At 40.0% G+C, this 121,896-nt stretch overlaps 14 protein-coding genes and 1 long non-coding RNA gene across 37 annotated transcripts in view; 6 read left to right on the top strand and 9 right to left on the bottom strand.

The window, feature by feature from the left end:
* Positions 1-611: 611 nt before the first annotated feature.
* On the bottom strand, positions 612-17,002 carry LOC141778887 (C-Jun-amino-terminal kinase-interacting protein 4). Of its 2 annotated transcripts, none has more exons than XM_074653408.1 (28): positions 16,864-17,002; positions 14,391-14,789; positions 14,090-14,284; positions 13,462-13,582; positions 13,210-13,280; positions 13,028-13,092; positions 11,881-11,953; positions 11,617-11,786; positions 11,205-11,467; positions 10,682-10,739; positions 8,908-9,060; positions 8,752-8,794; positions 8,462-8,589; positions 8,226-8,279; positions 6,891-7,025; positions 6,628-6,760; positions 6,280-6,366; positions 6,128-6,175; positions 5,835-5,976; positions 5,673-5,715; positions 5,456-5,536; positions 5,240-5,307; positions 4,476-4,624; positions 3,584-3,755; positions 2,891-3,004; positions 2,113-2,211; positions 1,901-1,990; positions 612-1,740 (listed from the first exon to the last, which is right to left on the bottom strand). In XM_074653408.1, exons 2-28 carry the CDS (start codon positions 14,487-14,489, stop codon positions 1,622-1,624), a joined length of 2,973 nt encoding a protein of 990 aa, XP_074509509.1. In that variant the 5' UTR covers positions 14,490-14,789; positions 16,864-17,002; the 3' UTR covers positions 612-1,621. The 2 variants fall into 2 exon arrangements, with proteins under 2 accessions (XP_074509509.1, XP_074509510.1); XM_074653409.1 differs by having other exon boundaries at positions 6,628-6,724.
* A 1,936-nt stretch (positions 17,003-18,938) lies between these two features.
* Positions 18,939-21,686, bottom strand: LOC141778886 (uncharacterized). Of its 2 annotated transcripts, XM_074653407.1 has the most exons (2): positions 20,958-21,686; positions 18,939-20,051 (listed from the first exon to the last, which is right to left on the bottom strand). In XM_074653407.1, exon 2 carries the CDS (start codon positions 19,963-19,965, stop codon positions 19,531-19,533), a length of 435 nt encoding a protein of 144 aa, XP_074509508.1. In that variant the 5' UTR covers positions 19,966-20,051; positions 20,958-21,686; the 3' UTR covers positions 18,939-19,530. The 2 variants fall into 2 exon arrangements, with proteins under 2 accessions (XP_074509508.1, XP_074509507.1); XM_074653406.1 differs by lacking the exon at positions 20,958-21,686 and having other exon boundaries at positions 18,939-20,939.
* Positions 21,687-24,790: 3,104 nt separating this feature from the next.
* Positions 24,791-27,906, top strand: LOC141779843 (visinin-like; the record flags this gene model as incomplete). Its single annotated transcript, XM_074654873.1, has 3 exons — positions 24,791-25,123; positions 27,078-27,189; positions 27,611-27,906. Coding segments are annotated over 3 exons (534 nt in total), but the record flags the coding sequence as incomplete, so codon positions are not given.
* Positions 27,907-28,471: 565 nt separating this feature from the next.
* LOC141778884 (germ cell-specific gene 1-like protein) lies at positions 28,472-39,070 on the bottom strand. Its single transcript, XM_074653405.1, has 7 exons — positions 38,498-39,070; positions 35,792-37,149; positions 30,558-30,740; positions 30,346-30,393; positions 30,071-30,223; positions 29,824-29,935; positions 28,472-29,712 (listed from the first exon to the last, which is right to left on the bottom strand). The coding sequence occupies exons 2-7, from the start codon at positions 35,985-35,987 to the stop codon at positions 29,340-29,342; spliced, it is 1,065 nt and encodes a 354-aa protein (XP_074509506.1). The 5' UTR covers positions 35,988-37,149; positions 38,498-39,070; the 3' UTR covers positions 28,472-29,339.
* Positions 39,071-39,207: 137 nt separating this feature from the next.
* atg12 (ATG12 autophagy related 12 homolog (S. cerevisiae)) lies at positions 39,208-45,858 on the bottom strand. The gene is made up of 4 exons (XM_074653404.1): positions 45,723-45,858; positions 43,092-43,228; positions 41,305-41,367; positions 39,208-39,402 (listed from the first exon to the last, which is right to left on the bottom strand). Exons 1-4 carry the CDS (start codon positions 45,814-45,816, stop codon positions 39,343-39,345), a joined length of 354 nt encoding a protein of 117 aa, XP_074509505.1. The 5' UTR covers positions 45,817-45,858; the 3' UTR covers positions 39,208-39,342.
* Positions 45,852-49,161, top strand: LOC141778880 (isochorismatase domain-containing protein 2-like). 2 transcript variants are annotated; one of them, XM_074653401.1, is made up of 6 exons: positions 45,852-45,986; positions 47,288-47,412; positions 47,523-47,735; positions 47,870-47,940; positions 48,296-48,413; positions 49,011-49,161. In XM_074653401.1, exons 1-6 carry the CDS (start codon positions 45,956-45,958, stop codon positions 49,074-49,076), a joined length of 624 nt encoding a protein of 207 aa, XP_074509502.1. In that variant the 5' UTR covers positions 45,852-45,955; the 3' UTR covers positions 49,077-49,161. The 2 variants fall into 2 exon arrangements, with proteins under 2 accessions (XP_074509502.1, XP_074509503.1); XM_074653402.1 differs by lacking the exon at positions 45,852-45,986 and adding an exon at positions 45,996-46,071 and having other exon boundaries at positions 49,011-49,159.
* A 1,348-nt stretch (positions 49,162-50,509) lies between these two features.
* LOC141778881 (isochorismatase domain-containing protein 2-like) lies at positions 50,510-54,546 on the top strand. Its single transcript, XM_074653403.1, has 7 exons — positions 50,510-50,894; positions 51,071-51,178; positions 51,710-51,834; positions 52,491-52,703; positions 53,723-53,793; positions 53,909-54,026; positions 54,399-54,546. Coding segments are annotated over exons 2-7 (594 nt in total). The 5' UTR covers positions 50,510-50,894; positions 51,071-51,177; the 3' UTR covers positions 54,465-54,546.
* A 228-nt stretch (positions 54,547-54,774) lies between these two features.
* foxj2 (forkhead box J2) lies at positions 54,775-62,708 on the top strand. 6 transcript variants are annotated; one of them, XM_074653396.1, is made up of 11 exons: positions 54,775-55,045; positions 55,326-55,675; positions 55,844-55,918; positions 56,044-56,124; positions 57,301-57,444; positions 57,519-57,972; positions 58,908-59,057; positions 59,094-59,108; positions 59,224-59,325; positions 60,368-60,709; positions 62,290-62,708. In XM_074653396.1, exons 2-11 carry the CDS (start codon positions 55,352-55,354, stop codon positions 62,406-62,408), a joined length of 1,806 nt encoding a protein of 601 aa, XP_074509497.1. In that variant the 5' UTR covers positions 54,775-55,045; positions 55,326-55,351; the 3' UTR covers positions 62,409-62,708. The 6 variants fall into 6 exon arrangements, with proteins under 6 accessions (XP_074509497.1, XP_074509499.1, XP_074509500.1 ...); XM_074653398.1 differs by having other exon boundaries at positions 58,908-59,108; positions 60,368-60,472; positions 60,611-60,709; XM_074653399.1 differs by lacking the exon at positions 59,224-59,325.
* LOC141778885 (uncharacterized) lies at positions 57,879-59,191 on the bottom strand. The gene is made up of 3 exons (XR_012596148.1): positions 59,061-59,191; positions 58,821-59,024; positions 57,879-57,979 (listed from the first exon to the last, which is right to left on the bottom strand). It is a non-coding gene; the product is annotated as an uncharacterized LOC141778885 (long non-coding RNA).
* A 103-nt stretch (positions 62,709-62,811) lies between the features above and the next one.
* Positions 62,812-81,153, bottom strand: epn1a (epsin 1a). 14 transcript variants are annotated; one of them, XM_074653381.1, is made up of 13 exons: positions 81,025-81,152; positions 74,480-74,641; positions 74,047-74,148; positions 73,503-73,661; positions 72,563-72,691; positions 72,084-72,213; positions 71,787-71,944; positions 71,508-71,615; positions 69,317-69,400; positions 68,152-68,440; positions 67,356-67,520; positions 66,874-67,116; positions 62,812-64,790 (listed from the first exon to the last, which is right to left on the bottom strand). In XM_074653381.1, the coding sequence occupies exons 3-13, from the start codon at positions 74,113-74,115 to the stop codon at positions 64,324-64,326; spliced, it is 2,001 nt and encodes a 666-aa protein (XP_074509482.1). In that variant the 5' UTR covers positions 74,116-74,148; positions 74,480-74,641; positions 81,025-81,152; the 3' UTR covers positions 62,812-64,323. The 14 variants fall into 14 exon arrangements, with proteins under 14 accessions (XP_074509482.1, XP_074509485.1, XP_074509484.1 ...); XM_074653384.1 differs by having other exon boundaries at positions 71,508-71,579; XM_074653383.1 differs by having other exon boundaries at positions 72,093-72,213.
* Positions 81,154-86,838: 5,685 nt separating this feature from the next.
* Positions 86,839-93,687, top strand: sbk3 (SH3 domain binding kinase family, member 3). The gene is made up of 4 exons (XM_074653380.1): positions 86,839-87,231; positions 90,495-90,642; positions 91,136-91,338; positions 91,910-93,687. The coding sequence occupies exons 1-4, from the start codon at positions 87,226-87,228 to the stop codon at positions 92,678-92,680; spliced, it is 1,128 nt and encodes a 375-aa protein (XP_074509481.1). The 5' UTR covers positions 86,839-87,225; the 3' UTR covers positions 92,681-93,687.
* Positions 93,688-100,478: 6,791 nt separating this feature from the next.
* On the top strand, positions 100,479-104,145 carry mfap5 (microfibril associated protein 5). The gene is made up of 7 exons (XM_074653379.1): positions 100,479-100,593; positions 101,560-101,635; positions 101,748-101,786; positions 101,926-101,961; positions 102,091-102,178; positions 103,375-103,448; positions 103,542-104,145. The coding sequence occupies exons 2-7, from the start codon at positions 101,593-101,595 to the stop codon at positions 103,652-103,654; spliced, it is 393 nt and encodes a 130-aa protein (XP_074509480.1). The 5' UTR covers positions 100,479-100,593; positions 101,560-101,592; the 3' UTR covers positions 103,655-104,145.
* Positions 103,779-113,976, bottom strand: LOC141778873 (adaptin ear-binding coat-associated protein 1-like). Its single transcript, XM_074653378.1, has 7 exons — positions 113,678-113,976; positions 110,960-111,060; positions 110,186-110,290; positions 109,923-110,004; positions 108,685-108,793; positions 107,990-108,134; positions 103,779-105,769 (listed from the first exon to the last, which is right to left on the bottom strand). The coding sequence occupies exons 1-7, from the start codon at positions 113,776-113,778 to the stop codon at positions 105,654-105,656; spliced, it is 759 nt and encodes a 252-aa protein (XP_074509479.1). The 5' UTR covers positions 113,779-113,976; the 3' UTR covers positions 103,779-105,653.
* A 467-nt stretch (positions 113,977-114,443) lies between these two features.
* Positions 114,444-117,163, bottom strand: aicda (activation-induced cytidine deaminase). Its single transcript, XM_074654872.1, has 5 exons — positions 117,144-117,163; positions 115,701-115,866; positions 115,310-115,592; positions 115,039-115,154; positions 114,444-114,916 (listed from the first exon to the last, which is right to left on the bottom strand). The coding sequence occupies exons 1-5, from the start codon at positions 117,161-117,163 to the stop codon at positions 114,866-114,868; spliced, it is 636 nt and encodes a 211-aa protein (XP_074510973.1). The 3' UTR covers positions 114,444-114,865.
* Positions 117,164-120,228: 3,065 nt separating this feature from the next.
* Positions 120,229-121,896, bottom strand: part of nat14 (N-acetyltransferase 14 (GCN5-related, putative)) — a 3,520-nt gene continuing 1,852 nt past the window's right edge. Inside the window, exons 3-4 of one of the 2 annotated variants that reach the window (XM_074653376.1) lie at positions 121,609-121,896; positions 120,229-121,030 (exon numbers count right to left, since the gene is read on the bottom strand). The exon at positions 121,609-121,896 is cut by the window's right edge and continues 18 nt beyond it. In XM_074653376.1, the coding sequence (XP_074509477.1) occupies positions 120,584-121,030; positions 121,609-121,896 (735 nt within the window). In that variant the 3' untranslated portion in view covers positions 120,229-120,583. The remainder of the gene's footprint in view (positions 121,031-121,608) is intronic. The other variant, XM_074653377.1, reaches the window with a different exon arrangement.

Here is a 121,896-nt window from a genome sequence, read left to right as displayed (position 1 = left end):
TCTCTGCTGCTGGGGGTCTTCGCTCCACTGGAGATCCAAGGCCGAGACTTTGGGGATCTGCTGGTGTACTCAGGAGCCCTGCTGATGCTATTTTCCCTGGCAGGCTGGGTCATGTGGTACAGTGGCAATATTGAGGGTCTGACCTCCCAAAAGGAGTTGGGGAAAACTGTTAGTGGAGCTATGGACCGCCTTGCCCGCTCCCTGAGCCGCAGGATACGGATCCCCAGGACTCACAGCAGCCCAACATAGGAAGTGGAGCCCAAAAATGCCAACTAAACTGACTGACTGCTACATGAAGGGTTTTCCTTACACAGGCTAAACTGCCTGAGGCAAAGGAGTGGCATAGTTGGGTTGTCCTTCTCTTCACCAACACCTTGTTCACATGGAAACAAACTGTCATTTGGTATGTTTTCATAAGGAAGACTGAGAGAATTTGTATCCTCTTTGCTTAAGAAGTTGTATATGTACCACACTCAGGGTTGTAATGTAACTACTATAGATTCCAATATATGAAGATTAAAAAGATGAATATACTGTATTATTTTGTTGATTTCCTTGTTCATTTGTTGCACCAGATTACGGCAATACGACTCAGAATGAAAGTTACTACATTCACCATTGAAGACATTTTTAATGACAATAATCATGTTTGCACAAAGTCGAGTCAGAACGAATACTTAAGTCTTAATTTTCTTTCCAAGAAGGATAAGGAGATGCTATGACATCAACATGAGTGCACAAACGTGTAATTGCACATAAATACTGCATAGAACACTTGAAAGAATTTATCTCCCTTATTTTACAAAAGATACTGAAATCAGACAAAACAAATTAAGACATCCAAAGACTTTGGGGAAATAACTGATTGAGAAAATAAATAATTTCTAAGGACAAGAACTGAAATAGTTCATATAGATGATGGGATATCACATTTTTATACAGACACATTTAAAATGTGCAGTTTGTAATTACACCACATGCAATGTGAAAGGGTAGAATTTGAAAAGAAAAAAAAAACCCATCACAATCAAAAGAAGTTATCCCCAATCTCAATGCAGCATCAGGAGATAATAAGTGTTTGATTGTCTGTATGCTGAGAAAAGATCAATACATGTTTCCAGTTCACAGTTTACAACAAAGTATGTACACAGCAGCTTCAAGAGCAGCCACATTATTAAGTTAAACTTTATGATCCAGAGATGTAGGAGAGAAAGACCTGGTGGCCCCCGGGTGGAATGAAGAGCTGTATTTCAGGGAAACGGTATGTATTGTTAGTGCAAAGGTAAAAATTAGATAGTAACAATCATTCGGCTGACCAGTTTTACAGAAATGATATAAAATCAGATGAAGGCACAAAGAAAGGCATCAACATCCATCAGAAATATCCAGTCAAAAGATAGATGTTCAAAATGAATGAGGTAAACAAGGATGTAACAGCACATATCATACACAGTATATATTTAGAGGATACTTTTATTGCTGCTACACTGAGAGGCTGGTTGATTCAGTTCCATGAAAGCACCATTTCCCATGTTGTCTCTAGCTTTGCTGGTGTACAGTGTATGTCCGCTCCTTCTTTATCTCATTCCAAAAGGGCAGAACTAGGAGATGATGTTAAATGTCAGAGGGCCGGGCTGGGCACGGAGGGGGTGGGATTCTGCCAGATGATCATGTGACTGCGTTCGGACCGCTGAGGCGTAGCTTGGGATAACTCAACTGATCCCTCATTTGCATCGTCTCCTGAAAAAGTGGACGGCACAGTGAGGCATTTCATAAACTAAGCACTGACTAAAAAGTAAATACATGCAACATACAATACAATACAGTAGGAAATGCTGATCCAATACATCAGACGGTTTAAAACAATTTGACACTACAAGGATATTTTCCTTCAACTCACCAATTCGGAGGTTGATGTAGCCCTCTCCTCCACTGAGGATAACCTGAGAGGTAGTGACGGTGCTGCTGCCAGGAGAGACGATCAAACAACCTGTGGGGTCAAAGATGTCACTACAAGACAAATACTGCATGCAAGCTCACTCTGAAGGATCTCTGTGAATTGACAAGTTGTTGATGTTTAGCATGTTCGGTTTGAGACGATCAGATTCTTACCAGGTGCAGCAATGATGAACCTGACAGCTTGTCTGTGTCCATGGTAACACAGCTGGGCTGATGAAATGGAGCAATATGGGATGGAAACAGCCTCTGATGCTGTGAACGATCATTAATATAGTTAATGCTAGATAAGATTTGACAATATAAGATTTAAGTACCTATACTCTCAGTCTAACAACAACCAGAGACAGTTCAGAAAGAAGACAGTGCACTGACAGACAGTTTCCTGTATCTGTGTCACGTGACCTTCGCCACTGCCCCGCCCCTTTAGGAGACTATCGGCATGTCTTAGGTCTAGTAACTACAATAGGAGAAGTGGACGTGAACACAGATTATGACTGATCCTTTTGCCCGATAGTCACCAAAGTAAATTTTGGACCCATTTTTTCCCAGGTCCCATATCTTCCGAACATTCTGATACTAAAATGACATTTTTCACAAATCAGGAGAAAATTAACTTTGTTTGAGACCTTTCTCTGTTTCAGCAACACTCTCGCGAGATCTGGCAACTAACATTTGTGAACGCCCTAGCTAACTAATATTCATAATGCTAAACATAGCGGTTAGTAAAATATAAATACATTATGCAAGTATAGCCCAATCTGCTTTCATCCATCCGCACAACTGTTCACAACACTTCAATACGAGGTGGGGGGGGGGGCAAACACGCCATGACCATGCCCACTTGGGAGACAGGAAGTGTATACCATTTCAAACCATTGACAGAGCTTGTAAAGCGTCATCTTTGTTAAAGAGCATCTTTGATAAAACTCACTTATGGATAATGGGATGGAGAAAATGGCACCACCTCCTGTGCCCACCCACAGACGGCCAGAGATGACAGAGAGAGACGAGATCTGGAGAGGTGAGAGTGACAGGAAGGCTTGGCCTACAAAGAGAGACAGAAGCATGTTAGCTGAGCTGCAGGAATGAGTTTAAACTCAACAAAACAAACTAAAAATATGTTAATTATTTGTTTAATTCAGAAAGATAAACACATAGTAAATTCAATATTTGTAGCCCCCTGGCTCTAACAATACTTGCTCATTTTATCTATAGCAGGTATTCTTTTTTCCAGTTTGATTATGAATTGCTGCCACACACCCACAGAGGAATTTGCACGTACTGTTAAAGCCACAAAGGCTGCTAAAATATATAACTTTAACATATGAAAAGAAAAATTCACAAATACCACACTCAATGAAAAAATTAAGAACAGGGAGTAGGTACTAACAACGACAAGATTTCAAAGTGTCCAGCTAATTTAACAATAGTGTGAGCTGTACTGCTATGAGCTTAAACTGTGCTTGTTAACATTATAGGACATAACTACACAATGCTGTAACACACTGTAGATTCCAGAGTTACAACATAGGCATACTGTACATGCCCAACTATAAATGTATGTTTTTTACATTACATTTACATTTTTGATTTGTAATAAATAGAAAAAATAGCATTTCAGTACCTAATGTTTTAGTGACTAAAGCAGTAAAATCGACTTCCTGTAGCGGCCGTCCTGTGGACCAGTCAAACAGTCTGAGGATTGGGTCAAGTCGGCAGGACGTCCAAACACCGCTTCCACCAGCACACAGGAAACGAACCTGCTGCTCACTGCGTTCAGAGACTAAGAATGATTGCTGTGAGGGCAGATAATGAAAGAATAACGATGATGAGTTCAAGGACGGTGCAAATAATAATAATAACATTATTTATATAGCTCCTTTAAAAAGAGAGTTTACAAAGTGCTTTGACAGACAAAGTAAGCAAAAGCAGGATACAAGGCAATATGACAACAAAAAGCCAAACAGTGAGGCCAAACAAAAGCACGTCACAGATAAAACAGTACAATGGATACAAATAAAAAAACATATCAATTAAATAAATACAAATAAAAAGAAAAAACTATAAAACAATATAACATTAAAAGACGATAAAAGGCCGACATCACATAAAAGTCTATAAAAATGGGTTTTAAGAAGTGTTTAAAAGAGATTACTGATTCTGTGAGCCTCATCTCCTCAGGCAGGTCGTTCCAAACCCGAGGGGCTCTGATGGAAAAAACACGGTTACCTTTAGATTTGAGCCTCGACTTTGGAACAGCCAGAAGGGCCCCACCCGAGGGTCTAAGGCTACGAGTTGGCTCATATGGGGTCAACATTTTCGTAATTCAGCTTGGAGCCAAACCCAGACATGTTTTAAAGGTGATCAGTAAAATCTTAAAATCAATTCTTAAACGACCAGGGAGCCGACAGAGAAAAGCCAGGATTGGGGTGATGTGATGTCGTCTGTTAGAAGGAGTGAGAAGCCTAGCGTTTACATGAGACACAAACAATGTAGGTACCTCCGCTACTTCTTACCTCAACCTTCTTGCTGTCAACGTCAACCACATGGACTCTGTTCCAATATCCCACCCACAAACGGCCACCTTTTGCAAGGCAGCAGCGAATGGGCTGCAGAGGAGTTGATCCAAGAAGCATCACCGAGTGTGACTGTAGATTCCAGCCACCTGTCGATCACAGCACTCATTGTTTCATTATTTACATTAATAAACATCAAGTAATGAGAAGAACGCTAAATGAAGAGATAGATTAACTGACATATTACTATGGAGTCAGATCAGTGTCAATATTAATGAATGCACACAGAAGGATTCACAAATGTTTTTTGTGATTTATATGTAAACGACTATCTCCACAAAAATATTTTTCAATGCTTACAAAAATAGTTATTGTTGTATATGAATGTAAAAAAAAATTCACAAAAAAACCAAACAAGGTTCACAAATATATTTCTGATGAACACACACATATATCTTGTTTTAAATAAATGTATTAAAAATCCACAACTATATGTATTAAAAAGTATTTGCAATTTTGCAATATATTTGTGAACCTTATTTCTTTATATGTGGATTTTCTTTACATTCATACAACGATAACTATTTTTGTGTGCACTAAAAAATTGTTTTGTGGTGAGAGTCATTTATATATAAAAATCACAAAATACATTTGTGAATCCTTCTGTGTGCATTCATTAATACTGAGTCTGATCTGACTCCATATATTATTCTTTACATACTTCTTTATACTATAACTATAAAGAGGAAACAGAAAGACGTTACCTGAACTGTGTGAAAAAAATGCTAAAGTCCCATCAGCTAAACCAGCGATGACTTGACCCTGGGAGTACCTGTTGGATTGAGACAACAAAAAGTAGCTTATTTTCAAAGATTTCTCAATGAAGACATGAAGATAACTTCATGTCACATTACAACATACAATAATTAGATGCTCATACTTAAATGTGAATATAAATTTGTTTTGCAGATAGAACTCACATGAGTGAATGAACACCTTCTGAGAGAGAAACAGACTGCAGACAGCGCCTCCTGCCAGCAGAGGCTGAGTGTACCAGTATACTGTGAGACAGTGGGAGAAAGAAGAGGGGGGGGAAAGACAGAGAGAAAGAGTAAGAATGTTTTTCCAACATGCATTTTACTGTAATCATTTACTACAATCAGAGAGTTATTTATCTGTTTATTCAGCACACACTACCTTCCTTCCTGAGTTCCAATCCACACAGTTCCTGCAGTGTACCCTGACATAACAAGACCAGAAAGGAAAGGAAGTAAGTTATCAGTATGGTATGAGGGGATGATACAAGTACAGAATACATCAGATAAGTTTTCTGGTGCAGCCCATTGTACTGGCACTGACCTCGGGGAGGCACAGCACAGATGCAGAGGGCAGGAGCTGTGGGAGGGAGGCTGAACTGATCCAATACTGTGTTGGACCGTGCTGGATCAATCACTGTAATATCACTGCAGGAGGCAGGGCCAGAAACTACCCACACAGAACACTGGCAGAGAAGGACGGATGTGGAGTTTGGAAAGATGAGTGGCGTGAAACAACATGTCCATGGGCAGCGTTAGTTATGCTTGGATGGCATTGTAAATGGTGATTAGAGTATGACTAGAGTTGTTATTTAACCAAGATAATGACAGACTTACTGTGGCCTCTCCTGAGATGTCAGGCGTGACTGCAACCGCACAGTTCAGCTGAAGGGAAAAATAAGTTAGGACCCACGTTTAAATGCACCAGAGGTATGATGTAAAGGCCGCTAGGTTCTTGTATTGAACAGGTTCGCAGTGAAAAGATGTACCTTAGCTGTGGAGTCTCTTTGATCCAGCAGTCTGAGCTGCATTAGAACAGGCACATCCTTAGGCTCTGGGACAGGTTCTTGGGATTCCTACAGTGATGACAGTTAATCACCAGGATATTGTTAGGATTGTGGAAATAAACACGTCTGAGCATGTTAAAATCTCTGTGGTGAGAAGGTAAGACTTTTTTTCATTGGTTTAGTTCAAATAAATGCTGTACGGTATCAAAAATGCACAATTCAGGCTCATAAAAACAAGGGCAGCTTTAGGCCCATTTTTAATCATGCACTCTTCTACATTCCCTCTGAGATTGTTGTATTTCCGTGTACCCATGTGTGCGTTTCTCCTACCTGTGTGTTCGCCAGCGGTGTGCTCCAGCCGTGAATCTGCCGTTTTCCAAGCGATGCCCAAATGTGGGTGCGAATTTCTCTGTAGAGTTCTCTCCTCCTGACACGAGGGGAGAGAGCAGCAGGAGAAGCAGATCTAGAGAGAACGCTTCTACTGTTAATCAGCTTGATTTGAGTCTTTTAATAATGATTCAGTTTTGATTGCAAATAATGATGTAAACAGAAGAGCATATGCAAGAGTGGCATGGCCAGAAACACTAGCTTACTCAGCATGAGTATGACTGACAACCGGTAGTTGTGGAGACCCCAGAGGAGAGCGACTGAGTGACGGAGAAGTTTGCAGGGCAAATGCAGAAGGTGGGATTAGGGGTACCTTGGTCAGGCCAAACAAGCGGTTGAACCTATAATAAAAAAAACACAATATCAATATTTTATAAGGACTATAAAATGTCTGACTACAGCACATTACCAAACGTGCAATTACATTGAACACTTGTTTAGTTCAGTCGCTCTGTGTTGTGTCCATGTAATAAAAAGATAGTTTTACAGACATATTCAGTATGAATCCAAAAACAGCAAAGAATCTTTCTTCTCTATTTGAGCCAGAGTATACGGATGAAGAGCTCCTACAAATTGAAGAGCGGACGAGGAGAGAGAGAGAGAGAGAGAGAGAGAGAGAGAGAGAGAGAGAGAGAGAGAGAGAGAGAGAAAGGTAACAAGCAGGGTGAACCAGCTGCTGTAAGGCCGCGGAGCTCAGCAGACTGGTGTTGTTCCTGTGGGCGCTGTGATGCCCACAGAAGAGGAAAGCTGTAAAGAGTGGGACCTGTTGTTGCCCGATATTCAGATTTCACAACGAGACTTCTTCTTGAGTGGGACTTGGCCACAATAACAAACAGACTGGATAAAGCGAAAGGTCAAGAAAACGTTTCATTTCTCTGTAGGGTCCTTTCCATAATGTTGTCAAACACTTATAATAACAGTCTCAGCCCGTCAGCGGCAAAAACATGCACTTTTATTGAATGTAACTTTACATTGAAGCTGCTCATTTGCCCTTGCAGCTCATTTTGCAGCTGCCGGTTACAGCGTTATCCCTCAATACAGGACCAGGTTCAAAATTGTTGTCCCCATTAGACACTTAGACACAAAAAAATAGAACAATAGAGTCCAGATTGAAAAATACCAAAGTTGCCCTTTAAGGAGCCGTCTTATTGCCTTCATGTAACGCTCCTAAGCTCCAACTTCTACATATTCAAACACTTCTAACCAAATGAACCCTGACCTACCTTCCCACGGCTTTTGTAATTGATATTGTAATGTGTTTATTGCCTACAGGTTGTTGTTATCAACAGAAGTTCAGGGCAACCTGGCAAACTTTGTTTTTTTATATGGAATATTGTTTCATATGTTATTGGTTTGTTTTATGGTAATCCACAATAACAATATTTCAGTATCACTATCCTCTGGCACACAGATGCAACAGGCACGGTTACCAGGCTACCCTCCGAAGCTGCACAAGCCAACTTTTTTTGTGTTAAGAGGACATTTAATTGACAAGATGATGGGTATGAGGTATATTGTCAAATGATAAGACAAACACTTACTTTCTCCAAACACTTGACCTTTTGTCCTCTGTTAACCTCTCATCCTTTGTTGCTCTATAAAACAAGAAAAAAAGCACTAAATCAGTTTGAAGACAAAAACTATAAACACAATTGTTCTTGTTTTAACCAAATTGAAAATTCTCTATTGGAACTGAGTCTGAATCTGCTATGAAATACAACTTTTAAATCCTTAAAAAAACATATATACCACTATGTTGATTCAGTAGCATAGTTACCTGAGTGTCTGACTACGTCTTACAGCCTCCTGCAGCTCAAAGAGACGCTGCTTGTATTGGTTCTTCTCCATGACCACGCGAGCCATTTCAGAACGAGAGAAGTGGCGCATGGATGAGGGCAGAGAAGCCTGAATGTAGAGAATTATGCTATTTAATCAGGTATATGCACACGTTTCATACATTATAATTAACACTGAGCTACTGAACTTTAAAAGAGCTTCAACAATGCAGTGCTACTGTTGCTGCGTAATACAGTAGATCAACATTTTAAAATAACAATGTTTCCTTACATCAGGATCCTCAGATTGGCATGCTTCCAGTTCTTTCCGAAGTCTATGAAAAATAGTGGATATAAAGCACAAAGTTATTGTAACTGCAGTATTTATATTATACTGTATATATACTGTATATATATGCAATATTTTTTCTAAAACAATCTTTTACACCTCTTAGTTTCCTCCTCCTTCTCCTTCATCCGCGTCTCCAGTCGCGAGACTGTTTCCTGAAGAGAGGTCACCTCCAGTTTAAGAGCTGAACGGTCATCAGTGAGCTCTACTACTCGAGATATCAAAGCCTTACGGGCAGCTTCTACTAACTCACTGAAAAGAAAAGAGCAAAAGATGAATAATTTAAGATTATGAAGACACAAGGCTGACTTCCAGAAGTGGAGCTCCTTGTCTCTATCATTGATAAGTAGAATTCATACGATAAAAATGAATGTCCTGCCTAGATTTCTCTTCTTGTTTCAATGCATCCCTTTTGTTTTTGCCCAAACGTCTTTTCAAATCTACAGACCAAATCGTTACCAGTTTTTTTGGCGATGGAAAAGCACCCAGAATGAGGAAATCATTATTGCATTTTAATTCAGTGGTGGACTTGCCTTACCTAATTTTCTATTTTACTATTGCTCAGCACATATTTACAAACTGACTTATTGGCTTCAATCACCGGGGTCGTTATGGTGTAGGTTGAAGGCTCAAACATGTTCCTCATCTTCCCCAATGGCTCTACTCACTTCCTCCCTACCAGTCCCACCAAAAACATCACACTTGTTTCGTTACTTTCAAGTTAGACACTGTGCCTCCTCTCTGTTTCCATGCTATCCTTCCCTACCTGCTAACTAGCAGGATGACCTTCTGACCCATTATCTCCATTAGAAATCACTCATATCCATGATATATGAGCAACTCATGGCTTTTGATGGTCAAAACTAGAGTTGCTTGGGAGCAGAAACTGGGGGTAGATTTTACAGATCAGTGGTGGGATAAAGCTGTGTACACAATACGACCAAGCACACCTTGTGCCAGGCTGGAACTTATACAGTTCAAGGTGTTAATTTTTAAAAAACTCGACTATCTGAAATCTATCCAAATGTTGTAGACTAATGAGACACAAGTCACGCTTCCTCTATTAACCTCAGTCATTTTTTTCTCCTAGACTACATAAATTTGAATCGTTATTAAGATTTGCCCCTTTATAGAGATATTTGGGGTCTCTGTTCATTCTTCAGTCAGACATATTTGCCTTTACTGCTCTCTTAGCAAGACGGTGTATTTTACTTGAGTGGAAATCTCCTAAGGTGTAATCTATTTCCCTGTGGCTTAGAGATTTTATGTCTTTTCTTAAGTGGGAAAAGATATGATCCTCAGTGAAAGGCAGCTCTGCTAATTTTTTTACATAAATTATTTTATATTTATATATTTATTACTTTAACTCCTTACAAACTTTGTCAACTGACTAATCCCTCTCTCCCCATTTTTTCTCTTTTCTTTAGTTATTCTTTTTTTATTTTGTATTAAGTATTCTTATTTTTGTTTATTTAATTTTCACTTTTTATCTATTTATTCATAATTATTTGTATGCTTCTATATGATAAATAGTCGACTAGTAGCATTGATATTTTCTCTACATATTTTCTGTATACCCTCTTTGAGGCCCCTGGGGATATTCATTTCACGACAAAGATTGGAAAGACTTGTAATTCTATACTTATCTCTTTTTATCATTCCGTATAAAAAGATTAATACAAAATAATAATAAAACATTATGAAAACAATCACTTTGGTAAAGAGAGTAAACAGTTCCAACAAATTAGTGACTATAGCATTTTCTCCTCTTATTAATTCTTTTGTACTGAAGAAAGAAACCCAAGTGTTTGGAAAATCCCCTGCACACCGGAATAGACGTAACAAGGTCAAAGAAATCAAATATAGGACTCACTGGGTGACTTTCAGTTCCTCATACTGAGAAAGAATCTCCTCAAACTGGTCTGCACTGCCTACACAGAAAAGAAAGTATTTCAATGTTTGAACACAGATAACACCGAGAGAAATATAGGCAATAATAACTGGTTTTACTATTTACTCTTCATTCACATCCAAGAAAAAATGACTACATGGAATGGTGCAAAATGGTAAAGAAGGAAGTAAAACTTTATGAAACCTACAGCAAGAGACCTTTTTCACTGATGTACTTGCACTTCATGTTAGTAGGGTATAAATAGCTTCTCACAATTTCCAGATTATTTAAATAAAGAAAATAAAAAAGCTCCCGTCACCTCTGATCACTTAATCTGTGCTTCAATGCTGCACATTGCATAACACAGGCATTATTATGCAAAATGATAACTGGCCAATTCCTGGGCAGTTAGTGTTTTGTACCCACTAATTAAACTTCTGGTTTAGATGAAGAGAAAGTACATCAACCACGTTTGTGAGAAAGGTCTATAAATGTGTGAATTTACCTCTGACACTGGCCCCTCGGTCTACACTCTCCAAATAATCCCGACTCAGCTCCGACAGCTCAGAGAACACAGAGTCAGTGTTGCGCAGCTCCCACTCCAGACTCTCTTCTTCCTCCACCTCCTCCTCCTCCTCGTCTTTTTCCTGCCCCTCTCCTCCCTGCACCTCTTCTACTTTGTGCTCCACCACCTCCGTCATCTCGTCCTCCACGTTGGTCTTCGACTCATCACTCGGTGGCTCTTCGCTGTTTGATCTAACTGGGGTGCTGATAAAGATTTAAATGAATAAGTAAGAAATGAGAGACAGTGAACCTGAGCTGAAGTGAACTTGGGTTTAGATAATGATTATTACCAATACATTTCACTGAAATCTCCTACTGAAAAAAAAAGCGAGTCTGTGGTTTCATATTATTACCTTTCATTCCCACTGTCATGAAATTGCCTCAGCTCAGGAGTGGAGCTTATGATGTCATTGATAAACTGATCTGCGGCGGGCTTTGCTGCAATGTCAATCGCCTTTTCTTCCATGGCTACTAAATCTTCTAAACAGGGGGGACCAGAATGTGAATATGGTCTTCGAATCATCTGCAAAAAGAAGAGGAAGAAACAACAGCTCCTAAAACCTTGTATTAAAATTGTTCAAAATATAGTTATATGTGTAAAGTGAGAATATGTTTACCTTTTCATTCACACTGGATTGTGACAAGACTTGGTTGGACGGAAATTCAGCATTCTTGGGACGCACATGATTTCTAAACACAACATGAGTTGAGCTAAAGTCACCTGTATAAACAGTATCAATGTGTGCTTCTGTCTTACATTTTGCACCACTTTCTTGCAGCACTCTTATCATTACTGAATCATAGCCTGTGACTTGTGATCAACACCTACCAACAACTGCCACTAAATACCTTTATTTTTTTCAAACAAAAGCTCAAAGATAAAATTATAGCTTTCTCGTTAATGAGCTAAACCTTTCCATAAAATTTTCATTTAAAAACAATACAACATGGCAAATTTACTAGTGTGATCCCATGTGTGACTGAAATGCAGCAAAACGTAACTTATATTTGCATTTTTCAGTTATATATAGTGTACACTGTACCTTGCAAAAGGTGAACAGGGATACTGCTACCCTGCTTCTATGTTATGCAATTGTTATGGTTAAAGGAGCAGTGTGTAAGATATGGAGGTATCTAGCGATGAGGTTGCAGATTGCAACCAACTGAAGCCTCCCATGTGCCAAGCGTGTAGGAGAGCTACGGTGGCCGATGCGAAAACAAGAATGTCCCTCTCTAGAGCCAGTTGTTGTAAGAGTAGTGTAGGTCTTTTGGAGCAGAGCTAGGGCTTAGAGTGTGTGTGTACGTTAGAATTGAGCAGCGGCAACTGGAGCGAGTAACGTTATCAACTCCGGCCCAAGCAGGAAAATTTAACCGTGTTTGGTTGGCGGAGCAACACGGTGGATTCCGTGATGAGGAACCGTTCCCTATGTAGAAATAAACAGCTCATTCTAAGGTAACAAAAACACAATGATTCTTATTTTCAGGTGATTATACACTAAATAAAACATACTTAATAATATTATATTCCATTTCTGTCAATAGATCCCTCTAAATGTTACACACTGATCCTTTAAGTTCAGAAATGTCCAATATACAGTAGGCTTAGAGTAGGATTTCTTGATTATGTTGTTGACTACAACCCACAGTACCACATGTATGACTCAAAATAAAACTGCTGTCATGGAATAATTATAACCTTCCTGTGTGAGGAACTATCTACAGTATTTGAAATGAGTTGTAGATAAAGGAGTGCTGAATATGAACCTTAAAGGAGAATCTCTTTCAGAATCCTTCCTCTTTTCCAAAAGTTCCCGATGTGTGTGAGCCAGCTAAAGGAGAGAACATCAGCGATATGTAAGAAATAGAACAGTGACAAAAACTGCTTAATATTGTAGTTTAAGAAATCACTGTGTGGTGATACAAGAGACTAAACAGCAGTATCTGACCTTGTGGTGAGTGTGTCTCAGTGTGCTCAGTTCTCTACTCAGATTTGCCTTCTGCTCATCCAAGGCCACCACTGCAAGAAAACATAACAATCTACTGATTCAATATCAATGAAAACTTTATAGACTGTAGCTCTTCTTCAGCATGATTTAAAACGTATCTTGTCATGACATGGATCATGCACAAGAATGAAACTGAAAGGAGAAAAATGACTAGTTTGAGATAGATGGCTAATATGCCATTGAAATACTCACACTGATCAGCTTGCCCTCTTGCTTTCTTCTCCAGCTCTCTCCCTCGCCGCTCTCTCTCCTTTTCCCTCCCCTTTATGGCTCTCCTCTCTTGTTCAATTTGGTCATCCAGCTCCAGATACCTCTAAGGAAAACAAAATGCTTTAACAGCTCTGAGCCATAGATTGTATATAAAGATGGACGGCATGACAGCTACCCAAAAGTGAAGCCAAAACATCTTGATCGCCCCCTGGTGGCTGGCTGCAGTGTAAGTCATAAATCCCACCCCCTCCTTGTTAGCGGATGGGACATGGGCCAAACTAAAAAGTAAAAGTACACGACAAATAATTTTTTCCCAAAGATGGTTTCTGTCATTTTAGGTAGGTCTTATCACACTGATGTATGTTCAAGTGTTCATTTTTCTTATAAGTTTGAATTTAATTCATTACTTTATGCTACAAAAAGGGGGTGAGGATTATTTTGGCTTCACTTCTGTACAGTGGGAGGAAGTGGAGATGTGTCTTCCATCTCTATATACAGTCTATGCTCTGAGCACAGAAAACCGCCTACTTTCACAGCTTTTAAAAACACATTACCTAAATCATGGTATACCACACCACATTAACACTTTAAAAACTCCATCAATCCCCACCTCTTGACTTTCTTTCCTGAGCGCTTTCTCTGTTTGGTATCTCTGCAGCAGCTCTTCTCGCTCAGCTTTCTCCCTCTCCGCCTCCTCCTCCCTGTCTCTCAGCTGGGCTTTGCAGCTGGCCAGCCCCTCCAGGACCCACACAAATATGGGCACCAGCGACTCCACCACACCTTCGCCATGGGCCTCAATAACTGTCTGTGATGGGGCAAAGCAGCAGAATGACAAACCATTCAGAAAATGCCTTTTTTTCAAAACAATATTAGTATAGAAAGGAAACAATAACTTGGAGTAGCTGCTTTACCTGTAGCTCTGAATACAGTTTTCCTGCCTCTTCACTCACAATGTTGGGGTCCAGCTCCACCTCCCCTGTCCCACACAGCACTCTCTCACTGTACTCCATCAGCCAATTATTTGTATCTGCTGTATTAATTGTCAAAATGGCTTAGCCAATTCAACACTGAATTTTTGCAACTCTGTAAGCCAATTGTGTTGCTCTCCTGACTATACTTCCTCTCCAACCACTACAACTAGTTTATCTGGCTTTCTAACATTTCTGCTAACACCAGCACCACCCATCCTTCCCTACTTTATGTTCCCTTTGTCCTTGACAAGGGCAACATCATCTTATTAGACTGCATTAAACTAGTCGTTTCTGTACTGTGAAGTTTTTCTGATGTCACTGGGCGTTTTAGAGTCCATCCTGGGAAAGAAAAGAAGAAAATATAATGATATATAATGATAATCTCTTCTACATTCCAGCTAAGTTAAATTGCAAAAAGTTCAGTCAACTGTGTAATACATAAGCTTAGGCATGCATTTTTCCCTTTTTTCCACCTAATTACCACCATAGGCTTATAAATAGTTGAACATGGCCAAGTGGTTTTCTGCTATTATAATCTGTGACTAACCTAATTTGTTTAACACCAAACAAAAACAAAGCATCTGTTCAGTAAGGATGAAATTTCAATTTCAATGGTTGGTTTTACACTAAAAAGACATTCATTTATGATCAGTAATGTGTTAGTGTTCAGGCTTACAGACAAATGTACAGCTTAGAGTACATACTTTCACGCCCAGATGGGTTCTCTTTAAAGTAGCCGTTTTCAAAGGCAGACACTAGTTAGCTGTATGTAGTTCTGTGGGTTGAATACATCTGAAAATCATCAACAAATAGTTGAAATCAATTCAAGCAAAACTGACCAAAATTCCTTTATTTCAGCTTCTCAGTTGGGAGTATTTCCTGCTCTATTTTCTCTTATGCAATAGTAAACTGAATATATTTTGTACTGTTCGTAGGGACAAAACAAACCAATTATTTTGCCAGTTATTTTCTCAATTAATTGTTTTAGATAAGATAAGATAAGATATTCCTTTATTAGTCCTGCCATTGGGGAAATTTGCAGTGTACAGCAGCAAAGGGGATTGTGCAAAAAACAAGATGCATCAGTTAACACAGTAAAAAAAAAAGAGCTAAACAAAGTGTAACAAAATATGAACCATTAAAATAGAAGGAAGTATAAAAAATAGGAGCAGTATATACAGTATTGACAATAAACAGACTATTAACAAAATTGCGCAAGTGGAAAATGATATTGCACAGTGAGAATGAAATGAAACTGTTTTTGCCAATAAAAAGGTAAAGAAACATTATTATTATTTCCTGACAGCTTGTATAGACAAAATAATTAATCAAGAAAACAAACAGCAGCTTGATTGATAATGAAAAATAATCATTAGTTGCATCTTTAAACAACAGTATATATTTTGGAAAGGCGTCTAATAAAATGGTGTAAATTTGCTCAAAAAGATTCATATAGCTCATTTATGGTTCTTACAATACTTTTGGCTTTAAGTTTTAAAGGTCCCATATTTATAAAAAAGTGAGATTTTCATGTTTTTTTATTATACAGCAGGCTTAAGTCCTATATAAATACTGTGAAAGTATCGAAAACACTCAATCCACAGGGAAATACACACAGCCCATATTCAGAAACTCTGCATTTGAAACAACCTGTCAGGATTTCTGCCCATTCGTGATGTCACAAATATACAATATTTAGACCCTTGACACAACTTAAATGTAAAAAATCTAAATGTGTCCCAGTTTATTCCTGGTTGCAGTGTATGTGAATGTCATCAGCTGACAGGAAGTACACATGGACCCAAGCTTTTGCCTAGCAACGCAATTCTGTTGCAATTCCCTCAAAATGCTCTGAAACGGAGCGTTTCAGACAGAGGGTAAATAAAGGCATATTCAGGCTGACAGTATGAGGAAAATAAAGGTGTTTTTTTCTAACATTACAGCATGTAAACATGTTCTAGTAGAAACACAAAATACAAGTATGAACCTGAAAATGAGCACAATATGGGACCTTTAAGACCCTTTGGCATTAAATCCAGCTACAGATGCAAGATAAAGTGGATTTTTTCCTGCTGATTATCTATGCATCTCTAAGAAGAACGATTATGTAATGTGCTGCACAGGAGACTAACCAAACGACAGCTTACGTGTGTATGTAAGAGCACTACAAATAGCACAGAGAAGTTCAATGTAGGCTTCATGTAAACACACTAAAAACAGCATTAAACTAGTCAGCCTTCTTGGCTAGCTCAGAAACAGACGACACACTTGAATTGACTGACTGTATAAATAAGTAACGTCACTGACAGTTGACACCTTGAGAGATATTTTAGCAGCAAGTTAACAAAGTTGTAACTTGACTATAAAACAAGCGGAGTGGTCGCGTTGCTCTGCTGACATTTTACTAACTCACCTTGACGACGGACTCCATGGTAACTGTCACTTCTCTGCCTCAAAATTCTAGAATTCCAGCCGTGTTTTTTCTTCGTGGACGATATCAATTACACACCGTGTTGTTTGATTGTGACGTGCTCAGACGTGTCGACATTGCAGCCAATCAGAGCGCGGCAATCGTCGGTTGTAACCAATAGGCGGGGAGAGGAGGCGGGACTTAAGGCAGTTTTGTTTTCAAGAAGGAGAAAAGTTTCCTGAAACTTGAAAGATGACACGTGACCATGGTGACTGTCAGGTGATCTGAGTTATGCACGTCAAAGTCGGTTTACCTGTTGAAATGCTTCACATACCTGCAATCTCTTTTGCCATGTCACTATTTGCTTTTCCCCATGTTGTCCTTGTATCTGTTTTTATGTATTTAATTTTTTCACAATGTTTTTTTTTTTTCACAAAATTGCCCAGAAGTCTTTATAGATATTCTCAATATCAATATCAATATCCTCCTCACAAACACTAACCATACACTTCTACGCAACACACACACACACTTGTCTTTTTTTGATATATTTACTGTATTGTTATTGTTGTTATTATATATATATTGTCCTAATTGTTTGTTATCACTATTATGTAGTCATATTATTTCTTTATATTAATCTTGTGTCTAGGTGGATGCTTCAGATAAGCCCTGTGGGGTTTTTTGCCTCTTCCTGCACTGTATATTATTCATTTATTTTTTTGTTATGTTGTATAGTCTTAAATTGTGCAAAACAAATAAACAAATAAACACTCCAAATGATAAGAATATTATCAGAAAGTTAACACTGAATGCTGCTTGTAGGTAAAGCGATTCAGGTGTCACGTTAAAAGGCAAAGGAGGCAATTGAGCCTCTTTTTATAGAGGCATCCCTGAAATATAATAAATAATATATTCACTATGAAAACATCTTGGACAGAAGGTGGGGCTACTATTTCACACAGTGAGGGACAGTAGGAGACAGCATGTACTGTACATCACAGTGAGGAATGTCACTGTGATGAACAGTTCGTCTTAAGTCCAGCAGATGGAGGTACGCACACATTTCCCACCTCTTGGTCCCCTACCTCTTCTTTCTTCCCCTTTTTGATTTCTGTTCATGTAGTTGGTTTCTGTTCTGTTGACCTGCACTAGTAGCCCTTTAAAGGTCCCATATGGTAAAAAGTAAGATTTTCATGTTTTTTATATTATAAAGCAGGTTTAAGTGCTTTATATATCCTGTGAAAGTATCGAAGCGCTCAATATACAGAGAAACACACACAGCCCGTATTCAGAAATTGTGCATTTGAAACAAGCCGTTAGGATTTCTGTCCATTTGTGATGTCACAAATATACAATATTTAGACCATTACAGGGTTTTAAATGTAAACATTCTAAATGTGTCCCAGGTTATTCCTGATTGCAATGTATGTGAATGTCATCAGCTGACAGGAAGTAAACATGGACCCAAACTGTTGCCTAACAACACAATTCTGCTGCAATTCCGTTGAAATGCACTAAAACGGAGCGTTTCAGACAGAGGGTAAATACAGGCATATTCAGGCAGACAGTATGAGGAAAATAAAGTTTTTTTTTACTTTACAGCATGTAAACATGTTGTAGTAGACACACAAAGTACAAGTATGAACCTGAAAATGATCATGATATGGGACCTTTAAAATACGATCCATGTCCTGCTTTTCTGACCTTATTTCTTCATATCTCTCTGCATTGCATTTATTACAAAGCATAATAACATCCTACATCTTCCACATCCACCTTGACAATTACATTAAAGGGTCAGTTCACTTACATAATAGCGCTCTTACAGTTACAAAGTAAAGAAGAAATAAAACAAAAACAACTCTTTCTTACTTACCTGTGGTGACCAGGCGTCCCGGTTTTCTCCGGGATTGTCCTGGTTTCAAGCTTGGTGTCCCGAGTCCTGACAAATATCTGTAAAACTCTCAAATGTCCCAGTTTCCACCACAATTAAAATAATGATAACAATATTATACTTACAAAGACGTTTATCATGTTATCAATATCAATTTTACATATCGTCCATTTATTATATACTCTACATGGTCTGTCTACATGGATGTAAAATTGCCGATTGTGAGAATGAAAGAAAATACAGTCATCATGAGTAAAAACCAGAGGTAGGCAGTGGTGGTAGGAGTACTACTACATGCTATAAAATATACAAACATTACAAGTAGATGTCCTGTATTCATGATTTGACTTATGTAGAAGAAGTAGAAGTAAATAAAATAAAACAAATATATAAATAAAGTATTCATCAGGCAGCAGAATGGCACCTTTCAGAGTATTGTGATTTAACTACTTTATATACTGCTAGGTAGTTTAATCCATAACAATGCATCACATCATACACAACAAAACATAAGCTGCTCATATGTTTTGTAAAATGTTGATCATCAAAGTAACCAGTAAAGATAGCTGTTGATATGAGGGAACTTGTTATGTTTCCCTGGAAAAAAGGAGTTGCATTTCTACATAACTTAGATTGAAAGATAAAGGGAAGAGCAGGAATGAACTTTGTAAAAGATCAGGATGTTTTTTCCTGTCCAGTATGACTGTGTGTTATTTACAGAACAGCCTGTTTTAGCTAATCCATTTCTCTTATATTCTGTCAACAATTCTTCTTTATACCGTGACTTTTTTAATTACCCTCCCACTCTCTACAAGAACTTCTTTTCCGTCCTCTCTCTCCCTTCTTGTCATTTCTCTCTTCTTCTTCGTCAGGAGGTAAAATGCCACCACACTACCCACCATCACAAAACTGAGGGTCAGAATCACAAATCCCAGTCCCAGTAAGTGAGAGGTTCCTCCTTTAGTCCAGTTCAGTTGGTCCCACACCCCCACGCCTACACAACTGAAGCCGACGAGAGTTCCCCAAAAACCGAAGGCCAGCATACAGGATCCACAAGACAGCTCAACGCCCCCGGTCACCACGGTGATGCCCGCCACCGAGACGACCCCTCCTGGTAAGGTCACCGTCTCAGATTTAGGGTCGTAGGTCACAGTAGAAGCAACATCTGAGAGAGTTGAAGGATCGAGCGTTTCCATCTTGGTTGTCATGGTTGGTTTTAATTCCTTTATCAGACGGCCAAAAGTGATTTCATGCAGCTTGTTCTTCTTCTTCTTGTTCTTCTTCTTTCTTACTCCTACAACATGACACATAGTCCTTATTAAAACCCTTTAACATCCAGTTTCCCCATTTTATTTCCCCTTATGTAGAGTTAAGATTGGATAAAATCATCTTATCCCTAGTTCCAACTCTTCATTGAAGCTACGTGATGTTTACAATGAGTGAAATATTCAAACCATGTTATTACTGTATATTTCACCAAAGATGTCATTGACACTTTTCCCCTTAAATATTTGGGGACTTTGGGATCTCCACTACAATTTAAAATAAAGGTCTGTGGGTGTGAACCATGTTTTGCTGCACATCATAAGTATGTAATGACTGACGTATGGGCTTGGTTTAGAAAATAATAGAATAATAATGGTATATTTTTTTTGTGTGATCAAATTGTATTGGTTTTAAAGACATGCATTGGAAATTATTAACAACAGCTAAAAAAACAAAACAAATTACATAATTCAGATTCTAATACTAATACTAATAATAATTATTAATATAATAAAATAAATATATATATAACTATTTGTAATTATTTAAATGGCAAACTGAATGAAAAATGAACTGGACTGAACGTAAGATACAAAGCAACTGAATTAAAGTTTAGATTCAAACAAACCAACAAAGACTGGAGACTGCATGATAACTATAATGCCCTCACTAAAGCAAAATGCAATAAGCCTCACTCTCTTCAACCCAATGAACAACAGCAGGTCTAGAATTGTAAAATCATGTTTATGCAAATTAAATTGCTCAAGCCCACTAAAGTTCTAAATCATAAATTGAAATCAAAATCAAAAGTTTCTGCTAAATGCATTTCTTTACTATCTAATCTGTTGGATAGAAAATAATATTAAAGAGTAGGACTCTTACTAATACCGGAATTTTGGATATGTATTTATATAAAAAGTACAGCATTGCTTACCTCAGTGTGGAATCAGGAGCTTAGATGTCGGTGGAAATTGTGATAAGTGAAGGTCCTTTGAATTCAGAGATGTGATTTTTTTTTGTATGTGAGTGATTTTAGTGAAAGCCTAAAAGTGCTGCTGACTTTCTCTCTGGACAATGGGTGTAGAAATGTGAGCAGGGGCCCCAACTGCTGTTACCTTTATCATATACGTCACAACCTGAGGCCTCACATCATGGTGGACACAATCGGCAAGATTGTTGTCACCGCTTGTTTGTTCCTCTCTTCCTCTTGTCCGTCATTAAGCATCATTATGACCCATTACCAGATATTTATCTAGGAACAACTCCCTTCCTCTTTTCCTCTCTCTCTCAGTCTTAACATTTGAGTCAGGTCCCACCAAGGCATTGTTTGGGCTGAGAGTGGATTTTCTTTCTTTGTTTTAGTGCTTTCACTTCTAACTTTTTGGGACGTGAGGTGTACTATTCAACCTTGTGACTATGTTGTCATAGGATTGGGAATGGATATAATTGAGAGATTTATACTGGAGGAGGAAATGTTGAAAAGTTGTGTTATCGTGCAATACATTTGGGAACTAACCATTAAAGCTGCAGTAGGTAGAATTGGAGCAAATATGATTCAAAAAAGTTATTTTTATAAAACGGTCGCTATATTCTGACAGTAGTGGATGAGACAGGTAATCTGAAAAAATCATGTGCCTCTGTGTCCTCCGGTGCCCCTAACGGCATCTGCAAGATTTCACAGACCGGAGGAAAACAACCAATCAGAGCCGAGCTGGAGCCTGCCGTCTCTGAGCAGCTGTCAATCACTCGCGAACTCCAATCAAACGGTCAAACTAGGCAGCGCTGATCAAATATGAATTAATATTCTGTTACTGTAATGCCTATTTCTCACCTCAAATGTGTTCAGAAACATCTTGTAGTGTACTGTTTAGCTGTAAAATGAGAAAGTTTGTGACCCGGCAGCCATGTTGAGATCAGTTGAGGAAATAACAAGCACCACCCACCAGAGCACAGCCAATAGGAACGCTCTCTCTCTGAAATGACCTGTGATTGGCCAAAGTCTCCTGTCATGGGCTATATTTTTTTTAAAGTCTGAAAACAGTTCCATGAGGAGGAGCAGAAGTCTAGTTATCTCTCAGAACACTTGAATTACAATATGCAGAAACGTTATTATGGAATTTTTGCCCAATGATGCCAAAAACGTTCTGCCTACTGCAGATTTAAGTGATTACGTCCGGTTACGTCTCCAGTCTGATATGATATGGAGCACACAGCTGATATGTATGTGGCTTGTTTACATGATGTAACAGGAGTGCCTATAACATATTCAGTGTGGACAGAGAGCGTCTGATGCTACGTGATGCATCCGACTATCGCGCCGCATCGCATGTCAGAACAAATTGCAGCCTAAGTGCCCTCTTGGATGCCCCTATGGTAGATAAAACATGATGAAGCACACCCTCTAGGGTGGCCTTAAAATTGAGAAAACATGATTCAGTGCCATAAGGGCTACTCTACATGCTATAGAAAAACTTTCTGCACGCTGGTGCCCTTTTTATTTCCCCTCCCCCTGCTCGTTGGACAGCCTGAGTCTGCCACTGCTGTGTGGGGCAGATTTACAGAATATGTATGTCAGTGCTGACGTTGAAGCGGCTCCCAGGTCAATGCTGCAACAGGTGAAGCGTGATACTGCCAGTTAATTGGCTATAATGCTCGCCAGCCAACTAGGATGCTGCCAGTTGCGAGACACTGACCTATTGCAGATATTTCTAGATGTGTTGACTTCTACTGCCAAACAACTTTCACTTAGGCTGTTACCGCACTATGTTTTATATGCATTACTGCCTGCAAAAGAAATATACAGTATATATTCAATTCATAGTTGCAAATGTAATAGTTGCTATAAAGAATTGATCATTTTTTTCTAAATAATTGTCATTTATTGTGCCTTGATGCTATAGATTGTGCCTATCAACATTATATGAATCCTCTCCTTCACCACAGGTAGAAAATTATCTCAAAAGTGACCACAAATCCTTGCTTGCTCTAGCTCTAGCAATAAGTCGAGCCGAGGGTACAGGTCAGGTGTCAGCGAGTGATTTGTCGACAGCAGGGGGTAATTCTATTGGCTATGGCACTCACAGGATGATGATGATGCTAATTGGCTAATTGGGTGGGCCGGGGCAGGTCACAAGTAATCCAATAGATGGACTCACCGAGCATATTTATGGAGCAAGAAAATCCTGTTGCAAAAATAAGACACAAATGATAATTATACAGTGTAATAAACAGAGTATATAAGAAGTAGTGCTACTATTGCAGTCAACTTACGCTTTCAGCTGTCCCGCTTCAATATACACACCCTTCTGCAAATTTTTAACACATAAACTCTGCCGTATGCCCCGACCTCAATGCTGAGTCAGTCTGAAAGAGCAGTTAAGACAATCAAGATAATACTTTCAGTCTAATCAAAGCAGACACAGAAATTAGGGGTGATGATGTAAATCTGTCAAAGTGAAGTGAGTTTGATGTTCTGATTACCGTGACGCCTCCTGTAGGGTGATGGCTGTTGATAATAAAGATGGAGACCATACAGAGAAAGGCCCAAAGGACTGGGACTGAGTTACAAGGGCCTGGGTGGAAAAGTTTAAACCAGTGGAAATGAAGGCAAAGTAACGAGTGTGCATGTTTGTGTCGGTCAGTATGTAAAACAGGACGCATTTAGTGCATGAGACAAGGGAAAAGTCAAGCCCAGGACCGAAAAAGACTAAAAAGAAGGAGATTTTGGTTAGTTAGGAAATATGGGCAAAACGTTAAATATTTGGTTCAGTGAAACAAACCCAGGCTAGTGACAGAAGAAAGAAGTCAGTGAAAGGAAATCATACAATAGCTCATGTAGGACAGGATAAAGGTCATGCACAGCAAAGGCCGCCGGTAGTGAAGACGGTGTGAGGGGCGTAGGTGGGATTGGAGGTTAGAGGGGAGTTAAACTGCCTGGACAGATGGTAGTCGGGAATTAGATGTCAGTGGTCAACTAAACCCCTTTGAAAGGCCACTACTGAAATAGCAAACAACCCACCTGAAGCCATGTTAACAGGGTTTCCTAGAACATGACTGATAATCTGTTGGTCAGAGTATAAAAGTAATGTCTGAGTTTTAATGATTCTGTAGCATTCAAATACTTCCCAATTCCATGGAAGGGTTTATAACCACAAAGATACACTGAAATGCATTGAACCCCTGTTGATTGATTAATATTGAGTTATTACATAAGACTACTGACTTCTTTGATACACTGCCACAAGGCATAACTTCTACTGTTTATAAATAATTGAACAGAGGAATGAACTCAACACTGACATATACTGTGGATCTTTCTAGACGTCCAGTCCCAACAGAGAAAAGTAGGATGCGGGGGTTCTTTTTAGTCAAAAGCTCAGCCACTTTAAATCCCGCATTAACAGAATTAACCCTGGTGGAGTGTGTCTCCCCCTCCCCTCCTTATCTCTCACCGTCTTACTGTCCAGACACACACTCAATTCTCCAGTCATCATCTGTCCACACAACACACAGGTAAGCTTTCCCTACATTTTTCATCATCTTCACAATGTGATTTTTTGTTTTCTTTTGTAGTATAAAGAAATTTAGGATTTCATAAGTGGACTGTATGTGTAAATAAAAATTTTTTCAATCACTTGCAGGGTTCTCTTTGGCCTCTACCATCAACAGGAGAGGTCAAGCCAAGTTTAGGTGGCACAGGAGAAGAAAAACTCAGGTGGTGAGGTTGCCAGAACTGACACATCACTAAGACACTGAGAGTCACTACATCTCAAGCTCAGCACCAAATTCACTGAAACTGAGATCTCGCAGTGGTACGAGAACTTTCAGACACAGTGCCCGACGGGACGCATATCGCCAGAGGAGTTTGAGCAGATCTACGCCCGTTTCTTCCCTGACAGCGATGCCAAGAGCTACGCACGGCATGTGTTTCGCTCCTTTGACACCAACGACGACGGCACTCTGGACTTCAAGGAGTACATCATCGCACTGCACATGACCTCCACTGGGAAGACGACCCGAAAACTGGAGTGGGCCTTCTCACTGTTTGATGTAGACAAGAACGGATACATCAACAAGACAGAAGTGACAGAGATCTGCCAGGTGAGGAGGGATACATATAAGATAAGGATGAAAGGATTAGACACTTTAATTGTGGTTCTAGTATGACAAAAAGCAACTAATGGTATCCACTATTTCTATAGTGTGATGATCTTGCTCCAAACATTTTGCCTCTTCAGATTAATTCTGAAACATTCATCTCATTTTATGGAGAGTAGTATCAAACTATGTTGACCAGGAGTGCTAAAGACAGAATCATTTTACCATAATGTTCATCTTTATAGCTGCTAAAAACATATAATATCAGAAATGTAAGCTGTTCTGTTGCTCACAGTCCTCTGGGAAATGTTTTATCTAAGTTGTCAAAGCTACAACTGACAGACAAAGTAAGAGGATTACATGACATCGTGCAATCAAATACAATAGTCCTGTAGTAGATACTACTTTTCAAGTTTATAATTTTCACTTTTAGGTTATTTTGCCCACTCCCTTTAAGGTCAATGTAAAATGAGTTACTATTTATTGAAAAGTAGGTCTCAGTACTAATTGCCAGCCCCAGTTAGCCAATCTATTTGAGCCTCAAACCCCCGATAATCTCTGTGATTACAGGGTTAACTCTCAGACAATGTCGGCAGTCCTACTCTTAAGCAAGACTACTCTTTTATTGCTTTGTCTATAGAGCGACTGCTCATCAGTCTAATCCAGGTTTCTTTTATTCACTTTGGACTGTCAGATGTATTTATGCTAATTACTCTATAATGGTTATGAGCCATTGTTTGCATATAATCAAAACTCAGTCTGATGGAGGTTGCCAAGTTTCTTATCTTCTGTTTTAAGGCAAATGATATAGTATTGTAAGAGGCTTAGACAGGTCAGCTGAGGTTCCAGCTGGCATTGTAATGGGATTTAATTCTTGGTCAACTGGCCTGAGTCCATGTGAATCACGTTTACACCCCGTGCACAAAATAGCTCCGTTTTAAAGCCACCCTGCCAAAACTTCAACAACCTACAACAGAATTAGACTCTGTGGTGAGGTAGCCAATAAACAGATCTGCCATGTGCACCTAAACCAACATCATTACTACAGAAAGAAGAAGTGAGTGAGGAAGGCAGGACCAACCATTATTAGATTAGTATACTACATTGATGTGATAGACTAGTTAAGAGAGGGTGTAAATACAGTGCATCTTTGAGGGTATCCACATTTGCTGCTCGCTACAGATCTGTTTTTTATTATTTATAAGTGACCAGTAAACTCTTGTCGTCTATAAGTTTACAGTGTGAACTATACAGACCAGAGGGGCAAGATGGAGGGACAGTCAAGGGAGAAAAGAGATCTTGGTGTTTGGCCTGTGGCCTGAGTCTTGGCACTAATCCATGTTAATCTAGGTGTCTTAAATGTGGGAGATGAGTGCTTCCTCTCTAAGTGGGACACACACTTAAAGGCCTTGAACCTAAAGTGCACAGTCATTAAGTCATTTACAATCTGCTGGATTCTAAGTGGCATATTCCAGATTCACCATCTCTGAGAAATGACACACAGGACTGAAGGTGCTGCCGCGGGCTGCTTGATTATTCATACATTCGTAATTTAACTTGTATGTATAGTCGACATGTAAATTGTGATGGCCAGGCCCTCCAGGATCACTCTCGTAGCTGCATTTGGGAGGCAGGTCAGTTGTCATGTGATGGATTGCAGGCTAGATTATGTAAGATTTAATTGTAGGCTGCTTGATTTGGTTGTATTCAGCCAAATTATATACAATGACTAATGACAGTAATCAGGGATTAGACATTAGAAAAAGTGTTGGCCTGTAGCTTTTCTCTAAATGTCAAGCTGTTTTGCATCTATAAACCACAAGACACTAATTAACTTGAGCTTACTCATTTGTCCTACACTCCTCTTGGCTTGCACATGTGCTGTGTTGACATTCCATACATTATTTGCGTGAGAGAAATGATGCAGCATTATCTTATACCCAACCCCCCCTCTCAGGCCATATTTAAGCTGATCCCCAAGGAGGACCAGTGCAGGCTAAAAGAGGATGAGAACACACCCGAGAAGAGAGCCAACAAGCTGTGGTCTTACTTCGAAAAGAAAGACAACGGTGAGGGATATAACACACACACACACACACGTCTATATATTGTGCCCTCGCGGTGCATGACAGGTCACTGTGTTCTTATCACTGCGTACTAGAGATGAAATCTGCGTAAGCTCTTACTACCTTTCCTCAGCAGCTGTTCTTACATCCTGTAGTGAAGATTACAGCTGTTTGGCTTAACAATAATACATGCAATAAATCCACCTGGGGGCACATCCCCTCCCAGTTACAGCATCACGTGTGTCATGCAAGCTTTATTTTGTATGTACCAGCCATATATCATGAAACCTTAAATTGTCTCTGCTGCATTGCATGCTACTGTCACACCCATACAGGAGATAAGAGCAGATTTCTTAGATAAATACAGACGCATCATTCAATCCACGTTCCTTACTGTATATGTTGTTTCTCTTTCCCCTCATAGAGCGACTGGCTGAAGGAGAGTTCATCAAAGGAGTGATTGAAAACGAGAATGCAATGCGTCTTATCCACTATGAACCGATGAAAGAATAAAGTCATTCCTACTTCATCCCCTCTCATTAGACTCTTTTAAACTTCCCCTCCCAGTGTCAGATGTTTCTTCTTTGATTCACTCAACTCCTCAGTGTAAATACTCTTTTCTGCAGTGTCTTGGTTGCAGCTAACTTCACAGTAAGTTTCAGTACATGTTATATTGTTTTACTAATGTTTTAAATGAATTTATATGAAATAGAGGCTAAAAGAGGCAAATTAGGGCGTAGTTTTTAAAACGTGTGTACAGCTAAAAAGCTGTTATGGTGACTATTATACATACTATATAATTATATAAAGAATGTATGATAGATATTGTCCTATTGTTAATCTTTTAAATGGTTCAAATTAAATTTTGGCTCTGGATAAGTATCATACCTGATTGTTAGCTCATTACTTTGTTTTTTTTCCGGACCGGAAATGTCTTAATAGAGGTCGTAGTGTTGTCTATTCACTGTACAATCAATTAAAGGTTTTCTCATAAATCTGTGCTTTGAAAAACAATTTTTTGGTCTTTCCCAGAAAACAATAAATTCTCATATGACCTAGAAACATACTGTTTAACATAATGCTTTAGGTCTTAACTTTTCTATTATGTTTATCCCAGACAGTAAATCCATGAGTATCCCACATGTAAAACGTACCAACGTTTAAGGTAAATTGCGGTATACATTTATTTTGAAATTGTTCCCTTTATAATTTTACATTGAACCTGAATGTGATATCCATTTAAAACAATTATTTCCCTGAAAGTTTGATGTTTTCATGTTGCAGATTGTTTATGTGTGTATGTGTGTGTATGTGTGTGTGTGTGTGTGTGTGTGTGTGTGTGTGTGTGTGTGCACGGTCTGTGGGAGTGCGTGCCTGCGTTTCTTTCCAACTTTCAATCTGACCCCCCCCACAACCCGCTCCCCCCCCTCCAGCCCTCCATCCCTTCACATGCTTCCCATCTCTCCTCACTCTGTTCCTCCTCCTCTCCATCCAACTCGGGATTACTGGTTTACACATAATCTTCTGTTCAACATCAGAGAGCAGACTTTTCAAAATCTCTGTAATCTTTCTATCGCTATGTGTCTATCGTATGGGTTTGTCTGTGCATCTGCAGAGAGACTGCTGTGTTTGTTGTAGCCTCTGACTGGTATGCATGCATCAAAAGTTTGTCACACGAGAAAGAAGAGCTTGAAACATGTTGATGTCCAACTCAGATAAATGAGAATATATTGTATACTTAGTCTAAAGGACAGGCTGATCTGTTTGACAGGAGAAGAAACATCCACCCCGTCTATGCAGTGAAATGATCATTGAGATAACTGCTCCTGATAATATTTAAACAATAAAGTAATATAAACATTTATATGCCTTTACATATGGAGACACATTTACTTTCCAACCATGAGGCACTGAGAAATACCCAGAAAACATGCAGTCTTGCATGTCAGTGTGACATATTCACACAGTTTGTTGTTCACTGATTTCACCGGCCTTCAAGTGCAATCACTGTGTCCCAACTTCACCGAAAGTCAAAGTGGAAGAAAAGAAAAACAGGAATTGTTTGCTCACGTTGATCCGTCCGCAGTACGGCAACAGCGTCTTTCCTTTTTCTGTTTTTTAGCCCTTTTAAGTTGATGGATATTAAAGATCCCCTAACAAGGTGAATCAACTCGGTCCATGGCCTCGTCCATCTCATCCATCTCTCTCTCACAGTCTTCACACCCTTCTGGCCCACAGCCTCCAACCAAAACCAGCGTTGGTACGTCCCCATTTCCCACTCCAACCACACTGCCGTTTGGGGCCCACGCCACATCCATCATGCCGTCTGGACACTGCAACAGGCCGCTGACAGAGTAGAGCCCGCCTCCTGGAACGACCTCGTCGTAGGAAGGAGCGTGAGTGGCGGCTCTTGCTTCCTCCAAACGGAGCCTCTGTTTGCGACGGAGTTCGATGATGGTCTTTGTGTAGGAGTTGAGCGTGACCACGGCGGCGCCCATGCAGCAACTGAAGGACACCCAGGCAAGACTGGGAACAGAGGAGAGAAACATGTCATCATAGCCTGTAAATAACAAGTATTTTATGTACATGCTTTAGTAATACAGGCTTGTACGCTGTCTCTAAAGAGCAGCCACGTACGCAAAAGACCAGCCGTAGTCCCAAGACTGAGGCCTCCAGTCTTTGGGCCCCACAATGACCGTCATCTGAAAGACAGTTGTGAACATCATATGGGCCACCATCCCAAGAAGACCTACAAACAAAGAAAAACCAGACAAGACAAAGAAAGATGACCATGCAAATAGAGCGTGCTATATGGACGTAGTGGTTAAAAAGTTGGTGAAAGAAAAACAAATAATGTAAAATTGAAGGACACACTGAGTCTCACCTGATAACACAGTGCAGATAGCTGCATAGGCGTTGATTTTTAGCGAGTGCATCTCTTTCTTGCAGCACAAAACTTCCAACCACATCAGTAGGAAGCCCATCCCCAGCAGACCGATGTACGTAAACTCTGAAATAACCGACAGCCAGAGCACACCTGCAACATTTGAAAATGCATACACAATTGACGCACATGCATCCATATAGAATGAAAAATATTTAAAAGGGGCCAAAATAATAATTTCATGTTTTTTATATTTCGGCTGATACACAACTCACCTTGTGTTTCTCCAGGTGTTAAATCTATAAAGCTTCGACATATCTCCCCTGCCAACCAGATTTACAGATATGAACAAAATGGAGATGGAAGACATTATTCTTTGAGTTCACATGATTTTGCAGAAAAGAACCTATGAAAACTGTACTATTATAAAAGTATGACTAATATTGTGACCAATATGTGTGATTGGACGCGAGTTTTGTGGCCTCACCCTCGCTGTGTTTCTCGCAGCTTTCCCAGAAACCAGTGTGGAAGTATCTAAAAGCAAACTTGTCCTCTCCGGTCTCCCAGATGTACTGAACAGCGTTGGCCAGCTGCCTCTGTCTGATCTTGGACAGCTCGTCCCTCCTGGCCGGAGACAGCGTGCGGTTGAATGGGTTCTGGGTGGGACTCTCTGTGTAACAGGACAAGAGGATCACAATGAGAAGAGCATTTTAGCTACATTTTTGTACCTGCTGTTAGTATAGATAATGGAGTTGATGTCATACATGCACTGGATGGACCAGCTCTGCACAGCTGTTTAGACATAGAGACACCAATGCATTCATGCTCACACACATCTGTGGGCAATCTATATTGTTTAAACCAATCCAGACCTGCATTTCTTTAGAATGTGAGAGGAAAACCAAATTCACAGGAGCAATATCATGCAAACATCCAACAAACACGGGACGTTCTTCCTGTGAGGTACCGGCATCAACATACTAGGTTCTTTGACTGGATATTTTCCAGTGTCCAAAACTTTTGTCCTATTATGCTTTTGTGCTTCTTCCCTTTCTTTTAGTGTGTTATATATATATTGTTTGTGCATGTAAAAGGTCTCCAAAGTTACAAAGCCCAAAGTCCACACCAAAGGGAGTTACTTTCATCCACAGAAACACTGCTCCTGAACTGCCTGAAACGCCTTGCTTGAAGTCCCGCCTTTTCTTCTATAACGTGGTGATGTCACCAAGTAACACATTTGCATAAATAATAAAACAAAGCTATTTAGAGCAGAGCTGGAGACAAGTCTGAAGAGTTTAGTTTGATTAACCAATTTAATGACCAACCAAACAGAGTGTTTCAGACAGAGGGTGAAAAAAGGCACTGCAGCACAGCCGGTATGAGAAAAGTAAGTCATTTTTTGAACATTAAAGCATGTAAACATGTTCTAGTAGAAACCCAAAATACAAGTTAGAACCTGAAAATGAGCATTTTAGGTCCTCTTTAATACACCAATTGCCAGAGAGAACAATTAATTGACAAACTTTGTATGTAGGTGTGTGTTGATGGGAAGTTATTGGAAATTAAAAAAAGTACTTTAGAGTGAGAGATGGATACAAAACAGTGAGCACAAAACTGCTGATCACAACATGGCCCCAAAAGTAACATGCCTGTGTTTTTCAGTCACATGCAGGCGTGTCAAAAGCACCTTGTCATCCAACATGTGTGTGTGTGTGTGTGTGTGTTTGTAAATCAGGTTTAGAAGCACAAGAGAGAGTTAAATCCACCACTGTAAAGGTAGATCTTTCTGTACAAGTACACAAAGTACATGTAGTGATGAAAGATGATTCCCTCCTGCAGTAAAAGCTGTTAATCTCATTGTGGATTAAGCATATATCTGTTGAGAAAATAAAAACCAGGCAGCAGGCAGTGCACTCTCCCCCATGGACCAATAAACCTTTGGGATCCACCCTCACACCCCGCAGATTAATACTAAACCATAATTAAGTTGACTGTGGGACTAAGGTATGTTCAAAAAAGAGATTAAAAAACATCAAACCAAGGACAATCAGTTTCTCGGCCTGTCAGTTTTTCCACTCAGATTAGTTCGAGGTATTGGTTGTTATGCAGTGACACAGTGCAAAGATCAAGAAATTCAATATTCGTGCAATAATCAGGTTCAAGAGTCAAGGCCAAAATTTTGGTAAAGTCAACGTCAGAAAGTTTCGGCACGTTTTGGAAGACTTATGAGATGATGCACAATAACAAACTGACCACATGCACGGAAACTCAAACATAAATGTGACATAATATAGTGTGCACACATTTTGGTCCATGATCTGGAATAGTACTTTTACAAATGAATCTTAACGTCCACTTACTAGTTTTTTGTATGTTTTAATGGTGTGTTGTGTTATGTGTATTGTATGTAACCTGGAGAAACCAAAGACAATTTCCATCCATCCATCCATCCATCCATCCATCCATCCATCCATCCATCCATCCATCCATCCATCCATCCATCCATCCATCCATCCATCCATCCATCCATCCATCCATCCATCCATCCATCCGTCCATCTATCTATCTATCTATCTATCTATCCATCCATCCATCCATCCATCCATCCATCCGTCCATCTATCTATCTATCCGTCCATCCATCTATCTATCTATCCATCCATCCATCCATCCGTCCATCCATCCATCTATCCGTCCATCTATCTATCCGTCCATCCATCTATCTATCTATCTATCTATCTATCTATCTATCTATCTATCTATCTATCTATCTATCTATCTATCTATCTATCTATCCATCCATCCGTCCATCCGTCCATCCGTCCATCTATCTGTCTCTAAAAAGAGCTTTCAATCACATCTCACAGAGTTTGGTCGGTGTACCTGATCTGCTGTACTTGAGAGAGTCCACTGATGAAGGCCGTGAGATGCAGTTGAAAGCTCCAGAAAAAGCTTGTAAATAGACCTTGACACAGGATTATTTTGTCAAGTTATAGTGATTGTGCAGATTTTTTAGAAGTTCATAAATAATACAACTCTCTGATTTTCACCTACTGAGAGCATCCGTGTGAAACAGAGTAACCTGTGACGATGATGGGTGTTACCAGGTCAGTAACAGTGTTTCAACATTCAAATTATGCCTCTGATTCTTGCAAAAGCCAGATGCCGGGAAAAGCAATGAATCCATGAATTGTTCACGACAAACTGTGACGCCTGTGAACGTGTTGCAACACACATCAGGATTAGTCACCAGGCTACTTTTAGTAGTTTCGTATCGTCTTCTTTTCCTTTAGGCTGGCTCAAAACAGAAACACTCCTTTCACCAGTGTCGAACATAGCAAAGTACTGTACATTAATTTTATGCTACTTTATACATCTACTTCACTACATTTCAGAGGGAGATAGCGTATACTTTTTACTCCACTAAATTTATCTGACAGCTATACTTAATGGTTACTTTGCAGATTAACATTTTACATTAAAAACAACAACATGATTAGGATGCACTGATACCGATATCGGATATCAGGCCGATAGCGACTCAAATAGCTGGATCAGGTATCTTGACAGTGGGGCCGATCTATTCAATTCTATTCTATGTTTATATAATATATACATTATATACTGAGATTTTAATTCCTGTTTAAATTTTGACCAAATTGTTGCTGCATTTAAAAGGTTTACACTTGAATTGTAATTCCGGTTCATTTTGAAGATTTTTTACCAATTTGTTGGTGTATTTTAATAATAAATAACAATTCAGTAAATTTGTATCTATGTATTTATTGGTCACATTCAGTTTTAACAAGTTAGGAGAGCAATAATTAAGTCAAGCCTGATGTTGCCTTATACATAAAATAATAATCCCAGTCACTTCCACACAGTGAGGCATACAGCTTATTAATTAAACTCTGGCATCGGATCGTACTCGGTATCGGCCGATACCCAAAACCCAGGTACCGGTATCGGTACTGAAAAAGTCGGATCGGTGCATCCCTACATATGATCATCTCATAAAATATGATGCCAAAGCGTAAGTTAAATAGTTAAAATTAGCTCCATCTCAACCAGCAACAACATTAAATGCTGTGTATTCTTACACTGTGGTGTCACTCCTTTACTAATCAAGGATATGAATACTTGTATCACTGCTATTAACATATCTGTTGTTATCTTCACACTTGTTGCTTCCTTGTTAAAAATCCTTAGTAGTCTTTTTTTTGCTCCTTTGTTAGTAGAGTTCCACCTCAAAAATTCATGCAACACGGCGGTTTATGAGATGCTAAACTCTGTGTTTGTGACATCAATAAACATCAAAGTGTTTTTGCCCAAGAAAGTTTAGGTTTACAGTAATCAAACGTCTCCACCCTGCCTGCATACTTAAATGATCTGTTGACACTCAAATCCTTGTCAAAATCATAGTGATGTGCAAAAATGAACAAACAAATCTTTTTGAACGACTCTTTTTAGTGTCTGGTATGTGTCGGGTGGTCAGCTTGTCGAACGGACCGAGTGATCATTAATCCCCGACTTTTCCGACTCGCCTACTAGCTGTTATCGTAGGGTACTGCTCACGCTGCCGGCTACGGTGATGCAGTCGCTCAAAACATAAGGGGCGGCGCACACAAAGCCAGTAGCACTGAATGAACGAGCAAGGGCCGATTGAATCGGACCTGACAGTACGGCTGGTTAATGGTGCATTCATGTGAGTCACAGAGAAAATGATGCTACATTTTGCAAAAAGTACCAACACTTGAAAGGTTTTAAATGTTGGATACATCAGCTCGAAGGAACCGATTTTGGGAAGAGTCGGTCTGCACATCACTAAAAAATCAGGAGGGAGCTGCCTGCATAAATGGGATGGTGCTCCTCAAAAAGCAGATAATAAAATACATTTATGTACTAGGGCTGTCAAAGTTAACACGATAATAACGCGTTAACGCAATTTTTTTTAACCCCACTAATTTATTTAACGCAATAATGCAATCGAACTAAATAACCTAAGGAATCCATTGGTACCAACCATGTCATACTAGCTCATCACGAAAGAGGCTAAATAACGCTCCAAACTTGAGCTAAATTTTTGCAAGGAGAAACTAGCTTGGTGATTTTTTTTCCCTTGACCTCTGACCTCAAGATATGTGAATGAAAATGGGTTCTATGGGTACCCACGAGTCTCCCCTTTACAGACATGCCCACTTTATGATAATCACATGCAGTTTGGGGAAAGTCATAGTCAAGTCAGCACACTGACACACTGACAGCTGTTGATGCCTGTTGGGCTGCAGTTTGCCATGTTATGATTTGAGCATATTGTTATGCTAGATGCAGTACCTGTGAGGGTTTCTGGACAATATTTGTCATTATTTTGGGTTGTTGATTGATTTCCAATAATAAATATATACATACATTTGCATAAAGCAAGCATATTTACCCACTCTTAAGAGTATTAAATACTTGACAAATCTCCCTTTAAGGTACATTTTGAACAGATAAAAAATGTGCGATTAATTTGCAATTACTCGCAATTAATCAACAATCATGCGATTAATCGCAATTAAATATTTTAATCGATTGACAGCCCTAGTATGTACACAAATTTGCCAATAAAAATAAAAGAGCAATCTAATTTACAGTACACTTAAAAGAAACACTAAAGAGAAACAATAAAGCAATAGGAAGGACAGTAAAGCGGAGAGGTGAAAGACAATGAGACATCTACCTGTGGTGTAAGGCTCGCTGTTGTTCTGACCACAGTTCTTCATTTTGACGGGCGACAGGCAGAGCGGTTTGACCACCTTGTGGGTGCCCTCACACCAGTAAGAGGTGCAGAGAGCCAGGATGGAGAGGGCCAGAGCCAGAGTGGTCAAGGTCAGGGAGAGCAGGGAGCGAGAGCGACGGGACATATGCTCCAGCATGGCCACACAGGTGGAGAGGGAGGCAGCGGGAGACAGAGAGAGAGAGGGGAGAAAGGCAAAGAGGGGCAGATGCTCCACGTGGGAAGAGGACAGACAAGACAGAGGGAGTCACAGATGGAGCCGTGAGGGCAGGACAGATGTTTTTGGGCTGATTCAAAGAGGTGATGCGCTGCCAGGTTTAAAGGGAGAGATAAATGAGATGTAACAGTACAGGCAGAAGATGACAACACACAGCTGACAAAAAGATACTTTAAAGTCAGCGTGATTAAAAGAGTGGAAGAGAGAGAGAGAGAGAGAGAGAGAGAGAGAGAGAGAGAGAGAGAGAGAGAGAGAGAGAGAGAGAGAGAGAGAGAGAGAGAGAGAGAGAGAGACAGGGGAAGGAGCCTGATAAGATGCTCTGAAGTTGATACACGTGGAAAAAGGACAGATGGAACAAAAAAAATGAACAAGAGGGGATTTAGGTGGACGGTGGTTCAATCTAGGAGAATCGCAAGGACATAATAGTATGCTGGCCAGATGGCTTTAATGCGATATCCTGCTATTGATCCCTGTGGTGAATGATGTCCATACATCCCCTAACCTCAGCACTTGGAGACCCTTTTGTGTGCATTTAATAGATCAGTGTGACTGTACCAAAAAACATTACTAGAATATATCATTAAACGTTGTAAAAGGGAGCTAGAGGACATCCTTAAAACCAATCCATCACCTGGCAAGAAACATTAAAGGGAGCACACAAAGGCTAAAACCAGAGTGTCCATATGGTGACATCTGTCTGCCTGAGGTCACATACGTCCTCCAGCTGTGTTGATAAGGAGGGGTTATGGGAGAAGAAGAAGTAACATGTGCTATCCTGTGACCCCGGCTAATATCTTCCTGCTTCCTGATTAACACACTGAGGCCTGACCCTGCCGCTCATTATGAACTCCACCGCTGGACCCTAAAATCAGTGGAAGACAAGAAGAGCAAAAACAAGAGATTACTTTTTTTGATGAAATTATGGATCAACCTCAGATCTAGATGAAAATTTTGCTAGTAATCCCTGATAATCTTCTTTAATCTGTTTGTGTTAGGTGTGTTTTAGTGTGAAGTGTGTTCTGACCATGTCTGCTGTCTCTCTCTTTCTCTCTTGTGCAATGTCTCCCTGTTGTATTCTCAGCCCCTGAAATACAACAGAACATGAGTTAAACCCAACTAAAGGTAGCATCATGCATGATCTACATGGGATGGTTTCTATTATCTGAATAATACTGACAAAAATACATTAAATAACAACTTTGGAAAAAAACAAAAACAGGAAATGAATAAAATCGAATGGATGTACGAGATCATTGTGTATAAATCTGTAGATTTTTTTTACTGTATATGTAAGAAGATTTGTACAATCTGTGAAACATGTACTATGTCCAAAGAATAAGGCCAGCCTAAACAATTGCTTTATATGATTTCTGAATTATATACGTGTCCATGGTTTTCTCTGTTTATCCCCTGGTATTTTCACCAATATGTCCTCCAATGTCAAAACAATTTATTCTCAATTAAAAACATTACTCTTCAATAGAGCTGCAACGATTAATCGATTATTTGTCAACTATTAAATTAATCGCTAACTATTTTGATAATCGATTAATTGCTTTGAGTAATTTGTTAAGAAAAAAATTCTCTGATTCCAGCTTCTTAAATGTGAAAATGTTGTTTTTTTTTTACTCCTCTATGACAGTAAACTGAATATCTTTGAGTTGTGGACAAAACAAGACATTTGAGGACGTCATCTTGGGCTTAAAGAAACACTGCTTGACATTTTTCACCATTTCCTGATATTTTATAGACCAAACAACTAATTGAGAAAATAATCAACAGCTTCATCGACAATGAAAATAATGGTTAGTTGTAGCCCTACTCTTCAGCCTTCTGCAATAACATTATTGAACATACATCAAGATAACTTTGCAAAAGTTCACAGCATGAACAAGTTGGATGAATCTAGCATGAAGGAGACATTAACCCCAATTTCACTTTTAATTAATCTTACAAGACGATTGGAAATTCTTTCTTCAATAGAAACATAAACACAAGATAATTGTTTTTCAGACGCACTGACAGGTTTAGCTCATTAGAAGCTGGACACCCATTTGCCTCATTTAACCTGCACTCAGCAGAATATCTGAAAGCTCAATAAATCAGAAAGCTCCATTTAGGCTTAAATAAGAAAAGCAATATACTGTGTATATCTCAGTTATTTATTTTTAAGGCTGCAAGTAACAATTATTTTCTTGATTATTTAGTCTATATATGTCAGAAAATAGTGAATAATGCACATTATAAGAATATGAGGGTGAAATCTTCTTATTACTTGTTTTATTAGTCAGTTTGCATCACAAATAACAAAGAAAAGCATCACATTCTCACATTTGAGAAGCTGTAAAAATGACTGAAATTAATAATTTTCTGTTGATTGACTCATCTTTCCAGCTGTAGTTATTTTAAAAGCATCAGTGACAAGTACCTACCAAAGATCTCTTTCTTGTCCCTTGTAGTACTTCAGGTCAAACATGAGGTGACTACCTCAGTAAAACACTTTGCCGTCCTGTAAACCTAGTCCTCAGTTATCTCTGCCTGTTAAAAGAGCTCTTCAAAAGCTCCTTAAAAACTTGATTTTAGTTGCTCCATCTTGAACCGATCCTCCGTGTCACCGCCCTCTTCATCTTTTCCGTCTGTATCTGTCACTAGTTTTCCTCTTCCAGGAGTGATCCGTACCTCTCCAGCTGCCCTCCTCCCTTTAATCCTCCTGGCCAACAATTGGACGGAGATGCAAGACTGATGGAGCGCTTGGGCGTCTGTCTCCACGCCACTCTACTCTCTTTTCTGTCTTTCTTGGGAATTTATGTCACAAACCCATCCTGAGTCATGTAATCCCTCTAAGTCCATCTGTTACTGTAGTGCCCCCTCTCTTCCTGTGCCTGTCCCTTTTTAGAGGAGGATCCTTCGCAACCTCACAAAAACCTTCACCACCAGTCTGAGCTCTTTGACAACTTTTACTAGGTATTCAATTATTTCATAAAAGTGTGGATAAAACTGTGAACCAATGCATATGAATGGGCTTTTACTTTTTTCCCCCCTAATCAGCACCAGCGCTGTGCAAAGCCAAATCCTGTGCCCACTAAGTGAAGTGTTTATTTTTGGGTTCCAAATGTGATGCCTTAAAAAATGTGAAAAGAGCTTTATATTGTTACAATCATTTATTTACAATATGTATATACAGAAAGACTGAAAAGCAAAAACAACATTGTGTGCATGTTTGGAGGATGAATTTAAGAAAAAGGGGGAGGTCCGAAATGGAGTTGAACGAAGCAGTTCAACCCCAGGCTTGAGATTTACAGTAATGTAGAACCAGCTTGTTATCGCTGCCAAAACACTAGAAAAGAAAGAGACAAAGAGAGAAAAAAAACACATTCAGGTAAATGTTAAATAAAATAGTAAGACAGAAGATTGATGTGATAGTCAATTTCCAAAATGACTGTGTTCAAAATGTTTGTTAACTGTTAAATTTCATTTGATGTTGACCCGTCAAGCACTGAGAGCAGATGTCCACTGTGAAGGCTGGACTTTGAGGTCTTTGCGGTTACTTTAATCAGTGGTTAAAGGATTTTGGCATTTGTAACATGGAGCTTCCCTCTTATTGCCCCCTCTGCTGGTCACAGCTCCACATGACCGATCCATTTCTATCGGCTGAGCCCCGAGTGATGGCTAATAACACAGGCTACTATTCTAATATTTCATTAAAGGCTAAGAGACTTTGGTAAATACATTTAGTTACACTGTGGTTAAGTGTTCTAAATATCACCACAACATCTGTTAGAGCGTGTACATACAGTAAACAAGGCCTGTTCAATTACTTTTTTTTAGTGACGTGCTAAGGAGCCGGACATTTACATTTCCTATCTCACCTGCAAAGCCAGGACTTTAAAGATGAAAACAAAACACCTTTTTAATCTTAGTAGATTATTGTTTTAATAAACACAATGTTGCATTTAACAACTTGTTTTATTCAGTTTGACTGTCCTAGATTCCCTCTGCTTAGACAGCCTGGGTTAAAACATTTTAACAAAATAAGTCTTTGTGAGCTTAAGAAAACATAACTAATGAATAGGCTGATTAGTCTACTATTAAAATGCTGATCTTCTAATAATCAAACAATGTTAACTTAACAATGTCAAAAATTAGCAGGTTATTTAAATAAAATAAAATATAAAATATTGCTTTTAACAGTCCGTAACAGCATCGGAAAAGAAAAATTGTAATACTTTTTTCCAGAAAAGCAGCATTGAGGTTGTTAAGGGGACGGATTGGCCCTCGGGCCTCCAGTTAAATAGGCTTGCAACAAACTAAGTCTTCTATAAAAAAGGTAAAAGGTAATATTTATTTATTTTATTCTGTAATCACAGATAAGGCTTGGCACATTTGCTTCACTTACTGAATAAATGAAACAAGATTTAAATCTATGTTGTTGGCAAGTAGTAGTGTACTAAACAAGAATACACTCATCTTTTGTGTGAACATGTGTTGCGATTTCATTTGGAGACATTGTTTAGGTTTGTGTGTAAGGTCCAGTTACTAGCTTTTTCTGAGCTTTCAACCGCATCTGACGGTCTTTATCAGTTAATTGAACAGGAATCAAACATGTGTTTGATGATAATGTTGTTAAAAAGCTCAGAAAAAACAGGTGAGTGGATTTTGGAGTTGAGGTTATTCAACACATTACACAATCTGTTCCAAAGTGGATTACAAAACAAAGAAGACGAATGTGACTCGTGTTTATCTGCTGTTTGTTTCTCTTTTAAATCGTAATTGCTAAATTTAATTTTATCTGGAAGCCTATTTAAATAAACACACGTAGGTAACATGGCATTAAAACCAGGGCTGCACAAGTTTTATCGAAATCGAAATCACAATAAGGTCTACTGCAATTTTCAAATCGCAGGATGAGGAGGAAATCGCAATGTTTGTTAAAGGTGAAATGTGTGTCAAAATACCATTTTAAATAAAAAATTGTGGTGCTGCAGAGACGTCCCGGCATACACATCATATTCTACAGACTTAAGAAAACATCTTTGTTTGGTACAGATCCCTGCAAAAATCACACCATAATGATTTTAATATGTTTTTCAATGAAAATGAGAATAATTATGTAAAAATTATCATACCCTTTAATATTGCAAATCATATCGCAAATGCAATATCAGTCAAAATAATCACAATTAGATATTTTTACAAAATCGTGCGGCCCTAATTAAAACGGGTGTTCATATGTACTCACATCAAAGAGCATCCCTACTTCTTGATCCGGTGAGGGGGCAAATGACTGGTTAACATAAATGAACTGAAAAGACAAAGAAAAGCAGATGCAGTTATATGTCTTTATATACAGTGGAGGAAATAAGTATTTGATCCCTTGCCGATTTTGTAAGTTTGCCCACTTACAAAAAAATAGAACGGTCTATAATTTTAATGGTAGGTATATTTTAACAGTGAGAGACAGAATATAAAAAAAAAAATCCAGAAAATCACATCATATAAAAGTTATAAATTGATTTGTATTTTATTGTGGGAAATAAGTATTTGATCCCCTAGCAACCAGCAAGAATTCTGTCCCCCGCAGACCGGTTAGATTAGTCCTCTCGCTTTAAGAAAGTACTCCGAATCTCAACTCGTGACATGTATAAAAGACAACTGCCTCAACTCATTACCTGTATAAAAGACACCTGTCCACAATCACATTCCAACCTCTCCACCATGGGCAAGACCAAAGAGCTGTCTAAGGACGTCAGGGACAAGATTGCAGACCTGCACAAGACTGGAATCGGCTACAAGACCATCAGCAAGCAGCTTTGTGAGAAGGAGACAACTGTTGGTGCCATTATTCGGAAATGGAAGAAACACAAAATGACCATCAATCGGCCTCGGTCTGGGGCTCCACGCAAGATCTCGTCTCGTGGGGTATCGATGATCATGAGAAAGGTGAGGGATCAGCCCAGAACTACACGGGAGGAACTTCTTAATGATCGCAAGACAGCTGGGACCACAATCACCAAGAAAACCATTGGTAGCACACTACGCCGTAATGGATTAAAATCCTGCAGCGCCTGCAATGTCCCCCTCCTCAAGAAGGCACATGTACAGGCCCGTCTGTTTGCCAATGAACACCTGAATGATTCGGAGAAGGCTTGGGAGAAGGTGATGTGGTCAGATGAGACTAAAATCAAGCTCTTTGGCATCAACTCGACTCGCCGTGTTTGGAGGAAGAGAAATGCTGACTATAACCCCAAGAACACCATCCCCACCGTCAAGCATGGAGGTGGAAACATTATGTTTTGGGGGTCTTTCTCTACTACGGGGACAGGACGACTTCACCGCATCGAAGGGAGGATGGACGGGGCCATGTACCGTGAAATGTTGGGCGACAACCTCCTTCCCTCAGCCAGAACACTGAAAATGGGTCGTGGATGGGTCTTCCAGCACGACAATGACCCAAAACATACGGCCAAGGCAACAAAGGAGTGGCTCAAGAAGAAGCACATTAAGGTCATGGAGTGGCGTGGCCAGTCTCCGGACCTTAATTCCATAGAAAATCTGTGGAGGGAGCTGAAGCTTCGAGTTGCCAAGCGACAGCCTCAAAACCTTAAGGATTGGACCAAAATCCCCCGAGATGTGCGCAAACCTGGTGACCAACTACAAGAAACGTCTGACCTCTGTGCTTGCCAACAACGTTTCTCCACCAAGTACTGAGTCATGTTTTGCTAGGGGATCAAATACTTATTTCCCACAATCAAATGCAAATCAATTTTTAACTTTTATATGATGTGATTTTCTGGATTTTTTTTTTAATATTCTGTCTCTCACTGTTAAAATAAACCTACCATTAAAATTATAGACCGTTCTTTTCTTTGTAAGTGGGCAAACTTACAAAATCGGCAAGGGATCAAATACTTATTTCCTCCACTGTAGACATATGCATATTGGAAGACCTGAAGCATGTTTTCAAAGCCTCTGTCCAAGACATGATTTTGGAAAGTGAACAAACCAGTAGACCAACTTCATTCTTACCAGTTGCTCAGTGCCATCAAGCTTGAGGAAGCGAGAGATGAACTGAGACAGGGACTGTATCGTCCTCACCCTGTCCATTGTCCACTTCTTTGTTTTCATTATAGGAGTGTCTCCCACTGCCTTCAGCAGCACATCAACTATAAAAAATGGAGAAAAATAAAAAGTGAAAGTGATGCAACCAGACTGATCCGGGCAGATCTAAACATGTTCATGAACTGTTCAGGGGGAATTTCTGGAGAAGTTGAATCTAGTGACACATAACCACCATTCATCAGTGGAAAAACAAAAAAACTATGATGATGTGCTTCCAGTAAAGAATTAGAAAAAATACAGAAGAATGACATGCCTTTGTAATGGGCCGTTGCCATATGGGCTATAACAATGAGCACCCCTTGGGCTTTTGCACAATTTGTTATTATAGCCTACAATTCTTTTTGTGCAATATTCCCTTCAATCACTTCTGATGTGTATTTCAATTATTTTAATTTCCCATTGCTTACCTGTTGGTACAATTGTGAACTACATTCTCCATGTATACTTACATGAAAAGACATATATTTGTTGTAATTATAAGCTTTGAGATTCACTGTTGTCAAACATTTGCCTGGATGACAGTCTAGTGACAGAAAATTTGGCTTTATTACTAAAAACTTGCATTGGACCTACGTTTGTAGAGACTTCCTTTCACCATGTTTTTAGGTTAGATTTTAAAAATTAAAGTTTCTGAATTAAACACTTTACACACTAAGGATATAAAATCAAATCTATTTGTTCTCTTTATTCTTATGAGTTTATAAAATGAATAAAATGCACAAAAGGCTTTCCAAAGCTATTTTATCCTCAGGAATTAACTGAATCACAATACATAAAAATAAAAAATCTCTATGCTGTTCAGATCTCATGTTTTGAACACTGTACTCAAACATAATTGTGCCCTCATATACAAAATGACTGTACATACAGGACCTAATAAGTTTATATCCTTCTCATATTCTACACATGATGAACTACAGTCAATGTACAGGTGTGACTTGTTTACTAGTACTCGTTTTGTATTTACTGTAATATGATTACTTTTACGTTAAATCTTATGACCTAGTAATATGAATAGGTCAGAATTTAAAAGTTTGTCCAGATGACTGTATGATGATTAGGATTTTTTATTCTGGTTTAGGGCCAAAATACATTTCTGAACTTCTGCTATGTTATGAACCATCCAGACCTCTCAGGTCATCTGGATCAGGTCTGCTTAGTGTCCCCAGAGTCAGAACTAAACATGCAGAAGGAGCGTTCAGTTTTTATGCACCAAATATTTGGAACAAGCTCCCAGAAACCTGCAGGACCAACTCCAACTCTGAGTTCTTTTAAAATCAAAGCTTAAAACTTTCCTGTTTGCTGCTGCCTTTTATTAAACCAGATAATGATCTTTTACTGCACCAGAGCTTTTACTCTTGTGTGTTATACTCTATTTTAGCTTCTATCCTAGCTTTTATTTTTAGCTTGTTTCTATTATCTAATCTTTAATGTTTTTATAACTGTTTTAATTATGTCTAAATGTTCTTTTGCACTTTGTCGCAATGTTCTTGAATGTTTATGTAAAGCACTTTGAATTGCCCTGTTAAACAAATAAAGCTACCTTGCCTTGCCTTGCCTTATGATTTATCTTGTTGACCCTGATTTAATCCAAATAACACGCACAACTTTAGCATCAATGAAATAAAGTAATTTGGCAAAGCCAAAAACTGTTTTTTAAAATAACTCTGAAACAGGTGAAACATGAAGCCACCCTTGAATTAAGTCTCACACAGCTAAATAAAATAATAATAATGAAAAGGAGGTTATTTCTTGCATTTCCTGAACACTTATTCAAACCCCAAAACATGAAACTAGATATGTTCATCTAACTGGGCTGTGACCACATCCATGGCTGTGACAGTTTGACAGATTTTAGCTAACCACAGTTTGTTTGCTTAGCCTTAATAAATCATTCCTATGTACAAGATGTGTAATTGCTATAAGCTTTTGCGTAAAATATATTTGATACCTTATGTACATAAACAGTCAAAATGTGCTAAAACGGAGCGTTTCAGACGGAGGGTATATTCAGGCATATTCAGGCTGACAGTATGAGGAAAATAAAGTTTTTTTTTAACATTACATTATGTAAACATGTTCTAGTAAAAACACAAAATACAAGTATGCACCTGAAAATGAGCAAAATATGGGACCTTTAATAAATCATTCCTATGTACAAGATGTGTAATTGCTATAAGCTTTTGCGTAAAATATATTTGATACCTTATGTACATAAACAGCCTCTCTGAGAAAGCATGTGTCAATAATCAATAATAATAAGATCAATAAGTATATGTATAGTAGCTGTAGTATATGTAGCTTTCATAAATATTAGCTTTAGCCATTTCCAACCCAGTAGTACCACATGATAAAAAGCTAAATGTTGATTGGCTAAACAGAAAAAAAGGAGCATTCCTATTGGCTGAAATCTCTGTCAATCATCTTATACGTCACACATCCGGAAATGCTTCCTCTCGCACTGTCAACAACCCTCGTAAACAGACGGTTATTGTTCGCTAATTGAGTATTAATCTTCTATATATTACACTTTCTTACTTTTCTTCTTATCGTCACTTGTCGTGGAGTCGTCCGCTGGCGGTTGTGACTCCTCTTTCTGTGTTTCTACTGGAGACTCTGCGTTGTCAGACATCTTCAGGCGACCACTGACGGCTAGTTTATGGGTCCCGCCCACCTGACCCGAGCCAGCAAGGTGATTGGCGGAGAGAAGTAGTCGCTCTCTATTGGCTCACAGAAACGTCAATCACCAAGGCTCGTAATCCCATTGGTCAATGCGCTTCTGGAGAGTTGTGTCAAAGAAAGGTACATAATAGTTTAACTTTCTACAGTCGTGCTTAACCTGTCACCCACTCCTACTCCTCACAGTCGGACCATTCAGACAACAACAGTAAGTTAACGTTCTCATATTTAAGTTTGCTTAAATGACAAAAGGACCTGGGATCACAGTCATTGCTTTAATAATAATAATAATAACAATTTTATTTATATAGCACCTTTCAAAAACAAGGTTACAAAGTGCTTTACAATAATAGCATGATAAATGTAATTCAAATAATGTAAATCAAATAAATAAATAAAGAAGATAAAATCATATAAATAGTTACAACTATGCACCACCAGTTAAAGGGACTGTTTGTAAGAATCAGAAATTGGTTGTAACAGCGACACCTGTGGCCGTTAAGTCAACGAAAGTCATTGTCCTGTTGCTCGCGCTCGTCCGTGTGCACGCGCTACCTGAATGTGAGCGAGCATCCGTCAAAACATTGAGGCGACACACATCAGCTAAAATCACAATATCAATCCATATTTCACCTGCTTGGCAGTAATGTTAGCTGACCAGACGGAGAATCAATGCTGATCCTAGTATTAGCTTTTCCTGCTTCAGCCTCCCGACCGCGGCCGGAGGGAACAGGGGAGACACCGGAGTTTTGGTCGGAGACGATAACGTTACTCGCTGCGGAGCCCCGTCACTTCACAAGACACGGGAAACCTCTGTTGGTCTGGAGGAGCTGCAGCAGTTATTTCTGCACAAACGTCCACTGTACATTCACTAGATATTCTTAGAGCTAAACTATCTCTTCTGTAGTGTGTAGTGTGCGAGCATGCACGTGAGAGTGGAGCGAAATAACGAGAACGAGCACGGTGTGTGAGTGAAGGTAAGCAGGCAGAGGAGCAGAGGAGCAGAGTACAGCAGAGACTCCGGCCCTGGAGACCAAAGCTACGGTCTCCCCTGCGTCCTCCGACCGCGGCCAACACTGTTTTGCAAGACGGGCTTCACTAGATATAACTTTGCTTCCGTGTAGTTTGTGTTGGAGTCTTGTTTGAACAGCGTAGCCACGCGCGAGCACGCATGGGACACCGACCCGGAATGATTTATACGTGTAAGAAGTTACAAACAGTCCCTTTAAGTAGACAAAAATTGCACCAATGTGAAAAAACATAACTTGAAGTTCCAAATAAAGCTCAAAATAGCCACTATATTACAAACATGATATTCAGTGCTTCAGTGCTATTTTAACATCATCCCTAACACTGTACCTCTGGGCGTGTTCCTAAATGTATCTGAACACAATTTGTTCTTTTCTGTGACCTTGCTCTTGCAGTGGCAAGCGTTGGCAGGCTCTCCATCAAGGATTCAGTGCTCTTCCTGTGTGACATGCAAGTGAAGCTAAGACCCATCGTCTTCCAGTTCACCAACGTTGTCAGCAATGCAGCCAGATTGCTGCAGGTTGGAAATACTCTCCATCACACACACCTAAGTGCCTTTCAGTCAATACCAGTAATAAGCCTCAGACATTAATTTGTAAGTATTCATCATTTCTCTCCTCCTTCTTACAGGCCAGTCGTCTTCTGGGCATCCCCTCCATTGTGACAGAGCAGTACCCTAAAGGCTTGGGTCCAACAGTACCGGAGCTGGGAGCAGCAGACCTGACACCTCATGTTAAAACTTCATTCAGCATGATGATAGAGGAGGTGGAGAAGGAGCTGCAGGCCCTGGGGAACCCCAAGCAGGCTATACTGTGTGGAGTAGAGGCACACGCCTGTATCGCAGTAAGATCACATCATTGTTTCTGCAGTTTAGCTGTTAAAATGACTTCTTCCTTCTCAGCATCATTAACACAACATTATGTGCCACAGAGCTTCAGTTAATGAAGGAGGACCTCTGCTTCTTGTCTTTTCCACAGTGCACAACATTTGACCTGCTTGAAAAGGGAATGGAGGTTCATATTGTGGCTGATGCCGTCTCATCCAGAAAGTATTCTGTTTTTTCCTGCTATATAGCGTTATCACCTGCACTACAGTTTAAAAAGAAATTACAGACTGCAGAACCCCATGATTGACCAATCAGAATCGAGTATTCAACACAGCCGTGTAATAATAATGTATAAATCCCCAAATAGCCCATGAAATAAGGAATAATCCCACAACATTATTCATTATTCACTATTAATTATAATTAGTTATTCTCAGATATCACTGTTTGTTGTGTGTAGAGGTGTGTGCGAGAATTGAGCCAAAGCGAATGAGAAAAACTGTAAATAAAGATTTGTTCCTGTGTGTGTCTGGAAACTGTATATGTGTGATACTACTTTTGTGTCTCCCCCCCACAGCCAGACAGAGCGTTTGTTTGCTCTGTCCCGACTGAAGCAGAACGGAGCTTACCTCACCACCACAGAGGCTGTTATGCTGCAGCTGGTTCAAGACGCCAAACACCCCAACTTCAAGGAGGTGCTTACTACAGCTGCTCTCTGTTGCACTCCTGAGTTACTTTTGTTTGTTTAGATGTGTCATAAATATAAATCTGGCAGCATACCCCAAAGGAAAACATAATTTGCATGTCCTCCGACTATATATATATATATATATATATATATATATGCATATACATCCTGTTTACATTCAGTTTCTCCATCTGAAATACTGTCATCAGCTAAATTACAAATTTACATTACTATTTTATATTTATTTATGTTTATATTTATTTTAACTGCACTATTTTATACCTTAGATCATCCTTTTTCTTTTACATTTACTTGTGTGATTTCTCCTTTTATATATGAATATTTTATGAGCATTGTTGAAGAAACCTGAGACCAAAGATTTTCATTGCCAATGACTGCTTTGCTGGAATTGACATATGACAAATAATGAACCTTAAACTAGTTTGAGGTGAAACTTCATACTGCAGTGATCAAACCCAAATGTGCCACATTGTTTTTAGTCATAAAGCTCCCATCTTGCCCTTGCAAATATGTCAAGATTGATTTCATTCTGAGCTGCTAGAATAAGTAATGAAAGTGACAAACATATCTTCTTTTTTGACAGATCCAGAAGCTTTTGGCCCACCCATCCCCTGACACCGACCTCCTCAACTTATTCAGCACTCTGTAGGGAGATCATAATTTTTTCTATTTATTCTTATGAATTTATAAAATGTGAATGAATAAAATAGGCAGAGCAAAGCTTTGCATCCTCAGGAATGAACTGAATCACCAAAATTAAAATGTTACACTCTATGCTGCTCAGATCTCACGTTTTGAACATTGTACTCAAACAACTTAATTGTGCCCTCATATACAAAATGACTGTACATACAGGGCCATTTCAACTTAAGTTTATCTTCTTCTCATATTCTACACATGATGAACTACAGTCAATGTGCAGGTGTGATTTATGTACTGTAATATTATTACTTTTAATTTAAATCTTAAGACATAGTATCAGACTCTGAAGTTTAGCCAGGCTACTGTTATGATTATGCTATATCTTGTTGACCCTGAGTTGGTTTCATCTAAGTGTTGTTCACAAAACGCGAAACTTTAGCATCTATGAAATAAAGTTATTTGGCAAAATCAAAAATTGTTTTCTAAAATAATTCTGAAACAGAAAGTCACCCTTGAATCTCACACAGCTAATGAAAAATAATAATAATAATAAAATGGAGAGTATTTCTTGCAATTCATGAACTTTTATTTCAAACCGCAAAACATGAAACGAGATATTTTCAATTAACTGAGTTTGACAGTTTTAAGCATCGATGGATTTAAGCTAACCAGAGTTTGTTAGCTTAGTTTAAAGGTCCCATATTATGCTAATTTTCAGGTTCATACTTGTATTTTGTGTTTCTACTAGAACATGTTTACATGCTGTAATGTTAAAAAAACAACTTTATTTTCCTCATACTGTCAGCCTGAATCTGCCTGTATTTACCCTCTGTCTGAAACGCTCCGTTTTTGCCCATTTTGACGGAATTGCAACGGAATTGCGTTGCTAGGCAACAGCTTGGGTCCATGTGTACTTCCTGTCAGCTGATGACGTTCACATACACTGCAACCAGGAATAAACTGGGACACATTTAGAATGTTTACGTTTAAATCTGTGTAAAGGGTCTAAATATTGTATATTCGTGACATCACGAATGGGCAGAAATCCTGACAGCTTGTTTCAAATGCAGAGTTTCTGAATACGGGCTGTGTGTATTTCCCCGTGGATTGAGTGTTTCGATACTTTCACAGTATTTATATAGGACTTAAGCCTTCTTTATAATAAAAAAAAAAACATGAAAATCTCACTTTTTTATAATATGAGACCTTTAATACATTATTCTTATGTACAAGATGCGAAGTTGCTATTAGTATTAGTGTAAAATATATTTGATACATTATAAAATTAACAGGCTCTCTGAAAAAACATAGAAAAGTAAAAAGATATATGTAGCCTTCATGAATATTAACATTAGCCATTTCCCAACCACATGTTAAAAGCTAAATGTTGATTGGCTAAACAGAAAAAAAGAGGAGCACTCCTATTGGCCGAAATCTCTGTCCATCATCTTATGCGTCACACACCCGGAAATGCTTCCTCTCTCACTATCAACAACACATAACAGACGGTTGTTATTCGCTAATTGAGTATACTTTTCTATATATTACACTTTCTTACTTTTCTTCTTATCGTCACTTGTCGTCGAGTCGTCTGCTGGCGGTTGTGACTCCTCTTTCTGTGTTTCTATTGGAGACTGCGTTGTCATGCATTTTCAGGCGACCATTGACGTTTAGTTTATGAGTCCCGCCCACCTGAACAGTCGCTGCTATTGGCTCACAGACACGTCAATCACCAAGACTCGTAATCCCATTGGCCAATGCGCTTCTGGAGAGTTGTGTCAAAGACAGGCTGCTTAACGTGTGTGTCCTCTCAGCTGCATGCTAGGTTAGTTATTATTGTGACTTTGGAATATATTTGTTAATTGTTTCATAACGAATTCAAATGTTTGGTTGTCTACTTGTTTAATATTTTACCGTTTTTGTTTAATATTGAATGCATTCTTCCTCTTTTCACTTACAAATAGGTAATGTTGTGTTTTTGTTGGTTTCTATTTTACACAGGAGTCACATGGGACATTATACCTTCATCTGTTAGGTGAACTTTCAACAGTCGTGTTTAACCTGTCACCCACTGCACCTCCTCACAATCTGACCACTCGGACAACAAGAGTAAGTTAACTTTCTCATATTTATCACTGCAATATCATTTTCCACTTGTGCAATTGTGTTAATAGTCTGTTTATTGTCAATACTGTATATACTGCTCCTATTTTTATACTTCCTTCTATTTAAATGGTTCATATTTTGTTACTCTTTGTTTAACTCTTTCTTTTACTGTGTTAGCTGATGCATCTTGTTTTTTTGCACTATCCCCTTTGCTGCTGTACACTGCACATCTTATCATAGCTTTAAATGTGTTCAAATGACAAAAGGACCCTAGGATCACAGTCATTGCTTTGTCACTAATGTGTCAGGTTATGATACAAGTTGGTCTCATTGTCATGAAGGCAATGCAACACCATGCAGGAAATGTTTCATACAAGGAAGAGAACCTCTTTCCTCCTTAAGTAGACACTACATTGCAAACATTCAATGCTTCAGTGCTATGTTGATGTCATCCTTCACACTGTACCTCTGGACTTGTACCTGAATGTGTCTGATCACAATTTTGTTCTTTTCTGTGACCTTGCTCTTTTGCAGTGGAAAGCTTCGGCAGGCTCTCCACCAAGGATACAGTGCTCTTACTGTGTGACATGCAAGAGAAGTTCAGACCGAACATCTTCCAGTTCACCAACATTGTCAGCAATGCATCCAGATTGTTGCAGGTTGGAAATACGCTCCATTACACACACACCTATCTCAGTGTGTGCCAGTCATACCAGTTATCAGCCTCAGACATTTACTGTTTACTGTTTGATTGTTTTGCACAATTTAAGACTATACAACATAACAAAAAAATAAATGAATAATATACAGTGCAGGAAGAGGCAAAAAACCCACTGGACTTATCTGAAGCCTCCAACTAGAGACAAGATTAATATAAAGAAATAATATGACTACATAATAGTGATAACAAACAATTAGGACAAGACATATATTATAACAATAACAATACAGTCAATATATAAAAAAAATACAAGTGTGTGGGTGTTGCGTGGAAGTGTATGGTTAGTGTTTGTGAGGAGGGTATTGATTTAAATATATCTATAAAGACTTCTGGACAATTGTAAACAAACAACATTGTGAGTGGGAAAAAATAAAAAACATAAAAACAGATACATGGACAACATGGGGAAAAACAATTACAAGACAGCAATTAAATGACCCTTTAAGCGACTTTTGAAACATTTGACAGATGAATAGTTTATTGATAGATGTGAAAAGCTACTCCATCATGTGGTTCCCCTAAATCTTATCGAAAATTGACCTCTACTAGTGAGGAATTTGTAAGTATTCATCATTTCTCTCCTCCTTCTCACAGGCCAGTCGTGTTCTGGACATCCCCGCCATTGTGACAGAGCAGTACCCTAAAGGCTTGGGTCCAACAGTACCGGAGCTGGGAATAGGAGACCTGACACCTCATGCTAAAACTTCATTCACCATGATGATAGAGGAGGTGGAGAGGGAGCTGCAGGCCCTGGGGAACCCCAAGCGGGCTATACTGTGTGGAATAGAGGCACACGCCTGTATTGCAGTAAGATCACATCATTGTTTCTGTAGTTTAGCTGTTAAAATGACTTCTTCCTTCTAAGCGTCAGAAAAGACAACATAAGCCCCGTTTCCACCACAGGATCTTTCCCCTGGAACTAAGAACCTTTTGAGGAACTCATTGCGTTTCGACCGCAGGGACCAGGGTCTAAATTAAGTTCCGGGGACATTTTATGGGTCCTTTTTACCCCCCAAAAGGCTCTGGTCAGGGGTTGTACTTTCTGAAAGTACCAGAACCTTCGGGGTGGAGTTTGCAGGGATGACCATTTCTGATTGGTCAAAAATACACACACAGCACTGCTGCTTCAACTTTTTTACCGCTTCATTCATAAACACGGACGTACTCTAGTATTGATTCAGGACCATTTTAGGACAATGGGAGAGCATTTCTCTTTGTTTGATAACATTGAAAGTAAAGTTAGGCTCCGATGTTGGCCTCCAAAAAAAACACAGATAAAAAGTGAGACAGAGATCGCGAGGGCGAGGTAGTAATGGTAGAAGAGGGAGACGCGACGGTGCTGTGAATGAGAGAAAGAAAAGTTAATTTCTGGTTGTTTCATGGTGGTTACGTTCTAAATCACAAATAAATAACCATCAAAGGCTCATCGGATGATTTACTGTAGATACAGACGCTCTTAGTTTCATTTTCCTCCTCTGCATTTCACTCATTACATCCTACGTGCATCAGTAAATATCGTTGTCGCAGTTATTCGTTTTTTAGATGAAACGAATGGACACACTGAATTGTAGGCTGCAGAGCGTGTTTCGTCCTATGTCCTGTCGCTTTTTCATACGCCCGCAGACTAATTTCCCTAATCTTCACAGGTCCTTAGACCGTGGTGGAAACGCAGACAACAACGGGCTGAAGGAACTTTTTAGTTCCTTGAAAGTAGTACCAGGGACTAAAAGTCCAGGGAACTTTTGGTGGATACCCAGCTATAAAGATTATGTGCCACAGAGCTTCAGTTAATGAAGGCGGACCTCTGCTTCTTGTCTTCTTCACAGTGCACAACATTTGACCTGCTGGAAAAGGGAATGGAGGTTCATATTGTGGCTGATGCCGTCTCATCCAGAAGGTATTGTTTTTTGTGCTATATAGCGTCGTTATCACCTGCTTTTAATATAGATTTGTTCCTGTGTGTGCGCGTAGAAACTATATGTGTGATACTACTTTTGTGTCTCCCTCCACAGCCAGACAGACCGTTTGTTTGCTCTGTCCCGACTGAAGCAGAGCGGAGCTTACCTCACTACCACAGAGGCTGTTATGCTGCAGCTGGTTCAAGACGCCAAACACCCCAACTTCAAGGAGGTGCTAACTACAGCTGCTCTTTGTTGCATTCCTGAGTTATTTTTGTTTGTTTAGATGTGTCATAAATAGAAATCTGGCAGCATATCCCAAAGGAAAACATAATTTGCATGTCCTCCGACTGCTGTCAAATACAGTCTACAGAGAAATACACTGCTTACAACCTTTATCACTGACACAGCTGAGCAGTTACAGGTGACCTTATACTAGTGTGAGGTGAGACTTCATTCTGCAGTGATCAAATCCAAATGTGACACTTTTTTAATAGTAAAGCTCCCATCTTGCCCTTGCAAACATGCCAAGATTGATTTTATTCTGAGAATGCTGCCAACATAAGTAATGAAAGTGACATCCTGTATTATGCTGTCTTGACAGATCCAGAAGCTTTTGGCCCAGCCGTCCCCTGACACCGGCCTCCTCGCCTTCTTCAGTGCTCTGTAGGGAGATCATCATCTGTCATTCTGTCCCAAAGATACTGTACAGAATTTCACTGCTTCAACTAATAAAGTGATGCTGCTATAAATCTGTACTGCTTTTGTGTTTGTGTTTCTGAATCAAACCCTCATGTCTTGTTTGATAGTGTGAGGGTTTGGGCCTCCTGTGTCAGAACAGTCTGAGCAGAAATGTACAGGTTGCTCCTCTTTGACATCCTGGTGAGCCCACAGCTGCAGAAACTTTAAGCTGTGAGAAACTTGAAGAGGAGGGACAAGCTCACAGAGGCGGGAGCAAAGAGTGATGTCACAAAGAGGGAGGGGAGAGTGACATAATTCTCTGGTACAGTCAGAAAGGGAGGGGAAGGAGAGGGAAAGAAAAAGGAAGCTCTCCGATACATTTTTGCGAGTGTTTCTCACAAATTTACACAAACCAAAGGTATGACTGGAGGCCTTTTGGGGATCAACATGCGGAAGAGAGAGATCTAAAGGGAAAGACGGACACCGGTTTGACAGAAGTTTTGCACAGCAGATGACAACATCAAGTATTTACACTTTTTAAGGCCTTGGGCCTCGAGTGATTATAAAGAGGTAAGCACGTTACTCTTCCTCCTCAGAAACTATAAAGTGTAGGTGGAATTGTCACACCTATATGCTGTTACATCTATGCAATGTCTTTGCTTGTGAGTGGATAGTTTCCAGAGCAGAAGAAAGTGTCTGAAGTTGCTGGGTGGAAGTTCAGGAACAGTACGTTGACAGTGTTACATTACAGGCAGAGGGGAATCCACTAAAGCATTTCTCAGGGTTTGTAGCTACAGTGTCCAAAGTAAAATGACGTGTTGATCTAATACTTCCTCCTCTGATCCCTCAGACCCAGCACAGAGAAAAACAGAGACAATGTCCTCTGAACTGAACTCCAGTCTCACCAGTATTGACTGGCTGCCTCAGCTGGGAATCAGCAGTCTGCGCTCGGGGAAAGAGAGAGGAGGAGGAGGAGAGAAGGACAAGAGGAGAGACCGAGGGAGGGAGAGAGGAGACTTCCTGCCCTCTGTGCCGGACCCCTCCTCTTCTAACTATAAAGGGAAACCCCCTCACAGCTATGCCACTCTCATCGCCATGGCAATAGCAGCTGCACCTGCCAGGAAGCTGAGTTTGAATGACATCTACACCTGGATCAGTGACACGTTTCCCTACTACAGCCGAGCTGGCCGTGGATGGAAAGTAAGCTTCAGTGTAGAACAAAATCATATTATCAGTGTGTTAGAAAAGTAATAACTGTGTTACTTAAGTTTAAAGTAGTTGGTTTGGTGATTTGTAACCAATTTTAGTATTATTTGCGGCACCAGCTGGTCCACGACTGACTTATCTCATTATTTGTGTCCTTAACAGAACTCCATTCGGCATAATCTGTCTCTCAATAAATGCTTCAGGAAAGTTCCTCGGCCACAGAGTGACCCCGGCAAGGTGAACTACTTTTTATATTATGACGTTGTATATATACACATATATGTTTGTTTTTTTATATGCATCATGTGAGATGGACAAATGATTGCTTAAAATAAAGCTGGGAACTTGTACTGTATTTGTAGGGTTCCTATTGGACGATGGATGGACCTGCTGAGGTGAGGGCACCTAAACGTCCCTATCCAGAGGAGGAAGAGAGGCATGATGTATGTTGTTTATATCCCTCTATCGCTCACTCACTCATTCACTATCACACCTATTCTGTCAATGTCAAATACCCAAAAGTGTAAAGAAATCACATAAAGTACAAGTTTGTGATTCTAACATTTTAACCCCATATTTAACTTTTTACTGCACTACATTAATCTGACAGCTGTAATTACTAGTTTCTTGGCAAATAAAGAGTTTAAACTAAAAATATCAGATAATTAATTAATTAAAACTCATTATTACACAGCTTTGTTGAATACTCAATTGTGATTGGTCAATCACGGCGTTCTACGGTCTGTTATTTCTTTATAGCAGACCGTCGCTATGTATAACAGACTGTTGCTATGGGCGCAGTTCTGATATCGGACTTGGACGGACTGTTTTTGCGTCAAATTATTGATTTCTTAGGTAGGTAGCCGTGTAATAAGTTGGATAATGTACAGCTAGATGGTCATTGTTGTGAAATAAACACCTTCAGGTCGCCCTGTCGCCCTGTTGGGGTTTATTTCACAACAATGACCCACTAGCTGTACATTATTCTTTACTTAATCAACACTTAACACCCTTACACATGTTTTTCCTGATACCTGTTTATTTTAAAGGGTCAATTCCCCCCAAAAAACATATTTTCTAATTAACCTCTAGTGGCATTTAGTCATGCAGATACTGGTTTTGGTTTTATTTATCCAGATTTTGAGAATACACGCGTCTCTGTGATTTCTGCGTCCACCACAATAAAATGATAAATGAAACTTATTAAAAGACTACACTTAACATTCTACATCAACATGTCTTTTCAGAAACAATGTCCTGGTTGAGCTCGATAATCCGCAGACCTTGTCGTCAACAAGGGCCTCTTTATGTGGAATAAATTGTTAATATGAAAACGTTTTTTAATTTTTTCGTGGCCACAAGAAAAAAGGTATTTTGTATTGTAATTTTGTGCGTTTTGTCTCTTTTTTAAGCAAATTGATTACCTCAAAATACGAGTGTAGGGAGGTGAAGAGAAAGTCTGTAACTATAACTGTATATCTAAAATGATTTGAGGCGCTGGATTATTTACACAACATGTATTATTAACATGATATCAATATTTTCTTTTTTCTTTTTTTTTTCTAAAAGATTTTAATACATTTTCCATCTTTGCAAATCGTAACGCTGTGCTGTTCCAGGTTCCTCAAGCACCACGGACACAAGCAGAGAGAGGAGCCTCTCCTCATCAACCACAACCGCCCTCCCACAGAGACCAGCAGCCACTGGGAGCCATCCAGCAGCAGCCGCCCCACTCTGTCTCCCTCTCTCCTCCCCCATGCAAGGTACCGTCACTTTCTCCCCTCTTTATCACAGTCAGGGTTGCAGCATCTAAATCTAATGTCTTTTATCTTCACAGCAACCGTCACCCTACATGCCACACCACCCTGTCCATCATCCATCTCCTCCTCCAGCTGCTGCCTCCATTAATTCCTTCCCACCTCGCCATCCACACGGCCCCACTTATTCCATCCCCGCTGCCTCTGCTTCACCTCTGTCTGCTGTCAATATGTCTTCTCCGGCTGCTCCCTCTTTCTCTGATGCCACTCTGTCCTATCCTGCTAATTCAGTATCTGTTCCCACTTTCTCCTGCGTTCCTAACTCAGCTCCCATGTCTGTTTGCACTGTATCAGGACCCACTTACTCCTCTGCATGTGCTGTCCCTTCATCTGTTGCTCCCCCTCCTCTTGTCTCATTAAACTCCTATACTGATCCTGCGCTGCGTTTCACCTTCGATGAGATGAACCTACCAGACCTGTATGCGTCTTTCAAGTCTTTTTTCAAATCCATGCGGGAGAGGGGAGGCTCACAGTGTAAGTACTACGTGTGTCCATTAAAGGGATAGTTTGGGTGTTTTGAAGTGGGGTCCTATGAGGTATTTCTCCATAGTCAGTGTATTACTTACAGTAGATGACGGTCGGCACGCTCCCAGTTTGGAGAAACAGACAGGAGTACGACACTTGAGCAAAGCAATGTACTGCTGCGGACGGAATTTTAGCCACCTAAAAGAAAGACCCACCTAAAAATATCATTATCAGTTTAAGAGTACGCCATATTTTGATTATTTTCTCCAATTTAGTTTGCCGAGGGACAACTATACAGTCTATGTTTCCGACAAGGAACTGAAGCCGTTATCTATGCTCTCACCAAAGCCACCAGACGCCATTTAAAAAAAACTGTAATTTTACCTCACAGAACACAGGTTAGTTAGTTTGTGTTATTGGCTGACTTTGGTTAGTTCGAAGTCAAACAATAACACAAACAAACTAACCGATTGAGGCAGCAGTAGACCAGCAACCCCCGTGTTCTGCGAAGTAACAATTTTTTTTCTTTCTCAATGGAGTCTGGTGGCTTTGCGAGAGCATAGATGTATACAACAGCTTCAGTTCTCCGTCACAAAGGGCTGTCTGACCGCAAAGTAAAAAGGGTGAAAATATTCTGAATATAGCGTACACTTAAACGGATATTGATTTTTTTAGGTGGGTCTTTGTTTTAGGTGGCTAAAATATGTTTTGCTGCCGGCCCCGTCCACTGCAGTACATTGCTTTGCTTCCGTGTGGTAAATCCTGTTTGCTTCTCCAAACTTGGGGCGTGCCAACCGTCATCTACTGTAGGTAATACACTGATTATGGAGAAGTACCTCATGCAACCCCACTTCAACACACCCGAACTATGCCTTTAACTTCATAAAGTATACATTATATACATAAAAGGCTTGGATGAATGACTTCTTTTATGTTCTTTCCAGCGGATGGTGCTTTCCTGGCTGCTCTGAACAATGACACTACCCCACTTCACACTCCGACTCTGCTACCAATGTCTCCTTACCCTGCACCACCTCCACCACCTCTTCCACCTCTTCCACCTCTTCCACCTGCACAGGCTGCACCGGCTGCACCACCTGCACTGGCTGCACCATCTGCACTGGTTGCACACCCTCCACAACACAGTGAGTCTCACATTGCCTCATCAACCTCAGAAATGCTTAAATTGTATTAAAAGCAGCAACATGACACTGGAACGATCAGTGCTTTCTAAAGTTACCTTCCTCCCTCCCACTTTAGCGGTGCCAGCTGACTGGTTCAGTAACCCAGATTCTCTGAAGGAGAGCTTCCGCATTGCCAGCAATCTAGACTGGGCAAACATAGACCTCTCTGGTCACCCAGGTCTGTGCTGTTTACCAGAGTCTTGTTTAAAGGGTCGCTCCACCCAAATCACAAAATATCATGTTCTCTCACCTCTGGGGGTTGTTTGGGTTTCATCTGCTGAGGTTTTGAGATATCCGTCTATGAGCGTTACTCCGGTTCATCTACACTCACAAGTCTGTAAAGTATTAGACTAATGAAGCGAAGAGCTGAAATGTTAAAGTCAAGATAAAATGAAAAAAAGCCTTTTATAATCCTTTTAGATCACATCCCCGGTCATAATGTCACCTATTTAACAATATACGCAAAAACATTTTTAAAATATGTGTTTCTTTGCATTTTTATATAAAAACGCAATCATCTTTTCTTCCTGTAAAACAAAATATCACATGTGCTTATGTAAGCTAGTACTAACCAGTTTAAACCAATAACATCATGACATCCTTCCAACAATCAATCTGCATCTTTTAGAGACAAGAGAGGGCTCCGTGATAGTAAACTGAATATCTTTGGGTTTTGAACTGATGGTCAAATAAATTGAGCAACTTCCAAGATTTCACAATGAGCTCTGGGAAATTATATTGGGCATTTTTCACTATTTTTTGACACTTTATAGCCAAAACGATTGATTGATTGATTGATTGAGAAAACAATTTTCAGATATTAGCGACAACATTGAAATTGCATTTGTATACATTGTCTTGGGTGGAGGGAGAAATCTCAGAGATAGATATCTCAAAACCGAAAACAGATACAAGTCAACACGATCTTCATGGCTAGAAGCCACTAGCAGTAAGTTAGAAAATGCCATTTGGGTGAACCGACCCTTTAATATGTTTGTCATTTGCAGATAATATAACAAGTTTAACAACACTTTATTAGCCAGATTGTGTAATTGGTGGCAAATAATGAAACAATGAATATGATGATAATTGAGATTTTTGCTAAATATAGAAATGTTGAGTAAAAACATCATTTGTATTTTTTTTAAATAATTACTAAGGTCTTTGTCTCTCTTGATAACTTATTTTGTTTTTAAAACGCCCTCATTTTCTGCCACCAGACCTGCTGGAGAGCATGCGTCAGGCGGAGCTCTGCGACTGGGCCCTGGACCCGGCGCTCTTCACTTCCCTCTGTGACTCTCTGAACCGCTTCTTCACTCAGAAAGGCATGATCAACTCTGGCAATAACTCCCCACTAGCCCTCGGGGCACATCACCCTTTACAGGTGTCACCGTTCACCTCCAATCCACCTCCCACCCTCGCCAGCCTCACTCACCCCTCACCCCTCCCTTATTCTCCCATAGTTCACCCCATCAGCGGAGTGCAGCCGCCCCGGAGGGCTATGCACATGCAGGGACAGGGCTTTCAGAGACCACAGCTAACACAACCTGCAAACACAACCGGTAAGACCTGAACGTCATGTTCAAAAAGGTGTTTTCATTTTAACTTTTGTGGCAACTCAGTGGAATCCAGTAGCTTTACATTTTGTCAAATCTGTAGTCACTCCTCCTGTCTGAACAGTTTCCTTCCTAAGGTGATTTTAATGTAAGTGATGGAGGACAAAATGGACTTTACTTTTTTTATACGAAACCAGGACTGTGGATTTTGTCCCCTATCACTTACATTAAGATTGTGTTAAGAAGGGATATTTCCACGGCCAGTACGGACAGCAGCAACATGTACATATGGATATGTGACTGCTTTATTAAAGCAGTGGTTCTCAAAGTTTTTGGAGCCAGGGACCCCTTACAAGGGAGATCATTTTCCAAGGACCCCCGAGGGGGTCACATGCTACTACCATTTGTACTCAATGCCATCGGAACTATTTGTATTCTATAACTGTACAACCTTTTATACTTCTCAATTAAAAAAAGGTTTTAAAAGCTTTCAGAAAATGAACAGTAGCAAGACTGGCATAGTCCTAATAAATCCACTTTTAAATTTACCAGTCTAAAGCTGACTTTTAGTAAGTGATTCAACTTAAAAATAATAACTTATTGCTCTGTGTCACAATCATATTGGAGTTTCTATTGGCCCAAAGCTAACACAATATGCTTGTTTTAGTGGCACAAATGGTCCCCACCTGTAGAGCTGCACTTTAATGATACAGCACAGTTTTATCATTTATAGCAAATTATTTAGCGGACCCCTGACAGAGTGCCACGGATTTGAGAATCACTGTATTAAAGGCATAGTTTGGGTGTTTTGAAGTGGGGTTGTATGAGGTACTTCTCCATAGTCAGTGTATTACCTACAGTAGATGACGGTCGGCACGCCCCCAGTTTGGAGAAGCAGACAGGAGTTACCGCATGGAAGCAAAACAATGTACTGCTGTGGACGGAGTCGCCAGTAAACTGTATTTTAGCCACCTAAAATAAAGACTCATCTAATAAAATCGATATCAGTGTACACTATGTTTAAAATATTTTCCGACGGGGAACTGAACTGTACTGAACTGAAGTGAAACTTATCCATACTGAGTCTGGCTGCTTTGAAGAGAGCATAGATAAGTTTCACTTTCAGTTCAGTTCCCCTTCGGAAAGGGCTGTCTGACGGAAAGATAAAGTGGTGAAAATATTCTAAATTTAGCTTACACTTAAACTGATATTTTTAAGGTGAGCCTTTCTTTTAGGTGGCTAAAATGTTTTACTGCCGGCCCCGTCCACAGCAGTACATTGCTTTGCTCCCATGCTGGTACTCTTGTCTGTTTCTCCAAACTGAAGGCGTGCCAACCGTCGTCTACTGTAGGTAATACACTGACTATGGAGAAGTACCTCATACAACCCAACTTCAAACCACCCAAACTATCCCTTTAAGATGGACTTGAAAAAATGTGAACCTACCCTTTAAATTTCGTAGCCGTTTCCCAAAATGTTAGATGCAGTTTGTTGTAAAGGAGAAGTCTTTTAAATAGAACTAAATCCTTCCAATACTTTCTCACTTCCTTTTAGCCGTGTTACCTCCGTCTGTGTTTCTCTTTCAGTCTCAGCTGGGATGCATCCTCAGTCTATGACACCACGACAGCGTCCTCCGTTAAAGAGTCTGCACAGCAACAGCGAGGAGATCCAGGACGACTTTGACTGGGATTCTCTTCTCGTTTGACCTTCGCCGTCTGTGTGGAGAAACGATTATAACAGAACTTTTCAGAGAAATGTGACTCTTCACAGCCGTCTTCACTAAACTTTATGTAAAGGCTGCCTCACTTAAAGCCTCTCAGAGAGCAAGTTTGGGATCAAATTTGTCATATATGACTGAATGCTGTATTTCAAGGTTGAAAGTAATTTTTTTTCACCTTTATTCAAACTCATATACTGTAATAACTATTGTTTAGCTTTTCTTCTGCAGGTAATTGGCAGGGTATGTTTTAGATTTATAAACAAAATAAAATAAACTGTACATTTATTCTTGTAATGTTATTTTTCTCTGCAGCAGTAAAAAGAAAAAAAAAAGCATATATGTGAAAGACATTAACTACAGAGCAAGCATGAAACAAGCCAAACACACATCCTGTGTTTTTGTTTTATTTCATAAATTCCTTTTGATTTTTTTTTCCATTTTACTTTTCAAATGTGAATGTTCACAGTCATCACCACACAAAATTCAACCTTACCCGATAAAAGAGATATTTTTCTTGTTGATATAAAATAACAATAAATTCATCAAACTAAATTAAAAGAACAGCATGGAGCATGTCGTCAAGTCCCAGTTTTTTTTCCTTCCTTTCATTCGTTGAAATAATTGTCTTTTTTTTTTAAAGAAGCATCGGTACTCTCCCTCCCCGAAGGAACGAGGGATGAAACAGGTGGACAGTGGTGCTCTGGGACGCCTGGACACCAGGGATCCCAGATAAAATGTGTGATTGGAAAAAAACTAATGCTTCTGATTGACAAAAAAAAAAAAGTTCGAAATATGATTGGCAGAGAAATGTGTGACCCTTATAATACCTCATTTGAAATCCCAACATTACATAGTATTAATACAAGTGACAATTTTTAAAAACAAAAATAATGGATGTCATTTCTTCCTTTCTGAGTCACTGAAATAAGATTGGACACAGGGAAAATGGAGACACATATTGATACATATACACAGAAACAGGCATTTGCACTATTGCATACTCACAAATGAGCATTCATATTCTCATCCGCACATTGCTGCAAACACACACATTCAACACACATCCCAACATTTTTACCCATCAGACCACAGATGTCGGAGCTCTCTTTAGTTTTTCTACAATAATAAGGAAGGGTGGGAAAAATAAGCATTTGATTGAAATGGCATCATCGTGTGATTTTTCCTTGTCTATTCGTTCCCAAAAATTGGAAAAAAATAAATTAAATTTAACATTAAATTAAATTAAAAAGTGAAATAGTTGAAACGATTTGACCACATTGTGCCTGAAATGTTAATGCAGGTTTTTCAGTCCGTATCTCAGTCTGGAGTTTTTTAAAAATCATCCTTCATGCATTCGTTTCGTTTCAGTGATTCAGTGTTTGTCTTCGTTCTAGAGGGAGAGAAGAGGAAGAGGCAGGTACAACAGTTTCTCTGTTCAGTTTGTTAGTGGCTAAGTCCCCTCTCCCTCAATCTCTCTCTCTCAGTGCAGTAATATTACAACAGAGTAGAGTGACACTACTGAAAAAGCCTCCTGCTCTCACAGACTTACCTTCATCTCAAGACAGGACTAAAAAGAAAAAAAAAAAAAAAAACACAATATGAAGAACAATACATAACATAAGATGATTAAAACAAAATAAATAGATCTCTATTTCCCACCCACAAACAACCCATAATGAAATGAAAAGGAACTAAATGTGGAAAATTATTCTGAAATGAAATAATGCTTTCGAAGGAAAAGATAAACAGAATTTTTGATTTTTTCTTTTTTTCTTTAAATATAGAGATGTACACATTTTTCTTTTTGGACACAAATTGTGTTGAGGGGGGATGAATGGCGGGGGCAGCAGGTACGACAGAGGAGGTTGAAACAGGTGAGCAAAGTAGTGGTGACACTTCCTCAAAGGAGAAAAGGGTTGGTGCTCGCTCCCGTCGTTCCTCCGCCTCCCATTGATCCTCCTGCTCCCATCACTCCTCCTGTTCCAGCGGGCCCACCCAAAATCAGCTGAGGAGGTGCTGCGACTCCGGGCCCCAACAGAGACGAGCCCGGGGGTGCCATAGGCGAGAGGCCGCTGTAGGGCATGCCCATGGGGCTGGCCTGCATCATGCCCAGGCCCATTCCTGGAGCCCCCATACCCACACTCATTGGCCCCATGCCCATTCCTGGTGGCACCATGCCCAGCATGGGATTGGGAGGCACAGGACTGGAGCGGAGACCGCTCAGGCCAAGTGATGAGGGCTGAGGTGAGATGGAGGTCATTTGTGGAGCCACACCGAAAGGGTTGGAGGAGGCAGGTATTGGAGAAACCCCCCGACTGGAAATGGTGCTGCCCGGCGTCACCGCCATGCCAGGAGCAGGAGATGAGCCTGAGGGTCAGAGGTGATAGTTAGGCAATAAGAAAAAAACACAACACAATAAGAGTCCCTCAAAGGTATTGTCGGTAATGCTGAGAAACTAGCAACAGTACACTGGATTTTTAAAATGAGCCAACTGAAAAAACAAGCCCAGTGTTGCCAACTCTTTTCAAATGAAAGTAGCTCGCAGCACTAGCTCCAAAAGTGTTTTTGTCAGAGCATTTGATTAATTGATCGCTGTTTGGATGTAATGAGAATTTAACAAAAATGGATCTGAACAACACTACCAACCATACCTTTAACATCTGCCAGTACATTAGGTTCAACACATTTTCATATCATTTATTTTATTTTTTCCCATCAATATCAGGTTTTCAGATTTTCAGATCTGGAAACAACAACATGCCGGTTAATTGATTAATCAATCGACAGAAAGTTAATCAGCAACTATTCTTATAATCAAAATGCTTCTAAGATGTGAATATTTTCTACTTTTCTCTGTCTTATGTGACTGTAAGCTGAATATGTTAGTCGGACAAAACAAGACTGTAGTAGCAATGTGTTTGATTTGTGTTTAAGTGTAATTTTGCCTCCGAGCACTAGGTGGTGGTGTTTGGTACAGTCCGAGGCTGGCCAAGGGAAATTTAGGTTCATGCCAGTAATCACAGATGTGGCTGACGGGAAAGAAGCAAACAGTTTTTGACTGTGCTCCGACAACATCATGTGGCTGTAGTTGCTCTAACTTTGTGATAACTAGAATTAATCTTGCGTTCACGAGAATGGGACGGACGTGAGGTCACAGTGACCTTGACCTTTGACCACCAGAAAACATAATGCCTCTGGCCAGGGCTGTCACCGGCTAGGGGGCATAAAAACTTTTTAGAAGTGACGGACACAAAGGATTATAGACACTGGCGAGAAAATCAACGCATTATGATATAAAGTATTGATAAATACTGAAAATCGGTTTTCTGCGTACATGTCTAAACAATTCAGATCCATTAGCAGCCAGTAGCGGCTAAAGTATAGGACTTAGTCACTACAAAGACATTTGAAGGTGTCGCCTTGGGCTTTAGGGGACTGTGACAGGCAGTTTTCACTCCTTCTTTTTTTAGATCCAGCGATTCATCTAGAAAATAATTAGCAAATTAATCCATAACGAAAATAATTTATAGTTGCAGCCCTAGAACAAACTGTCGAGTTGCCATGTGGTTACTCATAAAGTACATTCTCATTTCAAGTTATTTATTCGACAACTCTTTCCTGTAAATGATTCACTTTTCACAATCTCTGTCAACGATATTTCCTTAAACCCTCAAAAGATAGGTTGACTTTTTCCTTGAATACACTTCCTGAACAAGTCATTGCTCTTTCCCTAGAGGATCAGCTTTATACTAATTCCTTGTTAAATCTTTTAAAAGGTTCCTTGTACAGCATATCTTGTATTGTATTGTCTTTTATAGTTGCATTTATAATGTGCCAGAAATGCTTTAGTTTAGTGCAACTCCAGAAAACACAAGTATAGTTCGTCACCAACGTGGTTGTTGGGTGGATAATTGTCTGCTTTTGATCTGGGGTGTTCAGAAGAATGAAGTTTTCTAAAGTCAAACTCTCTCCAGGCGCCTGGGTTAGCTCAGTTGGTAGAGCGGGCGTCCATGTATTAAGGCGTGGTCCTGACCGCGGCGGCCCGGGTTCGAATACGGCCTGTGGCCCTTTCCGCATCCACTCTCTCTCTCCCCCCTTTCAAGACTCTATCCACTGTCCTGTCATAAAAATGGAAAATGCCCCCCCAAAAAAAAAAAAAAAAACTCTCTCCATATTCGTGAGTTAATGGTCGTGCATTGTGTGACATTTAATTAGATCTTTTTAGAAAGTATTTAATCAAATGGTCATTTGTCAGCTGTATTTTATTGTGAAAAGGAACACAGCAAGTGATGGCATCTTAAAACTTTGTGTGGATCTAAATGGCTCTACCTAAAAATGCAAATACTTCCCAGGAATAGAGTAAGACTGTCTGTCTACAAAAGTAAACCTGAGTTTATTAAGTGCCATTACTTCACTTTTACACATGTAACACACGACAGCTATAACCAACCTGTGTTCTGGAGGAAGGGGTTGTGCGCTGAAGAGGAAGAGATGGAAGGAGGCGGAGGCTGTTTGGGTTTAGGTTTAGACGACACCAGGGAATCGAGATCCACCAGCGCTGCGTTGGGGCCGAGGAAGGACTCGGGAGTCTTACGAACAGGAAGTGAAGAACCAAGAGATGACAGGTCGAAGGGCACCGGTGAGCCTGTACTGTCACAGCCTGTTGCTGGGGACCCTCGTCGCTCTGGGTCTCCTGAAGAGGAAACGAAGGGGGAATAGAAACAGTAAATCAGAATACAAAAAAAACTTTCATTCATTATAATAAAACACAATTTAGACCTGCATTACCACAGATGCTACAGGAGGATGAAATGTAGGACAAGACAACTGTTGTGTGCATGCAACTGAAAATCTGCAATCTAAAATCCCTTTAAAAGTGCGTACCAGTACCTCAGTGTTTGTGAGTCCGTGTAGCTTTAAGTGTGAATGTACCTGTGCCGTTTGTGTGTTTGGCGGTGCCACTCCAGATGTCGGAGGTGATAAGGTCAGAGGCAGGGAGAGGCCCGTCCCTTGCCCAGGGGTCTACTGGCCCCCCCGAAGAGGACGTGCTGGGTGGCATTGGGGGGCCCCAGGGGTCGGCACTGGGGGGGGTCACAGCTACAGGGGAGGGGAGGAGACGCAGGGGAGGGGGGGGGGTTAAACACAACACCTTACAGGTACAATCCACAATAAGGAGGGAACAGGAAGCTGGGCTGGGTTCCAACACTGGTGTTTCTCTCCTTGACCTCTGCAGTCCCACTAACTTGACCGGGACAGTCGGCTGTCCACCATGTTACTTTCTCCTATTTAATATCTGAAGCTCAGTGGAGGTAAAGGAGAGATGAGAAGCAGCTACCCCATACAATAAAAAGGCACAAAAGGGTAAGAAAAGACACAGCTATGGTTGAGACACAGCCAGCCAGTCCTGAGTAGAAACAAGAGGATAAAAATCCCTGGTTTAGACACAGAGGGAGAATGGATTTAGCATGCTTGCTTTCCTCATTACAAACTGAAAGCATGTGAGTGTATGAGAAGATACAACAGCATGGTGACATGACAGAAAATGTGACAGGGCTGTAATGAAGACGGGAAATGGAACGGTGGCGTGAAGAGGAGTAAAGGTCGAAAAGGTCTTCACATCCTCTTTCATCCACAGAGCAGGACACGCTTCTCTTTTGATACTCGGCGATGAGTACATTTCCACCAACCTGACTGGCTACAGAGCGGATATACGTGACCAGCTGCTTACCTGAGCTCCCCCAGGGGTCGACGTTGTTAACTCTGTTGGACGTCTCTCCCCAGGGGTCTGGAGGGGGGGCTATAGAGGGCGGAGCTCCCCCACCCCAGGGGTCAGAGCTTGTAGGAGACGTGGGTGACGCTACCCCCCATGGGTCTGCGGGGGCTGTGCCCCATGGACCTGAGGCAGAAGGGGCAGGAACCGTGGGTGGAGGCGAGGGGCCAGCAGAGCCCACAGTGGCGGAGGCAGCAGCAGCGGAAGCCCCCCAGGGGTCCACGGCACCCAGCTCCATCAGAGCACCCTGTGCAAGAGAATATATTTATTATATATATATATTATTATTACTTTATCAAATGAACCAAGTCTGTGGAAATACGAAGACGCAAAATGAGTCAGTTTCTCAACCGTAACCTAAACATGAATGTAATATCAGAAAATTAAATCGATTGATTTGTTTGATTATTTTCGTTCTGTTTGGTTTTGGGGGAATTGTTTTGCTTTCTTTTGTTTATTTTGAGTTTGGTTTGAGTTGCTTTCAATCACCCGACTCATCAACATCAGACAACCAAGAGTCCTACAACTCCATCGAACGTGAGTAAAACAAATAACCCGATGTAACACGTTGGAACTGTCTGTATGGTGTCTACTGTGGCATCAGATTTTTACAAGGAAGCCACTACTATATGTATTAATGTTCCTATAGCTGTATTCAGGAAACTCACAGAACAGAGAAGTAGAAGGAGACAGAGAATTGAAGACCAGATCATTACATCAAATAAGTGGTGAAAGATATCAGATTGAACTTCTGACAATAAATTCTTAGTTCCTTGTCTGTTGTTTTGTATTATGCACTATACAGTCACATACACCAATTTTGTGGTTTGAGGGCCATCTGCGATCATCACAGAGACATGGTTTCTGCAGATATTTAACGCCCCAGACAAAGGCAGAATTAAAGCTGAAGTCTGGAACTTCAAGCAAATATGATAAAAAAACATTATATCTTGAAAGTAGTGCATGAGACAGATAACAGTTGGGCTGATTTCATGATACGGATTTAAACAACACAACGTTCGAGGGGACATGTACATTGAATTGTGAAAACAGAGAGGGGGACAAAGCTATAAGAAGTAATGTCAGGAGAGTGAGAGATATACAGATTTTCTTCTACACATACGTCCTCAGGCTTCGTCTTCTCCCTCCTGCTCTCCTCGAGGGCCATCTGCAGTCTCAGGTCATCACCTCTGCGCAGCCGCTCTTCCTGCCAATCACACACACTGTGATGTCAGCAACCTGAGACACACAACCTTGGAAAGCACACCACAGGTACAGATTTAGGATCAGTTTACAATTCCACAATTAAAGTCTGAATCGGTGGGAGTGGAAAGTGTAAACCCGATCTTTTAATAATCATCTTCAGTCAAGAGAAAACGTATGCAAATCAACCAATTCCTGCATTATTTGCAAAGGTTTGCAATTCTGTATAATTCTCACAGCATTTTGACAAATCACGATCAAATCAGACGAATGCTTGTCTCACACAGTAATAAGCTCATCCAGAACTGCCGTCACAAGACGACCTAAAATAACATGGAGAACTGAAGAACTGTTGTAGCGAGGTTTAGACATGGATGGGATGTGAATCCTCACAAACAGAATACTCGACCAACAGGAGTGGGAACAGCTGCAAAAGCAGCTGTGGTTAGTTTGCTTGATGACTTGCTGTCATTTTGAATATTCCACAAAAACTGCTGGCTGGTTTTAATCCGTTTGTGCCGCTCGTGGTTCAGTTGCTCACAATGCTGTGCATTAGGAATAGGTACCAGTCTTTTAGCTCAGCGCAGCGAAGCCACTTTATCTTCCAGCCTACCTGGAGCACAACAAGTTACAATAAAGAGAAGTGGAAATGACCACAGTTTACATAACCAATATCAATCAGATGCCTTGATCACCCGATACAGATCTTGCAGATCGTCCCAGGACATCCCTTCCTATTGCCACCGTTTATCCTACCTCTTTATAAGGAGGATCATTGACTATCAAACAGCAAAACACTGACTAATCCTTAAGGAAACAGGCCGTCTGCCTCTGCTATAGAACTGAGCAAGTCTTATGCTTTATATGACTAATGCTGGGCACACACTACACGAGAATCAAGATGATCCTGGGCCCAATCCACCTTCCCAACAATGGTCAGCAAAGACCAGTGTTTTTTACAGCCCCCGTCAATATTAAACATGTTCAATATTTATGATCGGATATCATGTTGTGTGTGGTGAACCCTGAGGACAGCCGATGACGCAGTCACGTCAGAACGATAGCCAATTGGGAACCAAGCTGACTGAAGAAGGAAGGACAAAAACTGCAATCATGGCAGGCAGCGGCCGATGCAAACGTGAAGCATAAAGTAGTAGAAAGATGGACCTCAGAAATGGAGGATCAACTTGTTGATTTGTGGCAACAACACAAGTGTTTATTTAATGTGTCTCCATGACTTCATCCATATTTTTCTTTGTCAATTTGCAGTACAAAGTAGTGCAAAAACTAACAGCTAATTCTTCCTGCCCATCGTCCGCTATGTTTGTTTACACTAAAGTCACGTTTGACTGCGAGAGATTTTGCAAGTTTTCCGGTTATGAGAGTCAGGACTCTTGTTGTTCATGAGTGGAATCGGTCAGTGTGTCGTATGCCGTTTCGGCCAAATCATTGCTCTCCACACACACAATAGGAACAAAACTGTTAAATGACACTAACCTTTAAAGACCCTGCATTAGGTTATAGACTAAACCAGTCAAGTGGTACAGTAGGTGCAGGACTCTAATCACTTACATACAACAGGCAAACACGTTTCGCACTCAGTGAACACAGTACAGGGAAGTTACAACAGGAGGAGATAGGTGTGACAGGTAAGGAAAATCAAGACTACAGTTGAAAGCATGCTATCAGAGAGGGTGACAGGGAGGACAGAATAATCAATGCTTACAAACCACTCAGTATTTCATTTAGTTAATTATGATAAATATTTGCCAATGCCATGCAAATTCAACAATCAAATTAGAGTGAATCAATTCTTTGGGTGCTCACTTTTGACAAAGATTTGAAAAATACCTACTTTTCACACTTTTTATGAGTGAAAGCACCGTAATAGGAAGTGACACTGCAGCAAACTAAATTATCTCAACCAAATTACTGCAGTCTGATGCAAATTTGTATCTTGAGGAAAATGACACATGACAAATATGAGCATAAATTAATTTTCTTGATTGATCAATACTTGATGTGTTTTTTTGAGAAATTCCAAATTGACAGAAAGACAGATAGTTGGTGACTGGATGGCCAGTCAGCTGGGCACACTCTCTGCCCCTGACCTTTTGTTGCATCTCTTTGCTGAGTGTGATTGCATAGCGGATCTCTGCGTCCTCCAGAGGGTCCTTGCTAGTCTGGGGGAGGTCAGGTGTTACATGATGAGAGCAAACCTAGGTGTATGTAGTGAATAATATCAGTAATATGCCTCTGTGTACACAGGTGCTGCAAAAGACTGTACAAACTGCAAACTTAGCTGTAATTAGTTATAGTTATGCTTTAAATCTTATCTTAGAGAGCAGTAAGGTAGCTGTGCCTGCCTTGAATATGCTGCTTTGGGTTACCTGCTCGGCCTCTTCTTTACTCATGGCTAAAGCCAGCTGGAGTTGCAGATCTTCCTCTCCGGTGCTCTGTGGCCAGGCCTGCTCAGGGTCTGCCCCTCCAGAGTGGGAGCCCACTGACAGGCTGCCCCCCAGGCTGGGTGCTGAGGGAGCTGAGGAGGCTGGAACAGAAACAAATAAGCACGGATGAGACTTTAGGCTTGTCTTAGGTTATTGCTATTGTGATCCCATCTTTCTTTCAGAGGGTAACACTGTAGCTTTGAGCATTAATGAATCTTTAAAAACATCTGTTTTAAGTACCCAGCTCACCACTGGAGGTCTGTGCCATCTTCTCTTTGGTTTTGAGGGCGTGGATCCTCTCCTCTCTTAGTCTCTCTTCATCTTTCAGCAGCGTCACCAGCTGTTTGGCTTTCTCTCGCACATTCACCCCCTGGAAAAAATACAGGCATAAGCACACAATCACATGCTGCAAAGTAAGTGTACTGTCTTAATGTTAAATATTACATAAACAGAGATACATTTAATTACTAATGCCATTATAACACTGTACACATTATTGTTAGTCTAAAGCTTGTTAATTTAACAAGGTTTCAGTCATAAACAGCCCATAACAACTTTTATGGCTGGCTTTGTTTGATCAACACATTGTAAAACGTCCTTGAATGACACACAAGCGGCATGTTTGACAAAGCGTGCCTGAATTCCACAAAGGTGGACCTTACTCGCCAATCACTTCAACTTTCTATGCTGCTTTGTGGGCATGGGCGTGTTTTTTGTACCTGGTCTTTGCCGTCCCTGTCTATGTACTGAAAATCCTTGAGGGTTTGGACTGCGTATATGTTCTCTCGGCACTGTTGGGCAACACGTTCTGAACCCGTCTTGATCAGGTACTCCATAAGAGTCATAGCCTGGTGAAAATACAAATCACAACAATGACCAACTGTAGAAAAGGTCTAGCTAGTGAGGTAGTAGAAATGCAAATGTTAAAGCAGTTCACAAGCTACAATTAGTCCCCATATTAGCTTCCACATCCATTTACATCCACACACTAATTACTACAGAATCGTGAAATATAGTTCATGTACTTCATAATATTTGTCTGAAATCACTCCCTCACTACATTGACTACACCTATACAATAAACACTCAATAGCTTATTCTGTAGTGGGCATTAAATTGAGATTTAAGTAGGGCTGTCCCCTCTTAGTCAACTAATCGGTTGTTTTGGTCTTAGTCGCCAAAGATTTCTTTAGTTGATTAGTTGTTTTTTATGCTTTTTTCATGCTGAAAGACTTATTTCCAAGAAACTTATGAGCACATCTCTGGTAAAAACAAGAGTTAAAGTGGTGCTTTTGTGTGGTTCTTTGCGGAGAAACACAGTTTTACAGATCTGTTGATTAAATCAACTAATCTAATCTAATAAACTAAATGTTGGACCCGAGATGGCGCCGTGGATGGCTGCCATGTCTCCAGCTCCTCCTGAACTTTACTCTTTTTACTGCCGACTGCTTGGTTGTAATTATGTGCATCTGATAAATGAAGAAACCCGAAACTAATCGATTACTCAAGAAAATCGCCTGAGTGTTAGTCGACTAAGAATTTCTTTGGTGGAGGACAGCCCTTGATTTAAGACACTCCTGGTGCATCATCATCATTCTGCATCCTCACTGACAGGTGAAGTGTTGCACAGTTATTCCCAACTTCATCACCAACACACACCTTGTACACATGTCTCCAGTTCTTGCCGTGGTCATTGAGGCGCTTCCACACCATGCTCATGATTTCTGAGAAGGCCACGACATTGTAGGTGAGATCAGCAATCTCTGACATCAGAGAGCTGCTGGGGCCCCATGGGTCATTGGATGTCGCCTCTCTAACCTGGACAACCACACAGCAGGGGACAAACTTAAAATTATCCTCCATCCAAACTGTCCGTGATAAGAATAACGTAGGGCCAATACTTTGTGACAATTTAACGGTGCACAGTGTTCTGAGTAGCAATGCAAACTCAATCACGAAACAAGCCAGAGAGAGGCAAACTAATGAATGGATAATATGATTAGATTTAGCTCATATTATGTCTAACGAGGGGAAAAGAGTGAGGAGGTTGCTTCAAAGAAATATTAGATTATCAGCAGCTACATTATGTCAAATGTGCTGCAGAGATACATTTAAGCCATGGATATATGGAGGATGTGGGTGTAAAAGAAAAAAAACAAGAGAGGAGAAAAAGAGAAGCCGGATAAGCAGAAGGACACACAACCTTGATTTCAGCCTCTGAATAGTTGTGGACGATGTTCTTTACTTGTCGCCGTAGTGATGAGGTCGACATGGCAACGGTCTGGCCGTCGAGTTCTGTTGCAATCTGAACGGCAGATGGAGAAGAAGGGTTGTAAAACATAGTTAATACAAAACAAAGAGCGACACGGGGCAAAGAACATTGTTATTTCAAACAAAGACCAACAAAAAAAGACTTAATTAAAAGAGTCAATACTTCTTCTTCTAAAAAAAAAAGAGTGAGTGCAGGAAGGTTAAGAGTTAAAAAGGCTAAAGAAGGTGTATGCAAGAGTCTGGATGAAAGAGTGGGAGACCTTGAGAAGAACAATCAGAGTGTGAAAGATGGTGTCTGTACCAGAGATCAATCTGAAATGTGACTGCTGGTATCAACAGAGGGAGAGAGACAGCGTCATGCACACCTGTTACACAAGAATGATGCAGAATAAGGGTCTCTCCTCTCGGTATCTTTTCGTTTTTTCTGGCTTGTGAGCCACTCATTCACGGAGTGCTATGTCTCAGTTTGTCTGTTTCATCCCGTGGCAACATTGGATCCCAAAACCTCGGGCATAGGGAGATGAAAACTATGGAGCAAGATTGAGATGAACATTAACAAAGAAGCCATACTCACTGAGAGATCACGGCTAAATCACAAAAACACAGACAAGAACAAGCTTAAACACTTTATGCTCGGTCTAATTCCAATATAACCATTAGAAAATAAGGACAAAGCAGATATTCAGCAACAAAATCACATGACCTGTTGCTGATCCACACATGGCTAATAGTCTCAGATACAACATATTAGTTATATACGTCATCTTATCAAAGTCAAGTCATAAAGCCCTTATTATTCTCTCAAGAACAAGATTCCTGAACCAATAAGACACAGAAGAGGAAAAATAACATCTTGTGTTGTTCCTCATACTTCACAGAATAACATCAGTTGACAAAGCTAAATTGTAGCAGCAGGATTCATAAGGAGCTACACGTTTTAGGAATAAGACACATGGTTCATGTTAAAGCACACAATATCTTGAGCTGCAACTATTACTCAATTAATCGATTAGTTGCCAACTATTCAATTAATCGCCAACTATTTGGATAATCGATTAATCGGTTTGAGTAATTTTTTAAGAAAAAAAAAGGTCAGAATTCTTGGATTCCAGCCTCTTAAATGTGAATATTTGCTGGTTTCTTTACTCCTCTATGACAGTATATAGGAGAGGAGAGGATTTGAGGACGTCATCTTGGGCTTTGGGAAGCACTGATCAACATTTTCACCTTTTTCTGACATTTTATAGACTAAACAACTAATCGATTAATCCAGAAAATAATCAACAGATTAATTGACAATGAAAATAATCATTAGTTGCAGCCCTACACATTTCAAACTTGTGATTCACGGATAATTAATTAATAATTCAAATAATTCAGCTAACCTATATCTTTCTATTAGGGTAAAGCTATGCAACAGCAGTACTTTTCAGGTAACAATATTCCTAATGATTAGATTGATAACACTATAAACTGTTATCTTGAACTGATATTACCAGGCTGTATCATCCAGCAGATGGAGAGTTAACCTAGAATGAATTACTAAAAACACTCCAACAGTGTGGGTAAAAAGACACAGGTCATACCAGTACAGCAAGACTTCTTAAGCTAACAGATGGTATGCAAATATGAACTTATTGAGACACTACGTGCAAGGGCATCTCAGAACATACAGTTGTCAAGCCTTGAAGTAACATGCAGGAGAGAAAAACAATGTTTTACTCCCATCAGCTATTAACAAGAGGTTGAGTGTAGAATGAGCATGTTGTCAGCAAAAACTGGATGATTGACAAGTGGGAAAAAACACTGTCTGGTGCAATAAATGATGGTTTCTGACTGTTATGCTACACTGGTCCTGAATGACATCAAAATCATGGAGTCCTGTCTGCTGCTGCTGCTGGTGTAATGGCATGCGGAGAATGATTTTGTGGCACAATATTGAATCCCTCCGTACCTACTGAGCATTGTTTTCTATTTGATTGCACAGCGGGCTGAAACAGTGTTGCTGACCAGATGCATCCTTTCACTGCCACAATCTGCATTTTCTTCCCAAATAGATGCCATGTCACAAGGCAACAGAGATGGGCAATACACCAAAAAAAAACTTTCTGAAACTGACATTAAAAGGAACTAATTCACCAAGAGAGATAACTTTGTTTCCATTATGTTTAAAAGCTCTCCATGAATTCTTATAAGAGCTAACCTTAACCATAACCTTTCCTGTAACAAAATACAAATAAAAACACCCTGTCATTATATCTAGTTTTTCTTCTGCCTCTTCATAAGACTGAACCATAATTATATCACTGCTTGAGTTTGGACATGTTCTTCTCTTCAGGGGCACTTAATGGAAAGAGGGGAAGTTTGAGCAAGTTCAGCAAAGGGCATTTAAGATCATCTTCAAACGCAGTGCTTGGCCACTCCCTCAACTGCCATCTCTCAAGGACCAAAGGGAGGAAGGCACAATCTTTTTGCTAAAGAAGATGATAAATTCAACCACTGCATGAATATTCCCTCCAACCAGGAAAATGAGAACTGGTAGGCAACCAAGAAACAACGCTGCCGTTCCCATTCCCCCATTCTCCAGCAGACATTACTGTATACTCACGCAGTGACCAAGGCCTATGGAAAGGAGGCTGGGTCATGAGCGGACATGTGGTTTGGGGATTGGGGTATTGGGTATAACACCTGCGCATTGTAACTCAAGCTGCGGTCGTGTGTTGCGATTGGTTCAATTTCGGCAAAGGCAGACCAGATTTGACTGCGCATGTGTTGTACCCCCAAAGATATGACGCGTGACCCAGACATTACAAAAAGTGAGATTTTCATGTTTTTTTATTATAAAGCAGGCTTAAGTCCTATATAAATACTGTGAAAGTATCGAAACGCTCTATCCACAGGGAAATACACACAGCCCGTATTCAGAAACTCTTCATTTGAAACAAGCTTTCAGGATTTTTGTCCATTTGTGATGTCCCAAATATAAAATATTTAGACCATTACACAGTTTTAAACGTAAACAATCTAAATGTGTCCCAGTTTATTCCTGGTTTCAGTGTATGTGAATAACATCTACTGAGTACACATGGACCAAAGTTGTTGCCTAGCAACACAATTATGTTGCTATTCCATCGCAATTCCGTCAAAATGCGCTAAAACGGAGCGTTTCAGACAGAGGGTAAATACAGGCATATTCAGGCAGACAGTACGAGGAAAATAAAGTGTTTTTTTATAAACATTACAGCATATAAACATGTTCTAGTAGAAACACAAAATACAAGTATGAACCTGAAAATTAGTATAATAAGGGGCCTTTAATAACAAGAATAAAAATGTTTAGAGAATATATGCATTTGGACATTTGTTCAGGGTTTAAAAAGTACTTTAGTAAAAACATTAATATGACAAATATGCTACACTAACGACACAACTGTGATGTCTACTTTTAAAGTGTTTTAAATAAGCCTGACATATAGCATTGTCAGTGTTTAGATTTGTAGTTCAGACACATATGAGACCATGTTGCATAACTGAACTTAAAAGGCAACTATTGCAAAAGCCAGTTAGTTCAGAGACTCCTGAAGCTCTGTACCAAAGTTCAGACACGCCACCTAATCTTTGATAAGGGACATAACATGCCCTTTGTATCTGAGGTTGTCTCAAATATCTCCGCACATCAGCTTTCATTAACTAAGTTTCAATTCTGCTGCTCTGAAACACCCTGGGGACAGAAAGTACAAAAAACACTTTGTCGTCTACTATGACAGGCAGATGCCTCACTTTAGATCAGCACATAGCACAGATAGGTCGAGCTAACGACAACAATGTTAATGACCTGTTGTAGGCAAGTGATTGAGTACCAACAAATCACAGTTACACTTTATGATATGAAGCTTAACCTAGATTAGCAACAAGGCGAAGAGTTGTCATTAAACCTAAGCCAACCTATTCCTCCTATCAGTTGCATGCAGTTGACGCTGAACAGCCCCACGAAGAAAGTTACCCACACACCCAGTTAGCACACAGATATCGCCAACAACCGTGGGTAACGGGATGAGATGTAAATAAATCTGGGATAGTTTTTATGTTATATTATCATTCTATGATATATGAGTTAATAGAGGAGAGGTGAGAAAGGGGTATAGGGAAATATAAGTTTAACTTCTACCTACTCCTTTTCGGACACTATTACTTTTGTTTTGTTTGTTATTATTTTGTATCTGTTTTTATTTATTTTTATGTTCAAAATAAAGTCATTCATTCATTCATTCATTCATTCATTCATATATACATTATATACTGTTTCTAATTCCTGTTTGAGTATTGACCAATTTGTTGCATTAAGAAAGTTTACACTCAAATTGTAATTCCTGTTCATTTTGAAGATTTTTTACCAAGTTACTGGTGTATGATTTATTATTTTAATAAAAAAGAACAATCACATAAACAATATCTATGTATTTATTGGTCACATTTTGTTTTACAAAGTTAGGAAAGTAATGTTTAAGCCAAGCCTGATGTTTCCTTACACATAAAAGAATGAATCCAGTCACTTCCACACAGTGAGGCATACAGCTTATTAATTAAACACTGGTGTCGGATCGGTACTCGGTATCAGCCGATACCGAATGCCCAGGTATCGCTATCGGTATCAGGACTGAAAAAGTCAGATCAGTGTATCCCTACTCAGAAATTAAATAAATGAACTTAAAGGTCCCATAGTATAAATAAATATTATTAAAAAAAATATATTATAAAGCAGGCTTAAGTCCTATATAAATATTGTGAAAGTATCAAAACGCTCTATCCACAGGGAAATAAACACAGCCCGTATTCAGAAACTCTTCATTTGAAACAAGCTCTCAGGATTTTTGGCCATTTGTGATGTCACAAATATACAATATTTAGACCATTACACAGTTTTAAACGTAAACAATCTAATTGTGACAGATGCCTCACTTAGATCAGTACACAGGATGTTAATGACCTGTTGAAGGCAAGTGATTTGAGTACCAACAAATCACAGATACAATGTATGATATATAGCTTAGCAACAAGGCTAAGAGTTGTCATTTAAACCTAAGCTAACTTATTCCTCCTATCAGTTGCATGCAGTTGACGTTGAACAGCCCCACGAAGAAGTTACCTACACACCCAGTTAGCACACAGATAACGCCTAACAACCGTTACCCATCCAGACAATAGAATAGAATAGAATAGAAAGCTTTTTTGTCATTGTATTAAATACAATGAGATTCACAGTTGCCACTTCTGGTCAGTGCGTTAAAACAAATACTGTCAAAAAAATGTCAAATACTTAAAACCTATAACAGGTAAAACACACAAACACACAGTTATAAAGCAAATAAAACAGGTAAAGTAGATGTAATAAATAAATAAATATAAACAGAAGTGTTACACTAGAAGTATAAAATATAAAAATAGATGTAATGTAAACAGAGATAATTGCACTTGTAAAATAGGTAGAGTAGATGTAATAAATTAAATGTAAACAAAGGTAGTTGCACTTGAGGTGTATATTGCATCAAGGATGTATTGCACAGACAAATGTATTTCACATTCAGTGTATTAAAGGTCCCATATCACGCTCATTTTCAGGTTCATGTTTGTATTTTGGGTTTCTACTAGAACATGTTTACATGCTTTAATGTTAAAAAAAACCACATTATTTTTCTCATACTGTCGTTCTTAATATACCTGTATTCATGCTCTGTCTGAAACGCTCCGTTTTAGCTCATTTCAACCGAATTGCGCTGCCAGGCAACAGCTTGGGTCCATGTTTACATCCTGTCAGCTGATGTTATTTACATACACTGCAACCAGAAATAAACTGAGACACATTTAGAATGTTTACGTTTGGAACCACGTTAGGGTCTAAATATTCTATATTCGTGACATCACAAATGGGCAGAAAATCCGGACAGGTTGTTTCAAATGCAGAGTTTCTGAATACTGGCTGTGTGTATTTCTCTGTATATTGAGTGTTTCAATACTTTCACAGTATTTATAAAGCACTTAAACCTGCTTTTTAATATCTCACTTTTTTACAATATGGGCCCTTTAAACCTAAGCTAACTTATTCCTCCTATCAGTTGCATGCAGTTGACGTTGAACAGCCCCACGAGGAAGTTACCTACACCCAGTTAGCACACAGATAACGCCTAACAACAGTCACCCATCCACACAACTGCAGCTCTCCCTGTCACACCTACCAAGTTAGCCAGATAGCTAACGTAATGTAACGTTAGGAAATCAAACAGTCATGTTGCTATGCTGGTAACCCAGCAACCAACGTTGTTAGGGTTAGAGTGAATGTGTCCTCTGGCATTATATACATCAGTGTTATGAAGTGCAGAAGCAGAATGTGTGTGTCACAAAATCAGTATGTGAAAGACAAGTTTACGAGCAACCACTGAAGATAATCAGCTGTCATCTGGTACTGTTATCTTACATTAGCCAGTCTCACCTGAGCTAATCCAGACAGTTGGCTGGCACTTTGACACCAGGTAAAGTATATAAACAGGGCTACAGAAAGGGTGCAGCTTGGCAGACAAACTATATCAAATTAAGCGGTGATATTCTCTGCACAACATCTAATCACACCAAACTATAAGCAGACGTGTTAAGGTGAGCTATCTGCCAGTGTGTCTGATATAATAAATCACTCTCTGCTGCTGGAGCAGATTAGCCTGCTAGCAGAGGAGCAGGTAGCCAGCTAGCTGCTGCTAGTTACTTCGTCCTGCTAGTAGACTGCTCAGGCTTCATCAAGCACACCTCCTGCTGCAGGACAATGTCTGACTAATATGTGTTAAATCACAAGACAACATGTCAATAGACACAGACGGACAGGCCACAGTAATAAACATTGATATATCCAGTGTGTACTGACCTGCTGTAGCTGAGTGTACGAGGAGATGGCCGAACTTCCGCTTCCGTTCTCGACGACAGGAAAGACCGCACCCCCTGTAGCTGTAGCTTTGTTTTCCTGCTGGATGGTGCTGTAGTAGAGGAGTCATGAATAATTAATTTAACTTTTTTTAACAGAAAAAATTAAAGTCCCAAATGAAAAGATGTAAAAAAAAAAAAAAAAAAGATGTTTTGACATTTTTTTAAAGCTTCAAAGGAGAGACACGGATGTAACTTTTCATTCATTATCTGGCCTGAAATACCACCCACTGTCTAGGAGAAAGAAATCACATCCTGTTTCATGTTCTGGTGTATTTATATATATAAAAAATAAATATAAATATATAAATATATATATATATATATATATATATATATATATATATATATATATGGTTCTTTATCTTGTGTGTTTTATATGTATTTATATTTATATTTATATATATATATAAATATAGGGAAAGAAATCACATCCTGTTTTATGTTTTTGTGTATTTTATATATATATATAAATATAGGGAAAGAAATCACATCCTGTTTCATGTTCTTGTGTATTTTATATATATATATATATAAATATAGGGAAAGAAATCACATCCTGTTTCATGTTCTTGTGTATTTTATATATATATATATATAAATATAGGGAAAGAAATCACATCCTGTTTTATATTCTTGTGTATTTTATATATATATATAAATATAGGGAAAGAAATCACATCCTGTTTTATGTTCTTGTGTATTTTATATATATATATATATATAAATATAGGGAAAGAAATCACATCCTGTTTCATGTTCTTGTGTATTTTATATATATATATATATATAAATATAGGGAAAGAAATCACATCCTGTTTCATGTTCTTGTGTATTTTATATATATATATATATATATATATATATATATATAAGGTTCTTTATTTGTCATATGTCAATTCCAGCAAAGCAGTCATTAGCAATGAAAATCTTTGGTCTCAGGTTCCTTCAACAATGCTCATAAAATATGCATATATAAAAGGAGAAATCACACAAGTAAATGTAAAATCAAAATGATGATCTAAGGTTTAGAAATAGTGCAGTTAAAATAAATATAATAGTAATGTAAATATGTAATTTAGTTGATGACAGTATTTCAGATGGAAAAACCGAATGTAAACATGATGTAGTATGTATATGTATATATTAGTGGTCGGAAGACTAGAAAAGCGCTATATAAGTCCAAGTCCATTTACCATTTACCATTAGATTTTTTTTTGCCCGCTTTATTAGTTTTAACATTAAAACAGTTTGTATACAAAAGTACAGGGAAACATAGTTTATTCTTTTTTTTTTTTTAGATTTATCATATTTTAGATTTTGAAAACGTTTTGTATATATTTGTTATACAGGTGTATCAGAGGTAAAATGGTTGACCTATACAGTACACCCATGTGGGAAGCAGAGAAAACAATTACACAAATACATCATTAAGAGGGGTGATAAACAGTAAAATAATTAATAGTTCTATAAATTAATTTAATTATTAATTTTCAAAACTAAAACAGACATTATTTCTGTCTGAATTAATCATTTATTGACTATTAATTTGTAATAATATATTAAAAGCCTAAAAATTGGCTTCCCCCTATTATCGGGACATAATATGTGGTATAGTGGGTAATTGGAGCAATTGTGATTAAAAAAATCATATATTCACTATATCCTGACAGTTGTGCATGAATCAGAATCAGAATCAGAATTAGAATTGTGTTTATTGCCAGGTGTAAGAGATTTACACTAGGAATTTGCTTTGGTTATATTGGTCAAAGTCAAACAGTATAAAAACAAAAGAATAGATAAAAACGTTAGAATAAAATAAGAATAAAAGAAAATTTGAAATTCTACCAATATACAATATACAAAATAAGCTATATATATGAAATAGGTAATCTGAAAAAAAAATCATGTGCCTCTGTGTCCTCCGGTGCTCCTAATGGCATCTGCAAGATTTCACACACCGGAGGAAAACAACCAATCAGAGCTGATCTGGAGCCTTGCCATCTCTGAGCAGCTGTCAATCACTCACAAACGCTGATCAAACGGTCAAACTAGGCAGCGCTGATCAAATATTAATGAGAAAGTTTGTGACCCGGCTGCCATGTTGAGATCTGTTGAGGAAATACCAAGCACCACCCACCAGTCCGAGCAAACTTTCTCATTTAACAGCTCAACAGTACACTACAAGATGTTTCTGAAAACATTTGAGGCGAGAAATAGACATTACAGTAACAGAATATTGATTCATATTTGATCAGCGCTGCCTAGTCTGACCGTTTGATGGGAAACCGTCTGAATGAACAGCCAATCAGCCAAACGCTCTCTCTGAGATGACTTGTGATTGGCCAAAGTCTCCCGTCACGGGCTGGATTTTTTAAAGGCTGAAAACAGAGCCATGAGGAGGTGCAGAAGTCTAGTTATCTCTCAGAGCACTTTGAACTACAATATGCTGAAAGGTTATTGTGTATTTTTTGCCCAATGATGCCAAAAACATTCTGCCTACTGCAGCTTTAAATCTAAACTGTATCTATTATTAAAATGGTGATGCATGTTTTCCATTCAGGAAATGAAGCTTGAGGTTGCAAAATTTGAATAAACTTTCTTTTTGCATAATAGCTATAAACACATCATATTTATCACAGACTTTCAACATGACTGCTCATCAAACAAAAGTCTTCTTGTCGGAGGCTCAGTGGGGAGACACATGAGCAGGCTGATTGATTATCCTCAGCGGTACAACAAGTCACATCATATTGAGACCTACAAAACTGAGCAACATGCATTTCACCTTTAAGTTTAATATTACATAGCTTTAATTAGATTAAGACCAACCCAGAATCCCAAATCACTCTGTAAACTTCATTAATACATCTTGTAATGTAATGCATCACACGGTGTGGTTCCTCCTCAGTAATGTCATAGCACTCATCGTCCACAGAGAGGCATCATTGAACTAATTTTAGCTCAAGTGAAACCAGAACATCTTCCCTCCGAGTCGCCTGTCAGTGGATCCATAAATAAAACATGCTAAGCCTCATAGATCAGAACAACGCCGTAACAGCTGGGATGCATGTGTGTTACAAGCTCCCCTTTTATCTGCCATCTCTTTATCCTTTTATCTTTGCCTTCTCTCCGGGGAGGAGGGCACTGAAGGAAACATTATGACTCAAGCAAACCGTGATGCACAGTTGTACTGCTTTGGAAACATTAATCTCATGCAGACAAACAAACAAATGCCGGCGATTAGAACACGCATAAAAGCTATTTGGACACGTGTTGTTCCCCTGTTATGTCACAGAGAGATTTAATACAGTATTTCTTTCATGCTCACTGCCCCTGCTGTGTTGAGTAGTTTGAGACAAAATGATTCATTCAAGAACACAATATCAATGTTTAGCAGTGTAATATCAAACCAGACATCTAAATCTCCTAAAACAATACATGGCTGTTATTCTGATCATTCAGATCAGTTTGTGGATGTAAGAGACATTCATCAGTTGCCCAAAGATGAAAATTTGATGCACATATTAGCAAACCAGAATGATTCCCAAATGAACTAATGGATGATGAGTTCACCCTCTTAAAACAAATCTAATTCAGCACTCAAATCTGGTCCAGATGATGCAGATCTCTGTGCTTCTGTATGTTCAGTTTTACATCGTAAAACTAAAACAACCCCCACAACATGATGTTCCTTGTCTCTCAAAAGTTTTTCTTTGGTCATATACAGTATGTCAGTATGTTATCTTCACTGAGGATGAACGAGAGATTCAGAGCTGGATCTAGTCATGTTCTTGCTTTACGTTGCATTTAGATTATTGACGTTGTGATTTGGAGGAGATGTCATGAAATGCATAAGAAGGAAAACACTAGAATATAGTTATCAAGACCAAATCCCATAGTTTGAACTCTCTGAGTTTCCATAATTTCCAAACTGTTGGTGTTGTGAAGTGCTTCTTCCTCTTTTGAAATCTGTTATTTCTTCCATTGCACCATAATTCTCACAATACCTACCAGGAAACTGAAACATTACGTGACATGCACAACTATAGTACTCATTTATTTGGTTAATGACAAACAAGTATAATTTTCTGGAATTCATTATGATGTCAATTTATGTCTTGTTTCTTTTTTAAACAAGAAAAGAGGAAACACATCTTGCAGTCTTCTCTCAGTTAATATATCATCTTTGTATACTCTACTGCATATATACAGTATATATCTAAAGAGCAAGAGTTGAAAGAGAAGACCATTTCATCTGTTGTGTATGCATAAACATTTTCCTTTTTTAGTTGTCAAAAGCACTCAAAAATATGGAAGTGTAACCAAATAGCGAAGACATTTATGTAACTTGCCAGTAGCTGTCATCAAGTGTGTACAAGTGTGCAAGACCCTCAGTGTAATCCACATTCATGTAGTATACGATTGCATATATAGTATCTACGCTCTACATGTGTGTTTTACGTCCTGCATTTGTGAATGAAAGTGACACTCTTTTGGCATCCACTTAGTTAGTAAAGGCGACGAAAGTTGTGTTTTGGTGTTGGGGATGTTGTCACAACAGGGGCCGAAGGGCCCTGTGGTGCGAGCACAAACATGGAAGTATACATGTTGGTCGCCACATGACCACGGCGGTGGTAGTAACCTGAGCAGGGACCGGCCGTTGTGATAGCAGCCAGTGTTTGTGTTACATAACGAGCAGCCATTGAGCCGGTGGCAATTATAGTCCTGTAGTATGTAGTATCAGAGGTAATAGATCTGAGTGGACAGAAAGAGGAGGAGGGTGTCGAGGCCACGGGAGCTGAAGAAGAGGCCTGCAGTTGTAGGAAACAGAACCAAGGTGTTTTGCAAGGCTTCAGCTGTTAGCTACATCAGTGTGTGGTGGTATAGGCTGTAATATGCACTTGGAAAGAGATAAAGCGAGATGGGTGTTTTGACAAGAGAGTGGAAGATGAGGCAAAACATGTTTGTGTGATGATGATATCAAATAACAGATCAAAACCTTGAAGATGTTCTTCACTGTAGACTCAAGAGGCGAGAGGATGTCATGAAATGAATATTATTATATCTCCTGCAGCAGGACCGGCTGAAACCTGCAGTAGGCAGAATGTTTTTGGCATCATTAGGCAAATATTTCCATAATAATCTTTCAGCATATTGTAATTCAAGTGTTCTGAGTGTGTCAAGTGTTCAAACTGTTCCTAGTTTGACCTTTTGATCGGAGTTCGCGAGTGATTGACAGCTGCTCAGAGATGGCAGGCTCCATCTCGGCCCTGATTGGTTGTTTTCCTCCATCTGTGAAATCTTGCAGATGCCATTAGGAGCCGGGAGGATGCGAATTTTGCCTAGGGCTCCAAAAGGGCTAGAGCCGGCACTGTCCTGCAGAGTTAGAGAGGAATGAAGGCTTGTAAAAGGACAGTGATATTGGACAATAAAGTGACGTGCTTAACCGTACCCTGTAATCCCAGTAACATTCAGGGATCACGGGTAAAGCTTATTCCATTCGTTCCAGCATACCTGTTGATTAAAAGTGAGATCCTACACTGTGTGGGGAATTTCTGACTCCGACTGACTGAGAGGGTGAGAAAGAGTGAGAGACATGGAAAGAGGAGGAGGGGGAGGGTGTATTTGGATTTGCAGAAAGTGAGTGACAGCTGAGGGGGGTGAGCGATGGGTTAATGTGGTCCAGCTGACTGACAGGTTGGCAATGGTGGGATATTAACACTGCTGTGTAGTGGGGGAGAGAGAGGGCACATGGGGGAGAGGGAGAGGTTTGACATGCCTTGTAGCTGGTTCACGCGTATTTGCCAGCATAACAGGAGAGAGGCAGAGAGGGAGAGAGAGAGAGAGCTGGCACAAGAGTAGGAAAAGAGAGGGGGAGAGTTCAGTGTGTATGTCTCCTGGGGAGAAGCACACAGTCAATATCCAGGTCTGCAGCAAACATCTATGAGCCTCCTCTATAAAGCTGCTGTGCTACTGTACGGACCCACGGAGACAGTTTAATTATCAGTCTAGCAGAGGGCAAACAGTTCAGCACAGACCAGCAGCTAGTTGCAGTGGCAGCAGCTTGCCCAGGAGTTTAAGTCTTTTAGATGCTGACAAGAGCCGAGACAAAGTGAGCAGAGATCAATCAACTGAACAGAAAATGACTGTGAGTATTGCACTTTATTCCTGTGAGGATGAATCCAGCTGCAAAATGTTCCAAAATGACAAGTGATGTTCACAAAATCATCACATTGTGCTGCAAAAAAAACCAAACAATAACAATGGTATCATGCATAAATGCAATTATTTCCTGTGTGTGCAAATAGTTGGGGGTTTTATGCATCATATGTTTTTGCAGCTAGATGATGAGATGACATGCAGTAATGGCACAAATGCATTGCCGGCTCTTTATTGCAAAATGACTGTGAGGCTGCAAATGTTTGATAGACAACGTCGTTAAGAGGATTTTCAGCTTGTAATGTTGAGCACTTGATTTGGACTTCAAATTTGTTAATGGCGTTAGCTCGTGCAGAGCCCCGTTTAAAATCTCAGACCACTTGTCGCTTTATTACATTAGGGTTTGATAAATAATCACCTCAATTCACATATCAGGATACACCTGGTGCTGCAACTGTTTTAGATGCATCCGAGATGATTAATGTTTCAGAGCCATTAAATCTGTAGGTCAAACTGTGACCTCGATAAAACTCAGCTGCAAGCAATCCTCAAACTGTAATAAAATATATTAATTTTATTGCTGGCATGAGTGGAATGAACAGCAGGCAAAGAATGTAATGATGCGATAACCCTGACACGTGTTAACAACTCTGCGAACAAAACCCAACTGAGATTTGAAGTCAGGCATTTAACACCGTGCTTTGAGTTCAAAACTGTGAAGACGATTAGACATAAATAAGGCTATAAAGAGCTCCCCTCACTACACATATAGGCCTATATTTAACACATTTAATGGCCAAGTCTCCCTCGAAAAACAGATATTAATCTCAAGGGACTTCCTGGTTAGATAAAGGTTATATAAACAAAAAATATATATATTTGTATTATATTTTACATATGTTACATTTTACCACTATATTTTAACTTCTGCACTATTTTATGTATTTTTTTATATTATATTTTTATTTGCATGTTTTTCTTTTAATACACATCTAAATGAGCATTGCTGGAGGGAGCCTGAGATCTAAAATGTTCATTGCCAACGACTGATTCTCTGTAACTGCAAACGACAATAAAGAACTTGAATTTGAAACAAAGATAATATATCTTTCTATTTTCCCATCTTACCAGTTATATCAAAGTGCATACAAGTTGAGTTAATTTACTATTTACCATAAGGTGTCCTATAGAAATGTCATGTTTGGAATTTTGCCTCTCTTTGCATTTGGAAATTGTCTCAAATGCAGCATTCTATCAGACTGTGTGTCTCAATGTCTGTAAGGTCGATGTTGTGCACATGCAAACTGGAGCTTACTGGTGCACCAATAGAGCCGCATCAATCTATACACCATTGATCTTGAAGCAGCCCATCATCGGCTCTGTTTAAAATAGAGCTGTCTTGGTAACATCTGTGCCAAACAGCGCTCGCAGACTGGCTGAAACCTGCTGCCTTATTTTTGGATGCACATCAGATCCATTTGTTTGTCAAGCAGTAACTCATAACTGAGATCAAGTTTTTAAGCTGTCATCGAATAACTCAAAAACAAATCTAACAAGTATCATATGGCACCATTTGATCTCTTAGCACCATAAGAGATTTATTGGTGAGTGATCATGATCAGGCTTATTATCTTAAGGTAGGAAAAATATACAATTATTTGGGACGAATGAAATGATTGGACGCGTTTATTACAGTTCTGAGATTTCTATCTTTCTTTTTTTTGCCAGAGCATTTGATTTATCGATTTCTGTCGGGATGTAATGAGAATTTCAACAAATATAACAAAAACTGTATTTGAGCTACACTACCAACTATATCTTTAATACACACCAGAACATTTGATTGATATCAGTGCAATAACCACCAGAAATGTTGCATTTATTACCTTGCAGGGACATAACAGGCGTAATTGAATCAAAATTATAATCAGCTGTCCGCTAAGCTCAGTTACGCAACATGTGGAAGGTCAAAAGTAGAAATATGTTATTGCTTTATCTTTTGTGTACAGCTATGTGCGGTAATGAAACTGTTCACAACTTTCCTAATTAGATGAGGTATGTCGTGGGGGATCTACTTCAAAGGAAGTCATCATGGATGTGAATAATGGTGGACACTGAGTGACAGCGCCAAATGTTCTGATTGCCCTGATAAGACGTTGTGTTGATGACGTCTGATGTTTATCCCGTCTCTAGGACAACTGAGATCATGCCAGATCGGCAGAAAGTGATAACACAACACAATCAATGTTCCACTAATCTCTGACAGATGCATGATGGGATGTAAATTAATCGTAAATTTTTTTATCTCTTCAAAATGTACCTTAAAGGGAGATTTGTCAAGTATTTATTACTCTTATCAACATGGGAGTGGACAAATATGCTGCTTTATGCAAAAGTATGTATATATTTATTACTGGTAATCAATTAAGAACACATAACAATGACAAATGTTGTCCAGAAACCCTCACAGGTACTGCATTTAGCATAAAGAAATATGCTTAAATCATAACATGGCAAACTCAAGGCCAACAGGCAACAACAGCTGTCAGTGTGTCAGTGTGCTGACTTGACTATGACTTGCCCAAAACTGCATGAGATTATCATAAAGTGGGCATGTCTGTAAAGGGGAGACTCGTGGGTACCCATAGAACCCATTTACATTTACATATCTTGAGGTCAGAGGTCAAGGGATCCCTTTAAAAATGGTCATGACAGTTTTTCCTCCCCAAAATTTAGCACAAGTTTGGAGCGTTATTTAACCTCCTTCCCGACAAGCTAGTATGACATGTTTGGTACCAATGGATTCCTTAGTTTTTGTCTAGTTTCATATGATCCCAATATCTTCACTGAGCCCACTACAACCTCCAAAAGATGGATTGAGTTAATGCGTTAAAGATATTAGTGGCGTTAAAACGAATTTGCATTATCGCGTTAACTTTGACAGCCCTACTCTGAATAGAAGAAATTAATGAACTTAAAGAAAATAACAAACTTTATGACATTAGTGACATATTAGTGTTGCAACTAATGAGACATATGAGATTTAAAGTTGCAAGCTCATTACGCAACGAGCCGTGTAGCAGGTTCAGGTAACAGATTCAGACTTCATTCTGTGAACTTATCTGTCATCCGCATCAACACGTGTCGGTCAAGCTGTGGATCTTCTTTCTCTTTGGCGCCACTGAACCAATCATCATACAGGCATCATGCAAAGACACTAAATATGCGTGTGTGTTTGTTTGCGCCCACCAGGCTGCAGCAGCTCAGGAACTTGACGAGCGATGTTTCCTGTCGGCGCAGTCCATGCCCAATCTGAAGGTATCTGAACACTTCAAGGTGGTAAAGCTCCTGGGAGAGGGATCCTACGGAAAGGTCATGTTAGCTGTACACAGGAAGAGAGGTTAGTAATGCAAGACTAAAAGGTTAAAGGTCAAGACCATCTCAATTCAATCAGTCTGCAACAATGTATGAAATTGCCATTCAAATTTCCCATTGCTAATATGTTTAATTAAGTTTTGATTAAGCTTTTAAACCTCCTACTGCCCAATCTGAAATGAATGAAATGGTAAATGTCCGCTGCAGCACATTTACCTCAGGCTCACGTTTCTTTACATGTCATGTCGGGTCAACGCTGCAGTAACGTGAGCACAGATCTGCCTTTCGATAGTGTTCACTTAACCTTCTGTTGCTGTAATGAAGCGCTTTGGGACGTTCTCCGAGATTGAATTGCTGCACCTTGGGCGTAGCTGTGTAACAGAGTCGTCCCAAAGGGGAAGTTATATCTGTTCGCAGTGTCAATGATGGATAACGCTCACATTGCATCGCAGATGACAGCTTTTTGACTAAAGGTGTTGAGATGTTCAAAACATGTTGTCTTGCTTCATTCCCTTCAGGAACCCCCATGGCTCTGAAGTTCTTCCCTCGTGAGTCCACCTCGCTCACCTCTTTCCTGCGTGAATACAACCTCTCCCTTTCTTACTGCACCCACCCGTCTCTGACGCGGGCCCTCGGCATCTTCTTTTCCACGCCGTCCTACTATGTGTTTGCCCAGCAAGCCGGTCTATACGGTGACCTCTACAGTGTGATAGTGTCAGAGGTCAGTTTGGCTGATATGTGGCATGAAATGTGCTGTTAACACCCTGCATGGTATGTCCAGACTAACATACTTTTTCTTGTAAAATGAAGAGTTAATTTCAGCAGAACATGAGCTTGCATGAATGTTTTATTGGGTTGGAACCCTACATTTATATCCTACTAATGCCCATCCATCTATTAGCTATACCCGATAATCAAAATGCTGCAGTGTGGCTTTTTAGTAGGGATTTCGTGGAAATTGTAACTGCTGACCCTGCCCTTTTGAACTCTCAATTCCGTCAGCAAAAACTTGAGACCTGCTTGATAAAGGCTTCCAGCTCGCCCTCCTCTGTGTTTGTGTCACTGCCAAGAACATAATAGAGTACTGATAAGAGGAAGGGCACCCTGCCCTCATGGGAGAACACATGTAAAGGGAGGGTTTCCAAGAGCGTCACCAACCAGTTTGATGACGCAGATGTTGTGTGTTTTCGCCAGCGATGTTCTAACACCTTATTTCCATCTGTCATCTAATATGTAGTAAGTTATAGAGAGTGTTGTTTTCTGATGTTGAGGTGCTGATCTTTCTGTTTCAGGTTGGCGTGGACGAAGAGTGTGTCCAGAGGGTGATGGCCCAGCTGAGCGGTGCCGTTACACATCTCCACTCCCTGGGCTTCGTCCACCGCGACATCAAACCTGAGAATATCTTCCTGTGCGACAGCTCCTGCCGCTGGGTCAAACTGGGCGACTTCGGCCTCTCCCGGGCCATCGGCGCCACCGTTCGCGGCGTCTGGTACGAGTCACCCTTCTGCACTCCTGAGGTGGAACCTTCCAAGGAGGTTCAGAACAACTGGGATGGGAATGAGGAGGACGTAGAGGACATTTGGATAACAGTGGAGCCCTGCATTGACAGCTGGGCCCTCGGCGTGCTCGTCTATTGCCTCTTAACTAGCTGTTTCCCCTGGCAGGAGAGCACCCACGACGACCGCGGCTACCGAAGGTTCAAGGAGTGGTTTGACCGCGAGGCCGAAAAGGAGGAGAAGATGAGAGATGGTGAGTGGAGGCGTGAGGAGGAAATAGACAGTTATACGATCATGAAGGAGAACCAAAGGGACAACCCCCCTCCCTCACAGTTTGAGGGCCTCAGCCCGCTGGTGATGACTCTTTTCAAGGAGCTGCTCCACCCCGAGCCCAAACACAGAGGGAGCTCCGAGGAGATCCTGAGCTACCTGGGAGGGCCGTGGCTGACGGAGACGGAGATGGAGGAGAAGAGGAAGGCGCAGGAGGCAGAGAAGGAGGCCAGGAAAATAAGAGAGGGAGGAGGTGTAGTAGAGGAGCTGGTGAGGGAGGGAAGAGGGGAGAGATAAGCTTTGTCTTTATAAAAGACAGGTTTGAAATGAATGTAACATGTTTGAAAAACATGTATTTTTGTGTATGATTATAGATTTAAATCTAATACAAATGTATAACCTATAAGGTGCTATATTTTCATATTTTTTTTATAAATATCCTGGAAGTTACCACTTCCATTGTTGTTTATATTCCAGTGTGTGTGTATATGTGTCTTAATGAAAAGAGTCTGTAGACAGTATGATGTTTGAAACTACAAGATGTATAGTACTGTATCGCAATTGTTGTACAATAAACTCCTTGTATTTAACTTCTCATGAGATACAGTTCATGAGTTACACATACAGCTTCATATTAAAGCTGCAGTGGGTAGAAGTGGAGCAAATATGATTAAAAAGAAAGAAAAAAAAGTTACTTTTATAAAACGGTCACTATATCCTGACAGTAGTGCATGAGACAGGTAATCTAAAAAAAATCATGTGCCTCTGTGTCCTCCGGTGCTCCTAATGGCATCTGCAAGATTTCACAGACCGGAGGAAAACAACCAATCAGAGCAGAGCTGGAGCCTGCCGTCTCTGTGCAGCTGTCAATCACTCACAAATTCCAATCAAACAGTCAAACTAGGCAGCGCTGCAAGATGTTTCTGAAAACATCTGAGGCAAGAAACAGGCATTACAGTAACAGAATAGTGATTCATATTTGATCAGCGCTGCCTAGTTTGACCGTTTGATCGGAGTTCGAGAGTGATTGACAGCTGCCTCGATTGAATGAACAACCAATAGGAACGCTCTCTCTCTGAAATGACCTGTGATTGGCCAAAGTCTTCCGTCACGGGCTAGATTTTCTAAAGCCTGAAAACAGAGCCATGAGGAGGAGCAGAAGTCTAGTTTTCTCTCAGAACACTTGAATTACAATATGCTGAAAGGTTATTATGGAATTTTTGCCCAATGATGCCAATAAACATTCTGCCTTCTGAAGGTTTAAGTCTCGAATTACACATTTAAGATAAATTGCATTTTAGAACAGTACTTCATGGTTCATATACAATTGTAAATCAACAGCAAACCACTGCACTATAAGGACAACTGCCCCCACTGAAACTCCACTGCTATTATTGTCACTTAAAGCCCCCACTAACCCAACCTGACCTCAGGATCCCTGATCTTTATTGACTAAAATATAAATGTTTCTAATGCAGAACCGGAGGGGATCAGGAGACATTTTAATTTTTCAAAGCTAGAAAAACTCATTAAGGGTTTATAAATTGTTGGTAATGAGTTCACTTAAAATAAATATAATAATAAACATAATAATAACAATACAAATAGAAACAATACTCAGATCAGATCAACTTTTTATCCCACACAGGGATTTCTGTTTTGATCCAGTGATCCAGACCATAGAATAACACACACAATAAGACCACAACATAAAACACATCGGATCAGATTGAGACAGAATAAAAAATTAAGTAAAATAAAACAGTCAGTCCACAACAGTAAAATCAAATTTGATATAAAAGTGCAAAAGTGCAAGTGACCTTCTAAGGTAAACAGGCTATATAAGGTCCGGTTGCTGCTGCAACTGAAATAGACCTAATAAATAATGAAGTAATGTTGTAATAATTATTATTTCATAATTTATGAATACAACAAGTGAGCTATAAACCAGGCTACATGATTTTATGTGTAAATAATGAAATAAAGAATCAATTATGCATAAATAATCATTGACAACTTGTGAACCCTTTACAAGTGTAGGTATGGAAAGAAGAGACTGATCTTTGATGCAGTGAAGCAACAGGTGTTGCAGAACAGACGAAGCAAAGCACATCTAAAATTGGACTGAACAATACAACCTGATAGTGATCCCAACGTGGTTTTCTTCCAAGTTTACATGATGCAAACCGCGGGCATAACCTACTACCTGCAAACAGGAGACATGAGGTCAGAATCAGAAATCAGAAACAGGTTTATTGACAACCATGTAGAGGAAATAAAAGAGAGAAGCAAGTACTGCAAACAGTCAAGAAGCATAAATAAAGTAAAAAAAAGGGCAATAAAAATGTGAAAATTATGTACAATATATCTGTTGTAACAAAATAAAATTAAAATAATAAAAATAAATAAACAAAATAAAAATATATGTATTCACACCGAAGCTAAAAGGCCCTTTATATTATAGTATATCAAACTGTACTGTACTTGGATACATGATTGATTGACGTGTTATAACAAACATCACGAGAAACTCTGCACACGTGCAGGCTGACCTCCGTGCTGTTCTTGAGGATAGTTGTCCTACATCTGTCACACAGGACAATCCCTGGCTGAAAAATCACCTGCACTCCTGTTGCAGTGCCCCCAGAAGAATGCTTTCATATTGCTTATAGCCACCACTGAATCATGCTATGATGTTAACAACTGTCTACCACTGCAGATGCAAAGAAATTGTTCAGCAAAAAATTCATAAAATACACCTTCAAAATTAACTTTTGGAGTTGTTTTTAATTCCGCTGCATGTGCAGTGTGCACAATGTCTCAGTTTCAAGTTGGAGTGTATCCCTGTTGGTAGCGAGCTGCTAATGTGCAGTGCAGTCGTGTGTGTGTGTGTGTGTGTGCGTGTATGTGTCAGTAGGGCCTGTGCAAAACCCTGTGCTAAGGGCCACTCCAGATGGACTTATAAATAGACCCCAGACCCATCTATTTACAAACCGTGCACATCATCACCTCCCTCCGACTATCTGCACTCCGCAGCCCTCCAAATGCAAAAGTCAGGGTGCCATTGGCGCCTGCAGGCCTGTAACAGCACAATCTGATGGAACACCGTGACCCATCTTGTCTGTTAACTCCCTCGTCTCTGCCCTCTTTCTATCCTCGGCCCTCGTGCTGATTACTGCTCCCCTGTGTTCCTAATCTCATGTCACTTAGGGCTCGTCTTTCCCTTTCATCTTCTGTAGTCACATCTACTTCATGCAACCCTCTACCTTTCATTCACTCCCTCCCTGGACCTTTGTCTTCTCAGGTAACATGAACCAAGTACTACTTCTTTAGCTGTGTCCCATAGGTATACTGTCATAGTATACTAGTTATATACTTGTAGCCCACTTTTTAGTTCATGAAAGTACACTTTAAAGTATACTCTCAGTAAACTACTAGTTTTTACTGCAAGTATACTTGTACGTTTTCTTCAACTTATAGTACTTAGCCAATGATTTATGTATTACATTAAGAGATTTGCTCCTTTTGCTATTTGACTTGATGTTTTGTGATGAGATTAAAATAAATAAATAACATTAGTTTTTCTCGCATGCATCCACGCACGGTGAACTGAGAATGCAAAAACGTTGCAAAAAAATTATTGATGAATTGAATTAAATTCATATCAAAACATACATTTACAAACTCACACACTCCGATAGGCTACTCTATCAAAAAGTAAGCATAAGCCAAGTATTCTTAGACTTTCCTGTATACTGTATATAAGTATAATTTTGTTAAGTATATCTCTGATAAGTACATCAAAAGAAAACTGAAAGTACACTCTCTTATTTTAAGTTTAAAAGAAGTATACAAACAGCACACTTGAATAAACTTTTTTTGGTAAGAGTTGGTTCTCTCCATTAGTAACGGCTGTTTGGGATGCGTTGTTTACCGGGAAACAAAGGACACAGGGCTCATGTGACACTCCGGGTGGGGGAACCACAGCCTGACAAATGGAAACACATGGTTCAGACCACAGAGACAATGGAGTGCCAACAGAAAGATGCTGATCGAGGTGCAAATCTGCTCGAGGCCCACGAGGACAGATAGCAGGGATGATGAAAACAGGAGAAACAAGGACAGCTACACATGAATGTCCTCATTAACTGTAATGTCAGGGGAGATGCAGCTCATTTTACTTTAATTCATGTTTTTACTTCCAAGTCACGACGGACACTTTAGACATCTGTGAAGATGACAGACATGCTCGCAAAATCTGATAACATCAGATTTAGATTTATAATGTCAGCAAAATTCACATTTCATGATGCCGGTATCAAATGAAGCTCACTTTGACAGAAACGTTAACACTTCGTGAAGGCATGGTGGCAAATTCACTGCCTATGAAGCATCTTCAAAATGTATATTTTATATCTTACATACAGCAGGTTCCCTTGTTTTTGTCTTTAGAGGAGAGCTTCACGTTCTCAAAAACAGATGTTTAGGCAACACAGATTACCACAGGTGGCATGGATGAAGGATGTGCAGACAACCAGCTGGTAAATGATGTGGTGAAGGTGTAACAGATATTAAGACAGATACCTGATAAAACATGTCTCATGTCGCAAGAGATGTAGCTGCAAAAACAGACACCGATATGAGAGCTGGATGGATGGGCAGAGTAGAGCAAATAAAGAGTTCATAAGGCCAAATGTCTGAAATGTATACCCTCGCTGTGAGGCAAAACACTTGAGTCATCCTGGCCTTATTTTCCCCCTACACACACACACAGCTTCCTCTGTCACCTGGCTGCTTGTTGAGGTCCAACTACTTTAATTGCTTAAACAGGATCGAGAGCGATGATTCACTAGAGGAGCAACAAATTATCACTTTTGCAGCACTGACAAACAACACTAGATGTACTTTGTAGTACGTCACAAGTGAGCATTTACTGAGAATCACAACGTGCTAATGGGAAGGTTTATTAGCTGCAGAGAAAGTGTGTGTGTGTGTGTGTTCATGCCTAGGAAAGCACAGCTACCGACAGTAAGAGAGAAGCAGAGAGAGGGAGGAGTGTTGGGGTGAAAAGGAGGTCGGTGGGAGAGTATATATTGCAGAGCATGCCTCTTGCCATGCCATCTAACTAATAAACAAGTCGAGAGATTATCATGTGTTTACGATCTGGCATGTTGGCCCCAACCATTCTCCCTGGGTCCTCCAGCACCTGGCTCCTTTACTCCTCTCTTTCTTGCTCACTTTCTTGCTCTCTGCCCCATTAAGCTCTTCTTTCCTGCCACGCCAGGGCAGCGTGAGCAGAGAGATTCAAAGGTTTGATCGTCCCTCTTGGCTCCTCTCCTCCTCTCTTTTGCGTACATGGCCTCCATCTGTCAAGCTGTCATCGGCCTCGCCCGGTCGACCTTGTTAGGGACACCCCACAGCACCCTCACCCTGGAGACCGTGTAGCCCCGATATGTCAAGGGGATGATGAGTGTGTCCCTCTTGAGCTGAACAGGCCCGTAGGGTGAGAGCCAGTGAGAGTTGAAGGGAATGTGTGGCAATATTTTTATTAGTCCGGTCCGTGCAGAGTCAAGTTTCCCTCCCAATCCCTCCCAAGGGGTCAGACCTTGATGGTCACTTTCATCTTTGCACAGATAACCCCTTGGGATATCTGAAGGATAGCGTAAGTAAACTGATGATTAAGGAATTGTGGGACGTCAGAGATGTTTACTTATACACATGCAAGCATAAAACTCTCTGCAAGATTTGTTTAAATCCCTAATATTCCAATTGTCAATGAATCAAATCGTGCAAGATTTAATACCTTTCTGCTGGTAAGAGTTGTCATTTTGTTACTAGACATTAGAAATAGTCTCAAAAGTCAACAAAACAGAGAAATATGAGTAGCTGACTATAGCTTGGGGTTTCCAATCATGGATCACAAACTTTCTCAGGATCCACATGGTGATGCTTTTTACTAATTAAGTCAACTGAGCAAATACGTTTTCAGAAAAATGAACTCTTGCACAGTTATAACTTAATTTAAGTGCTTACCTTACAAAAATGTTATTGATGCCATCACCTGTTAATGCACAATATTCCAAAACCACTCACAGGAATAAATTAAGTATAAATATCGCTAAATGATGCTAAACATCACACAGTTACGAAAATCTCTTTTTAATGGAGTCTGTAAGGGCAGATATGATCTCCTCAAATACATTCATCCGGAGGTGGGTGAGACACTTCCTCGACTGCGCCTTTATCAGCTATAACCGCTGTCAGTGAGCAGTGCAGAGCGGCGGTCGTGAGCTAGCCATTGGTGCACGCTCACATGCACGAACATGCACTAAAAGGTAGGTCCAGCTATGTCAACAAAGCAAGGAGAAGTTCTGATTACAACACACACAGATGGAGAGCGACTTCATTCTCTGCTCAGGTAGACATTACTCCTCTATATCTTTACATAGCAAATAGCTGTTTGCTGCTATATTAATGCTCTGGATATCGTATAGAGCACCTTTAACTGGTGTTCTGAACACTTCCCTCGAAGATATGCATTCTCAAAATCACAACAAACCGAGCAAAATAAATTAAAGCTGCAACTCGTGATATAACAATGAATGTATTTATATTTGCATTAATTGATTAATAGTTTACCTTGTAAATGTCAGAAAATAATAAATCATACCAATCACACCTTCCTGGAGCCTGAGGTGACCTCTTCTATCTCTTTTCGTTTGACCAACAGTCAAAAACCCAAAGATCAGTTTACAGTTATGTAAAACAGAATATCTGGTGTTTTTTGCTTAAAGCTAGGGTCAGTAACTTTAAGAAACTAGCTAGACTATGCTAGTTTTTTTTAAATTATCCACCCGAAAAACCCAGTCCAGTGTTGCCAACTCTTTTCCAATGAAAGTAGCGAGCAGCACCACCTCAAAAACTCCCTAAATCTGGAGAGAAAGTCACCAAGTCGGCAACACTGACAGCCCGTCGCTTCAAGTCTCCCTCAAAGCCACTCCCCCAAAAATCATTATGGACATAAACATATTGTAATCAACGTAAACAACAAACACGCCTATTGCTAGTACTCACAGCCGTCAATCTAGTAGCTTGTGGAGGACTCCAGTGATGTGCAATGAGTGCACGAGCAGAGTGTATACTGGATTCTTTTGATTTATTGATTGCTGTCGGGATGTAATAAGAATTTCAACAAATATAACCAAAAAAATCTATCTTTAAACAGTTAATCAATTAATATTTTAGGAATTTTGTATTCATCAACTAATCGTTTCAGCATTAAATTAGCACTAAACAAACTTGGATCATACATGGATGTTCAGGATGTGCAACACGTGACCTGGGAAGGTGAAATGTGTTTAAAACATGGGACTGTCACTGATTAGTACAGCAGAGACATATCCCGGGTTAGGATGGCTAATTCTCTGGGCCTTGACACACTTAATGGCATTAACTGTTCCATCTGTTTAGCAAACATTTGTTGACTGACACCTGCATAGGATTGTATGTGGAGGCCAAAAAACATTTTCTATGTGCACTGCTCCACCTGCTGGTTACATGAAGAAGTGCAAAAGTCAAATTTGAGGCCCACTGTGGTTGGTTCCCTCTTGTTCTCATTTGTGTTTTTCAAATGCGTCATTATTTAATTTTGTCCAAACAAATCCAAACAGGAGAAACAACAAGTAAAAAAACAAGACTGCATCTCTGATCTTATTATCTTCAATAAATACAGTTAGTCTTTACTTATGTGTTTACAAAGACTTTGAGTATAGAGAAAAGGGTATTTAAAAATTCTCTGTCACTTGTGTGCCTTCACAAATTTAATAGAGCCTTTTTTAATGAACAAGAGCAACTGACTGTCTTAATGTTTTTACTTTGTGTGGTGATGAGACACTGACACACTGAGGTACTGGAACTATATATCTGTTGAAGAACATATCTGCTCAAGATGAGCAATAAAAAGGTGTGTTTGTGTGAACCACAGAGGAACAAGTCTTCACGAACAACATCAGGTTGTGGCTGCACACTACATTTTTTACCAGATTGGGGCAGGACAAAAAAAAGTGAAAAGCAAGAAAACTGTGATGGTTAGGAGGACAAGGGGAGGAGGAGGAGGAGGAGGAGGAGGGAGGAGGAGAGGGAAGGAGGAGAAAGAAGAGAAGACAAAAGATTCATAAAATCTAAAGCAGTTGTGGACGACAGCAAAAGTTGTGAGTATGAGTTAATTATGCTTCTTTTTCACTTGATTTGAACTCATACACTGTAGGAAATACACAGAGGAGCATCAGGATATGTCACATTCACAGATACTAATGGAAGGATATTTCCTATTGATTAGAAATAATCATGAAATGTAAGCGTGAATGCTTGGCTTATTAACCGATTCAATGTGATGTGTGGTTGCATGCAGAGTTCAGTAAGAAAAAGCAGTGAAAAACATTCTCACAAACAGATCATCAGAGGAATGCATCCAGTTAAACCAGGGCAATCTTTCAATTCGGTAATTGCAAATGTGTGACTCTGGGATCGTCAGAGCGGAACTTGTGATAAAACTGTCAATGCTCAGAGGTGCTTTGTGATGATCGTACAAGTTGGAAAGCAGTAATATGCTCTATGAAAAGAAAGCTGGAAAAGAATGTGCGACTGTACCAGAGGAGGGGCGGAGGGGCGCTCAAATAGGGCACAAAAAAACACATTCTTTAGAGAGAACTCACGTCTTGGACTCCAAAGTTGCACTGACACATCACGAGAGGAATGATGCAGGGCGGGAGAGGAAAGGAGAAAGAGCAAGTAAATGAGTTAGGGCAAGCAGAAAAACACATTTTCAGATGTAGAAAGTGTCATTAAAAACTTTTTTCTTACAGTTCCTGCTCTGCTACTTTATCTAGTTGTTTACAAGCAGTCCAAAGTCTGCATAAATAAACCGCAGAACAGATTATTCCACAGCAAAATGACATCAGGCACCTCTCTATAACGATGACAACCAAAACACAGCACTACTCTGTGTGTTTTTAGCTGGAGCAAAGCCTCAGGGAAAACATTACAGTGACCTGGGAGCATTTATATGCGAGGAGATTAAAGGAAACATAAACAGCAACAAAAATCCTGAGTGAGGATATTGAACAGTTCCACTCTGTGAAATCATCCCGACTCTTTTCCTCTTTGGTTTCCTCCAGCTCGTAAAGCTCACCCTCTTACAAGTTGAAGGAATGGGCAGCCTTCCAGTGGTCCTGCTCCTCTGCAGTTTCCACGGTAACGCTGCCAAACAGAACACACAAATCATCTTGTTTAATTACGGTTGAGTCGCTGTGGTGTTTGTTTTTATGCTGCGAAACACTCCCCTCATGTGGTTTCTGTTCCACAGCGCTCGCAGCTGTAGCCCAAACCCAAGACCAGCCGACCGGTAATGCTCTTCTCCTCATAAGTCACACTTTTAGATCAGGACGGGTTATGTTGCATGACATCTGTCAGTCTGTGTGAGTCATTGCAACGGGTCACTGGTGTTTTCCCAGCCTGATCGTGTTTTCTTTCTTCGTTTCTAGAAAGCAACCCGGCACCTGGAGTCACCTTGCCACCCAGTGAGCGACAGCAGATTGACCTCTGACCTGCCTCTCAGGAGGCCCCGTGAACTGAAGGTTTTGCGTGCTTCATCTTGTCATTTTGATTAATACAATTTAAACATGTCTTGTCTCTTTCTGTCTCTGCAGACTGTAGGGAGGAGATGTATGCTTGCACCAGGATGTACTCGGTTCACCGGCCCATCAAGAGATGTATTGGTTCTCTTTGTCTCTACAGGTGGTCTGCGATCTTTCTACAGAACACCAGTTCGAATTTAGTAATTTACCTGCAAAATGACTTTTATGAGTTAGCAGTGAATGTCTTAGTGTCTCACTCCAGCATCTTCCATGACTGTTTCTTAAACATACTTAGCATTGGAAAGATCAGAGGTGAAAAAAAGAAAGGGCCACTGTCTATCAAATTTGATCAAACCACTCCCGCACAGTACTGATGGTAAATGGTAAATGGACTTGCATTTATATCGCATATATTATTAGTAGTCTAAAGATATATTACATTACATCTTTACATTACATGTCAGCATTCACCCATTCATACACTGGTGCCAACCGGGTCATCAGGATGTAATCTAAATACTCATACACACCGATGGCACAGCCCTCGGGAGCAATTTTTGGTCAAGGATACTTCGACATGCAAACAGGAGAAGCGGGGGATCGAACCACCGATCTTCCAATTAGTGAACGACTTGCTCTATCTCCTGAGCCACAGCCGCCCTAAATAAAACCTGTGCGTTATTTCTAAATTTTAACTTTGACTGTTGCTTATTTAGTCATAAATATTGAATGTCATAGAGAAATACTTAAAGGTGCTTGATACCAAATTCAGAGCACATCTAGTGCCTCCACGCAGCTCTCATCGTGGCGACGGCTGAGCCGACGGTTTGCAGCTAACAGGGCTAACAGAGTTGCTATAACAGCGAGAAGAGAAACAGAAATACTGAAATCTCTCATGTGAAATAAACCACAAATAGATAAATAACTTTGAAAGAAAAGCAGAAAACAGTGTGTGTTCATGGCAGACTGTATTGCTCATAATAAGAGGCTGATTGAATAAATCATTTCATGGCCTTTAAGTCAAAGCATATTGGCATTATCAGCAAAATGTACTCAAAGTATCATACACAAAAGTACTTGTTATGCAGCAGAATAGCCTGTCAGTGTTTTGATGTTATTATTGGATTCATATTGCTGATGCATACATTTGCGAGCAGCTTTTTTAAAGTTTATAACTTAATCTTAACAATAACTACAGAAGTCACATAAATGTAGTGGAGTAAAGGTATAAAGTTGCCGAGAAAATGGCAATACTTTGAGTTTGAGTACCTCAAAATTGTACATCATTCCACCACTGGTTAAACTATGACTACAGCTCTTTTACTAAACTCGTGATTTCTCCTGTTTCTGATGCAGCCTTCCTCGTGTCTACGTGATCAACAATGAGATCTGTATGAGGACGGTGTGCCAACAGGACGAGTATCTGAAAGGTGAGACAATCTGCAAATAAAACAAGCACGATGCTGGATACGTGATCGTGCATTTATTGTCATTAAATCATCTGTGTCTTTTGCACATTACAGCCGAACTGTGCAGAGAGAGGTCCGGGTGGCCCAGGCGTGTCGAGAGGTCAAATAATAGAAAACTCTGTCGCAATCGCCGTAGCAACCCCAAAACCTGGGCAAACAAGGCCTAATGGGGCCCCGGATGGCGATGTGACCACCTGTGAGGACGGAGCCTCTCTTAGAGACACAAACCAGGGACGTCGTCATAAAAACAGCCCATAACATCATAAATCCACCTCTCGACACCTGGGGGTCTCTTTCTTTCTTTCTTTCTCTTTCACACATTCGCACCAGTGTGCTGAGTCATATCTATGTTTATGTATTAGTATTTTGTGTGTGAATATATAAGCTCATTTCATCTGTGTGTTTTTGGACACAGATGAAATCTTCCACGGTTTACGATCCATTTAAAGTACTGTAGTAATGGGCCTATAACAGCACTGAGTCATTTCATTGTACAAAGAAAGACCCACTCTGTGTACTCGTTGACAGTCCAGTATTATGTGCACTATTGTATCCAAAAAATATATAACATTTGTTCAGTTATTTGTTTATTGATTTGTTCTTTTTCACTCGGTTTATTCAGGAGAAAAAAACAACAAATTAAAGTTATGGTCACTGAGTGATATCTTTATGTTTTTCTTTGCATATATATATTTCCATATACATTATACAGTTTGAATAACAAGTAACATTTGGGAGCGATGCATATCATTTAAACAGTAAACAAACACTGACAGACATTGTTTAGGGCTTCACACTCACACAATCGCTGTGTGTTCCAACTCCAATCGACATCCACCACATGTCACTGTCATCTGCCACAACACACAACGTGCATGTGAAATCAGTGCAACATAATCCAGCTCTCTGTACATGACAATATCACAACAAAACACTGCATCGAACACAGACGAGCTTGGTCCCACGTTGCATTCATCAGAATACCATTAACGACATTACATCTTAACATGGAATTGAAGTTCACAGTTAAAACTCTGTTTGTACAGTACGACATGCTGTGTTTGAGCTCTGCGACATGACCACCTTCTCATAAAGACTTAAGGAGACGAAGCTCTCCCCAGACTGACGGGACGGTGCAGAAACACAGACCTATTCATTGAGGAGGAGAGAGGTCGTGACCTTAATGACTCACCAGTCGCAGCTTTAACAGCTGGGCTGAGTAGAGATGACACAACGTGGACTAAATCATCTCTGTTTCCCCTTGAGGCGAAGATAAAAGCGCTTGATGTCTCTCTTTCTTTCGCTAACACCCCAAACATTCCTACTTCCCTGTCTCTTTGTACTGCTTTACAGTTAAAACAATGCACACAGTGCCAAAGGACCCATCCCACGTGAAATATGTGTTCAACAGCTGCAGCATGATTTGACATCTGATGCTATGGAGCCACTAGAGAGCACTAAAGAGCACACCTAGGCTGTAAATCAGCTTCTTTCAAGTAAAATCATTGTGTGGTAAACTCTTAAGTCTATTTGAACAATCCCTGCGTTAAATGCAGACTTTATGCGTTACTAACTACATAGACAGAGTAAACTGCCAGTCAGTGCATATAGTCAGTCCCACTGCTGGAGACTTGGCGATAAAATAATCTACAGAACATACAGGTGACAACACCAATGACAATAATTACAAACTACCGACAATATATACATTTAAAATAAATATTCTCTGTACAGAAAATTCATTCATTATTAGATTTAATTAGATTTCATCATCATTTCTGATTATGTCTCCCTTGCTCATATTTCTATTATGTATACTCTACGATAGAAATCAGCAAATAAAACATTGAGAGGAGGAGAAAATTCAAACAGGAAAATGTAAACTAGAGAGCTAGAGTGGATGTTCAGAAGGAGAAGGAAGAGGATCGCCAAGAACAATGGGGATGGAGAGTGTGATGGCCTAAATTAAGACTGGACTGTGAGGTCTGGGTGTAGCTCAAAACCCACAAGAGACTGAACTAAAATAAAACAAGCTAGTACAGGGGGTTACCCTGCTTGGCAGGGAGAGATACGGGACCCCGTAACGGGGAAAAACAAAAGTTGCAAAAAGTTGCAGCATAAATTTACAGAGAGATAAAGAGGGAGAAAAACTAAATGTACTTCCCCTCACTTTGGGGATACAGAGTCAAAGTCTCCCCACAGGTCAGAGCTGGCTGTGGTGGCGGTGGCGTTGGATGGAGCCTCTGAGTTGGAGTTACTGGTGTCCAGGTCTAGCAAACAACCTGGTGGTTAAAAAAAATAAAACAGAAACATAATGCACCTCTGAGAAAGTAAGAAAAATATAGATTTCTGATGTGATGGTTTGTTTCTAATCAGTTTAAGAATTCAACAATCGTAGACATTTATTCTGATATATTCTGTAATGTCACCCACTATGAATGTCCTGCTAAAGGGAAAGTTCACCCAAATGATAAATAAAAATACAGCACTTTCCCACTTAACCTAAAGGTATCCAGCCATGCAGATAGTTCCACTAGTATATGCTGAGGTTTTGAGATATTGACCACTGATATTCTTCCACCACCAAACACAATGGAGGTGAATGGGGCTTCATATTTACTCCTTAAACCGTTGAAAAGTTAGATTTGAAACTTAAAAGCAATGACTCTTTCAACAAACAGCAGGGCTCAACAATAAGGCTTTCCCAAGGCAAGTAAAATGCCCCATTGGGCTATTAAATCTAGCAACTCACTTGCCCCATAAAAAAGAATTAAAGACATCATTTTTGCAGAGCTGATGATGGAAGTAGCAAAGGAGTGAGCCATCTCGCTTCCTTCTCATCTCTGTTGAGGTTTGCACAGCATGCGCAGTACCGGGCATTTGTGAGAAAATTGCGGCGGGTAAAGACAATGTTTATTAGCTGAAGTGCAAGCGAGCATTTCAATTATCCTGGAAACTGGAGTTTGGTTGGGTGGCGTTAGAGGATGTGGGCGAAATTCCAGAATAATTTACTTAAATAAAGATTATACTTGACAATTAAGTTTGGTCTTTGTTGTTATTTGATAACCGCTAATAAATAAAACAATTTGTACACGGGCAAGTCAAGTCAAGTTTTCTTTGGGCCTATTTTTGTAGTTCCAATGAAAACTGTTTGCAGTGAGGTCTCTGGATGATCCTGACAAATCATTTGTGGAAAGACAAATTGCATTTTTTAAATTTGAACACCGCAACCAAAATTCACCTCAATTGTATTCAGATGGCTGCAGAAATATCAGAGACGTGCATCACCAAACCTCAGCACAGGAAACAGAAACTGTGTGCATGACTAGACACCACTGGGGGTGCTGCGTAGAAAACTATTTTAGTTTTAGGAGATTTGCGGTGTTTGAGCGCCTATACTACAGATGGCCAGAGAGGGCGGGGGCAACAATATTTTTTTAAAGGAAAATTCCAGTGTTTTACAACTGGAGTCTATATGTCATAGTTTTGGTTAGTATTCCTACAGCTCAGCATAACATTGCACTCACCACGTTCATTGTAAAGACTGTGGATACAAGTGCTCCACTGGAAACAGCTTTACAACAGTCTCCAGTGGAGCCAAGGAAATACAAGCTTTCAACAAGGAAATAACTTTCCCTTAACCATTAACTGAACTCTCATTATGTACCACTTCTGAGGTCACACTCTCACTGTAAATGAAACAGCTGCACCGATCTACAACGACCTGCAGGTTGAACATGGAAGTAAAGCTGCAGTGGAAAGGATTATTGGGGTAACAATGTTAAATGCTGAACCTTCCTTTAGAATACTGATTTTGACAATTAAAGGGATATTTCAGGTGTTTTTAATTGGGATTGTGTGAGCTAGCTACTTATCCATAGTCAGTGTTAGATGACGGCCGGCACGCCCCCAGTTTGGAGAAACAGGCAGGAGTTACCGCACGGAAGCAAAGCCATGTACTGCTGAGGATGGGGCCAGCAGCAAAACGTATTATAGCCATCTGAAAGAAAGGCCCACCTAAAAAACACTGGCTATGGATAAGTACCTCATACAACCCCACTTCAAAACACCTGAACTATCTCTTTAAGTTAAGATTGGGTTGGGCTGTCTCTACAGTAACAGTGGTGAGGACAATGCTATGCTTACCGATAGATATGTTGGCCAAAAGAACAACAATCTTTCTCCAAATTTTGTTTTCTCATGACAATAGGAAATACTGTAAATTTTGTTACCTCAACATAACAATGAAAAAACATTTTTTCCACAGTTTGTAATCACGACATATTATTGTGTGTTCTTGATATGACAAGCTATCAAATTACTATCTTGTGATCATGGAATAATTATTGTATGATTACAGGACAACAGAGCTTCTTATGTGGAGATCATGATGTGTTTATTTCCAGATTATGAGAAAACAAAACCAAAAAGCAGACTGTAATTACAGTAGGTGCATCATGACTTTGATGGCGTTTCCATACTGTAGCGTTACAATAACTTACCCATGTCACTTCCTCCTGCAGACGGCTCTGTGTTATGATTAGTAGATTTGGCGGGAGGAGGGGCTAACTTGCCCCCAGGAGGAGGTGGAAGAAGCCCAAAGCCACCTGAGCTCTGCGGGCGAGACCTGTCCCTCTTTTTTGATTGCTGGAAAAGGTACAAAAACTGGATGAGTGACGTGTGTGGGTTTAAACAAGTTCACAGATTTCTTGTCCAAGACTGCAGCGAAAAGATATCAAAGGAGATAAAAAAGGAGTTAAAAATGTTGAAATAGTAGTATACATTTGGTGGTTCAATCGTCAAACTGAGAGCACTGATGTTCCAAACCAATAACCATTAAAGGGGACCTATTATGCTTTTGTGATTTTTTGCTGTCCTTTAATTTGTTATATAGTTTTTTTGTGCATATAAAGGGTCTGCAAAGTTATAAAGCCCAAAGTCCACGCCAAAGGGAGTTACTCTCCCCCACAGAAACACTGCTCCTGAACTGCCTGAAAAGCTTCGTTGAAGTCCTGGAGCTCAAACAGAGCGTTTCAGACAGAGGGTGAAAAGAGGTGCTGCAGCCGGTATGAGAAAAATAAAGCATTGTTTGAACATTAAAGCATGTAAACATGTTCTAGTAGAAACCCAAAATACAAGTATGCACCTGAAAATAAGCATAATAGGTCCTCTTTAAATTGACTGAAAATAAGGTTACCCCAATATTGAGAGTAATGGTCTGTCCTTCTTTGAAGCCCAGGTCCAGTTTAGGGGTGTTGTCTGGAGCCTGCGCCTGCTTCTTAAACTCATCCTCCTGTTTCACCCACCTGGAGAAGACGCGGGGAGACAGAAGAGGCAAAAGGATTACAAGATAGTTTAGTAAAATAGAATAAAATAAATTCACTACTGAATAGAGTGCTGCAGGAATGAGTCCTAAAACCCGGAAATGAGTTAGCATTTTTGCACTTCTGGTTTAGAAGTCAATGGGTTTTTGGTTAGATTCCTGAGAGGTCTGTGGTTAACACAAGCTTAAGAGATTTTAACATTTTGTTCTACGACCTAAAATACGTCAGTAAATATCCCACTCGAGAATGTTGAAGGCTTTTACGTGTCTTAAAAAAGGCGGTTGCTAACAAGTGGCTAAACGAGACCACTAAACGTCATCACGCCGAAAACCAGCCCGTCTTTAGCTTAGTGGTGCTGACGTGAAGTCATGTGACCGTGGTGTGTGGTGCCTTCAAATGAAACTCGTGAGCTTGTGTTTACAACATGGGAAGTCGTGTACACGATATGCCTGGCGTTTAAGTGGTTAACTCTTGGGAACAACGCTGCTAAGCAACGGCAATATTATTATTTAATAACGGCAAATATATTATTATTAGGAAATGCAAAGGCATAATGACAGAGGAAAAAGATGAGGCTGTTGGGAATATCAACATTTTCCTCAGACATATTATAAAATTACGAAGAAAACAATATGCGAATAAAATTACAACATATTAACTCATTATGTCAACAAACACGTCACAACTCGTGCACTCGGAGCTTTCAGAAACTTTCCACTTACGAGGTTGTGAATAGCACAAGAGGGGGGCGTTCATATGGACTCTTCTCGTGAACACGGTAAACACGACCTCATTTGAAGGCACCAGTAGTTTGTTCATAGCCTAACGTTAGATTTGACTTCTGGTGCTTGCATTCACGCCTCAAAAAGCATAAAAGTGTTGCTCATTTGTGAAGATTATCTTGCTGAACAAAACGTGTAAGTATCTTAAACGTGTGTTGGCCACAGAGTTTATTTTCTGCAATAATCCAAAACCCAAAGGAAAACTCTCATTGGCTTTTTGTCAAGGGAACCAGTGCGATGCTAACTTCCTGGTTGGCCTACAAAAATACGTCATCCCTGCAACACTCTGTTGGTTATGATTCGTGACACACTATGAAGCAGCTGCTTACTTGAAGTGGTCCTGAAGTGCAACATTGAAGTCAAAGGCATCGCCTCGGTCTCCGAACCCGATGCCTATGAACGCACTTCGGCCTGTGAGAAGAGAGGAATGAACACAACAAACAAGGGTTGGAGGGTTTACACACACAAAAACACCAGACAGTTTAATAATCTCTAGACTACAATTAAACAGCTTCAACGGTGTTCAAATGTGGTCTAAATTATGAGCACATTTAGAAAATATTTATAGCATAGCAACAAACAGTTTACCCACCGTTGTCGTCTTGGATGCGGAGCACAAAGTAGCGGCTTGAATCACTAACTGTTTCCACTGTGATGCCAGGGTACTCGTCCACTGGTGCTTGGGCAAACAGCTCCCCTGAACAACAAAACAAAAGAAATATGTTCACTGTCTATTTGGCAAAATGGTTCCGGTGGGAATTTGGATCATGAATAGACACTAAAAAATATATATATTTCACATTTACTAAGCCAAAACTCAGGACAGGAAGTACCGCACAGAAGCAAAGCAATGCACTGCTGTGGACGTGGACCTAAAAAAATCAATATCAGTTAAAGTGTATGCTATATTTAGAATATTTTCACTGGTTTACCTAGCTGTGAGACTGCTATACAGTCTGTGTTTCTGAAGCTCTCGCCAAAGCAACCAGACTCCATTGAAAAAAAACTGTAGTTGAGCCAAAACTCAACTAAGAAACCGTTGAATTTAAAATAAGGACAGACATTAAATGTTTGTTTTATGATGTCAGATTATATATATATTAAAAAAATGGGGCAATATGAAGTATAATCTGAGGAAAACAAGCATGCCAATACCTGAAATGCACTGGCACAGACAAAAAGAGATTATCAGCCCTGTCTGCTTCAAAATAAAACTGCATGCTTGGACGTGGGCTGGGTCACCTTGGAATAGATGAGTAACGGAGAGAGGGGGGATGGCGAGCACAGTGAAATGATTTACAACAGCGACAGTGCCAGTAAACAATGGCACTGCTCTGTCTGCTTCTTCTCCTCCTCCTCCTCTCACCAGAGATTTTGTCTTCCAACTTCACATAGGCCACTTTGCCCCGGGCCGTCACTCGCATGCGACCCGTCCAGTCGGGAGCGTCCAGCTTCCAATCGGCAGCCCTGGGACACACACACACACACACGAGATGATGTAGGTGAAGTGGTGGTTTGTTGAGACTGATGTTTGGCATGGAGGGGGGCAAGAGAAATCTAAAATTTCTAGGCAACCAGAACGTGACTAAGGCATCAGACCTAAGGCTGAAATATTACATCATCACCCTTACTCACTGTACATATGGTGACTGGTTAACCAATCATGTGTCTCATGGGACTCAGGCCTGTGCTACTGTTTGGTTGGTGTGATGTGTCCACTCACAGCTGCAGCACCAGTCAATGAAAGATGGGGTTAACCAGGGGTGCCCAATACGTCGATCGCGATCTACCGGTCGATCGCAAAGGTAGTGTGGGTAGATCGCATGGCATTAAAAAAAAAAAAAAAAAAAAATTACATTTTTTTTTTTTTAAATAGACATCAGCCAACAAATTGCAACACTGTTTCACCTGAACTCATCTGGAGTGGAGGATGAGATTTTGACACTACAAGCTGACATTCAGCTTAAGTCCAGGGCTCATGGACAGTTCTGGAACTTACTCACAGAGGAAAAGTACCCCAACATGAGGAAATGTGCTACCTCCTTGACTGCATTATTCGGCTCCACTTATTTATGCGAGTCAGCCTTTTCCCACATGAAGATTATTAAGTCCAAATACCGTTCCACCTTGACTGATGATCATTTGGAAGTGTGCTTGAGGCTGGCTATCAGCAGCTACTGTCCGGACTATGCATCCCTGGCTGATTCCATTCAGTGCAAGTCATCAGAGTAAGGTAATGACAAAAAATGTACAGAGTTATATTGTACAATATGGGTTCATGCAGTTATGCAAGGTACACCAACATATATTGTACATATAAAGAATACTCAATATATTTATAAATAAATATATGTTTTGCATTTTTATAGTAGGTAGATCATTTTGACTTGGTCATTTTATAAGTAGCTTGCATGCTGAAAAAGTGTGGGCACTCCTGGGGTAAACAATTCACCCTTTTTCAACAACACAACAGCTCTCCCTTACACACTGGCATTGACAACACTGTCTCTCAGTTTGATTACTCTTGTTAGAGCTGAAGTAGGCGAGATTGGAGCAAAAGTGATTAAAAAAAGTTATTTTTATAAAACGGTCGCTATATCGTGACAGTAGTACATGAAACAGGTAACCTAAAACAAATCATGTACCTCTGTGTCCTCCAGTGCTCCTAACGGCATCTGCAAGATTTCACAGACCGGAGGAAAACAACTGATCTGAGGTCTGCTGTCCAGCTGCCGTCTATGAGAGCCGGCTGTCAATCACTCGCAAACTCCGATCAAACGGTCAAACTAGGCAGCGCTGATCAAACATGAATCAATATTATGTTACGTAAATACCTATTTCTTGCCTCACATGTTTTCAGAATCATCTTGTAGTGTACTGTTTAGCTGTAAAATGAGAAAGTTGGTGCCATTGGGAAATCTCGTGAAGGAACGCCAAGTTCTGGCCACATGGCCGGAGCACAGCCAATAGGAACGCTCTATCAATGAAATGACCTGTGATTGGTCAAAGTCTCCCGTCACGGGCTAGATTTTTTAAAGCCTGAAAACAGAGCCATGAGGAGGCGCAGAAGTCTAGTTTTCTCTCAGAACACTTGAATTACAATATGCTGAAAGGTTATTATGGAATTTTTGCCAAATGCTGCAAAAATATACTGCCTACTGCCACTTTAAGACTGGGAATTTGTGATTGAATTGTCATTTGCCAATGTGTATAACATTTTGTAGATTAAATGGCTTATCAGTAATTCAAATAAATATTTATGAATTAATTGATAATGAAAATAATTGTTTCTTACCAACTTATGCCAAAGATGGTAAATTAAAGGTTCTATCTGGACATTGTACTGAATGTTTCTATCTTTCTTAACACATCTCTTATTATGTGGACATATCTACGGTGTTTCTGCTGCATTCATTTAGTGAATCAAAAGGTGGGTTTCTGTGTTGTCTTCTCACACACCTCTCTCCTTCCTGGCCTCCTAGATTGTTTAAAGCCTGAAAACAGAGCCATGAGGAGGTGCAGAAGTCTAGTTTTCTCTCATAACACTTGAATTACAATATGCTGAAAGGTTATTATGGAATTTGTGCCCAATGATGCAAAAAAATATTCTGCCTACTGCAGCTTTAAAGCCTCTTGTCATTAAACAGCATCCACCCTGCTGAAGTGTCCTTGAGCAAGTCTTCTTTATGGATGCTGCTTTGCTACTTACTTAAAGGTCAGACAAGCAAAAATGGGGATATCTGATGTGTCATTACTGAGCTAGTTGTCCTATAAAATCACTTTAATGCAGATTATTTATCCTCTGATGTGACGACAGCATATAAACACACAGACAGGGATGTAGTCAGTCCATCCACCTCCTGTGCAGGTGTAAACTAACCGTTAGCTACGTGTGTCTCCATGGTGACCTTGTAAATACACAGCAGCAATAAAAAACAACCAGTACAAAACCAGCCGTTACTTGAGTGATTATGGGATGTGCTACTGTGGTAGGTCGCCGAGGCAACGGGCTCCTTAACGGCTGCAGCTCGAGGATGCTGGGTCGTATAAATACCAACCGTCAGGCCGCTGCTCGTCCTCTCACCTGATAGCCCGGTTGGATGCTCTCGGTGGGATCCGGTAAACGTTGACTTCAGGTTTGACACAGAGCACCGACTCGTACTCGGACTGACCCTCGGTCGCCATCTTGACTTTTTTTGCTCAGTCGGTGCACGCCGGTGGTGTCGGTGGTGGTGGTGATGACGGTGACGGTGAATGTCCGTCAGTGCGGCGTTAACGGGCGTTACGTTGACCGTAATAGACGGTGTATATGCGCACCAACCGGCGACCCAGCCTCACTTTACTGTGTCAGGGATGCTCTTAAAGGGGCAGTTCACCGGTTTTACCCACACAGAGGTGAGTTTACTCATCACTGAGGGTGCTGCTGTGTCAAGTCAAAGACAATTACTCAGGTGACGTCACCTGAGTAATTTAGGATATACAGACAACCAACAGTACAGACTGGGGCGCATAACTTTACGAGAAAAAAAGTCGTAATATTACGAGAATAAAGTCATAATGTTACGAGAAAAAAAGTCATAATATTACGAGAATAAAGTCATAACTTTATGAGAAGAAAAGTCGTAATATTACGAGAAAAAAGTCAGAATTTTATGAGAATAAAGTCATAACTTTACGAGAATTTTTTTTTAACATTACGAGAATAAAGTCATAACTTTACGAGAAAAAATTAAATAATAAGTAAAATTACTACTTTATATTATGACTTTATTCTCGTAATATTATGACTTTCTTATATTCTCATCTTTCTTATTTTAGTACTTATATTTCTTTACATATATTGTGTTTGTATTGTAGTATAATTTACATGTTACATTCTCCTTTATTTCTATTTTATTACATTTCTTTATGTTTATACAAGAGCAACTGTAACGCCCCCCAGGGATCAATAAAGTATTTCTGATTATGATTATGATAGTTCTACAATAATTTCTGAAATGCTAATGTTAACATCAGTTAGGCTAACATACAGAAGTTAACATCAACAACAACAGACATTATCTCATTGCTTTATTTCACATAATGCTACAGAAACAGCAAGCAGCAGCTACCTAACGGTGCAAGCCTTGGCACAACTTGAAAGCTATTTTTCTCAGTTTTTCTCATTCTCAGTTTAGCAGTTGTAGTGATGGACCAACACCTACATGTCTTTTTGTCTAAAGACTTAATAATAGACTTAATGCTAACTCCAGAGGAGGTTCACAGGTATGTTTCACAGTCCAAGAAGCTTGAAGGCATCCCTTAAATCTTCTGTTTCACTAGGCTGAGAGAGAAAGAAAGAAAGAAAGAAAGAAAGAAAGAGAGAAAGAAAGAAACATATCATTATTAGAATTTCTAAACAAATCAATATTGGTTTGACTTACTCCCATTTGGTAAATCTTCTACCTGGAGGATGCGGCTGAGTTTTCTGGTAAGGCGAACAGAGTTTTGGTGCATCTCATCCCAGGCCTTGAACTTGCTCTGCTTCCGATCCACAAAGGTCTGCCAGCAATAGAAGTAGTCTGAAGAGAGAGGAAAAAAATAATCGTTGTTGTTGACATCCAGAGAGCGACCATGATCAAGGAAAACAATTGCTTTTTATTCTGGCACTAGAATCATATACACATCTGCTCTCTCTTTATATCTCTACCACATTTAAACCAATTTATGCCTCCACCTTTGTAACTCATGACTGAGATCTGCACGCCAGCTTTTTTCAGCATTCTTAGTCCATCTCTTTCACGGCTGTTCTCCATGTCACAGAAGTAAAGGCGAGAGACGAAGATCCTGAGGCGAAGGTTGGGCGTTTTGCTGAGGAACTGGGACAGTGTGACGGAGCAGTTGACGCAGGGAGACCAGGAGCAAAACCAGGTGATGGAGTAACTGAGCCTCTTCTCTCCGGGGACTCCCTGCCCCCACAAACCAGGGCACAAGGCTCCCAGGTAGCGCATGAACAGCAGCTATGAAGATAAAGGAAACAACGAAAATAAGAAGGATACAATATTGTTATTTTCTCCCCTGAACAGGCACTTCTCATATGCTCCCCCATCTTGACCCACATTACTCACCTCTACATGGCAGCCATTGCGATTGCGGAGGTGTCCAAAGTCAAAGGTTAAGGAGTCTGGCCCCACTCGCCTCTTCACTACGAAGCAGAGGTATGTCTCATGCCGGCCTCTTGCCCAGCGCATGTTCTTGTAATGGAAGATGAACTTTTTTCGAGGCAAAAGCACACTGAGACAAAGGGAGAAAAGGTGCCCTTTTTATTAGCCAATGACATGTGGGCGCAGTACAGCTTACCTAGAAAATATTTAAAGTTTTTAAAGGTGCTAGATGCGAGACTGGGAGCATTTCTTTTGCCGCTATAGCTTGCAGCCCAGCCCCCAGGAGGTATGTTGGGCTTTGAAGCAAATTTTCGTAGTGGCCAAACGGTGGTACTACAACTTCTGTGTCCATCACGTGATGCTATTGGGCCCAAATTTCCCATAGACTTACATTGGGAAAGAGACATCTGTAACTCAGCGTATATTTTTTTTTTAGGTAAATCAACACTTGAATAGCCCTTTTTTAATCATTAGGTCCTAAAAGTTGTAAAATGCACTAACCGAATCCAGAGTTATTTCCCTTCCTTCGTTCATGTGAATGAGCCCCACTGGAGGGTGGGTGCTACACTTCCACAACTGCGCCATTGGTCAAGAGCGGCGTCCCTGAGCTAGCCAGTGGGGCACGCTCACATGTTCGAACATGCAATAAATGCATGCATGCCCGGCCCGGCTATGTCAACAAAACACGGAGAAGCTGTTATTACAACACACTCAGAGGGAGAACGGCTTCATTCTCTGCTCAGGTAGACATACTCATCTATATATTTACATAGACAATTGTTGTTTGATGTTATATTAATGCTCTGGATATCGTATAGAGCACCTTTAAAGACCAGATCCATTTCCAAAAACCTGGTGCTCTGTTTTTTATCAGTCAACATTTCTTCAGTAATAATGGCATTCTCAAAGGCGTTGCTGTTCTGTAACATCTTTAGTGACAGATAAGCTCAGTAGTATTTTATGCCGGGAAAGTCTGAGACAAATTCTATTAAGAAACTCATTAAATTACCACTTTAACTTATTATTAGTCAGATGATTCGCACATGTCAAGTTAGCACAATAAACTTATGTAAAACCTGTGGTTAACCAAATGTGAGTGGACAGTCAGAAGAGGACTAACGTTCACTACTTATTTTCTCACTCTCACTTTCACAACTTCTGGTGAAACCAGGACAGTTATTCATCATCCTATTAATACCGAAACCTCAACTAATAATGCTCAAAGGTGGTAAAGTGCCATAGTTATTGAAACAGAATTCCATTGAAGAATATTTTATATTAGTATCAAAGTATCATCCCTTGTAAAAAACTTTTTTTAATTTAATAGTATGCGTGTGTAATCTGTATAAATATGTGTCAAATTGAAAGACATACATCATATAAATAGAATGTATCCATTTTGCTCACCTGTCTAGCTTTGTAATCATTTCGAAAGACGCGCTTCGCTTTGTCACTCGGCGGGCCTATATGTGCGCTTATGTGTTGGCCGTCAGGTGGGCGCACACACCACCTCAAGAGAGAGGAACCACATCTGAGTGATTGTGTGTTTGTGTGTGTGTGTGCGTGTGTGTGTGTGTGTGTTTGTTGGGGGTTAAAGGGAGGGAACTGAGAACATATACCTCTAAACATAAACATCCTGCAAACAGAGGCAGCTTCTGGTTGGACAGAATTATTTTTCAAAGTAAATTCAGGGGGCGTGATACAAAAGAGATGGATGGAATGAATTGTCTTGCTGCAAAACAATTAAAGCTATAAATAAATAACTCATTTTCCACATTAGTTCACACAGGGATTGAAGTGAAACCATTCTGTTGGTATAAGGCAATAAAGGGATTTTATTGGGGGAGGCAGATTACACAACACAGATTTTACTAAACAATCTGAGTGACCACACATGAGAGGCGGAGTGTTTGACGTGATTTGTACCCTTTGGAGTTTCTCACAGACGTCAGTGAACTGAGCCAACTGGCTGGAACTTTCCAAACACTTGAGACTCATCCAGTGTCTCGCCCCTCCACTTTAGTTTTCCCAGATCATTAGGTAAAAACTGCCAGATACCTTCTCACCTTGATCAACAGTGGGATCGCCACCGACCCCTCCTGCTATTCAGCCTTTTCCCCCCACCACCTCCTCGGGGCCCCCAAGATTTGGTGGAGCCATAGGCGTTCCCAGACCTCGGAGGCCCTGACACCTACTTCGTCCTGTGATCTGGGTTTTCCCAAACTGTGTCAGGCTGGGAGCAGAACTGTAATCGACCTCCCTCACCCTACGTGTGTGCTAGAGCGGCCGGCCAGCTGACCGACCGCAGTGTGTGGATAAATCTCACTCATAAGCCTTTGAACCATCAGATGCTGTCATCCGTCCTCGCCAAATCAGGATGTGTATTATTTTGCTCTCGTCTTTTCTTTTGCTCTGTCTGTTTTAGCTCTGGTCCCAGTCTGCTCACTCAGTGGCACTGCATGCAGGCATCCTGCTTTCCCATGACTCCCCTCACCCTCTCATGCACTCTGTGGTTTGGGGAATTCACCGTTTCCCAGGGTGGCTGTTTTTGGAGCTCATCTGTGTGTGTATGCGCGCATGTGTGTGTGCTTGCCATCTGTATGAGCATGTCATTAACACAGTCTATATGTTATACATCATCTGGAACAAATTTATCCAATTTATCCTATGATTGTGTGGTGCCCCAACATTTAGAGTGATTTCATGAGTGTGTGTGTGTGTCTGCAGGCTCGGGGCGACCTCACATCATATTGCATTACTCTGACGGTGCACTAAGCACTAATGTCCCTGCACATTTGATCTTGTGTGCATGTGTCTTTTCTCAACTTCAAGAGGCTGATCAAATGCCAAACTATATGTAACCACTTCCCACCCAGCTCTCTGGGTTTGACCACAGTTGACCAAGGTCAACTCACAGTCACACATGAACGCTCACGTGCACTACCACCCCTCTGGTGTGTGTGTGTGTGGTGGAGTAGTACAGTATGGCCAGACATGGCTGTGCATTTAACCCATAGTCAGGGGCAGAAACCGGGGGTAGGAAATGCCAAGTCATACTTTCCAAAACCCACCCGCCCACACCCTGCACACGCGCACACAAACACTCACACACAGCAGCCATATACCGTGCAGACGCACATGACCACAGTCACAAACAGACTTTCTTTCCAGTGTGTGAACTCACATCTGTTTCCTGACAACAATAATAGCTACAGATCAGGCGGGTAGAGGCCCAGCTAACAGGTGTCTGCTCTTTTGACAGTCATGAAGAAACAACCTGATGATGACCAAGAACTAGTGGCACAAGTAAAAATACAGCTTTGACAAGGTGAAAACGACCTGACCACACACTTACTCATGCTTGTACTGTAACAACACTATTGTGTTACCGGGTGTCTCAGCTTTTTCATCAAAGTTAATTAAAGGACAGTGATTTTCCACCACAGCTTGCATGATGGAGTTTGCAGTAAATTATACAGTAGGCCTATATTTGTCCTCGCATCAGGTGAGATATGCCTCCTTCCCACACACATTAACACTGTGGTGTTTATCTGTGGCACACTGATGCTGTATACTGACATTGCCTGAGGTTAGCAGGAGGTAGATGCGAGCGTGAGGGCTGCTAACCATATTCAGGTTAGCCTCAGACTGGGGCTGCTGTGTGCACTTCCCCTCTTAGTCACATAAACTGCCAGTCACCTGCAAACCACACACACTCTTGAGTCTGAGGACCTATGCATATACTTTATTTAATGTGCTGTTTAAATCTGCAATTTGTTTTGAAACACTAATTTATAGTAGATTTAAATTTGTATGATTTTGTAATAAATACAATATTTTAGCGCTGCAACTAACACTTACTTTCATTATAAATTAATCTATATTTGTATTTCACACTTAATGTTATTTAATATTTACTGATTTACTTCACCAAAGCAAAGCCCTAAAATTGCTTTTTTGTGCAACAAGTAGTTGAAAACTCAAAGTTTATAATGAGGTTTTAAAAAAAAAAACACAAATCCCTACATTTGAGAGCTTGTAACAAGAAAATGTTTCTTACTTTGACTTGACAATTTACATAAAGAAATAAAAGTAATACGTTTGAAACTGTTATTTCCCGTCGATCGAAGTTTCAGCACTTAATATAATATTTAACACATACTACCATTACCAGCATTAAATAATGCAGAATTTTGAATACTCATAGTAAAATAAAACAAAGAAAACCAAAATGAAAGAAGATATCTGGAGCAGTTTTTTGCAGACTCATGTACCCACATACTGAACGTGACGATGAGCAACGGCAGCGAAGGACCACAGAAAGATAAAAGCAGATACATTCTGCATTCACATAAACCACACATACTTCCTATACAGTCTCTGTACATCCTCCCACACATCTGTACGTTGTTTCACACACAAACAAAGACGTGCAATCACACATCATTTACTGTGTGAACGTTTTTGAGAAAAGAACCACACAAACACATAATTAGGAAACATATTTTTCATAAATATTTTATTTCATTATAAATGATGAGCATGACTGTGACTTCATGATACCATTTATACGCAACCATTTGTTTTATGAGAATTGAAAAATGGTACTTCATGTGATGAAAAGGTAAAAATATACTTAAAACAAACCAAACAGCAACACATAGAGTAAATAAATATTGGCATAAATAACACAGATATTCAATAAATTATCAACTTAAACAAACATGTTGCAGCAATAACACATTCAACTTTAGCAGAGATCCATAGTTCGCACTTATGTTATAGCTTCATTACTTTTAGCCATCCCAGTTCAACTTGTTTCTCTCCATGAGTCCATCATCAGTCACTCACAGGTCTTTGTAAAACACTTTAGTGAGGGGGTATCCCAGAAAACCTCTCTCTGGAGTCTCCAGCTTCGTCTCCTCATCATCTTCCTCTTCATCAGTCCCCTCCCCAGATAGCCGATAGCCCACCTTCCTGAAGAAGGCCTCCCCCAGCTTGGACGGGTAAGGGACGTGTGCGTACACCCTGTGTGCGCCGCTATCCCTCTCTCTCTGCTCCAGACTCTGGGCCAGCAGCCGGCCCAGACCTTCCCTGCGGTACCAGCAGCCCGTCACCAGCCTGCAGATCCTCCTGATGTGCGCTCGCTTCTCGTTTTCCCTGAAGATGCAGCCGAGGATGTCACCATCGCAGTCTGCCACCCAGACTTGCCCCGCTTCCTGCTCCCTCTCTGGGGTGACATCCTCTGTTGACACATCTTTGTCCTTGTCTTTGGGTGTGATTCTGCGCCTTGGCTGAGTAAAAGAAAGAAGATTATTTGGCTGCAACATTAGGTCACTAGAATTAAAGGGGGCCTATTATACTTATTATCAGGTAATGCTTGCATTTTGGGTTTCTACTAGAACATGTTCACATGCTTCAATGTTCAGAAAATGCTTTACTTTTCTCATACTAGCTGTGCTGCAGCACCTCTTTTCGCCCTCTTGAAAAGCCCAGTCTGCTCTGATTGGACAGCTGGCCCACTCTGTTGTGATTGGTCAACCAAACCAAACTCTTCAGACTCCAGCTCCGCTCTGACTAGCTTTGTTTGAGGGCGTGCCAAACTAGCGGTTATGCAAATGTGTTACTTGGTGACATCACAACGTTACAGAAGAAAAGGCGGGACTTCAAGCAAGGTGTTTCAGACAGTTCAGGAGCAGTGTTTCTTTGGGGGAGAAGAACTCCCTTTGGCGTGAACTTTGTAACGTTGCAGACGTTTTGCATCCACAAAAAACTATATAACACTTTAAATGAAAGGAGCATACTAAAAGCATAATAGGTCCCCTTTAAGTGAAACTCCCCAAAACACTTTCCAGCAAACCAGTAGACTAACCTTTTTAGAAGCTGATGTCTTGCCGCTGATCCTACAGTAAGGATTCAGCAACGTCTCATCCTGTGTCCCTCTGTAGCTGCTACCCACATAGTCCCAGTAGGGGCGGCTGCTGCCCAGAACCCCCGAGGACCGCGGCATGGTGATCTTGAGAAAGATAATTAGCAGGAAGACAGGAATAGCAAGGGCCAGGATGAAGGAATGGACGAGGCAGCGCAGCATCGAGGAGAAAACAGCCAGGATGAAGAGGCAGAGCGGACGAGTGAGGACGTGGAGGATGAGACGGTTTTC

The sequence above is a fragment of the Sebastes fasciatus genome, chromosome 12, assembly GCF_043250625.1.
Source record: "Sebastes fasciatus isolate fSebFas1 chromosome 12, fSebFas1.pri, whole genome shotgun sequence".
Classification (NCBI taxonomy): domain Eukaryota; kingdom Metazoa; phylum Chordata; class Actinopteri; order Perciformes; family Sebastidae; genus Sebastes; species Sebastes fasciatus.
This window is presented reverse-complemented; position numbering and strand designations above follow the sequence as displayed.

Bases quoted from the DNA above. Each gene is read 5' to 3' on its own strand.
- foxj2 (XM_074653395.1), top strand. From the start codon at position 55,352: ATGTCCTCTGAACTGAACTCCAGTCTCACCAGTATTGACTGGCTGCCT. The intron at 57,445-57,518 runs GTACCGTCACTT...TTATCTTCACAG, and splicing joins TCTCTCCTCCCCCATGCAAG to CAACCGTCACCCTACATGCC. The intron at 57,973-58,907 runs GTAAGTACTACG...TGTTCTTTCCAG, and splicing joins GGAGAGGGGAGGCTCACAGT to CGGATGGTGCTTTCCTGGCT.
- sbk3 (XM_074653380.1), top strand. The intron at 90,643-91,135 runs GTTAGTAATGCA...CATTCCCTTCAG, and splicing joins AGCTGTACACAGGAAGAGAG to GAACCCCCATGGCTCTGAAG. The intron at 91,339-91,909 runs GTCAGTTTGGCT...TTTCTGTTTCAG, and splicing joins ACAGTGTGATAGTGTCAGAG to GTTGGCGTGGACGAAGAGTG.
- LOC141778884 (XM_074653405.1), bottom strand. From the start codon at position 35,987: ATGCTGGAGCATATGTCCCGTCGCTCTCGCTCCCTGCTCTCCCTGACC. The intron at 30,394-30,557 runs GTGAGGCCACAA...TCTGGTTGGCAG, and splicing joins CTGCGAGAAACACAGCGAGG to GGGAGATATGTCGAAGCTTT. The intron at 29,936-30,070 runs GTGAGACTCAGT...CTTTGTTTGTAG, and splicing joins TATCTGCACTGTGTTATCAG to GTCTTCTTGGGATGGTGGCC.
- atg12 (XM_074653404.1), bottom strand. From the start codon at position 45,816: ATGTCTGACAACGCAGAGTCTCCAGTAGAAACACAGAAAGAGGAGTCA. The intron at 43,229-45,722 runs GTAAGAAAGTGT...CATTTTTTATAG, and splicing joins AAGTGACGATAAGAAGAAAA to TTGATGTGCTGCTGAAGGCA. The intron at 39,403-41,304 runs GTGAGTACATAT...TTTCTTTTCTAG, and splicing joins AAGTAGGGATGCTCTTTGAT to TGTTTTGGCAGCGATAACAA.
- LOC141778880 (XM_074653401.1), top strand. From the start codon at position 45,956: ATGCGCTTCTGGAGAGTTGTGTCAAAGAAAG. The intron at 47,941-48,295 runs GTATTCTGTTTT...TCCCCCCCACAG, and splicing joins GATGCCGTCTCATCCAGAAA to CCAGACAGAGCGTTTGTTTG. The intron at 48,414-49,010 runs GTGCTTACTACA...CTTTTTTGACAG, and splicing joins AACACCCCAACTTCAAGGAG to ATCCAGAAGCTTTTGGCCCA.
- LOC141778886 (XM_074653406.1), bottom strand. From the start codon at position 20,067: ATGTGTCATGTTGTAGGAGTAAGAAAGAAGAAGAACAAGAAGAAGAAG.
- LOC141778881 (XM_074653403.1), top strand. The intron at 52,704-53,722 runs GTAAGATCACAT...TCTTCTTCACAG, and splicing joins AGGCACACGCCTGTATTGCA to TGCACAACATTTGACCTGCT. The intron at 54,027-54,398 runs GTGCTAACTACA...CTGTCTTGACAG, and splicing joins AACACCCCAACTTCAAGGAG to ATCCAGAAGCTTTTGGCCCA.
- aicda (XM_074654872.1), bottom strand. From the start codon at position 117,163: ATGATTACAAAGCTAGACAG. The intron at 115,593-115,700 runs GTGAGTAATGTG...TTATCTTCATAG, and splicing joins GCAATGGCTGCCATGTAGAG to CTGCTGTTCATGCGCTACCT. The intron at 114,917-115,038 runs GTAGAAGATTTA...TTTCTCTCTCAG, and splicing joins AACTCAGCCGCATCCTCCAG to CCTAGTGAAACAGAAGATTT.
- LOC141778887 (XM_074653408.1), bottom strand. From the start codon at position 14,489: ATGGAGTACAGTGAGAGAGTGCTGTGTGGGACAGGGGAGGTGGAGCTG. The intron at 14,285-14,390 runs GTAAAGCAGCTA...GCCCCATCACAG, and splicing joins AACTGTATTCAGAGCTACAG to ACAGTTATTGAGGCCCATGG. The intron at 13,583-14,089 runs GTGGGGATTGAT...TGTTTTCCTTAG, and splicing joins TCAGGAAAGAAAGTCAAGAG to AGGTATCTGGAGCTGGATGA.
- LOC141778873 (XM_074653378.1), bottom strand. From the start codon at position 113,778: ATGGCGACCGAGGGTCAGTCCGAGTACGAGTCGGTGCTCTGTGTCAAA. The intron at 111,061-113,677 runs GTGAGAGGACGA...TGTGTGTCCCAG, and splicing joins GCATCCAACCGGGCTATCAG to GGCTGCCGATTGGAAGCTGG. The intron at 108,794-109,922 runs GTAAGCAGCTGC...CGTCTTCTCCAG, and splicing joins GCACTTCAGGACCACTTCAA to GTGGGTGAAACAGGAGGATG.
- epn1a (XM_074653381.1), bottom strand. From the start codon at position 74,115: ATGTCGACCTCATCACTACGGCGACAAGTAAAGAACATCGTCCACAAC. The intron at 72,692-73,502 runs GTGTGTGTTGGT...TATTTTCACCAG, and splicing joins ACTGGAGACATGTGTACAAG to GCTATGACTCTTATGGAGTA. The intron at 68,441-69,316 runs GTATGTGTAGAA...TCTCTTGCACAG, and splicing joins AGAAGACGAAGCCTGAGGAC to GGTGCTCTGATGGAGCTGGG.
- mfap5 (XM_074653379.1), top strand. From the start codon at position 101,593: ATGGGCAGCCTTCCAGTGGTCCTGCTCCTCTGCAGTTTCCACG. The intron at 101,962-102,090 runs GTGAGCGACAGC...CTGTCTCTGCAG, and splicing joins TGGAGTCACCTTGCCACCCA to ACTGTAGGGAGGAGATGTAT. The intron at 103,449-103,541 runs GTGAGACAATCT...TGCACATTACAG, and splicing joins ACAGGACGAGTATCTGAAAG to CCGAACTGTGCAGAGAGAGG.